This window comes from Cavia porcellus, unplaced genomic scaffold, assembly GCF_034190915.1.
Source record: "Cavia porcellus strain 051 isolate PalLab524CR breed Dunkin Hartley unplaced genomic scaffold, mCavPor4.1 scaffold_10, whole genome shotgun sequence".
Classification (NCBI taxonomy): domain Eukaryota; kingdom Metazoa; phylum Chordata; class Mammalia; order Rodentia; family Caviidae; genus Cavia; species Cavia porcellus.
In genome coordinates this window covers 19,534,682-19,678,860 of record NW_026947493.1, presented here as the reverse complement: position 1 = coordinate 19,678,860, position 144,179 = coordinate 19,534,682, and the positions used below count along the sequence as shown (strand labels likewise).

Genomic DNA, 144,179 nt, shown 5'->3' with positions numbered 1-144,179 from the left:
AAAGGAGCTGTGTAAAGAAGACTTGATTAGGAGTAGGAAATGCTTTTGTCGCTTTCCACGCGTGTCCTATATATGCCAGTTTCGGTTCTTTGGGGGTGAAAAAGGGAAAAAGTAAAGAAGCAAAGCGCACTCCTTCCCTTTCTGTCTCTCTCCCTCTCCCTTTCTTTTTCTGTTTTGGGGATGATTCAGAGCAGGACCTTCCTTCAGCCCAGCACGTGTTCCCTCCCTCTCGGCGATTGCAGGATTCTTCCTTCAAGTTGCAAAGCCAAGAATTACTGGGATGTAGGTTAACTATCCTGGGGCTGGGCTGGCGAGTCGCCAGCCCTGGAAGGAGAACTCGGAAAGGCGGGAAGGATCAGGAAGAAAAAAAAAAAAAAATTAAAATCCTTGGGCACCGGTGCGCTGCAGCAACCTATTGCAAACCTTGAAATACAACCTCAAGGCACCAAGGCTGCCGTTGGTCTCAGTTTCCCTCCTCTACGGCCTCCTTTGATTATGCCTTAAAGCTGGGCAGAGGCGGGCTCACGGTCCCGGCTCTCTTCTCTGCAGTCTCTTCGTCCTTTCTCAAAGATGGAGTTCAAGAGAATCGCATTAAAAAAAAATCTCTGCAGGTGTAGTGGAAACGTTCCGAAATAAAGGCATCCCTACATTCTCGATTCGTATCCACACTCGGGCGCCGAAAGTGAAGCAAACACAAAATTCCTTGTATTCTCGCCTGCTCGCTGCGTCCCCGCCCTTCCCAGCTCTGCCTAAGTCCCCACCTGCCTTATGGACGCAAAAAGTTTCGCTCTCGCTCCCTGGAGACTTTTCTTTTTTCTTTCATTTTTTTCTCCGTGGAGATACCGAAATCACAGAAAACTCTTTTTAGATGCAGTTTGCAAAAATGTATTGGAGACACCGACTGAAACCTCCCCCGTGCAATGCCCTCAGCCTGCCCCTTAACTTTAGATTTTTAAATACGTTAGTTTTAGTTTCGCAGTTTCAGCTGGAGGACTCCGACCGAGGAATCCATTCACCTGCGCCTGCCTGGGTCGCCAGAGTCCCTCCTCCACAGGCCGAGGTCTGCGCGCAGGGCGCCAGAACCTGAGTTTCCGCCTGGGTTCAAGAGCTGAGCGATTGGGCATAAGCTGTTTATAGAGTCCTTCTTCTCTCCTTTTTCTTCTCTTTCCAAAATGCTGGCCCTCTGACCTTGATGACCACCGAAATTTTCTCTTTTACAGTTTAGGAGAAAAGTAAACTTCTCTCGGATGCACCCGCGCGCGCGCGTACACACACACACACACACACACACACACACACACACACACACACCTTCCTTCATGGTACTCTGTGTGTCACCGAGGACGCACATCAGCTAGCTTTCCGAGGGAAAGACCTAGGCCGAACAGTTCTGAGCAGAGCTCCCCGAAGTCCCCCCAAGAAGCACCCCACAAACTTTCATTTTCTCCTTTTTTCTTAAAAAAGCCCCAAACCTCTGTCCATAAGCCCTTGGGGAGGCAGCAGGGCTCGCGCAGAAACTTCTGTAACTTAAGTTTGACCAAGCGCTGCCCAGGCCGGCTGCGAGCTCCTTGGCTCCAGGCTGGCTCTGCCTGTGTCCCGCTGCGGGCGCTGCCGAACTCCGAGCGCGGGCAGCCTTCGCCATCTGGTGGCCACAAAGAGTAAAAATCTCCCCAGCCCCGGTGGGGTGGGGGGGGGTCCTTCCCCTCTCATCCTACAGATGGCTTCTTTGTCAGGTCCTCCGGTGTGAAAGTTCTAAGACAAGTTGTAGTTCTCAGGAGCAGTTTACTAGCCGCCCTGGCCTGGCTCCTCAGCTTCAACTTATCCCAGTGCCAATGAGGGAGAAAATATTACAGCGTTAACTGTTTTATGAACTGTTGAGTAGCTCTAAATATTAGTAGCAGCTATTAATCACAAATTTTATAATGTCATATGTGATAGTGTTAGATGCATTAGCAAAGGTTTATTAATGTAGAAGAACTAAGATGTGTTGCCTACGTGTACCAACTACCTATGACGAATGCAACCATTATGCCCTGCAAATATGCACTAAGAGAAAAAATGTAAAAGATTTATTAATCTAGAAATTATAGAAATTTCAAATATACTCAGAACTGGAGAGTAATGGACTCACGTATATCCATCTCCCAGCTGCAGTAACTGTCAGTTTACAGCCTCTGGGTTTGTCCCATGCTCTCCTTTCTGCCACCAATCCCAGAAATCCTGTCACCCAGTCCAAGACTATTTCCATGCACAGCCCTAAGGACTCATTTTTAAAAATATACAATTATCAAAATATTATCACACCTACAAAGTCAACAATGATTTTGTCATATCATGGTGTATCCACGATGGTTCTCTAAAGTTACTGCTGTTCTTTTTGTTCATTACAGTTTGTTTGCCTTAATTAACATACAAATATCCTACTCAGGTGGTCTGTGCATCACTTACTGATAATCTAGAACCCCTCCCCCAAACTTCACTTGTGTATGTTTTCTTGTAATTTTCTGAAGAGATGAAAGTATTTGTTCTGTCTGCTTCTAAAGGGTCTAGATTTGGCTGATTATATTGATTTGGTATTAACCTTTTCCTCTGACCTTTGTTTTGCCCACAAAGAGGGATTCAAATGTGAAGAATTGACCTGAATCAGATTTTTTGTAATAATATTTCATAGGTGATAATATTTCAGCATAAGGAATGTCTCAGGTGTCTCTTTGGGATGTGCCATTTCACACAGACGATTGTCACCTACATCCATTGTGTCATTAAGGAGTGGATAAAAGAGGCAAATTTTTGTGTATTGTTATCAATTACATATATGCAGTTAAAGTCACACTTCGACTGTGACATACACAGAATGAATCTCCCAAAACCAAGATTTCTGTTCCCCCTATATTATCACAGGTTCAGCACACAGCTGTGAGCCCCCCGGGAAACTTATCATTTCCCAATCTTAAGAATTCATAAAGAAGCGCATCATATAGAAATCATAAGTGATAAAAGGATTAACAAATAATTTTTCGGTGGTCATGGCAGAAGGGAGCAACTTCATTCACAAGAAATAAAAAGAAGTGGTTTTTTTTTCCCACACAGCTTTAAGACAGGAAGGCAGGCCATAGTTTAAACTGGCGGGGAGGAGGTGTGACAAGGGCCAGGAACACATTCACAGAACAGTTCCCAAAGCCTACTGGAGGACTTCTTTCAAAAACCCCAACAGGTTTCCACTAGGATAGGACGGCCTAGAACTGACATCAGCCTCCGGAGGGGGAGACACAAGAGAGATGGTCCACACTAAAGTTTTGCATGGTGGCTCACCCTCACCCTCACACTGTAGGGTGTACTGTTTCCCACTTCTACTTGACCCAAACTCACTCCGCAACACCTGTTTCTTTTCCTATCTTTAATAAAATTGTGCTACCATTCATGTTTGTCTTGACCAATTCTTTGCTCAGGACAGAAAAAATCTAGAAACCTGCTGAAGGAGAATTTGGTACCCCAAATTCTGTAACAGTTTAGAGTAAGGGAAGGCTCTGAGGAGGGAATCTGAAAGAGAAAAGATTAAGTTACTACCCACCACTTAGAGCCCAGAACTTCTGGGACTAGAAAGGAACTAGTCACTGAGACTACTATGGTCACTCTAAGAATAACAAGGGTGGATTTCGTCTCTTTCCCCATTCCAGACACCATCACAGCCTGTTCCATGGGCCAACAGGCAGGCAAACTACTACAGTGATTTTTCATTTGAAAGAAAAGATTTTTCCCCGTTTCCCCATATCTGTTATATATGTTTGTCCTTAGTTTCATTTTCTCACATCAGAGAAACCATGTTATTCACATATATAAGTCAAATTATTCATTTAGCTAGAAATGTCTCAAGCTTATCCTTTTTTATGGCTAAGTTGTACTCCATATTCTTTTTCCACCTATCAGTCCATGGGCATTTGGGCTGACTCCATGATTTAGCTATCATAAACTCATACAGTTTATGAAATCTATCCATAACACTACAGAACTAGAATATTCAGCCAAGGGCCTGGATCCCACAGCAATGTGAATCCCATAGCAACTTTTGACTTTCCCTCTTTCTTGAAATGATACAATATGAATTCCACAAGAGCATGGCTTTCAGTTGGATAGAACATTTTCCTAAATCCTCAAACCAGTCAGCTTTTCTGAGTCACTGAAATGGAGAGCTGTAAAGTGGGAACTGCACCAGTTCTGATCACTGCAGTAGAGAGGCAGGAACACTGTGTCCCAGCAATGTGATTTCCAAACACTGCAGGGAACCCATTGCCTGCCAGGCACCCGAGGTGGAACTCTATATTTTGAACATAAAATGTTTCAGAGACCTCACTGTAGTCAGGGATTGTGAGGAGAACAATTAGAATCAGCACACAGAATTTGTAATATTTTTAATGATGGTCTCCCAGAGTTTAACATAAGAAAGTGCAGGAAATCTGTCCACAACAATAAAGACACAGAATATTCAGCCAAGGGCCTGGATCCCACAGCAATATCATGCATGAGTCCAGATGAAAACCTAGAGCCCATGAAAATGCCTCCCACGAGTCCAGCTGGAGGTTAGAGCCCAGAAGGAGGACTCACAGCAGTCTGTTTTACAGATCCATGCTGGGAAGACCCAAAAGTCAACAGTGGAAGCTAGAAAGTCTGGGCCAGCAGGGTGAAGGAGTTGTGCTGGTCTGTTGAGGGTTCTACACTGGAGCCGAGAACTCTCCTCATAATAAAGACCAGGGCTGTCCTGGAAAGCACCACACAGCCATCTTCAGCAACACAGAGGTCCCAAGTTCCTCTGACAATAAGAACAGTCAAGTACTTGCCAGGAAGCCAGTGTGATGAGTTTGTCCTGGAGGTTAAACAGCACATGTCTTCCCCTCCAGAGCCAGGAAGTCATGCTCCCTCCATGCATGTAAGGACCAGAGCTCCCCCAAAGTGAACCACAGCCACTCTCACCAACAAGGTCCCGAGCTCCTCCGATGACAATGGTTGAAGCTAGTCATGACAAGCTCCTCCAGGAGAACCAATGGCTCAAACAGCAACACTTATAGAAACCCACAATGCCTAGCTTCTCCTGCTCCACATCTCTATTTATGCTGGCAACTTTCCTCAGATGGAACATCTATGCTCAGCATCGTGCTGATTTAATTCAGTTGGTGTTAAGTTGACCACTGGTTTTTAAATAATAATAGTCCCTATCAGATTCAGCTGTACCAAGGCACTGGCTGGGGATCAGAGGTTGGAGGGCAGCCTGATCTTCCTCAGGAGTTACCCGAGGCTGGCAAAGTCTTCTCAGTTGACTTTTGTCTAATGGCCTCATCTGTTGCCCTCTGTTTGAGGAAACAGAGAAACCAAGTGAATACTTGGCAGACTTTATTGTCCTGACCATCGAGTCCCCTGCTCCGCCTCCCAGGCACCAGTCTAGGAATGTGACATAAAAGTGCCCTTAAAACTCCAAAGGGAAAAAGAACGTTCACAACTTGTCTTTTCTCAGTGACTTTCTTTTTGTTAATGGTGAAGGAAGAATGGGAGGGCGTTGTTTTGAGGCATCCACCTCCAGGTTAAGATTTAATTGTAGGCCTAGAGACTTCTGTTTAGTTTCTGTTTTTCAGGCAAATGTTTCATCAATATCTTCAGGATTGCCTCCCACAGTTTCATCTGTTTCCATAATCTGTTTTGGCAGCTCTGAGCAGAAAGGTCTCTTATAATTTCTCTAAAGGAAATTATAGTTACCACTATATCAATTTATTCTATTCATACTCTGAATTCTGTGGTCTCAGTTAATTGTGTTCAGTTCTAGAGTAAAATACACACTCCCACATACATGCATGCCTACACATTCTTCTTATTAACCCATACACCTTGGTGTTTTTCTGCAATAATCATGTAGTCTATGGCTACAACATTATCAATATTGTTAACTATGAATTATTTGATTAATTAGATTTAACAAAAGGTTTTAAGCAGAGAAAACTAGACTCCTGGAAGAAACATGTCAAAAATGTTTTCTTGGAGTTTATATATGTAAAATAAAGACAAAACTTGCTTGTTAAGATTAGGAAAATCAGCAAATATGTGAGGTGGGAGGATATTTTCTGTGTGAGGTCACTACCTCACAGTCCAGTGTGCTGGATGAAGCAGTTGCCACTACATTACAGGCTTATACTTTAGGGGTACAAAAACCAAACAAGATTCAGCGCTGATCAATTTAGATCTCATATATTCAGTTCTTGAAAAAAAACTGTGACTTAGAATTTAATGTTTTCCTAAGTAAATATTTTCCAGGTCTGTTATGGACTAAAAACTGGTGGTCAACTTAACACCAGCTGAGTTAAACTGGCATGGTGCTGAGCATAGATGGCTCACCTGAGGAAAGTTGCCAGCATAAATAGAGATGTGGAGCAGGAGAAGCTAGGCATTGTGGGTTTCTGTAAGTGTTGCTGTTTGAGCCATTGGTTCTCCTGGAGGAGCTTGCCATGACTAGCTTCCCCAGTGTGAGTTCAACCATTGTCATCGGAGGAGCTCTCGACCTTGTTGGTGAGAGTGGCTGTGGTTCACTTTGGGGGAGCTCTGGTCCTTACATGGAGGGAGCATGACTTCCTGGCTCTGGAGGGGAAGACATGTGCTGCTTAACCTCCAGGACAAACTCATCACACTGGCTTCCTGGCAAGTACTTGACTGTTCTTACTGTCAGAGGAGCTTGGGACCTCCATGTTGCTGAGGATGGCTGTGGTGCTTTCGAGGGCAGCACTGGTCTTTATTATGAGGAGATTTCTCCGCTCCAGTGTAGAACCCTCAACCTACCAGCACAAATCCTTCACCCTGCTGGCATAGACTTTCTAGCTTCCACTGCTGATTTTGGGCCTTCCCAGCATGGATCTATAAAACTGACTGGTGTGAGTCCTCCTTCTGGGCTCTAGACCTCCAGTTGGACCCATGTGAGGCATTGTCATGGGCTCTAGATTTTCATCTGGACTCAAGGAGGACATTGCTGTGGGATCCAGGCCCTTGGCTGAATATTTTATGTCTTTGGTGTTGTGGAGAGGTTTCCTGTACTTTCTATGGTTACCTCTGGGTGACCATTAGAAATAATGTTATAAATTCTGTATGCTGATTCTAATTGCTCTCCTCAAACCCCACTAGAACAGGGACCAAGAGGGCTAGGAAGTGGTTGATGCAGTTATAGAAGACAAGTGTCCTGGGCACAGGAAGGCATAGAGCACAAAGCATAGAACCGGGATGCAATTCCAAGGAAACTGAGCCCAGATGGTCACTTCAACTGCCTTGATGCTAAGGTGAGCCTCCTAAATACATCCAGTTGTTGTTTTTTAAGTAACACCAAAAATATATTTTAAGAACACCTGGAAGTCTGGATTTTTATGCACATTCCCCTACCTTTCAATGTTGGCAAACTACTTGAACAAATTAAAAAAACAGTTCAGAGAGGAAGGCTCAGCTATGGACAAATTTTTAGACACAGCTCAGTATCCATAATATGCCTTTAAAACTGAACCTCAGAAATGCTAAAAAGCAGAAGCCAGGCATGGAAGCATTCACTTGTAGTTTCAGTTACTTGAGAGACTGAAACAAGAAGATTTCTTAAGCCCACAAACAAAAGAACAGCCTAGGTAACAGAATGGGGCTTTGTCTCTAGATAAATAGTTTTTAAAAGTTAAAAGCAGGACTTCCGTTCTAGGACAAGATGAAGTAATAGAGATGTTAATTACATTTCTGCCTGGAGGGGAAGGGGACTAAACTAAAAACCAGACAAAATGTACTTTTTAAAAAAGAGGCTTTGAAGAGATTAGAAAGCAAGCAATGTAGAGTTGTAATTTATTAAGGAAGAGAAATAGTGGGTATGGTGGCGCATGCCTGTGATCCCAGCACTGAGAGACTGAGGCGAGAAGACCCTGAATTCATGCCCAACCTGGGAAACTTAGTGACCTAAAGAGACCCTGTCTCAAAAATAAAAATAGAAAATTTGGGATGTAGGTCACTGTGAACACCTGTGTTCAATCTACTGTCAGAGAGAGAGAAGGAGGAGAGATGGGAAGGGGAGGGGAAGGGAGGGGAAGGGAGGGGAGGGGAGGGGAGGAAAAAAAAAGAGGCGAGCTCTAAGAAAAGATCTCTAAGCTCCAACTATCTGCCTGAGAGTTTCCAGGACACCAGGTGGCTGGGGACTCAATGTCCACGACCTCCTTGATTTAAAGAGACAAGCTGGTGAGGTTGAGGATGAGATGCCCAGTGTTCTCAGGGTAGAGATGCAGGAAAGAGACAGATGCACAAAAAGATATCCGAAGAACATCTGGATTCTCCTTTGACTTGCCGCCTGAACACTGATCAGCACATGCATGTAAAAAGAAACAACTCAAAGTTTAGTAAAAAAGAAAATGCATAAAAAATGATTATGCAGGATGTCTTAGTTATAGTACTTTTTATTGCTGGGACACAGTGTCTGACACCTACATCCTTTTTAAAAATTAAGTTTATTGGTAAATTTTAGATATACAGAATGATCATATTCATCATAAGAAATGTGTACCTGTATATGATATATTTCGATGCCTATTTTTTCCCCAATCCCCTATCTTCCTTTCAACCCATCTTCCCCTCCCTACTTACAAGGTTTTGTTTCAATTTTATCCTTTTTTAAATCTTCTTTCTCCCTCCCCCCACCCTAGTTCTTCTTTCCTTTTGAATACCTTCTTCCTGTTTCACAATACCTATTATACATTTTGGTCCTTATTTACTCTTTCAGTTTCTCACACCAGGAAGACACTGTGGTGTTAACACATGAGAGTCCAATTTATTTTGCTTAAGAATATGGTCTCAAGGTGCATCCATTTACCTAGAAATGTCTCACGTTTATCCTTCTTTATGGCAGAATAGTACTCTATTATAAAAGTTATAATCCATTATTTAAAAAGAAATCTTCTTTTCCTTCTATATGTTCCTCAGTTGATGGGCTTTTGAGCTGTTATAAATTGTGCTTCCATAAACATGGGTGATACCCACATCTTGAAGGAGGAAAAGTTTATTTTGACTTACAGTTCCTACAGATTTCAGTCCACAGTTGCTTGGCTCTAAGGAAAGACGGCATGACAGAGAGTGTGTAGAGGAGGGTTGCTTGGATACAGTGGTGGGAACCACAGAGCAGTCACTGGTGGAGGGAGGGAGGCCTCCTGGCCACACTGACCCAACTCCTTCAAGCAGGCTTTCTCTCCCAACATCACATTAGTGACAAACTCTTCAGTGGATTAGTCTACTGATGAATATTACACCCCCGTAAACTAAGCACCTCTCCAAAGCCCCACCTTTGAGCACATACGGCTTTAAAAGGGAGACATCTTGATATAAACCATGTCATGGTTTATGTCAGTAGCCCCCAAGCCTCATGCAATTATGCGTTTGTGATTGGCTCACTGTCTAGTGCTCGGATTGGTGGTGTGAGTGCTATACCCGCCTAGGGGTGGAGCCAGGATATGATGTAACTGCCGGAAGAAGGTGTGTCTCTTTCCCTTGCCAATTTCTCCTGGCTGTTTGCAGCTGCGGTGAACTGTGGCCCTGCCATGACACCCTGCCTTGGAGCCAACTAAATATGGATTGAAACCTCCAAGAACTGTAAGAAATAAACGTTTCCTTCCCTAACTTTGGGCATTAGGTATTTTATCCCAGTGATGAGTAAAAAGTAACTACGACAAAGGGACTTTCAACCTTAGCACAATTGACATTTTAGGGAGACAGTTCTGTATTATGAGAGCTGGGTTGTAAGTATTTAGCAACATATTAGCTTCTACTAAATAGATGTCAATGGCATTCTTACCAGCTGTGACAACCAAAAATGTGCAGATATTGCCAAATATCATCTGTGGTGCAGAATTACTCCGGTAGAGAATCGCTAGATGAGAGAGGTGACTGAGCAGTGTATGCACCGACCAGGGATTGCTTCTGTCATAGTTTAAGATCTTTCAGAAGAAGACGCAAAAATATTTTACCTCAGTCGTGAGGCTAAGGTAGCCCTGGATTAAATGCTGCTCTGTTCTTCATTTAACAAGGCCTAAACTGAAGAACTGAAACTGAGATGGATCCCAGAATAAAGCTTATATTACATTAAATATATAAATATATTTGTAGTGATAAAAATAACTAGCATAGAACAAGCAGAAGGTAAAACTGTGTGGCATCTGATCAAAACTTACCAGATAGTCAAGCAAGAAAACATGACTCACAATAAGGAAGAAAGCAATCAAAGCAAACCTAACATGACAGAGATAACAGCAGTGAAAACTATATCCCATATGCTCACAAACTAGAAAAAGGACTAGAGAAATGGGGACTGTAAGTGCTGGGATCACAGGTGTCTGCCACCACCCAGCCCTATTTTACCTTTTTTTTTTTTTTGGACCGGAGATCAGACTCACTATCTCAAATGGGTGATTATATAAAATGAGCTAAATTGAACTTCTACACATGAAAAACTATAGTCTCTGAAATGAAATATATATGAGATGAGATTATACTATCCACTACACAAGGAAACATTGGTAAACTTGAAGGCATCGCAGTGGAATATACACAAAATAGAACATCAAATTTAAAAGCCTGAAAGGAACTACAAGCAGAGCTTCAGTGATTTTGGGGATACATTCAAGCAGTCTCTCATACACATAGTCGGCTACAGAGGCACAGAGAAGTGGTGGAAGCCCACCGTGGTGACTCTTGCCCGTCATCCCAAGACTCAGGAGGCTGAGGAAGGAGGATCAGGCCATCCTGGGCCATAGTGGGTTCAAAAACAGATGAGATTGCACAGCAAGACCTCGCCTCAAAAACAAACCAAAAACCAAAGAACAACAACCACACAGTCTTTGGCGATAGAGCTTTCACAGCTAACACTGAAACGTTTAAGAAGCACATTACCAGGACTCAGAAGTTACCTCATACTGTTTTCCAGTTATACCTACCCCAAGGCCAGCACAGTTTCTGATAGCATAGAGCCATGTCACTGTCCTCATGTTTCATGTGAATGGAATGTCTTGTGCTTTCTCTTTATATGTGGCTTTTTTTACTAAATGTATGCAGGTTTTCATTCAGTAGTAGATATGTTTTTATGTTGCTTTATTCCTTTATGCTGCTATTATAAAATACTTTTGAGTGTCTTACAAAGAAGAATTAAAAATCTTCTTTTTGTTTGTTTGCTGTGAAAGAGTAAAGGGAATGTATAAAACTATCTTAAAGACCAAAATTCTCTCCCCATATTTGGCAAAATATTATTTGTAAGAGAACTAGACAAGGCAGATATTAAGGTACTGTAAAGCTATCGATGTTTTATCTTTCAATACTATTTTATGTTTTCCCTTTTTAGATCCTAATCTGCAATTATTGAATTTATTCCTATGCATTATATGGATTTACAAGATATTCTAACTTACGCTAGATACTTTCAATAAAGTTTCTTAGGGTTTATAGTCAATCATGCCCTCAACATGATTACAAAAGTCATCTCGTGTCTTTATTTCTACTATCGTAACACTCATCATTTTCTGGTTGTTTTGGTTTGGTTTTTGCAGCACTGGGGATGGAACCCAGGGTTTCACACACCCGAGGCAAGTGCTCTGCCGCAGGGCTACATCCTCAGTTCTTTTTCATTGTATATTAAGATGGGTCTCATTCACATGCCTAAACTGGCCTTGAGTTTGCAATCCTGCCGCAGCCTTCTGAGTAGCTGGGATACTAAGCTTGTGCTCTCGTGCCCAGCCTGTTTTCCCTTCTTACTGCTTTAATTAGGATTTCTAAAACAATGTCTTCTTGAACCGCAAACAGGAAGTTATTGGGAGAAAGTGGACAATATCTGAAGAACCAGGCCTGGCACTAGGACGAAATTATTTAGTGTTTTCTTCCATCCATACAACAGACATTTCAAGACACAAAGACACAGAAAGGCAAATCCACTTGACTAAGTTTACGTCACTTGCCCATACTCAGCAGTACTCGGAGAAGACACAACTCTACTTCAGTTATCCATTGGGGAAACCAAGTAATTCAGATCTACTACACACAATTTTCTTATGTCTTCTACAAGTCGAATTCCAAGCCCCACACATTGCTGTGACTAGCACTGAATTGAATTTTATTAGTTTAATTTTTCCTAAAGTTTCATACAAATATATCACGTATGCTTTTTTTTTTTTTTTTTTTTGGTATCCGGGATCGAACTCACAACCTCGCACTTGCCAGGCAGGCGCTTATGCCACTCGGCTAGATCAGCCTAATGTTTTTAATATTCACCCATATTACTGTGTCTGTTAATAATTTATTTCTTTTTATTGCTGTATTGTGTATTCATTCTTGCATTTGAACACTTTTTGTTTTTAACTTAGGGGCTACTCTGAATAAAGCTGTCATAAATATTTCTATGCAGTTCATATCCTTTCATTTTTCTTGAGTAGACACTTGAAGCTCAATTACAGGGCCGTATGATAAGTATATGTATAACTTTATATGAAGCTTCAAAACAGTTTTCCAAGGTTTTCTTTTTAACATTCCCACCAACAAGTAAGAATTGCATTTGCTTCACATTTTTACCAGCATGTGATATGGATAGTCTTTTAAATTTTAGCCACTTGAGTGAATGTACAGTATTATGGCATAACATTATACCTTATGTTGTATTCCTCTGAAAAACTGATGTCAAGCATTTTTTATGAGTTTATTAGTTAGTTGCATAGCTACTTTTGGGAAATATTTATTTAAATATTTTTCCCATTATTAAAATGTGGTATTTTGTCTTCTTAAACCCCATTTAATCTTTAAATTATATGACCACTTCTTAATTTTTAAAATAGCCATTTTGGAATAAGGTCTTTTTATCAAAGAAGGTATCAGAAATATTTAATTTTTAAAATACAATTTATTAGAGTGTATATAAATTACTTTAAAAATTAATCCAGGAACATAAAAAAATAATCTCTGCAGCCTACAAATTGTACATAGGGCTATTAATTTAAATTTCTTGCTTTTATCACTTGAATTTCTTTTGTGTTTTATTATTTTCTACTTAAATTGACCAAATTATTTAAAATTTTCCTAAAATTCCATGTTGATTAATTTTTGTCTTGAATTTCCAGAATCTTTTCTTTCTGTATTGCGCGATTCTCATTAATGCTAATAATTTACAATAATGTTTTTTGTTCTCCTCCTTTCAAATACTTGAAAAGGGTAGTATGTGCACAGTCCCCACTTTGAGGCTTAGCATGTCAGTGTGACTGGTTAAGTGGTTAGAGCCAGCTCACTTAATTATAGAGGTATGGGCTGATAAATATCACATAGAGATCGCTGCCTTATAAAGCTTTCAGACTTGCAACAGACTTTGTTTGAATAATGCATAAAATTATTATGCTAATCCACTAAAACTTTTACGATTATTTGTTGCCACTGTGTGATCTAGTTTGTCTTGGCAAAAGGAACCATATTATTTGAGATATAGAAATCATACTGTTACATTTCATTTTGGATTGTCCTTTTACTGTTACAAATATGCTTTTTATTTTGATTGATGCATCTGACCTTGATTTCTCTTCAGTATTGATATCATCAGTTTTTGTTTTCCTATTTCTTTTATTTTTACCCAACATATCTTGGTTTTCAATGTCAGTCTTTCTCTGTCATTTTGAATATACTATTTTTCATTTTCAAAATTGCTGCATTTGATTTTTTGACAAAAACTGAAAATTTTCTATTCTATATTTATTATTATAAATTATGCCTTCCATTTGATATTCACTAATTTCTTCACTTGCTGATTTTTCTTTCTCCCTTTTCATACTTTTATTGACAAGTTTTTTTTCCTTTTCCTTCTCTATTCATTAATTTTTAAGTTCCAATGTGCTCCTGTTTCTGATTAGTTATTACATTGCTATCTATATAACTGTTTACAATTACTCAATTTAATTCCCTAAAACAATAATAACTGAGCCCAGCATGGTGTCACAAGCCTATAATACCAGCACCAGGAAGTGAGGCAGGAGGATCACAGTGTGACTTTGAAGCCAATCTGACCCTATCTCAACTCCCTCTGTTGGAGTTTGTGTCTAGATGTCCCCTAAAACCTTATGCAGTAATGGGAGTGGTTCTTCAGAAATGGCTGAATCTAGAGTTTGTGACTCACTCAAATACAATGCTGAGATTAAGAGTATGAAGCCTTCAGGCTGGGGGTTTAGCTCAGTGACATAAGTGCCTGCTTGGCAAATGCAAAGTCATCAGTTCAATCCCCGGTACCAGGAAAAAAAAAAGAGTATGAAGCCTGCATATTCGTTCTCTCTCTCTCTCTCTCTCTCTCTCTCTCTCTCTCTCTCTCTCTCCCTCTCTTCTCTCATCATTTTTGTTACTCTCCACTGCCATGAATGATTATCTCTTTGCCATGTGCCACCTTGCTTTGGAGCCAACTCATTATGGTCAGAAACCTCTACAAACTGTGAGCTAAACAAACCTTTCATTTTTAATTTCAGTCATTGGATATTTTGTCTCAGCAATGAGAGAAAAATAATTAAGATAGAATTTTGTACCAGAGAAATAGGGTTGTTGCTGTAAGTATACCCTACCATGTGGTTCAGGAGTCTTTGGGAATAGTTTATGGGAAGATTTTGGAAAAGTTTGAAAATATTGGCTGAAAAAGTAGGAACACCTTAGGCTGTTCTATATGGGAGGTTCTGGTCAGAACTCAGAAGACCAGAAGGCTGATAGAAATCCTGCCAGTAAAGACCAACATCAAAAGTTTTCTGCTGGGAAGAAAGACTGTATTGGTTGTTGACCAATACAGGGGATATGTGTTATGGCTTAGCAAAAAGTTTGTCTGCCTTTTGCTTATGTCCATAGACTTTGCCTGAGACTAAGGGTGCAAACTAACTAAGCTTGTAGAAAAAATTTTAAGGCAGTCAAATGTTGAGGCAATTGCATGGCTACTGTTGGGGGCTTTTAGCCAGATCTACATTGAGAATCAAGAGCAAAGAGCCCAGCAGAATGATTTAAAACATTATGACTCTCACTAGAAAGGAAGCTTCAGTAAAGCTGTGTAGTGCAAAGATAGAGCAGAGGAAATCTTGACTGCTAGAAGGAACAGGAGAATAGAAGAGACAGCCTGAGGGCATCACAAGAAGGAGTAAGATTTCACTTTTTGCAGTCTCAAAATTGCAAAAGTGAAAGACTTTGCTTTGAGAAGAAAGTTGCAGAGCACCATGTTCCAGAATGCCAGCAGCATAGAGAACTTTTTCCTCAGAATTGGATTTAGAATGCTCAGGGATCCAGGCGCTCAACCGGAAGCCTGGCTGTGTCCTGCTGGCAGCAGATTTTGGTATCATCCACGTGGCACTGGTTTTAGGTGCATGCATAATGGAAAATTTGTGGGAACTGGAAGGCTTTTGCCCAGATTTCAGAAGTAGCTCTGGGAGGCCAGGCACTGTGCCCTTGAGAGGGTGGTGTGTGAAGCTGTGAGTGTTAAGTCAAAGGTGCAATGAAGATGGCACAAGTCTGGAGGAATGTGTAAAGTCTGAGGAAAACTGCAAGAGTGAGCAGAGCAGGCCCAAGAGAGGAGCCGTGGGTGCTACAGCCACTGGAAATGTCCTAGAGGCAGAGCTACACAAGCCCTTTGGAGTTTGCGTTTTGCCACAGATTGTTTCCAATGTTCCATATGGAACTATAGGACTTAGTTTTTTTTTTTTTTTTATCAGTACTGGGGATCGAACTCACGACCGCCTGCTTGCAAGGCAGGCGCTTATGCCGCTGAGCTAAAATCCCCAGTCCCTAGGACTTAATGTTTGACCTGTTGGAGTTTGGACTTGTTTCATATTCCCATGTTTGGAAATTTTGGAATGGAAATGTCTAGGTTGTCCCACTGAATGTTGGAAGTGTTTAACTTTCCTTTCATTGTACAGGGACTCACACCTAAGAGTTTACCTTAATTCTCAGAGGAGACTTGGGACTTGGACTTTTTCAGCAATGCTGAAACTGTTAGGACTTTGGCAACTATTAGAAGTGGACTAAATTCTTTTTGCACGAAGAAATGAACATGATCTGTGGGGAGGTCTAAGGGCAGAATATGTTGATGTGTCTAGATTCTAGATGTTCCCCCAAAGCCTCATGCAGTCATGGGTGGTGGGCTCTTCAGAAGTGGTTGAATCTAAAGTTTGTGATTGATTCATAGTCCAATGCTGTGATTAAAGGTGTCAGTGCTACACCTACTGTTAGGGTAGATAACCTGCATATAATATAAGGACAGAAAGAGTTTCTCTCTCTCTCTCTCTCTCTCTCTCTCTCTCTCTCTCTCTCTCTTACTTTTTCTGTCCTTCATTACTATAGACAGTTGCTCCTCTGCCATGAATGCTGGGCTATCCTGCTTTGGAACCAGCTGATTATGGATTGAAGCCTCTAGAAACTGTAAGTTAAATAAACCTTTCCTTCCTTAACTTTGGGGGTCAGGTATTTTGTCTCAGCTACAAGATAAGTAACTAAAATAATTCCTCCCCTCAAAAAAAGACTGTTTATTTTTCTTACACATCAGAACTTTAGGTATGGTCATGTGGAGAAGGGTCACGTCTGTTCACATATGGCTTTAGCTGAGTTAAATCTACAATGTCAAGAGATTGGCTTCCATGGTAACTCACTAATATAGATGATATGTTGGTGCTGGCAGCCAGCTGAAAGCTCTGGCAGGGTTAGGACGAGGGCTTTGCTTCTTTCCCAGGTAGCCTTTCAGGGTAGTTGAATTAAAATAATAAGCAAATAGCACAGGACAGAGCACTAGGGGGAAGCTATATCCACCTTACCTTGAGGTTGTACAGTGTTACTTTGCCCTCTGCTAGAGAGGCAACTTCAAAAGCTTGCACAAGTTCACCACAGTATCCGGATTTTGTAAGAGCATTTGTGAGGACAAATAAACATGGCAGCCCTTATTGGAGAATACAACTTTTCTTCTTTCTGCCTTTGAATAGTAATATTATGAGGACTTCTGTATAACTTTTTTACCTGTGCTGTCTTAAGTAGCACAGCTGTAGTAAGTCTTCATGTCAAGCAGGACTAGCATTCACCCTGTTTGGTTTTTTCCTTCAGTGGTGTCTTCGCAAATCTTGGTCTTTTTTCCCATCATATCGATTTCAGACATCTTGTTAATTTCTTCAAACATTTTAATTAAATTTTGGAGTTTAGTTTGAATCTATAGATAAATTTGGGGAGAATTGGTGTAGTGATTTTTTTTTTCATTATAGATTTTTTAAATTCTTTACATAGGGTTTCAAATTTTCTCCCTAAATGATTTTTACATCACTTATCAGATTTATTTATAAATATATCTTAGATCTTTGCTGCTATTTCAAATTTTATATGTGTTTAAATTACATTTTTAAGCTTTTGCTGGCTCACAAAATTATACCTAATCATATTATTCTATTATTACAATTATTATTAGTAGTAATAGTACTGGGGATTGAACTCAGGGCTTTGAGCATTCCAAGCAGAACCCCTATCCCTGAGCTATACTCCTAATCCTCTTTTCCCCTATTTTTGAAACAAGATTTCACTGAGTTGCCCAGGCTGACCTCAAACTTGCAATCCTCTTAGCTCAGCCTTCGGAGTAGCTGAAACTACAAGACTATGCCACCAGGTCCAGCTGTTTTTCCTTTCTAATCCTGTCCCTCTGTTTCTCACCAAGATCTCCAGAGCAATGTTGAAAGAACTAGTGAAAGCAGACACACTTATCATGTTTCTGATTATAACCATCCCCTTCAATCATAATTTTACAGAATTCTCAACCTACTGAAAATTGTATGCAAATGCACCTGTTCTTTTCAACTAGATTCACCAACTGAATACAAGTTTCCTGTATTATAAATGACATCATGCATGATATACTGTCATTTTTAGCATACTCATTAAACCTTAAATCACACCTTGCAAAATACTGATATTTTAAGCAGTAATTTAAAAATCATTTTGGAAATAGTAAAATACAACAGAACAAGACAGCAAAGCCAATTGAAACAACGCAGTGAAATTGGTGCAGAACGTCACAGCAGGTTACCAGGGTAACAGTAATAGGCGCCATAGTATATCTTGTTATCTTCACAATAGTTGCCCTTTAAATCAGGTATAGCAAAATCAAACCAAATATGGAACATTGTAGAACTTATCAAAATGGAATATTGAATAGAGCAATACAATTAATCAGAACAAAGCAAAACAGTGATAACAATATTTGCCTTCAAAGAGATGGTAGAAGGAAATCCCCCATATTTGCTATATTGTATATAGTCAACCTCCCAAGAGATGCTCAGACCTCTGGCTCCCATTTGTTACTGGGGTGCGGGGAGGATGGGATGTTTGATTCTCAGCCCACGCGCCAGTAAGCTTATGGATACTTACCAGGGAGGCAAGTGGGTTGCTTTCTTTCCCAGCACCCTAAGTTCCCACATGGCAGGTATCTAGGAGACACTGGCTGTTTCTCTACCTGGGGTGCCCACCACTTGCTCAAGCCATGGCTGCTTACCAGGGAGGTGAGCGGGTTGTTAAGCAGTAATTTTAAAACTAAGTACAAGAGTAAATATTGTCTATCTCTTTAAAGTAAGTACAGCTAACAGAATTTATTATCATCTGAACACAACCCATTTTGCCATTGAAAAATCATTATAGAGATTCTGAAACTTTTTCTGAAAATAGATTTGTCTTTGACTCAAATGTGAATCACATAGCTTTTTAATTTAACTCACTCTCTCAGTGATTTGGGGATGGTGTTCCTTCATTTTGCTTAGATTTTTTAGCAAAATTTTATGATACTGTCCTCTTCCTGAAGAACTTTATCTTACGGTAAATATCTGCATTTTTTCTTTCTAATTGAAATGTCATTCTTCTTTATACTTTGAGAAGCAAGAAATGTCAGATGTCACCATTTATAGAGATTTGTATATCTGAATAAATGAATTGAAGAATGAATGTGTATTGAAAGGTTGTCCATGTTCTCGTAAGAAGCCAAATTTAGCCTCTTGTGGGGAAAATTATGAAAAATTAAATCCTAAAATGTTTCTTAAACATTGGGAATTGAATCCAGGGAATAGAACTGTTTAATGTTTAGATAACTTTTTGGAGTTTAGAAAACTATTTTCATATTTTAAAATGGAGTTTACAGGTATGTGGGAGGAAGAGTGCTTCTTAATTTTTAGCAATACATGTAATTTTTTTTATTTTGTTGGATTGTTTTTACATTTGGAAATTTTAGCTAGAAAAAGGTTACGTTTGTTATAACCCACTTTGTTTTTAAACAAGTTTCGTATTCATTAAGGAGGAGGATAACTTAATGGATGTGTTAAAAGATTTTTAAACAGAGTTTTAGGGTTTTAGGCTGAAATTTATATTCTTGTGTACCATTACACTAGAAACTGAATCTGAGGAAATAATAATCTATAAGATTTTAGAAGGCTTTCATTTTCGCTTATGTTTCAAACCTGGAGGGAAAATATTTTTCTTTAATTGTCAATTGTTAGACCTCAGATAACTGTACCAAAACAAACCCATTGACATAATCTGATTAAATGAAAGGCAAACTACGTGAGCCCAGGTCTCTGATGACTCCCAGTGGTTGGAGTTGGGCTTGTCCATATGCCTTCATTTTCACCTTGTCTTTGCCTTAATTTTGTGACAATCTTCCCTTAGAGACCGTCTTCCTTCCTGACTTTCCCTCCGTTCCTCACCCTGCCAGCCCCTGCCCGCCTCCTCCACAGCACACCCTCCAGTCCTCCTTTACCATCTATCTGTCTTCCTCAACTCCTGCATTACCTGCACCACGGCAGTTAAATCTGGAAATCACAGATTGGCGTTTGCATCTCATTTCAGTTGCTTACTAATGTGTTGACCTTTGGCAAGTGCTCTTAGCATTTCTGGGTCTCAGTTTCCACTTCAGTAAAAGAAGCATTAATTTGGTCAAATGCTTGTTAAGCACCTTAATGATGTGCGGCAGCACTGTTCCCGGCACTAGGGATGCTGCAGTGAACCGAGTCTCCACTTGTGTAGGGCTCAGATGAGGAAGAGGAAGCAAGTAGATAGGTGTGTGGGTAAAAGTGATTGAAATGATTGATTATGACATTGAACCAGGGAAGGAATAAAGTGTGGGAAATAAGGAAAATGACAGATGTAGAAAAGGGGACAAGGATAAGAATAGACTTCATTTTATGGGTTGTCATAAACATTGAATTAGCATGGGGATTTAGCTCAGCGGCATAAACGCCTGCCTTGCAAGCAGACAGTCATGAGTTCGATCCCTGGTACCGATAAAAACAAAAAAGACAAAAAAAAAAAAAAGATTGAATTAGCAACACTTGATTAATGTGAGCTATTATTAATATAAAGTAAATGCAGAGATAGTGCCCTTAAGTCTTAGCTACGTTTACTATTATTCCCTTTCTAGATTATAAACAATATTGTGCTTCTAGCCCTTTGCAAAACAATTCATAGTCACACACTTTTTAGTGTGACTGGGAAATGATGAATTTTTCACAAATGTTTTCCATATTGCAGATATTGTTCTGACCATTTCACAAACATCCATTCACTTTGTGCTCATAACACCTTTATGAGAAAAACATGTTATCCCTAAGTGACAAGTAAGGAAAATGGGACAGTGAATGTCAGAAAATATGCAATAGATCATATGCATGGTAAATGCCAGAGCTATTACACAGCAGAGCAGAAAACTCGATGACTAAACTGTCCCGTGAGTCCTGGATCCGTGAAGAGCAATAAACATAAATTATGTGTTCTAAAATGTCTTTGACCTGCACAACACTCCTAAAAGCAAACACTATTGTTACACTTTGATATATGAGATAATTGAGGAGCAAAGCAATTCAAAGCCACCTATTCTTCAGTGTCACGTACAGCTGTCTAACCCAGTGATTTCCACATTTCTTGATGCTATTTGTCCCCTACCAATCATCGGTCATATACGTGAAGAAAAAGAAACTTCCTGAAGACATAGTTTGCGTGTTCAGACTGAGTACCATTGGCAAAATTTCAATTTGTTGATCAGTTTTAGGATATGGAGCTAAGTCAAAAATCATCCTGTTTCCCTGGGGCTTTCTTTTTCCATGCCTTAAATTCTCATTGACCACTAGAGGGCAGATTTGGGCTTCCACTGTCTTCTCAGAGTGAAAAACAAGGACACCTAGTCAAGCAAGGAATAAACTGATGGCAAACGTTCCCATGAAAATTAAAATGTAAATTGTCTTGCCTTCCTCGTGGGGAAAATGAACAGAATGAAGACCAGGAAAGACTTATTTGTATCTTAACAATCTCATCTTGTGTGGGTCATGTTCTTAACTGTAGAAATGAGCGAAATGATGATTCAGCGACACATTGTTCCCTCTACACTGGCTAACACCCTTTAGTTTAAGGGCCAGGACACACGGAAGTTAGGAGCTGGTAACAAGAGGCTGGGAGACAGATGAGGTCTTCTCTTGGCTGGGCATGCTCAGTCTTAGTTCAGGGAGTAGTGAGACCATGTGCTGTTGTTATTGTGCCATTGTGCTAAAGTGCTCGCAAATACAGTCTGCATGAGAAGAGTTCTCAGAGAGTGTGGGGAGGGGGGCGGATAGTGATCCGTGGTCTGGCTTGCTGTGCACACCATGTGACTGACAGCCTCTGAGCGCACCAACAGGATGACAGTTTCTGTGTCAAGGCAGCCTGGCAGCTCTTACTATTGTCTGATATTATTTTTTAAAAGAGTAGAATATATTCATTGGAAAAAGGAAGCTTTTGTCTGAGACAGAGACAGAGGGTCCCGAGTAGGTTGCCAAGGACCCTATCTTTTCTAGGGACTTTTATACAGCAAAACCCCAAGGTGAAGCAGGTCTGAGGTAGGGAAAAATGGGAAATCTCAAGGTGGGCATGAGGTGAGACAGAACAACAGTCAACCAATAAGCCCATGAGTGTAACAGCTCAGGTTGACTAAGTTGGGATCAAATGGGGAAGTAAGTCAGGTAGTAACAGGCATGAATACACAACAGGGACTCTTCCTGGTAGAGGTTGGGTTAGTCGCTCCTTCTGGCTTCCTCAAGGTGATTGATACCTATTTAGAATATCAGTTCCTGATGTTTATCCTTAGGAAGTACATGAGTGCATTTGTTTTATCTTTTGTCTTGAAATTTGGCCCATAGCAGAGTGTCTGTGTTCCCCACCGTTGCAAGGTACCTGGCCTGCACTGGCTCCTTTGAGGACCTAGCCCTGGCTGACTGCCTATACTACTTCCGTCTAACTCAGCTGCCTGTAGCAATCCCCCTCTGAAGAGGTAATCTGAACCACCATGAGGGAGTAATGGGTAATGACTGATGTGGCTTCTTCAGGCTGAAGGGAGTTATAGGTGTTGATTAGCAGTCAGAGATACTCCACAGAGGGCCTGTCTAAAGGCCCTCAATAAACACCAGGCATTTTATCTTGCATAAGTGTACAACTTTAAGTCTGGGAGAGACAAAGGCAAAGAAACGATTAAGTAGATATGGGCCAAATCATAGAATCAACAGGATAACTATGAGTACAGTCAACGAAGATTTTCACCAAGAGGAGCTGCCATGAGGATAAGGGTAAGGTCCAGGGAACTTTAGAATCTGACACGTCATTGATTTCTCATCTAATATCTTGAACAGTTATTGAGATATTAGCAGAGGATCAAGAACGTGCACACAGCATTTAGTTTTTACAATTCATATGTGTCTGATACTATCAAACTCTGACTTCTATTATCACCCTGGGATGCAGAGGGGAGAAAGAGTGAGTGAACATGCTGGCACTCGCATCACAAATTTTAAGTGGCTTCCAGGTAAAAATTGCTCCACATCTAAGCACAGCTTTTCTCCAGAACTGGAAGTGGAAAAAGTTGAAGAAAAACAAAATTGAAAGAAAAACAGAAGCTGTGCACACCAAGTGTCAATACGTCTAGGCTTGATTCTGTGCGTGCACGCGTGTGTGAGTGTGTGTGCGTGTGTGTGTGTGTGTGTGTGTGTGTGTGACTAGACATTGAACTCACGTCTTTCACAATAAGCTATGTTCCCAACCCTTTACTGCTTCTTTATTCTGAGACAGAATTTTGCTAATTTGCCAAGGCTGGGTTCAAACTTGCTTTCTTCCTGCTTTGTCCTCCCAGAGTGCTAAGATTACAGATGTGTATCGCCGTGTCTATCCTGGTGCTGGGCTCTATTCACATGCAAAGATCTATTTGTAGCCTGTGTGGGCTTGGACTTGAGATACGCATCTGTCGTTTGAGTGTGTGTGACATTCTTCCATTCTGATACCTCTAGGTACCGTTTCTTAGAACTCAGTTCTGCATGTCTGACTGGTCCCACACCTTCAGCACAAACAAGTTACTCAGAATGAGTTTCACCTTAAGTAAGGAGAAAGCCAAAGTGGATGTTCACTGAAAACTGGGTCTTTCTATTGATCTGTAAGTCACTTGACATTTCTTATTCTTACCGAAGGGGATCCTTAGGAACAAAGAGAAAGTCCTCTTTTTTTCTTTCTTTTTCTTTCTTTCTTGTTTTTGGTCTCTTTATGGTATGTGTTCCCTGAGGTTTGTTTTCTGGGTTCCAAGAAAAGAGAAAAGCTATTTTTCTGAGTACCATTTATTTTACAGAGGATAAATACAGAAGTGTTCAAGTGATGCAGTTGGAAGATCTAAGATGAATACTATTTCCCCTAATTAGTAACTGTGTAAAATAGAAGAGACCCTAACCCTCTGTAAATCTCAGTCAAACTGGAGCTTGGGCATAGCTGAGCCACAGGAAGGGAAGGGAATAGGCAGCACATGTGGAGTGTGACCGTAGCCTGCACTCAGTGCCCGCTCAGGAAAGGTGGGCTGCTCTGCTTCACGCTATCCTCACTGGCATCCTCTGCGTGGCAGCGGCTGCCCAGACTCCTCCCTTCAATGATGTTTTCTTTTGGTGAAGGTTTTTATTGTTTAGCCTGGAAAACATTGCTGTACATTAACCCACATTGAACCAGACAAGCTGGAAGCCAAAAAGGGAAGGGCTTGGCTCTGCAAGTCTCCTTTGACTATGTCATTTCCTTGCTTCCTGGCATGAAAGTGCTGGATAAAACCGAGGTCAGAGAGGTGGAAACACCTGAGCAAGATGCCTGCATCACCTCGTCACTGCTATGATAACTTTCACCTGCCCAGAGCCCACTTTGTTCAAGTCCTTTGCAATTCATTCCAGGGTTTGTGCCTGGGTGAGCCTGTGTGCTGGCTCTGACCTTCCTGTGATGTGTAGAAGTTCATTGGCTTCCTTCATTTGACAGTTGATTTGGATGCAGGCTCTCAGTTTGGTTGGATAGTAGTCATTTAGCTCTCCTTGCTCCCCAAAGGGCTCTCTTTCTCATTCTTTTTACGTTAACAGGGTCAGGCAAGGAAACCAAAAAGTTCTACCACCATGGCACAACTCTTTACTGAATACTAAGGAACTTGGTTGCTAATTCTGTACCCTCCCAATCAGAGTCTTTAGGGTGCATCAAGGGGTTCGCCATGCATCAGCAGCATCAGTGTGTATCTGGGGCTGTGTGGGTCATGGCGGGTAACTGCTGGAAGGTGTGTGTAGATACACTGGGCCTGAGTTGGGAGTAGCTGACATGGGAATACAAAACTGGATCTCAGATATGCACTGTATAAGTATCATCATCAAACATTTATAGAAGCCTTAATCATCTCAAAGCACTGAGATAAAGGAAAGAATTATATGTGGTCCCTGGATCTTGAGATTTATTGTGATTACTATCGGGAGAGGAGATGTACTATATTAGAAATTAGCAAGAGGAGGTAATGATTCTTTAGAAGTTTAAACAAAGGATTCACCAAAGTCCTGTGGGATTCTAGAAGACTACAGGGATAAAGCAAAATTTTAACTAGACTTTGAAAGAAAAGTGGGAATCAGATAAGCAGTGTAGCAGAGTAATCTCTGGATGGGGCGCTTGGAACCTAAATACATTGTATGGCTGAAATGTCGGTCAAAATTCTTTTGGTTGTCAATGGCTGAAACCCAGCTAAAAGTTCAAATGAAACTAAAATGACACAAATAGCAGTTCAAAATATGGTGCCAACGTCAGGTCTCCTACTATATCGTCAGAACACTATCACCTTCCATAGTTCAGCTCTTTTCCACACTAGCTTTTTTTCTAGGTAAGCAGTCTCCATAAACAGGACTGTCTAAGGATTCAGAATCAAATTCTATCAGTACAAGCTACACCCTTTTCCCCAGCAGTGCAGCAAAACTTCCTGGATTCTCATGCTTTATAAATGCATCAGTGTGGCCAATGACATAGCAATTTCTGACAGGCAGAGCTGCATCCCATGCTCATTTCCAGGGCCAGGCAGTGGGACTAGGCCAACCCACTTCTTCTGAACCAACAGTGGGACAGGTGGTCCCTTAAAGGAAAGCAGGATTCTGTCACCAGAAGGAAGAAATGGATTCTGAGTGGACAAAAACAACAGAGGTCCACCATCATATCTTCCACTAGCGACCATTGGAAATAGCTCATACTAACTCCTTTTTGGAGATGCATTATGTCTTTATACAAATTCTTGAGGTTCCTCATCAAACCCTCAATATTAGACTCTAAATCTTAGCCACTAGGAATCTATTCTACTTTTCATTAATAGGATCGATTTGGATATTAATTCAAGACCTTGAGAAATGAATAAGAGCAAATCCTCAGTCATTTAGAGTGAACAGTGAACTATTTCTCTTCAGCAATCAAACGTTATTTGACCAAGTTATTGAGATATAGCAACACTATAGAATTCATGCCTTTTCCTAGTGAAGAAACCCTACCCTTCAGTGTGAACTTAAGAGTTCAGCTCAGGGGAATGTTTAATTCACCAGAAAATGAGAATTTAAATATGTTTGGAGTATTTTTATTTCCAAGGATGAGAGTAACCAAGGTCATGGCTCTCTCCACCCAAGAAACAATGTCATTGTTCTATTATTCCTTAATAGACCAACACTCAGGATCAAGATAAATTTGCAAATGAGCTGAATTGTGCTCACAAATTGGGACTTGGCAAATGTATTCGGCAGGCAATGAGCCGTGTTCTTTTTCATCCTGAAAGCTTGGCAATGAAAGTTGCCTACCGCTCTCCTCAGCATCTGCATCATTAGGGATTTGGAAACCAGGCAAATGCACTAGTCTGTTGTTTTAACCTGCAAGGCAATTTGTTCCTCTAGATAGCGCACACAAGCCTTTAGTTGAAGTAAATGTGTCTCGTAAATTCCACCCGTCTTCAGAGTTGAAAGGAACCTTATGTTCATTTTGTATTTTTTTGCGTTTAATCTTTATTTTTTTCATGGGCTATTTTAAAGTCTGTACCATTGAGATGAGCCAGATACAATGCTCTAGAGAAGCAAATATTAGAAAAAATTATTCTAATGTTCATCCGGATCCAAAGCCATATGCTATGATTTGAATGTCATTCATCCCCATCAAAACTGTTGTTGGCTTTTTTCCCTAATATAGGAGGATTGAAATATGGGGTCTGTAAGAGGTGTTTAGGGCCTCGTGGGCCCTCTCCCTTCCCGAGCAGATCAGTATGGTTTCACAGAAGTTCTCTTTTGTGGGACTGGATGAGTTAAGTGAGTGAGTTGTCATAAATCACGTTCAGTCTCTCAGCTTTCTTCTACTGCTTTTCTCTAAGCTCATGCTTAGCTTTCTCACTCAGGTTCTCCAGCATGGAGTGATCTGGAATCACAACATGAGGCTTTGCCATATGTGACCTTCTGGTCTTGAACTTCCTTGCCTCCGGAACTGTCAAGTTAAATAAATCCTTTCCTTGTTATCTACTCAGTCTCAGGCATTCTACTATAGCAGCAGAAAATGGAGTAAAACATCATTCCTCCAGGAAACTAACAAATTTTAGTTTCTTAAGCTAACCTAAGACTTTAATAAGGCATTTTTAAATTTACCCTTTTATTTACATTCTTCTTTAAAGCACATGCATGTAATGTTAGCATTAGGGAGGCTGAGACAGGACAATCCCTGCAAGTTTTAGGCTGTATTCTGAGTTCAAAAGCAGCCTGCATACATAGCAAGACTCTGTCTCAGAAAACCAAAAGAAAATAAGAAGCTATTATTTATCATAGATAGAAGTAAAATTTTCCCTTTGTCTTCCCCACGCCTAATTCCCAACCCTGGTAAGAGTGTGTCCTTCCCCATACACACATCCTGCTATACACACATTTACAGAAACTTAAGAACATTATATAATGAATATTTCTGTTGCCAAATTTAAGAGATTAAAAGAGGCCAGTGGAAAGCAGGAGGATTTTATTAAGTGTACACCTGGTTCAGGGGACTTGAATGGGTCCATGGTGGCTGGGTGCTGGGCTGAGTACTCCAGCTTTTACACATTTGGTCATCGAGGTTGGTCTGTGGCAGGGAACTTAAGGGCGCACAGAAGGAGAACAAAGACAGTCCGTCAAGCTATGACAGTTTTGAATCTTGGTGACCCTGTTCAAACATAACAGGATGTTATGGGTACAGAAAGTTATAAAATTTTACTTATAGGTATGAAAGTTACTGTTTTTATCTGTATTAGAACAAAGAACAACAATTATAGGGAGGGGGAAGTTTGGGAAACAACTTTAAAAAAATCCTGCTCCATTTCCATAACTGACTGTATTAAACACATCTATCTACACCCTGCTTTTAAAAATTCAATGCTATTTCTCATAGGTCTGTTGACATTTTTGCATATATATCTAATTAGTTCTCAGTTATGGACACAAAGGTTGTTTCTGTTTTTTTCCCTATGTTTGGACATGCCTTCTAGTCTCTGTGATTACATTATTCTGCAGATATGTATCAGTCACTTTCCTCGTCACTGAGATACAATATCTGTTACCACAAATTAAAGAAGGGGCAGTTTAGTTTGGTTCATGTTTTAATCCATAGTGGGATGACTCCAAGACAGGAAGGCATGGCAGAAGAAAAGCCATTCACGTTAAGGCAGCTGAAAAGCAGACTCAAGGAAAGAGCCAGGAAAGGAAATACATGCTTTCAGGTCAGGCCTACTATGCCCCACCCCTTCCAACCAGAACTTACCTTCTCATGGCAAGTCAGCCGATGCCACCATAATTCACCTTCTAAAAGCTCCACCTCTGAGCATATGATGCCTTTGGGGGATATCTAATTATAAACCATAGTGAGGCAGACATTAAAAAGTGGAACGTCTAACTTCTAGGGAGTATTCTTTTTTTTGTTTTTTGTTTTTTGGGTTTTTTTTTTGTCTTTTTCCTTTTTATCGGTACCAGGATCGAACTCACGACTGCCTGCTTGCAGGGCAGGTGCTTATGCCGCTGAGCTAAATCTCCAGCCCCAGGAGTGTTCTTTTTAATAGGTATTAGTAAACATCCATACATAGAAATTATAAATATATTTTCCACCACTAATATTGACATTTTACATTTTTTGCTGCTCAAATATATACAGAGTCCACCAAAAATGTATTTACACCTCAGGGAAAGAAAAACTTGTATAAGTAGTTTAATACTAAATTTGTTGAGTTGTCATGAGATTAATACTAGCTACCCTGGCCTTCACAGGTGCTCGGAGTGGTGGTCGTTTACTTCTGGCATTTATTATACAGCAAACTGCTACTCAGGTAAGCTTGGTCATTGAAATTGCTGCCATGAGTCTTCAGCTTCTCCCAGGAGCAGCAGTGGAGTGGGACTTTGTGATAACATCATCCTCCAGGGTGACCAGAAGAGGATAACGCCATTGAAAAACATCTTACTAGTTCTCTTTTCTTGAAATGTGTTTGCATGTTTTTGATGCAAATGTCATCCCATTGCTTTACTTCGAATTTCCAGAATTTGTTGGCGATGCTATTCTCAATCTAAAACCACCATCCCAAGATGTTACGTGATTTATTGTGGTGCCCAGAGTGGTCAAGCCAGCAAAATAATTTTCTTATGATAGGATTTCTCATCCATCTAAAAAAAACCCTCCAGGAACTAGAATATGCTATTTTTAGTATTGCAGTTTCAATAAAGCAGCCTTTGATAATAAGTAACCTTTACAAAGAATAAAATTCCATAAAGAAGCAGTCTAGAAATCTATAGATTGATTAATGTCTTTTAAAGCCCTTTATTATTTGTAAGAGGAGAATGATTTCTTCATAGAAGTGTTGAAAGGCTAAATTTGAAAGCTTGTGTGGCTACATTAGCAAATTATTTTTGCCTTACTTAAGGGGCAGTATGCTCCATTATTTTTGAAGGATTTCCAGGAAATAAAAAGCAGTATTGAATTTATCAGGCCCTTTGTTAAATATACTAAGCTTTATGAAAGGAAATATTGGAAAATTGCAAGCTTTTTCCTGATGGTGTCTATAATTGCAAAAAAATCTATTCTTTCTTTAAGAGAAATTTTTCATCACATGGTTCCTACCAGATTACTCTCAAAATCAGATATTTAAAGGTCATAGAAAAACTGTAATAACCCAGCAATGGCTGCTCTGGGCTCACTTTCTTCCCTGCTGTCTGTCATCTGATACTGGTGACTCTTTGCCTCCTTGAAACTATCCCTTCGGCTAGACTGCTGTGCTCTCTCCGAAAGAGAACTCAAAAACTTATGAGTCCACTTTCTAGTCCAACTTTACTATTGTCTCTCTTAAATTCCATTTCTTTATCTGTATCTTTCTTTTTTTTTTTTTTTTTTTTGGTACTGGGGTTCGAACTCACGACTGCGTGCTTGCAAAGCAGGCACTTATGCCACTGAGCTAAATCCCTGGCTTCTGTATCATTCTTATGCTGTTTGATTATTCCTTCCATCTTTAGCATGTGTGTTTCTGGAGCTGTCATTTATTCATTCATTGAACAGTACTGAGGATTGAACTCAAAGCCTTGACATGTTTTCTTTTTACACTAGGTCTCTTTATGTTGCTAAATTGAATAGGTTGGGCTTACCAATTCTCTAGCTTTGACAACTCTTACAAATGCCAGTGTCACACTGCCAGTCATATGGCAATACCTCATTTCTCTGTAGGATAAAGTCAGAACCTCTTTTCCCCCCAGCAAGGGCACTACCCCTGGGTCCCAGTCTCCTATTTCTGTGCTTTTTTCCATTCTTCCTTTCATAAGACGTGTCCTCCAAACCACACGGTTTTCTTTTTCTGGACAAAAAGTTTTGCTTACAAGACTCATACTGCCTGCTTATTTCCCAAATTCTTTTGATTCTTTAAAGTCCATCCTCAATTTGACCTCATTTAGAAGCTTCCTACATACCATTGGAAGATCTTGTCTTAGAATTGCTCATCTCCTATATTTGAGCAATTATAAGATGTATTTATTTTTCATATTTCAATATATTTGCATTCATGCTACAACCACTATTGGACATCTAACAGTCATGAGGCAGTTGTGTTTGCCTGGGTGTGCATCAAAACTGAAAAGTAAGTTTTTAGCAAAATGGAAGAAAATCTGGGAACTCTCAGTGGAACATTCCAGAATAGCTCTCAATAGCACAAAGGACAATACTAGGTATAACCATGATGTTGGCAATCCTGAGCCTAAAAGTGATTCAAGAGAGTCAAATTATAATAAGAAAAAGCTTTAAGAATTCCTTACCTAGTTTATTTCAAGTTTCCATGTAAAATAGTCTATGCCACACAATCACATGAAAAGAATTCTATATATAAATAGTGTTTCTGTAAGAGATCTTTCAGAATGATCTTTTCACGAGTATAAAACGACCATTTAAATGAAAGAAAGCATTCTACCATAACTTAATTGGCCTGTTCTTTTTGTTCCTAGCAGGCTATCACATAATTCTATGACATAAAAAATCAATAGTGTTTTAATTTGGTGAAATGCAGTATATCAGTGAGGTGATATATTTATCACAATGTCATGATGCCTCTGTGCCTTTATCTTATCAACTGGGTTAGAAACTCACTGAAGACAGAGTTATATGTTGGCCTAAGCCTTGTACACATAATAAATTTCAAGATTGTCTTAAATTATACATATACTTGATCTTTAAATAGAAATATATTAAATACCATTCTAAAATCAAAAATATGAGAAGTAGTACAGAGAAAATTCTGTTTCCCCACCATGCCCACATGTTAGTTAGCTTCCCATTATGGTAACAAATACCTGAGGCCATCAATCTAGTGAAAGAAAAGGTTTATTTTGGCTGGCAGTTTTGGAGGCTTCACACTCAGTCAGTATCATTACTTTTGGGCCTGCAGCAAGAAAGTGCTTTATGACAGGAGTACTGACAGAACAAAAGGTCCACCTTCTAGCAAGACAGGAGCCCTAACCCTAACCCTAACCCTATATTGTTTTCTCTTTTTTTTTTTTTTCCAGTCTTTTTGTTGGTTGGTAGAATTAAACCATAAATAAATCCCAGCATTCAGGTGGCTAGAGCAGAAGGATCACGACAAGTTCAATGCCTGCCTGGATTATGATTACCCAGTGAGATGCATCTCAAAAAACCAAAACCAAACAAACAAACAAACCCCAAACCATAAGTAAATAATAATGGTAGAGCGCATACCTTTCTGTGGAGATCACAGTGCTCCCCACTTGCTTATTACTGGCAGCTGCTCATGTTCTGGCTGCGGATCAGAAAGGCAGCGTGTGCACACCTGGGCAGGGCACCCTGGCTGGGTTTCAGGGGCCCTGAAGACCCTGACAGGTAGCGGACCCTTCCTTCCATCAGCACCTCCCAGATGGCTGTGGCCTCCAGAATGTGCAGCCACCCTGACCCACACCAGCCGCCTCTCCCATCGGTGCCCTGTGCGCAGCTCTCCTTCGAGTCCCCTGGCAGTTAGGAGTTTCATCTGAGACTCCACTCTGGAAAAGGCTGACTCCTGCCCCTGTTCTCAGAGGGACTTGGGGTCTCATAACTGCTGCTTCCTTCTTGCATTCAACTTGTTGAGTGATTGTTGATGTTTTTAATAGTCCTGCTGTTCTTTCCAAAAGCAAGGCTTTCCAATATCAGCCTTCCCGCTTCATTCCACCCAAGGACAGGAAGTAATCATAACTGCTGGCACTGTCCTGCCTCCTCAGGCTGAGAGCAAATAAAGCAATGTCTGGAAAACGACATGATTTAAAGTGGGCAGATTTATACTTGCACTGTGGCCTACACATCATTTTCAATTATCTCTCCTTTGACAGATTTAAAGTTGATACTAACTAGATAAATAAATCATCTTAAACTGTTTAGGTATTGGCTATCATCTTTGATGCCTTGTAATCCTATAGAAGGAAATCCCAAAGTCCATCAAAGGAGACGTGGAATAGCTTAGAGAACAGTGCCAAGAAGACAGTTCTCCCTTCCATCAGTCTGGACAACCTGTGTCATTCTGCCCAACAGGCTGCATTATAAACAAACTGTATAGCGCAGTCATATTTGCAAGGCTGTCTTAAGGCTTGAAAAGCTCATCCACAATATCATGCATTTTAAGGTCCTGAATGCTGCAATCTTCTAATATAACAACAATATTGCACTTGAGCCAGTTCTATGTACTTGGCCATGGCGTCAGATTCTGTGGCAGCCTTCATGATATGCTCTGAAACAAAAACTCATGGTTTTTTCAAAGCAGAGTAGAATGAGCGGGCTCATTTCTTTTGATCCTCCCTGGAGCAAACATAGTAATATTACAAGTTTGGAAATCATTAGTTTCTATCTATGCAAATTCAGGAATATAGGAACACCTGTCTTCATAGAATGCAATTGTGATGGAAACAGAACAACTCAGTTAGTTGAGATCCTGAATGGAGGCGAGGTGAAAGGGATGCTGAGGGGGAACTAGAATGGGAAGGCTTCTTCTCAGATGAATTCTCACGATTACCAGGGGGGCGGGGGGAGCGAATCTCAAGGAGGTTTCTGGTTCTCTGTTTAGAAACCTCAGGGGCTAAATTTTTAAATTTTGTACAAACTCTCAGATACCAGATGTGAGTTCTGGTACTGTGATACTAGCATTAGACCTCCTGTCCTCCTCTACCTCTTCCTCCTGCTTCTTTATTCCTCAAACTCTGACAAAAATGTTACTTGAAGGATTTGGTAAAACTTTTAACAATCTAGTTAATTATCTCTGTCACTTTCTTGTCGTTGAGAAATAACACCTGATACCCCCAGCTGAGAGGATGACTGTATTTTGGCTTGAGTTTCAGCCTGTAATCAGTTGGCTCCAAGATAGGAAGTCTTGGCCAAGAGGCAGTGGAGAAGATTGCTACACGGTGGACAGGAAGTAAAGTGACTATGGAGAAGCTAAGGAGAGAGATAAGCCCTTCCGTACCACACCCCCAGAACCCCATCTCCTGGAACACAGCCTGCTTCCTCACAGCAAACCACCACACCATCCCTACAATCCAGTCACATTCCAAATACCCAAGGCTTTGGGGAGCCACTTAGACCTAAACCGTAGCATTCTGCCCTTGGATCACAAAAGACTTTTTTGTGATTCACTTTAAGCAAACGCGTAGTTCATCTCTAAGAGTCACCCAAGTCTTAACAGTTTCAGCACTGCTTAAAAGTCCAAGACCAAAAATCTTCAAGACTTAAGGCAAATCCTAGCTATGACAATTTGGAAAAAAAAGTCAGACACTTCAATGAGCAAAATGGCGTAGGGTAAACATTTCCATTCCAAAAGGAAGTAATGAGGGGTAGAAACCAATGGGGCCAAAGCAGGACCAAAGTCCAGTAAGAGAAACATCCTGAAGCTACATGGCCAACATCCAGGGAAAACTGGGTCGAGATGTGAGCATCAAAGGGCTCGAGAAACCCTGTCCCCACAGATTTCCAGTGGTTATAGCTCTCTTGGCTTCCGTCTTGGACTGGTTTTGTTCTTTCTCTGCGATTTTCCTCAAAGTTTCCACACTCCTACTGAGATCTCTGCTACACCTCAGACTTCACTCTCACAGCCAGGCTTTGCCCTCTCAGAGGCGTATTACCTGCCCTCAAGGCCTTCTCCTGAGATCTGGATCAAAGTCTTCCACAACTCATGCAATCTGAATGCTTGTCACCACTCAGATGACAACAAGGCCTGCCGCCAGCTCTAGCAGTGGTGGGCCGTGAATCCAGAGAACTCTGAATGTCTGGATGGCTGAGAACTCCAAAATCCCTCATAATGTAATTCTTATGAGAGTCTTTTACAGCTTAAAAGCCACAATGGCTTTTCATAACCAAAAATCGTTTAACTATGTGTGGCTAAAACTTTCAAGCACCCTCTTCATCTATCAACAGATGAGTGAATGATGAAAATGTAGTAGTATGCACCATAAATCCTGCTCTGTTATAAAGAATAACACATTTGAGACATTCCCAGGAAAATGGATGCATCTTGAGATCATGATGTTTAGTGAAATAAATCTGACCCACAATTTACATATTGCATGTGTGAGAAACACAAAATATAAATAAATTAAAGAGGAAAATGAAGGGCATATCGTATAGAACAGGGAGGCAGATCTTTTGCAAATGGGAACAGGACCAAGAGACAGAAGGAGCAGGGAAAGGAAAGAGTCATAAAATGAATTAAGATGTGTTATGTACATTTACTAACTCCCCACAATCCATATAATCATCACATACTGTAAACATACACTAATAAAATTAAAATTTGAAGCAAAACTGCATTTGAAGACCTGAATGCTGGTACATGCTTGTAATTTCAGCACTGTGGGAGGCTAAGTCAGGAAGATCACAAGCTTGGGCCCAGTCTAGGCAACTCAGTGAGACCCTGTCTCAGGAAACAAAAAAATAAGCCAAGAGCTGGGGCTATAGCTCCGTGTGAAGACCCCAGGTTCAATCCCAATACTGAAAAAACAAAGGAAGGAAGGAAGGAAGGAAGGAAGGAAGGAAGGAAGGAAGGAAGGAAGGAAGAAAGAAAACTATTTGAGAATATTATAACATACTTTGACTTTTGGTCATCATTCTCTTGCTTCTCTCTTGTTTCCCCAAGTGTTGTATTATCTGATCTTTCCAGAGCAATGCAGTAAGCATAATTTAAGATTGAAAGTGTGACCTTTGAAGCCAGAAGCCTGGTTCTGCCATCAAACACCAGTGGGACCTCGGGCAAGTTATCTCACCTTGTTGGGTCCCAGTTTCCCTATATGTAACATGGCACAGCTGTGCCTAGTCCATGAAGTTACTGAGATAATACTGAAGTTATTGAGATAATACGTAGCAGTAGAACAGTAGCTAAACAGGTGGTGTTACTATTGGCGGAGGTTTTTAAATACACCACATGTAGAACGCAGCTCATGTGCTTACGTTGTGCCCTGCCCAGATAATATTCCTCTTCTTGTCTATCTTACAAACTTCTTCAAGACCCCCCACTGGAGGAAACTTTCTCTGCAGCTTTTTCTTCTTATCCCTTATGCCCAACACAATAATTACCCTTGACTTTTCAAGTCGTGGCGTTTTGCATGTACATCTATATGTGTACTTTTAGTATGATACAATATGATAGATGGTTAACTGGGGAAAATTGTGTATATGCATCTCCCATGTGAGTTATGAGGTCCCTGAAGAAGGGGATGGTGTCTTACTCATTTTGCAACTCTAACGCCCAGCAGAGTGCCTGAAGTACAAAATTAATGTAAGAAGAAGTATATGAATGAATGAAATGCAGACAGTACGGCAGGGGCTACATTTAGAGCACACCCATTTCCCAGCTTCCTTGAGACCTTTACTGCAGTAAGGAGCATCTTACTTAGTCTTCTAGCAGTCTATTCGCTGATCCTCCTGCCACCTTTCTTCTACTTTCTTTCTTATTATTTCCACTGTGAGCCAGGAGAACATAAGGATGTGACTGCTGAGGGATGCTCACCATTTAAACAGAGGCAGGTTTCCATGGCAACCATCCCCCAAAAGAGCCCCAGCAGGTGCTACTATGTCTCTTTATTCCTTGGCTCCCTGCCTGGTCAGAACTGGTAGGAGTCAGCAGAGAGACTCAGTAGCATTTGCAAGTTGGGATTTGTGCTATGCCTCATTGCCCCTCATCTCAGGAGGTTGTTGCAAGCTGTAACAGCTTGCTTATTGTTTTTTTTTTTTTTAATGGTAGGGATTTTGTTTCCTTCAGATTCATGGAGGCAGAAGAGGACAGGAGAGTGAGCACAAGGCATTTTCTCAAATGTTTCTCTAATTAGCAGGAGTCTACTCTTGGTCTCCTGTTTGTACTCCAAAGATATTTTGGGGATTAGTGAGAGGAAGCTCTGCTTAGTGCACATCAGCTTCTTTATGAGGAAAACATCATTATTGTTGAGCCAGAAGCAAGCCCCAGATGTGTTGGAGGATTAGGGCGGGAAGGACTGATTTTTCTGTAGCCCTGTGCTTTCAGGACTCTCGTTTACTGGGTCTTTCACCAAAGTCACACGCCCTTGTATGTCCTGTAAACGCAGCTGTGGGAAACCCTCCATATCATAAACAGAGCCACCCGAGACCTCAGAACCAGTATCCCTGGTTTATTGAAGAATCTCAATAATGACATAGTTCCTTTATAATTTCCACAGGCTGTGCTGGGTGGTGCCTCCCATCTAACAACATAGTCTTTTATTTGTAAGGGATTCATTTTGGCTTTAAAACTCTGTCCTATTTTCCTACAATTTCAGTCTCATTTTTCATTCCAATGATCCACGCTCTTTCTCAACTTTCCAACTCCTCCACTGCCTCCATAGACCAGGTACAGGAGAAGAAAAAGCATTTTTACTGGGAACCCGTGACATTTAAGCAGCAAACCCCTTATAGGCCAGTATGTGCTATAGGTAGAAACGATATCACATTCTAGGCACTGAAAGCAAACAAGGCTGAAATAAGAAACCTTCCTTATGGTTGTACATTTCTGGCAAATTGCATGGACATCTCAGAAGAAAGAGACCTGACTCTTTGGATCTCTAATAATTTGCTGTGTTTTTCCATTACACATAAATATCCACTTTAGTACTAATTTTGTGTTTTCATGTTTTGTGTTTTGCTTTGTTGTGTTTTTTTGTTCTGTTGAGAGAGGGTCTCACTATGTAGCTCAGCCTGGCCTTAAACTCACTACATAGCCCAGGCTGGCTTAGAACTCATAAGAATCCTCCTGCCTTAGCCTCCTGAGTGCTGGGAGTACAAAAATACGCCACCATGGCCAACTGTATACTTCTTCTTAAAGAAGATCCCTTAAATTATGTAAATTTTAGATTCCTCAAAACCTGGACGCACCTTTTATTCAGTTGAATTTTTAGATGATTTTCCCATTAACTCTCTTTTTCCAATGGCATTATGCCTAGCTCTAATATTATGGACGTTTTATTTGCTAATTCCCTTCTTTTGATCATTTGGAGACTGGGAACTCCTACAATGAAGCTTTTTAAAAATCACTTAGACTGTGAATAGAGTTTAGCAATGTTTCCTGTGTTTAATCATAATACCTGTAATGTTTCTCTTTCACAGCTGCCACATGCATATCTGACAATTGATGTTTCTACACAAGTCGGACTTTTACTATATTTTGGTTGCTAATAAAGTAAGCTTTTTTAGTTTCAAAAAATACCAAAAGGAAAAAGAATGATAGAAACTGATACACATTAAAGACAAACTCAGTTCTTAAAACTGCTTTTTATAACTATCTTGATCTCAAACCAAGCACCCAACAGTGTACACAAAAGCACATGTAGTAGACTCCCAGTTGGTATTTAAGGCTCAAAACGCTCCCGGAGCACCTGGCTGCATCCAATTCCAGATCTGTCTGAGGTAATAAGCAGTACGGGATTTAATAAAGCACTTCCTTTCCCTCTGCATCGTCTCTGAAAATCTTCCTGGCCTTGTGATTCTGTAAGTCTCTTTTGAATTGTTCTGAAATGGTCCCTCCTTCCTGGAAGGTTCTAAGGGTGCACTACAGCTTGTGGCCAGCAGGGGGCAGTGGCATTCGGTGATTTCCCACATTTAGGTCTCCAGGATGCAGAAGAGCAAGCCGAAAGTGACTGCCCATGCTGAGGGTTCAGGGCAGGAAGTACTATTCACTCTATTCGCAGCTTTTGACTGACACAGATTTTACTAAATCACTACTATTAGGATCAGCAACTACATCACTGACATGTTGCAATTAATAGCTATTAACGATAATTTGTACTCATACCACTTTGTTCCTAATTTAGACAACATTTATTTTCCAGTCGCCTGATAGTTCACCTCTATTTATCATCAGGAAGTTACGGGGTGAAAAGATGAACAAGTTTTCCCAGGCCGAGCCAGGGAGGGCTCTCGCCTTTCCCCATCACCTGCTGTAGCCCTGCTGGCTACAGTGAAACTCATATATTTTGTCTGTCTTTGGGCCCATGTCTGTCTCCAAAGTCACTGATTTCAGTGACAAGTGCCTATGAAGTCTTTACTGTTTGATTACACTTTAATCCCAGTCAGCTGAGCTAACAGGACATTGAATATAGGAGTGTGAAACCCGCATTCTTCCCTGTCCTTTTCTGGACAGAGGATAAAAGACTCCATTTATAAAGCCTTGCTTACCTAAGAGATAATGAGTCAAGGATATAGGTTCCCAATAAACCCTGAAATTGAGCTCTTACCGTGCAATTTTTATGCAGCATTAACTCACTAGGTGTGCTTGCTCTGTGGGTGTTTTCTTCCTTTTCCTTATCTAGAAAATGGGCTTTGATAACGCTAGAACTTTGTTTAACTTATTTGGTTGGTAATTTTCCCTAGATAATTTGTCACTGCTGTTTTTATAAGAGAGCCCACAATATAAAGATACCAGCATAGATACCTAAGGGTATGTAATGCACTGATGACAATACTGTTCACAGTGTCACAAAATGGACAAATAATACCACATGTCTAATGCTGTGTTAGGCACTGCTTTTGCATAAATTAACAAGGATCAAAATTTTTCCCATCCAGGAGTTCACTGGAGATCACATGCAAATTTGTGAGTGCTATGAACACAGGGAGCACATGGGTCCCTCTATCTTGTGTTAGACAATCAAGGGAGCGTTTGGGCAGGGCAAAAACAGGACAGCTAGACAGAGGCTCATTAATGCCAACGTGGATCTCTTATAAAGAAACCCAAAGAACAAGGAAGCCCTCTGGCCCAGATGTCAGGAAATCAGGGTTCATGTCCTGGCACTGACAACTTTTGAAATTGGCTCACCAGTCACCTAATCGCTCTGGATCTGTTTACTCATCCATCCAGAAAGAATGTGGACTGCCTATCTGCAGATGTGGGCTCAGACCTAACCTTTTTTGGCTCTCAATTGTAGATTGACCATAAGAAGCTACATGAGAGCTGTGTATACCCAGGGACCTTGCAGCCTGAGGACATCGGTCTCACTGGACTCGTGGGATGAGTTAGATTTAGCACAGAGTAGCACACACAGCTGCTCAGGCCATGTGAATGTGAATAACCTGAACTCAGAGCCTCCCTTCCTCCTCTCAGGGGAAGTGGAAACCACCATGATACCCTAGTATTGGGGAAACTGGGTGTGTGACCGTCAGCAAGGCAGCAAGCTACTAAGTGAGACAGATAACTTTGAATTTGTGCTTTGTATTAGAAACTGGAGTCCTAATTTCAGTTGTTGTGTGGCTCCCAGTATTTGTGAAGAATTGAGATCTCCTAAACACAAACTCAAATTCCAAAGGACAAAACCTTTAACTTTGAACATGACTTTCAAAGGGCCTTAGAATCTAGTTTCTTCTGACTCATTCAGGTATGATAAAATTTCTATGGGGCTGCTTTGGGAGGAAAAATAGGTTTCTGGGCTGGAGAAGATGGGAGAGAGGGTGCTGAGGTAGACTAGTGTCATCTCTTCCTTTCCCTAGGCAGCCTGTGTTTCCCAACTGATGGAAGCATGAAGGCTTGTAACAATTGTTTATCCGACTCTACCTGCCCCCTGGTCTCACATTCTGAAAATAGTTCCCACTTTTGGGGACTGGACCCTACCCCATCCACACTTTCTATGTGTGTGACAACAGCCAGCTTTGAGATTCCCTTCCCTGTTCCTGCTAGCAATCAGCCCAGGAATCAAGGGAAACACAGTTGTGTCAGAAATGAGGACACTTGCTACTTTGCCAGACTGTGATATACGGCCCAGGGCTTCATTCCCAGAAGCTGTTTGACAGAAGATGGCCAGAGGCATTTTAAAAGCATGAGGAGGTTATGGGATTGGGGAGATTTTGCTTGAGTTTTTAATATTATTGATCGTTCTAAACTGATTCCACTATGACTTTGCAAGGTCAAGTGATGCATACATTTTTAGGAAAATTTTGCCATAAAAGCCATGATCTCTGGAGACAGATTTACAAGCAAAGAGACCTCTGAGAGCATATTCTAGGGTGAAATTCAAGATATGAAATCCTTTAGTCTTCTGGAGGAGAACATAAAATGAAAAAGTAAAGGGAAGAAAAGTCACAGCTTCTGGAATGAAGGCTGTGATCAACACTTCATGGAATCAACACTTTATGTAAGGGGATTTAATTTCACTACAGCTTCTGAGTGTAAAGAAGGTTTGTCTCTCTCTTTCTTATCCTTTGAACCACATTTCACTCCCAAAAGCCTCTGGCATATGATGGATCCAATCTGAGACTGCCAGTTTGGGAAAACCTTTGTACGTCTTGCTGATTTAGGCAGCAGCCAGGATTAATGACGTATAGGGTGGAGTGTTTGAAAGGAGATTAAGCCATGGCAAAGCTAATTGTTGCATCAGCTTGAATTGATGAGGGATGGGCCAGCTGGGGAGAAGTCAAAGCTTATTCTTCCTCAGCTTCAGGAAACTGCTTTTGAAAGAGAAACAAAATGGCCCCTCAGAGTGATGACTGCATTTAGCAACCTGTGTGTGTCTTTGACATCGAGGCAAACACAGTTTCAGACACAAGGTGGCATCTGCTAACTGGAGCATCGAGCTGCTCCTTTTAGGAAGCTTTGGTTGTCTGGAGACACAGCTGAGGGCTGGGGAATGACTCCTGCCTGACCTGATGAAAGTGAGGTCCTTGCTTTTATGTGCATATGCTCTTTGGCTTGAGATCTTTGAGGCTGAACACTGATGAAATACCGTAATTATGCATGCATAATTATGCATCAATTATGAGAAGTAAAAGTGTGTGCTTGTAACCATGCACCAGGCATAGAAAATACAGTAGTTTTTCCTTCTAGTTGGTTTTGCACCATAATTGGAGCCAACTGGCATCTTGTCCAATTCATCAATGAGTGCCACAGCACCCTGGAGCATTTTACCTTGGACATTTCAAAGGTCATACTCCCTGTACCCTAGGAGGTACCCTAGGAGTTACCTAGTGGGAGGTCAATGGCAACTTAACCACCGTTTCTCCGCCATATGCATTCCAGTGCTCCTCTGTTCTCTATGCCTCTGTGATATGAACAAGATAGCTAGCAAAACATTTTGCTTATTATGTTTTCTCTAAAAACAGGGATTTTTATATGAAGTTTAAATTTGGTTGGTACCTCTAAAATGCCACATACTGTCTGGTCCATCAGTGTGCTGTCTAAGAAAGTAGTCACCAAAATTTGGTGCATATTATAGCCACTTGAAGTTTCTTAAAATTCCAGATGCTTATGCTGCTCCTCAGGTCAGTTTAATCAGATTTTTATGAGAAAGGGCACAGGACTCAGTATTTTAAAAACATCTGGGTGATTATAACATGCAGCCAAGTTTGAAAGCCGCTGCTCCTGAATGCTCAGAACTGATGCTGGGCTTCAAATAAAGCTCTGCGCTCCTCGTGGGTGACTGATGGGGCCGAACTGCGAGGCATTTGTCTGAAATGAAGGAAGACGGGCGAAGTGGCCTTAGGGTCATAGGTGTTGATGCTCCCCGATGTGAGTAGCAGTGTGCCGCCTGGAGCCTCTGCTTCTGCTGTGAAATAGCACAAGCGTGGCTCAGAACAGGAGCCTTCAGGAACAGGCTTCTGTCAGTTGTGACTAGTAACTAAGCAAATATTTTCAGCACAGGACACCAAACAATATATTTGTTTGCTTTTCAGGTGTGAGTTGATATTGTGGTTGAGGCCCAGCAATTTAAATAAAATCTCCCTTTCATGAATGGAAAAGTAGTTGAGTAGCACTGAACATAAGGAAAGGACGGGGAAGAGAGAGAGAGAGAGAGAGAGAGAGAGAGAGAGACAGAGAGACACAGAGACAGAGACAGAGACAGAGAGACAGAGACGGAAAGAGACGGAAAGAGACAGAGAGACAGAGAGAGACAGAGACAGAGACACAGAAAGAGAGACATGAGACTTTAGCAAAGATCATCACAAATTGATTGGAGATCAATCCTGTCCCATACGGCCCCTCAGTTATCACAGCTGTCACAGAGGTCATTATCAACTGATGCTAGAAAGCAGACTCAGTCTCCCAACTCTGTTTTTGCACTGGAGTCTTGGATTTGCTGGCTGGGGAACTAGGAAGCATAATCTTCATCAATTCTTTTTTTTAATTGCTTTATTTTTAAAAAGAGAACAAACAAAGCAGAACAGATCAAAACGATGCAAGCAGCACAGAACTTCAAAACAAGGCAACAGGAGATCACAGCAGCTACCATAATGTCTCGTTTTCTTTAAAATAGTTGTCCATATCTTCACATGTAATGAATTCAAACAAGACAAAATAACATAAAACTGATCAAAACAAAATAATAGAAGCATTACAGGTGGGCTGGGGTTTTAGATCAGCAGCATAAGTGCCTGCTTGGCAAACGCGAGGTTGTGAGTTCAATCCCTAGTACCAAAAAAAAAGTATTACAGGTCTTCAAAACCAGACAACAGGAAAATCAACAATGTCTACTGTAATGTCTCTTATTCTCTTCAAAATAGCTGTCCATATCTTCACACATATTGAAATGAAATAATATAAAGCAGACTAAAATCGATCAAAACAAAGAATAAAAGCATTTCTGGACTTCACAATATGATAGGAAATCAGCAATGGCTACCATAATGTCTCATTTTCTCCAAAGTAGCTGTTCATATCATCACATGTAATAAAATCAATTCTTATAAACTCCTTAGAGAAAGTTCTAGGCACGTAAAAGCCTATACATGTACATCTATTCTTTCTGTATTAGAGGGAAAAACAAAACAAAATATGAGAAAAGCAAGAAACAAAAGAGACAAATAAATAACAGCAACAAAAAGCCCAAAACAATGATATTAGGTCCTCAAAATAAGGTGGTAGGAACATAACCAAGGTTGTTATTTTGCATAGTTATCTTCAAAAGAGCTCCTCGGATTACCAGATATAAACATGCAAAACTGATCCAATCCTATGAATGTTAACTGTTTTGTTCCATGAATTAATAGCATCAATAGTACAATCATCTTAGCTATCTTAAGTGTGTATATGCAGCTTCATATCTTTTTGGTTTTCCCTTTCTTTTCTCCTTTTCCCTGAGTTATTTTCCCCCTTTGAGCAGTTTCTTACTCTTTCACAATATTTATTGAAGTTTTTGTGTCTTATTTACTCTTTCAGTTTCTTTTTTTATACTTCAATTTTTAAATTTTTTTTATTGTAAAGGGGGTAAAATTAAACTTAACAAAAAAGGACATACAAAGCAATGTAAGAGATATAAATTTCAAAGCTAGATGACCCGAGATCTTCCCTGTCTATCATATTGTCTCTTGTTTTCTTCCAAATAGTTGTCCATGGCTTCACATACAGAGAATTCTTTTTTTTTTTTTGTCTTTTTCCTTTTTATCGGTACCGGGGATTGAACTCACGACCGCCTGCTTGCAAGGCAGGTGCTTATGCCGCTGAGCTAAATCTCCAGCCCCCTAGAGAATTCTTACAAAACAACATAGTATAAAACTGATCCAAACAGAATGAGGAATATGATTTAGGTCTTCAAAACCAGACAACAGGGAAGTCACCAAAGGCTGTCGTAGTCTCTCATTCTCTTCAAAATAGCTGTCCATACTTTCATGTATATTGAAGTTCAACAAAACATAACAGGCATGAGGGGAAGGCTTGCTTGGTTTCCCAGCGCTCCAGGTCCCAGCATGTCACAAGTCTCAGTAAATGCCGAAGGCTCCCATCCTGGGCCACCAGAGTCTGCCACATTCCCAGCCGCTCACCAGGCAGGGAGGGGTTGCTTCAAGGTGTTTCTTTCTAATGATTTGATCGTTTCACTGCCCAAATTCTGAAATGGCCAACAGACCATAGAAAGACATCTCTTTAGGCTCCTGCTTGAAACTAACAGTGTCAGGAAGCTGCCAGCCTTGATTCACGGCCAGTACTCTTTCAGTTTCTTACACTAGGGAGACAATACAGTATTTACATATATGAATTTGATTTATTTCACTTATGAGTATGGTCTCAAGTCACATCCATTTACCTATAAAAGCCTCAGTGTGTCCTTCTTTATAGCTTAGTAGTACTCCATTGTGTAAAAACATATCTTTTTTTATCCATTCCTCAGTTGATGGGCATCTAGGTTGCTTCCAAGATTTGGCTATTACAAATTGTGCCACTATAAACATGAGTGCACAGATATCACTGTGGTATGATATTTTCAATTTTGGAAACAACGCCCAGAAGTGGAATAGCTGAGTCAAATGCGACTTCCAATCACAGCTTTTTGAGGAACCTCTAGACTGACTTCCACAGTGGTTGCACCAGTCTACACTCCCACCAACAGTGCAAGAGTTCCTTTTTCTCCACATTCTCTCCATCATTTACTATTCATGGTTTTCTTTATCCTGGCCATTCTTTCTAGAGTGAGACGGGATCTCAGTGTTGTTTTAATTTGCATTTATCTAATGACCAGTGATGCTGCACATTTTTTCATGTATTTTTTTTTTTTTTTTTGCCATTTATGTTTCTTCTGAGAAGTGTGTATTCATCTTAGATGCCCATTCTTGGACTGGGTCTTCAAATTTTGGGGGTTTGATTTTCTTAATTCTTTTTATGTTCTAGATAGAAGTCCTTTGTCTGAGGGACAATTGACTAAGACTTTTTCCCAACTTGTGAATTTTCTTTTCATGCTGTTAGTTATTTCTTTTGATGTGCAAAATCTTTTTAATAAAATGATGTTCCAGTTGTTGATTCCGGGAAGTATTTCCTGTGCAGTTAATTTTTGTTTTCTCCCTAACCTATGTCTTTAAGATTTCTACCTACTTTGTCTTCCAGCATACTTAGTGTTTCTGTTTAATATTTAGATCTTTGATCCATTTTCACTTTATTTTAGTGCACAGTGATAGGCATGTGTCTAGTTTTAGTTTTTGGCATACAGAAAGCCAGTTTTTCCAACATCATTTATTAAAGAGGCTATCTTTCTCCCAGTGAACATGTTTGGGCCCTTTGTCAAATATAGGGTAGCTGAGTGTGTTTATAGTTGTGGTTGTAACATCCAATCTATTCCATTGATCTTCAGGTCTGTTTTTGTTCCAGTATCATGTTGATTTTTATCAAAGTAGCTTTGTAGTATTACTTCAGATTAGGGATTGGTGATGCCTCCTGCCTTGCCTTTGTTGCCCAGAATTGCTTTTGTTATTGTAGCTTTCTTCTGGTTCCAGATGAATTTTAGGACCGATTTCTCTAGATCTGTGAGGTATACTAATGATATTTTGATTCGAATTGCATCTGTAAAAATTTTGGGAGAATGGCCATTTTCTTATTTCTTTTTCTTTTTCTTTTTTTTTTTTTTTTTTTTGCTTTTTTTTTCCCTTTTTTTTTTTTTTTTTTTTTTTGTCTTTTTCCTCTTTTTATCAGTACCAGGGATTGAACTCACGACTGCCTGCTTGCAAGGCAGGCGCTTATGCCGCTGAGCTAAATCCCCAGCCCCGAGAATGGCCATTTTCACAATGTTTGTTTTTCCTATCCATGAACAAGGAATGTCTTTCCATTTTCTGAGATCCTCTTCAATTTCTTTTTTCAGAGTATTGTAATTTTCACTGAGTAGATCTTTTACTCCCTTTGTTAGATTGATTCCTAAGTATTTCATTTTCTTTTTGGATGCTATTGTGAAGGGTGTGACTTCTCTTATTTTTCTCTCAGTGCATTTGTTGCTTGTGTATAGAAATGCTATTGATTTTACATTACTGAATTTGATTATTACATGTAGAAATCTTTCAATGGAGTTTTAGGGATCGTCTATGTAGAGGATCATATCATCTACAAATAATGATAGTTTAGCCTCTTCCTTTCCTATCTTTATTCCTTTTATTTCTCTCTTGTTTTATTGCTCTGGCTAGTATTTCCAGCACTATATTGAATAACAATGGATATCCTTGTCTTGTTCCTGATTTTAGAGTAAAAGCTTTCTGGTTTTGACCATTTAATATGATGCTGGCTGTTGGTCTGTCACAGATGGCTTTTACTAGTTTGAGATAAAGACCATCTGTTCCAATTTTCTGTAGGGTTCTTATCATCAGTGACTGTTGGACTCTATCAAAACCTTTTTCTACATTTATTGAAATGATCATGTGGTCCTTATCTTTGGCTCTATTGATATGGTGTATTACATTTATTGATTTGCATATGTTGAACCACCCCTCCATTCCTGGGATGCATACCACCTGCTCATGGTGTATAACCTTCTTGATGATTTGCTGCATTGTTTGCCAATATTTTATTGAGAATTTTTGCATTTATGTTCATTAGGAAAATTGGCCTGCATTTCTCTTTTTTTGGTTGGATGTTTTCCAGGATTTGGTATTAGGGTAATACTTGCTTCCAGGAATGGATTAGGGAGAATTGCTTCCCTTAAATTTCACTGAAGAGTCTGAGGGGTGTTGGAATTAAGTCTTCCTTGAATTTCTAGCAGAATGCCACAGTGAATCCATCAGGACCTGGGCTTTTCTTTGTTGGTAAGGTTTTAATTACATTTTCAATTTCATTAATTGAAATTGTGTTATTCAGCAGTTTTACAACTTGATCCATCTTTGATAATTCATGTTTCTAGGAATCTGTCCACTTCTTCTGTGTTATCAAACCTGTGAGAGTAGAGGTTTTTGAAGCAGGTATTGATGATCTTCTGTCTTTCCACAGGGTCTGCAGTGATTTTGCCCTTTTCATTCCTTATTACATGAATTTGAGTTTTTTTCTTTCCTTTTTAAAATTAGGTTGGCTAGGGACTTATCAATGTTATTTATTCTTTCAAAGAAACAACTCTTTGATTCATTGATTCTTTGGATTGTTTTCTTATTTTTTATTGCATAATTTCTGCTCTGATCTTTACAATTTCCTCCTTTCTTTTGGCTTTGGACTTGACTTGCTCTCTTTTTCTAGATGTCTGAGGTGTAGCATTAGGTTGTTTATTTGCATTCATTCTGTTTTCCTGATGTGGGAGTTTACCACAATAAGTTTTCCTCTGAGGACTGCTTTGATTGCATCCCACAGGTTGCTGTAACTTGTATTTGTATTTTCATTTGCTTGTAGATATTGTTTAATTTCTTCTTTAATTTCCTCTGTAACCCACTGATTGTTAAGGAGTGTATTATTTAATTTCCATGTGTTTATGGAATTTTTGCAGTTTCTCTTGTCATTAATTTCTAGTTTCATGGCACTATGATTAGATAATATACATGGAATAATTTTGATTCTTTTGCCTTTACTTGAGCATGTTCTATAGGCTAGTATATGGTAATATAATGTCCTATGTGCAGCTGAGAAGAATGTATATTCTGATGGTTCGGGGTGGAATATTCCGTACACATCTACTAAGTCCAATTGTTCACAAATTTGATTTTTTTTCTGTTATTTCTTTGCTGAATATCTTTTTTTATTTAAAGAAAGAATAAACAAAACAGAAAAAAGGTAGAAATAATACATAATTTCAAAGAAAAAATAAACAGTAAGAAACCACTAGTTGATAATTACATATTGTCCAAGAGTGAAGCATTACGAAGTGGACATTTAAACAGACTGCAAGAGTTCTGTTCAAATATCCAACAAAAACTTAGTAATATGGTTATCAATCCTATACACTTAAACATCCATGCAGTTATCCATATCTTCATTTATGTTAAGATTGAACAAATAAAAGTAGGCTAAAATCACTGAACAAAGAATAATAGTATTGCTGGATTTCACATCATGACACTATACGATCAGCATGGGGTACTCTTTTTCTTCAAAGTAGTTGCTCATTTCATTCTTTGTTGAATTTTTGTCTAGTTAATCTGTCTCTTTGTGTAAATGAGATATTGTCCCCATTATAATTGTTATATTGCTTATTTGCTTTTTCGTTTCTGTTAATATTTGTTTTGTATAGCTGGGTGCTCCTGAATTTGGTGGATATATATTTAAGATTGTTATCTCTTCCATTTGAAGTTTTTCTCCAACTAGTATGTAGTAACCTTTTTAAAATCTCTTTTGATCATTCTTGGTTTGAAGTTCACATTGTCTGCAAACAGAATAGCTACCCTTGCTTTTTATGGAGGGGGGAGGGTTCTTGTTGCATGAAGCATTGTTTTTCATCCTTTGACGTTCAGTCTATTTCCTTTTAGGTTAGATGCATTTCTTGTATACAGCATATGGTTGGATGTTGTTTCTTAATCCATTATGCCAGTCTGATTCTTTTAATTGGTACATTGAGGCCATTTACATTAATGGTTATAACTGATATATATGGCTTATTTTCATCATGTTATATTTCTGCTGTTGATTCTTTGCCTTTCCCCTCCATTTAATTGTTTGCCTTGCTTAGTGTTTTCTTTCAGCTAATGTTCTTGAAGTTGTAGTTATTTTTATGTCTATCTTCAATATCTTTCAGTATTCTTTGCAGGGTTGGTTTTGTAGTCATGAAGTTCTTCAGCTATTCTTTGTCATAGAAGTATCTTATTTCTCCATCAATTTTGAAGGTCAGTTTTGCAGGGTACACCCAGTCTGGGTTGGAAGTCATTTTCCTTTAGGATCTGAAATACTTTGCTCCATGCTCTTCTTGACTTCATTGTTTGTGTTGAGAAGTCTGCTGTGATTCTGATAGGCTTTCCTCTATGGGTAATCTGTCTCTTCTCTCTAACAGCTTTTAATATTCTGTGCTTATGTGGAATTTCTGGGATGTTGATTATTATATTCTGGTTATAGATTTATTTTGGTTAAGGCTAATTAGAGTTCTATATGCTTCACTTATATATATCAGTTTCCTTTCCCATGTTTGGGAAATTTTTGGCTATTACTTTTATAAATTGTCTTTTGATATCATTTATATTGTACTTTCTTTTTAATTTATATCTATCAATCTTATATTGGGGGGTTTTTGGGCATCATCTTATAACTGCTGAATTGTTATTTTCTGATTCCTTGTTTTTTTAAAAGATCTTTCATTTTCTGTTCACTAGCTACAATCTTATCTTCAAGGTCTGAAAGTCTATCTTCACTTTCATTGAGGTGGTTTTGCCAACTTTCAATGGAATTTTGATTTCCTGGTTGTCTCTTTAAATCCATTTCAGGCATTCTGTTTCTTTCTTTTTGCAGTGCTTCTTAATTTTTTTTAACTATGTCTTCTTTAGATGTGTTCAGCATTTCTTTTATTATGTTTATCATTTCTTCTTTTACCTGGGAGATTACTTTTGATCCGAGTTCTTTTATAGCTTCCCAGAGTTGTTTCTTTATTTCAGTTGCTATCATTTCAGAAGTTTCAGGTGTATTGTTTACATTTTCATCTATGTCCATGTCTCCTAGGTTTCTTTGAGATGGGCGGGAAGTTTGAGATTGCATTTTGCTCTTTCATTTTGTCATTTTCCTGTATTCCCCTGGAGAAGCTGAATGCAAGACTTGCTTCCTAGTTTGAGAATATCTGTCTGTACTTCAGGGAGTTTCCTCAGTTGAGTGGAGGTCACTAGTCAGGCTGTACCAGGTCCCTAGTGACACTCAAATGCTCCTCAAATGTAGGGAGTACACTGGGTGGGCCTTCAGCACCACCTCTGAACTCCCTGCCTGCTTGAGGTTGCTGGGTAGGACTCTACCAGGTGAGTGGCATACCAAGGCTGAATACCTAGATGGGGTGTGTTATGCAGGCCTTCATCTTGTGCCACATGGTGCACCAAAGCTCTTCAGTTGCTTGGAGTCACTGGTCAGGGTCCTGCCATGTTCTGAGCAAGATGCCAAGATTGCACAGCTGGATGGGGTCTGCTGTGTGGGTCTTTGGCTCATGCACTTAATTTTCATAAATTCTATATTCCAACATTAAATAACACAGGTGCTGAGCCATCCCTTACTAAGTCTAATACCTGGTAATGAAAGGGTTTTGGCCCAGGCCGGACACTGTAGCCGGTAAAGCCAAAGAGCTCTATCTCCCCCACCCTTAGGAATCTACCTCTGGTGCCAAACAAAGACCAATGGGCTACCTGTGCATCCCTAATGCCCCCTTAGGTTCCACCCCAAGCTGAAGCTACTTGTGTGCCTCACTCCACGTGTTTCACAGAGAGATCTCGGACCCGGGGTGGAGATGCCACGCCACAGGGGGTCAGGGGTGTCTCTCACCCATTCTCAAAAAAACGTCATTTATATTTCATACTTCTTATCTTTTTTTTTTTTTTTTTTTTTTTTTTTTTTTGGTCTTTTTCGTTTTTATTGGTACCAGGGATCGAACTCATGACTGCCTGCTTGCAAGGCAGGCGCTTATGACGCTGAGCCAAATCCCCAGCCCCCTATACTTCTTATCTTTTCAGCTGCCGCCGGTCCCCCACAGTTGTATCAGGTAGGGGCTGCAAGTGACAGTAACTGATGCCTAGTTTTGCTACCTACCATAATTGTTCTTGCGAGACAAGGTAAGGCTGTAGAGGGAAGAGATAGGTTCAGGATGAATGAGAAGTAACATTTACAGAAGGTTCTTGGATATATAGGAGAATCTTCCCTAAATAAGGAATCCCTGAAGAACAAATGTTTACTGGAGAATCTGAGAACTAAGGCACAAGAATTCTTGGAAAATACTAACCAGAGAATCATATATAAGTTCTTGAAAGGATGGCCAACAGAAATTTATAATAGTATATGGTACTACTTTTGTATTTTGTATTAGAATTTCATATTTTGAGTAAAGCATTAAAAAAGAAAACTTGAAACCACACAGCTACATTAAGTCTAGCTGTACATTTTCACAAATTTGGACTCTAGTGTGCTGCATACACTGTCTTACAACCAATTATCTTTCAGTTGACAGTGAATCCTGCACTTGGTCTGTGTCAATAAAATAAATTCACAGCACTTTTGACATCTGCAATGTGTTCTCCTGAACATCCCTGCCAACACTGTTGGATTCCGGCTAAGGCTCTCCTTCCACCCTGCAGAAGGCCACCTTCTCACTGTATCCTCATGTGATGGAAAGAGAGCATGCTCTCTGGAGCCTCCTCTTAGCCAATTACTAATCCTATCAATAAAGGCTCCGCTTTCATGACCTCTTCAAGCTGTAATAGCCTCCTAAGGGACCCATCTCCAGATACCATTGCACTGGCAGTTAGGATTTCAATGTAAGAGTTTTACGAGTGACAAACATTTGGCCTTTGTGTGTTTCTATTAGTTGATTTGTTAATATTTAATTCAGAAGCAAAAGCACTTTAATTTATGCCTCATAGTCTATCTAATGGCATTTTCTCTACAAGGCAGGCACATCACAGTTTTCTTGGACTTAGAAACACCACACAGCACTTCGTCACTTTAACCACTTTAAACAGCAAAATCACCAACAAAAATCACCAAAATGTGACACACATGGCACTAAGTTGACCAAAAAAAGATGCTTTTTACAATATGAGAGCTGAAGCAGGCAGAGGGTCTCCTTGTTTGACCTCAGCTGGGAACATGAGCATCAACTCAATGTTTTCATTGTTCTCCCTGTGATACTGAATGGAAAGTCTGGAAGTATTTATTTTCAAGTTACAAATAAATTTTAATGAGTATGTGAATTTTCAAATAATGAATATCAACTGTATTACTGTAGGATATATTCTGAGAATCAAATTTTTTGGATAACAGATTATATGCATTTCAGATCCTAATAGATGCTGTCAAATTTGTATCTCTCTTCATGAAAAGGTATTTTAACTTACTTTACTAAAAATGGGTACATCAGTGTGCTGACTTTGCCTCATCCTTTTAAGCCCTAGACTATGTTTTAACTTCTTTTTAGTTTGTATTTTTTGTAGACAAAGTCTCAGACCCAGGCTAGTCTCACATTTATGGGCCTAGAAGATTCTCCTGTCTCAGCTTCCAAAATAGCTGAACTACAGGCATGTTATTCTGTGCCTGGCCCAGATCTTGAACGTCTGGAGTCTTTGCATGGTGCTTCACATGTTGCTTGTGCTTAGTAAATGTACATTGATTGATTGCATAAAGAATGGATAGAAACCTCATGACAGGCTCTTGACTCTTACCTATTTATCTATAAATGTACTGGCTTTCCTTGAATTTAATCCTGACAGTCTTCCCTGTGTCTCGTCTTGGTGTATTTTCTGCCCTGATCTTTAATAAGTCCAGACAATGGTGGGAAATCAACTGTTCAGAAAAGCACTGATGACTCAGGAACCTACCTTTGTTTCACAAAGGCCAAGAGCTGTAATCAGAAAGAGCAGGTACTTTTAAAAAAGCCAATACACAATGGATTTTTCATTTCAGTAAATCATGAGACATTTTTTTAAACCAAATACAACACTAATTAGCACCAAAAAAGATTAAGCAGGCAATCAGGCTTTCCACTGACTTGAATGAATTAGTAGAGTTGCTGGAACATTACTCAGCACTGGAAGGATCAAGGACAGATATGTGCTTCTCAGCCTACTGAGCGTGATAATGAGGTCTCCACCTCATTTGCAAGGAAAATGCTCTTCAGTGAATACCCACAACTGACTGAGATAATGAATCCATGCCCAATTTTCTCCAATTTTATTAATAGATTATTTTACAAACTAATGCAATTATAAATTAGCTATTCAGAAGCACACAATGGAATTCATGAACAAATTTGGTTAAATGTTTTCCTTGATTGAACTGTATATGTAATATCTTTAAAACAGGGATTTGATTCTTAATTTACACCATCAATTAATGTTTGAACACATTGTATTAATCAGTTCCTTCTGCCAGGAAAAATCCCAGTTGTTTGTTGGTATGGATGTATTAATATTTTCTGAGTGTCTCTGATTACTAATCTGAAATCTCTGAGGAAAATGGAAAAAAAGATTTTTTAAAAAACTTGTTTTTGAGTATCAAATTACTGTCTTATGTTGATGATATAGGAAATGTAAAAAGAGGTTTAAAATAATGTGAAATATATAATGCTGGTTTTGTTTACATAGTGGAGTCCAGAGAATATTCTACAATTTTGATCGTGGTTCTTTTCAAACAATAAACTGGTTTACTTTTTTTATGATTTTCTCCAGTGAATATGTGTTCATCTGAAAAAATGTTATGCAAAGCCACACACACACATACACACATGTGCGCACAGGCCACACACGCACAAATCTACAAAAACCGTGAATGCATGATATAGTTGCTAGGAGTCCTGATAATAAATACGTGTGCAAAATAACTATAAAAATCTACCCATCCCATAATGGAGGTCTGATTGTGACAAATGAATCTAACTACATTTCAAATCTATGGCACACTTCATTTGAAGAACTGGGGGGGGGAGTTAATCTAAGTAACATTGGAAAGTGGTATTGTCTGTTTTGATTGAATATTTTAAGAGTAAAGACAAAATAAAAGAATTCTATGTAAATGCCTTACCCTAGTTGGTAAGCTTGTTTCTTACAGAACTTGGAGTTAGCAAGGTATTCTACAGTTAAACAAATGCATAAATGTCAGAGAAAGAAGGTATAAATATGCAAAAGGGAAAAGTAGTACGTTCTCTGTGGCGCTGGGTTAAACTAGGGAATATCAGTATGAATTTTTGTTTATTTGGGTATTTTTTCATTTTAGTAAATATACCTGCAGGTATCTAGATACAAAAATAAATGCAGATATGTGTTCATACAAAGGTTAATATACAGAAACGTACTTCATTGCTTTGTTCACTCACTGAGTCTGGAAGAAGTCACACCTTGTATCAATAAACACAACCAGCAACCAGATCTTGGCTTCTATTTGTGCCTCTTTTTTCCTCCTCGCACATCACTCCTCTCCTTCATCCTCCTCTTCCTCCTTTTTCTTCTTCTTCTGTACCAGGAATCAAACTCAGTACTTCGCACTTGCCAGGCAGGCATTTATGCCATAGAGCTATATCCCGAGCCCTCATATCTTGGCTCCTAAATAAAAGCTGTTCTCTAATACAAAAGAACAAAAGCTGCTTGGAGAAAGGGCTGGGACAAGTGAGATGAGCTTAGGCTATGTCAAAAGGAATGGTTTGAGCAAGAAAATATCTATAACAATGGGATAAAGTTAAAAGAATAAACTAGGGCCAGACATTTAGCTTAGTGATGTAAGCACCTGCCTGGCAAGTGTGAGGTCATGAGTTCAATTCCCAGTACCAAAAAAAAAAAAAGAATAAACTAAATATCCTTGAGTACATATTAATAAAAATAAATGAATAAGTATAGGACATATCATTTTAGCATAAATGTTTCAATTAATAAGTATTCATACTTCTTTTCTTCAGTGTAGGCTGAACTGAGCATTGACTAATTTCCAATGAGCATAACATGAAAAGAGAAAAAGAATAACATGTCAGTGTGGAAATTTGACATGCGACACCTTGACGAAGTGATCCGGGTCGACATCAGTAGTGATGTCACACTGATACTGTGTGCATACTGATAGATGTAATGGAAAACATTTCACCTTTGTGGTTTTCTTCCAAAACTCAGTTCCACAATCTCAGCTTGAGAAAATGTGTCAGGTAAATCCAATTGAGAGACATTCTCTAAAGCATTTGACCAGGACACTTCCAAATTGTTGACTTTATATAAGCCAAGGAAAAATTGGAAAGTGTCATGAATTGAAGGAGACAAGAGAGATAAAGCAATCGAAAACAACAAAGTATACTGAATTGGGTACTGAAACAGAAAAGGACCTTTAGTGTTATAAAAAGTAGTAAAATTAGATTGAAGTTTAGGCTGGTCCGATGGCAGTGGGTTATCAGAACTTATTAACATTAGTGTCACTAAAGTTGGTATACCACCCCCCCCACTGCTAAATTTGACTGGCTTTTAAAAAAAAAAATTAGATTGAAGTTTGTATAGTTAATGGCACTGTACCAGTGTTAATTTTTAATGAAGTTATGATGGTTATTTAAGAAACTAACAATTAAAAGAATCTGGTTGAAAGCTCCACTCAGGGATTTTTGTACTATTTTATATGGTTTCTATATATCTAAAATTATTCAGAAAGAATACCTTGAATCTATCTTAGTATTTTATAGGATAAGTATACTAATTATTCCTACTACTAAAAGAAATGATCTATAAATATTCACTATCTTATGATGCACTGTTGGGCAGAAATGTGGTTGGTGAAGAATTAAACTGCCTGGATCTGAATCACGAGTTGTCCATTTATACAGTATATATGACCTCAGGTAAGACACTTAACATCTCAGTGCCTCCGTTTGTTTACCTGTTAGATAGAAATGATAAACTATCATACAGATGTTGTGAAACCCAAATCATAATATCAACAAATAACAATTTTTATTTGGTAATTGCTAAGTAATAGGAATAGTAAATATCTTTTGGAAATAACCTGAAAAAAATCAGTTTTCCTTCAAAATCCTGAGTCAGAAAATGAGCCAACAACTCAGAGACAGATAAAAAGACTTGAAATGAACCTAACTTATCCCCATGCCCTAGTGATGGAGGAGATTAGGGCAAGGTAAGCTGGCTGGAAGACAAGACATAATTTGACAGCCACTGATGATCCAGAATGGAGACTGGAAAAAGGATGTAAGCATGTCACTTAGTCTGAAACAGATGTGACCAGTCAATCACACCCAAGATGCATGGGCTGGGAGGATACAGAAAGACAGATGCCCATTAACTGCACCGTCACTGCAATCCTGCTGTTCCACAGGGTTCCTGTTTCTGCAGTGCCCCATCCTTCTTATAGGTCATCTTTTGCCATTTTCTCTTTTTTTCTTTCTTTCCTCCCCTTTTCTTTATCTTTTCCTTTCCCGTCCTTTTTATTGAATTTTCCTTTATTTTGAAAAAACTTGTGTTTAACTGTTCACTGGTTGTCCTTGCCAATTCTTTCCACAGGACAGGAAGAACCTGAAATCACTGGGCACTGTGCCATCCAGAAACACTTGGGGATATCAAGAAGGAAATAACTTACTTCAAGCAAAATGTAATTTATTTGTTTCCTCTTCATAATTTAAGCTCATTTTCTCTTTAATGTTTAAAAAAGTTTCCTAAGCTTCTCCATCTAGTCCTTCTTTCCTTCTTTCCCTGAATTGGTGTAGTCAAAAGTTTTCAAATACCATAGACACTTGTGAGATGCCTTGCCAAAGTAAATACAAGAAATATTTAGGACTTATTTTGGGAAGACAATCGTATTCTATACCAGGGATATAGCTCAGCAGCATAAATACCTGCCTGCAAGTGCAAGGTCCTGAGGTTTGTTTTGTTTTGTTTTGTTTTTGTAACGGGGATTGAACTCACAACTTGTGCTTGTCAGGCAGGTGCTTACACCACTGAGCTAAATCCCTGGCCCCAAGGTTCTGAGTTTTGATTCCTCATACAAAAAAAAAAAAAAAAAAAAAAAAAAAAAAAACTTTAAAGTTATATTCTAACATTCATTGTATTGCTAAACTTCAGGGTATTCCTGTAAGGCTAAATATCTAAATATCTTTATCTTTGGTCCAAATTAGTCACCATCATTACTAAGCAAAATTTTCTTCAAAAAAAAATTACATACAGATATTTGATTGAAAGGAATACTTTCAGAAACATTCTGATTTGATGGTCTCTTTGATAACAAAAGGAAGAATTTTAGCGAATTCATCTAATTTAGAATGTTGGTTCTCAAGTTTTAGGTTGAATAAGAATCACCCACAGGACATGATGAGTCTCAGATTGCCAAGCTCTCTCCCAATCTGGGGTGAAATCTGAGACTTGAATTTCTATGAAGCTCCAGTTCTACAGGTTGGGACAATGTTGCAGTCTGATCACCCTTTGCAAACCACTGGTTTGGAGTAACCAATGTATGTTAGGGCTTGCTTTTCCTAATGCTGAAATAAGGCTCAGACCAGGGGATGCCTTTAGCTCCTACTATTGTTTTTCTCCTGTACTCTGAGCAGTGACAGAGTTTCATACTTTACCCAAATGCTTCCTGTGTAAAAGATGTTTGGCAACATATCAGAGTTGCATGGGCTTCCTCCCATATTTTCTCTGTGAACAGGAATGCCACCAAGGTGTGCTTCTAGTTCACCAGCCCTCAAATTTTATTGTGCATGAGAGTCACTGGGAGAACTTCTATAGAAAGTACATTTCTGGGGCCCACCCAAGAGACTGATTTACCAGATAATAACAATAGAAAGAAGCACTTATGGTTTCTATGTGTCAGGCACTATTACAAACACCTTACATGTATGAACTCATTTAATCCACCTAAGAATCCTACAGGGTAGCTGCTATTATTATTCACATTTTACAAATTCCAAATGATTAACAACTAGTCAGTTAGTCATCAGCAAATTAGTGGCAGTTTGAATGAACATTTAGGCAGTTGGCTCCAAAGCTTTTTATACACTGTAACTCTGCCACCTCTTGTCTAGGTTGAGATTCCTTAATTTGAGTTCTCCATAAACGGAACCCAAAACATACAGATTATTTACTTATCTTAAGCTGTGTAGGAATATTGGTTCCAGAAACACAAATAAGAGATGGAGAAAGTGTGCATTAATACGTAAGATGAGCAAGGCTCAGTCTTGCTGGCGATGCTCTGGGGGCCCATGCAGAACCTGCCTTAAAAGTTCTGTACTGAGGCCAAGGTGAGACGAGTGTTAACTCACCAACTGCTTTCCCTTCGTGGTTGAGGCTGTCTTGCCGGGGATGAATTCTCCAGAACATACAAGCTCTTTTGAAGCCAGAGCATAGCCTTCAGGGTACATGAGAGAGATTCATACAGGTGAATCATCTTTCAGAGGTACAGGGGTGGCTCACAGTGACTGAGAAAAATTATGAGTAGGGATTTGTATTTTAATTTTCTGTCTCATGTGGTCTAGGGAGCATGTTTGGAGAAACATTATTATCATTTGAGGATATCCCTGGGCTGCCCTGATGTCAAAACAAGAATTCTAACCGACGTGAAACTGGATTGTTTCCCCTTTCCATTTTCACCCCCAGATCACCAAAAATATACACTGGGAAGTGCGTCAGACCAACAGTTCACCTAATTTCTGCAATTGAGTTCTGCCCCTTGTCTTAAAACAACATACCACAAACCAGCAAGAAGCAGGTGTTGTCAATGATTATAAAAGTTTAAAGTTTTGTAGATTGACAAAGTTTGAAACAAGTTTCTGTGTTCATATTTCCCTTCTAAGTTTCTCATTCTAAAGTTCTTAATAATTCAGCACTGATTCCCTGGCCTCCTATTGATAAAATTGGACATAACTCATAATCCAAATTGAGGGAAAGATAAAAGATGAAATTCAGAGATAGCTAAAAATAATGCATTTAACACTGTTTTCTGCCATGCCAATAACTGAGTCCTGAGTAGTAAGAAAGAAATAGAAACATGGGAAAAGGGACCTAGGAAAGCTTCCAATCCAGGAGCTGTAGACTTGCATGCCTTTATGGGCCAGGCAGGCATCATAATTAGTTATAAAAATATATGCAAAGCAATTGTGGAACTAGACTGTGTGCAATTGTGTTAGTCTTTTTTCTGTTTCTGTAACAAGATATCTGAATCTGAGTGCTTACAAAGAAAATAGATTAATTTAGCTCACATGTTTGGAAATTGAAATTCCAAGATCAGGTGGTCATATCAGTTCCAACTCTGATGCAGGCCTTCTGGCTACATTATAACATGGCGGACGGCATCATGTTTAGCGGGTATGTGAGGACACAGGAAGCCAGAGTCAAGAGCCTTGTCTGCTCTTTTTATAACAACTCCTCACTGGTGCCCCATGAGAACTACATTAATCCTTTCTGAGAGTATTGCTCTGGTGACCTAATCACCTTCTAGTTAAGTCCCTCATTTTAAAGGTTCCATCAACTCAATACCACTATCCTGGAGATCATGTGGTGTTCCAAGGAGTGAGCCTTTGGGAGAAACATTTAACTATATCCAAACCATAGCAGCTAGAGAGTGTAAGGCCTTTGGCACGCTAGAGAATGCATACTCTAAACTTTAATAATACTAAGCTGTGCAAAGGCAAAAAAAAAAAAAAACCATAATAAAAATGTTGAGAGTTGTTATTGTTAGGCTACTAATTTATGAATAATCTGTCACTTTTAACTGAAAGAATCAGTTAAGGGCTTACATTCAGCTGGTGTATGCTCATAAAGACATATTGTTCTATATACTCAGGGTTTCTGTGTGTGTGTGTGTGTGTGTGTGTATAGGCATTTGACTAACATCTCTGAATTTACAGAACTACCTGACCAAAAGACTCAATATACCCATTTAAAAACTCACATTTTACCTTCATAGTGTGGAAAAAATTCACGTGAAATGTGTTAAAGCAAGAAAAAGTGTATTGATAAATTTATTTGTTTTTGTAAAATAAAATAATTTCCAGATGAAAGGTACCTTAGCTTATATCAAAAATTCATGGGTAGTCAAGGCTTGGTGGCTTATCTCTAGAATCTTAGCACCTGGCATGCTGATATAGAAAGATTACCAGATAAAGGACAGCCTGGGGTTCATATTGAATTCAAGTTCAAGATCTTGTCTCAAAGCAATAAAAAAATGAAAGAATTGATGGGAAAGGCAACTCCATCAACAAAATTCATTTAATTATCTAAACATTTCTTAATATTTCTTTTGTTAAAATTGCATTTTCAGTAGAGTAACTGGTACACGTGTTCTTATCAAGATTATATCAAAAACGTTTTAGAACCCTCTGTGCTTCATTTTTTTATGTGTGTTATAAATAGAAAGTCTTGCTGTGTTACTTTGACAGAAAGTCAGTAAATAGTACCAAGGTGTGTCAATAGTCGACAGTTAAACAAACCTATAGATTTTTACAGAGGTATTACCAGAATGTCAGCTCCAGGAATTAAGGGTATTTGCTGTTCTGAATCTCCATATCATCAGCACATAGAATCATACTGGTCACAAGGACACTCAGGTGCCTACAAGATTTAAACACTGAAGTGTTTGGAAATCAGCTTTTACTATGCAGTGGTCTCTAGCTCTGGGTGCTGAGTGATGAGAGATGTAGAGATGGAATAAGAAAGGAGTAGTGACCATACGGAGAGGTTTCAGTAAAAGATAAAAGTTGAGGATAAGACACTGACGCAAACAGAATAAGTGGGCACCCTGACCATTTTGTTCAGTATTCACAGAACAAAAGGGTAGAGTAGCTCTAGGGGAGAGATTGTTCTCAGCTCAGGATGTAGTGCAAGGTAAAAGGGAAGGAAAAATAACACTGGGGGCTAAGACACAGGAGTAACTGACAGTAATTGACAGTAACTAATTAAAAGACATTTTTGTCAGGAGTTCAGGTATCTCCCTAAGCATAGCTATTCTACAGAGCTTTGTACACAGAACGTGCAAAGTGTTGGGTAGATGAAGTGTAAGTTTAGTTGTCATTTCTGCAAGGGAAATATTGCACTGTACTCAAGGAACACATGTTGGAACAGCCAGGGAGAAGACAGCTGCTCAGAGAACTGACCTAGTGGCCCTGGGCTTGAAGGGAGTCCACTCTGAGAAAAACTCCATGTGAGTGATAGAGAGCTCTAATCTCCTTACAACCATGGCCTGTGGGCATTGTTCCTAGAACAAAGGATCCTGGATGGCTGTGTACACCGTGGATCTTTTTTTTAGTAACTGTGCCTAGGGGTGTTAGATGAGACATTCCTTTTTTTTTTTGTGGTGTTGTTGATGTTGTTATTCATTTGTTTTTGTTTTAACTATACAATAAACATGTTCTCTGAAGCTTTGGGACAGTGTAATGAGGCAAGGAGAAAGCAAAATCTTATGGAAAGCTAAAGAACTTGGGATCCTATTAGTGTTATTGCGAGACTTGCTGCCCCAAATTAGAAAAGTTAATGTCTAACCAGGGCTTAATTTATGACCTGAGTGTACAAAATACTTTCAAGACTGGAAGGCTGACTAATGAATTTATTAGGGCGATTAATGCTTATTATCTGCTGTGTTGAGCTGTGTCGGTATGTGCTAACTTGATTGTTATACCTGAGAACATGCTGAAACCTCCCAGGGTTCAGCTCAGCAGTGGGTGTGTTTGCCAAACCCTGTGCCCTCAGTCTGAAGTGGAGGATTAAGAAGAGTCAGGTCCTGCTCCTGGAGTGGTTTTTGTTTTCCCCAGGCCTTCACCAGGTATACTAAACTCAGGTGGTGTGCACCCTCCTCTCCCCTCCACTAGTGTTCTCAGAACTTGTTGGTGATGTGCCGGCTTCACGGGTGTAAGTGAACCCATCTTCTGCTATCCAAGTGGTCACCTATCATACAGAAGGTAAATACAGTCCTTCCCAGATGTCCCCCACCTTCAGTCACCTCCTGACATCATCTCCTGACACCCACCTCATGCTCAGGAGGGAGAGAACTGTGCTGGATGTCCAGATAAAAGAAATCTTGGTAGGCAACATTCAACAAGGCAAGGCTAGTTGCTTGTTTCAACCATTCTGAGTCCCAGAGTGTTACATGAAACAGTACAGGAAGTTTCCCCGTCTATGTAGCCCTTTTTCTTTTACACAAAATCAGTTCCAGTTAATCATTGGCAGACAAAGAATGAAAAGCCAGTCTTGTCATATCTCCCATTTTTCATGAAGGTCATGCAACTGATTTTCTTTGTGTGAAATCTCCCTATTTTACAAAATTTGGCTCAAATTATATAATGACACTGTGTAGACCAAATAAAACATGTCTGCAGAATGTCTCTCGGCTGCAGGCTACCAGCCTGGAACTTGTGATGGGAATTATAATCCCAAAAAGCAAGGAGGTAGCCAGCAGTTTAAAATCAGCAGTAGGCTGCTAACCTTACTTTGCTACTGCCTCTGGAGAGAAACGCCAGAATCTTTGGGCATCTTGAGCAGGAAGAATGATCTGAGATACTTCTTTTTCTTGAGACGTAAATAACGAGTGTAGTTCTGTAGTCCTCTAGCTGCAGCAGACTTTCATTTGGTGCTGGGACAAAAAATGGTTTTTCTTGGGTCATGTTAGAAGTTACAATTTGAAGGAGTTGAATGATAGACAGAGGGTAACAGGAATGGATTGTATGTGTCTTTTTTCCCCCTGGAACTGAGGAAGAGAGGATAAGAGATAGTACGTGTTTACATGGTGACAGAAAGTGATAGACTGAAAAGAGAAAGCAGTATTCAACTCTATCTATGTTTGCAAATATCCATGACACCGGAACCATGTGGTCAAAACATCTAGAGTCAGTCACCAAAACAGTCATCCCTTGGATTTGAACCTGGAATATGAACACTGTGAAGATGTTGTTTCTACTTAGAAATGCAATGCCTGTCTCGATCTCTGTCTCTGTCTCTCTCTCTCCATACATATATATTAATAATAATTATTATTATTATTGTTTCAACCAACAAAGGAACCCAGACCTATCCAATTAGTATCTCAGGACTATAATTAATGTACCCATGAAGGTTGTTTTCTCCCTTTTAGAGAACGTATCAGATCATTCTGATGAACTATTGGTCCCCTAAACTAAGTGAAAACTATGTTTAGAGTCATGCATAACTTCCTTTTCTCTAATTATAGTGAAATAGGTTACACACGGAGAAAGTTCACTCTTTATTTGCAGTGGTTCTAATTATTATTAAAGTCCAGGATGGGCATAACTCAGTGGTACAGCACCTGCATAGCAAGTACAAGATCCTGACTTCGATTCCAACTACGAAAAAAAAAAATTCATGGAAAGAAAATCTTGACAAAATAATGAAGCAGGAAATGAATATGAATAACCACAGTCTGAGTTTAACTTACCAGCAGAAAAAAAGGCAATTTTGGTTATTTTCAAGTGCAGAATGGTAATAGATATACAAACTTGGCAAAGAAGTACATATAATCTGACCATGGGTTCATTGCTTTAATTCACAGACACAATTTTTAATTATACTGTAATTATTTGGAGATAAATGAGAATTGCTCATTTTCTTTAAGTGTCCAAAGTTGTTTTGTTTTGTTTGACACAGGATCTAACTAAGTTGTGCAAGCCAGACTTGATATTTCAGACCTCCTGCCTCAGTCTCCCAGAGTTCTGGGATTCAAAATTTGTATTCTTTTTTTTTTTTTTTTGTCTTTTTCATTTTTATCGGTACCGAGGATCAAACTCAAGACTGCCTGCTTGCAAGGCAGGTGCTTATGCCGCTAAGCTAAATCCTCAGCCCCAAAATTTGTATTTTTGAAGTCACCTCTGAATTATCTCTGTCTCTAAAAATATGAAGAGACAACTTGTTAGATTTGTGAATTGTGACCTTGGTCTGCCTTGCCAAATTATTTTCCCCTTCTCAACCTCTCAACAAATTGCTTCCCAAATTTTGATTATATTGGCAATCTCTTAGGAATTTTGCTAAAATACTATGGATTTGGTTCCAGTTCTGTTGGTTTGGGAATTTTCCTGTAAGTAACAAGTCTGTGCTTAAGCATCCCCATACACACACTACTCCCACCACCCCACTCCCAACTCCATCCTCTACTTTGATTGTGCAGGTAAGTCTCCTCTCTTCCAGTCTTTACAGCCCACTGGAACTGCTCTGGTGGTTTCAGTAAGGAATCAACCTTTCTGAGAAGAAAAGAAATTCAGACAAGGGTTTAGAAGGAAAACATTTGTTAGCTGACTCCTCTGGAAAAGCCTACTGAATAAGCAAAACTGGCGGTTCTCTCCCCAAGTCCCTATTAACTGTGTAGCACTTTTCTAATTAGCATCCTTGCTTCCAATGTACTCCCAATTCCATTGGTACTTTGTTGCCACCTTGAAATCCCCATCTGAGAATGGCCAAAAGACCTTTTCTTGGTTGTACCTAGCACAAGAGAGAGGGAGAGAGAGAGAGAGAGAGACAGAGACAGACAGAGACAGAGAGAAAGAGAGATATCTTCTGGATGTTACAGGTATGTTGTAAGAAAATTAATATCAAGTTCAAATATTCTATCTTAAGGCAATAGAAATATATTCCAGCCTTAAAGCCTGGCATCTTCTTAGAAATATTTTCTTAGATTGTAAAGGATGTGATATTATTTCTAATGTCCTGGGAGCTATTTCCTAAAAACAGGAGCCAGCTATAAACATTCCATACCTCTTCTATTAGACCAATTCTGGTTTGCTGAAAAATGTTTATCATGAACGAGTATTGAGATTTTTTTCAAATATGTGTTCTGCATCTACTAAAATGCTTAAGGATTTTTCTTCTTCATTATATTAATTTCGTAAATATTAAACAAGGAAGAGTTTCTGCCTGCCAGTAACATTAGCACTGCCAGATCCAATAAGATTGCCTCTTATTTGCATGCTCAAGTGGATCTGACATATCCCTTCCAATTTAGAGAGTGCTCTTAGGTTCAACCACATTTTTCTTTTCTTATGCCTCTCAGAAGCCCAGCTACCTTCCCTGTTTCGTCTTACATCATTTCTTACCCCTTCTAGGTGCTGAAGCTTTGGCTTTATCCATTAGTGTCTGGGATTTGTTAAGATTCCTTGCTTCATAGCTTTTTTGCTGACATTGCCCATAGGTGTTTGATTATTATAGTCTAATTTCTTTACCTGTTTATTTGGAAAATTTAGGGAAATTCATAATCACCATGCTGTCTTGCCATCATGCTAAGCACAGAGGAGATAATGCATTATTTGCTGCCTGCAGACATTTTATGGGTTAGCTTTTTATTACTCTGTAAATAATTATAACAAACTTAGTGGCTAAAACAATGCATAGATGCAGTATTACAGATGCATTCTGGGTCTTTACTACACTGTATTCAGATGTTGGCCAGGGCTGCATTCTCATCAGAAAATCAATTTGGAAAAAAAAAAAAAAAATATATATATATATATATATAGTCATATTATCAGCTTTGGAGTATTATAGTGGCTAGAAGCCAGTAACTGGCTTCTCCTTCACTCAAGGGAAGAGGATGACATGGGGCATAAACATATGATATGGGACCATACCAGGTTTACATACCAAAATTTATATTTGCCTTGAGAACTGGTCTGTACTGTTTATTTGTTGAAAACCAACACATTTCTATTCATAGACAACTGGTGATTTTAGATAATTTTCATAGAATAGTATAGTAAATTTGAATGTAATGAAACACATGGTTCAAATGAAGTATCTAACCTTGAGAGCTTAAAAATGCTATTAGGATGTCATTCTAAATTGTTTGATTCTTTACCATAAAGAGAATATAAAATGCTTTGTAGTGTCCATAGAAAAAGTAAGATTCACATATAATTTAATGCATTTTTAAACTGTTTGTGTCTCTTGTGTTTGTGTGTACCTTTGGAATACAGAGAACTTCTATTCCAGATTTAAATAGTACCAAAAACAATTGTTTCAATACTCTATAAGTCAGACAACCCAGATAGTAATTTCAGGAAGAACCAACATATGTGCATTTCAGAAACTGTGCTTCTTTGGTATAAATAATAAAGGCAACAATCTTTTGCCCCAGGCCAGACCATTGTAAGACTTTTGAACATGCTGTTTGTGTGCAAGTTGGCTTCAATATACCTGCCTTTGTTCTAACAATTAAGGTGTCTGTCACATTCATCTTCACCTTCTCACTCAGTCTTTTTTTATCTTATCATTTTTCTTCTGAGTAACAATGAGGATGGAAAAATGTGACTATTTGAGAAAGACAGACAATTTCTTTATAATGGTATGCTGTACTTGTGGACGCAATCAGCAACTGGAATGAGAAATTCTTCCCTTCTGCGTCACTGTAAATGATTGAACAGTCCCTCATTTGATAGATGATACAAGGGTAATATTTGCCATGGAATAACTATTTCTTTCTGGCTGCAGGAAATAGGTGGGATGAGGGACTCAGTAATACAATATACAATACAGAAGTACAAATTGTGCAGGACATCCTTCCCCTGTACTCCTAATCCCCTTCCTTATGAGAACAGCAAAGACAATAATTACAGCTAACATTCATTGAATGATGAATCCAGGAGAAATATTTAACAACTGAACCAACACAGGTGTCAACCAGTCAGACTGGATACTGGCTATAACAGCATTCCCTGGGATTAGTCCATGTCCTCACAATTTCGATTGCTAAATATTTTGACAACTTGCTGTGTGAATATTTGAGGACTGCCAGTGTCAACTCTGCTGTATTACACGTCAGTCACTGTGCCCAGCACCAGAAGTGCATTTGCTCACTCAGTTCTCCAGTCACTTTACAAGATGGATACTCTTGCAATCCCAACTTGATAGTTAGGAAAACTGAGTTTTAAAGAGATTCAGTGACTCGTGCCATGTCACGTGGTTAAGAGGCAATGAGGTTTGAGTTCACACTAGGGTCTGCAGGCCCAAGAGGCCATGTTTTTGAATTCTACATTCTGGTAACACTTGAGAAAGTCACACCCTACAGCACTTTGTGCTCTTAGAGAAATATGTACTTTAAGAACAGGAAGGTTGGACTTTAACAGCCTGGTCTCAGTGACGAGAAAAGTATTCCTTGGCTAATATTCAGGAGGAGAAGCAGTGAAACCAGTCTGGTGAAGAGGACAGAATGAATAACAGGCCACAGGGACTAGCTCTATTCTCAGGAAATTGTTCTGGAATTGGTCCAAGGTTACTGAAGGACTATGGAAGCCTAAAGTTTAGACTGGGCATCCAGCCCAAGGGGACAGTTTTTAGTAATTGTCACAAATCCTAACTCCACTTCCTTTCCTCTCCCCATTAAGTGAATTCTGTCTGGTTGGGACTTTTGAAGCAGTTTTATTCAGAGCAAAACAAATAACTGGATTCCAGAGATGAGCCATACTGATCTTATGTCATTGTCTTTCCCGACTATATGACTGGCTATTTGTTGTTCTTTTTGTTCCCCAGCCAGCAGTGACTCCACAGCATCACTGCCTGTAAGCCAATCTTAATAATAACAAAATTACTATTTCCAGAAACCTTAGTTTACAGCTGGGAAATAAGGTTTGATGAAATAAGGACTGACGAAGTTCACATATCTAACACTGCTATGTGTCATTCCCAGGTGTCCCCCCTCAGCCCTTTCTCTCTCTTTCACAAATGCATCTAAGAATACAAAGAATGAAGGAGATGTTACCCAAGGAAACTAGTTGAACATTTTTCTTAGCTTTTTTGAACCTTAAATTTCATCATTGTGAATTTTCATCACAATTGAGATAATTTTGTCTGTAGATAGGGTGAGGACATGGAAGGAAGGCAGAGTGAGTCATAGCAAATCTGTATCTCAACTTCCTTATAACATTGACAAACCCAGGAAAGTCAGCAAATAATGAGTTATTACAATTAAGTATCCATATTTGTATTATCATGGCTACTTTTATGATAATTGCTATCACCACCACCAATGATCATAGTAATAACAATTATGCAATGGATGTTTAGTATGTTCCAGGCATTGTGCTAATGGATATCTTATTCATCTTCAAAATAATTCTATGAAATTGCTGTGTCTGTATGTTTCACCACCTTTCTGATTTGGAGGAATGTATCAATGGGCTCTGGGATGGAGGAGTCAGGTGCACATGGTTCACGTAGATACACCCGTCTCCACCCAGCTCTTGGCACAAGGCAGCTAAGCATGAGCATTGCCTAATGTTGGCACCAGGAAGCTGTGTGGGCTTCTGGTCAGTGTCCTCCAGCCGCTGGTTTCAGTTTCAGGGTTAAGTACTGCTTGTGCTGAGGAGCTGTGCTAGCTGTCCTGTTTGTTATTAACCAGGAAGAGAGTTGATCCTTAGAGGCAGCATGGATACAACTGCTAACTGATCATGAAGCATAAGTGATGTCTAGATGACCTCACACATACACAGTGCTGATGTGTTACAGTCCACTATAACACTCAAAGGCTTCACCTTTTGCAATGGAGCATGAGGTTGTAGCTACCATGATGGCTTCGAGGGATATAGATGACTTTTGGAACCAGGGTAAAATGAATCTATATCCAGTTATGATATAGTTTTTAGAAATAAATGAGCTCTGATATATTTGCTACAGACTACCATGTCTGGGGCATCATAAACAATAAATAGTAATTTGTTATTACTACATAACATTAACATAACAACAAATAGTATGCAAGCATTAGTACTTTATTAGTAGAAACATGTTGCAAACACTCTTCACAAACAGTCATGAGAAAGGCCATATCACTAGGCTGTCTTCAACTGGACAAGTTTTTAATCAACCTTTATGAGCCCACTTGTCCTAGTTTGGATCCTGAATATCCCCAAAGGTCAATGTATTGAAAACCCAAGTGTTGAAGAGGGTATCAGGACCCCAGAGTTTTCCTGTTTCTCTCTTTGGTTTCTGAGTACCATTCATCTGCCACATGCTCCCACCATAGTGTGCCGCTTCACCACAGGCCCAAAAGCAATGCGCCAAATGACCATGTTCTGAAGGCTCCAAAACTCTGAGTGCAAATAAACCTGTCATTTTAAAAGGTTGATTATCTCAGGCATTTTGTATACCAAATGCTAACCAACACATCCCTTATTGATTTTCTCACATTATACCCCATTTCTAAAGGATGCTGTAGGTTCCACCTGCACTTAAGATTCTGAACTTCTCCCATCCATTTTTCTGTTCTGGGTTTTTTCTATGAATACAAAACCCTTAATCAGGTGTTGGGCCTTTCAATTCCTCCTGCCAGCCCAGATTTGTATGATTTCTCTGTGCTCTCTGTTCCTCACAAGCGAAGGTATATTTACACAAGATTAAAGTATAAAGTTCTTGTCACAAAGCAAGCATTTAATAATAAAAATAATAGGTGATCTATAACTTTTGATACATTTCTGGTTACCTCTTATACTCATAAAAACAAATGTTATGATAAAGCAATGATGCTGGTAAGTATGTACTCTGTAGAGCAGGATTTCTCAGCTTGGACATAACTGACAAGTTAACATGACCTGTTAATATTTATTAAACTTTCATTATGTGTCAAGCATCTTTTTAGCACTTTATGCATGTTAATTCATCTACAAAAAATGTGAGTAATTTGTTAAAGGAGTGCTCTTTGGAAAAGGGTATAAGGAAGAGAGAGAAATAGAATGGGAAAGAAGGGAAAAAAGTAAAATTTCAGGTAAAATCCCACAGCGAAGCCTGATCTCCCAAGGAGCTGTGTATTATCTTGCAGAGGACTAAGGGCTAGGCTGCTGAGTTGCTGACCTTCCTGTTCAGGCCCTGCCAGTCAATGGCTAAGGAGTGGGATATGATAAGGGTCAGTCACTTCCAGCTGTCTGCCTCTGTGAGTCATGGGCTGATGGGCCTAAAAACACAGAGAAGCTTGAGAGAAGCTGCTCAGGAACTGTTAAATGATGGCTGTGATACCTGGCTAGAACACTAGCAATGTCTGCTGCAAAGTCTCCCAACAACAATAAAATCCATTTAGCAGGTGAAGACAAGAGGTTAACTATCTTGTTATGGTCTCAGAGAAAGTAGGGAGAAAGTAAAGGTTGAAATCTAGGCAGATCACTTCTACCTTACTGCCGTGCGACTCGGGGCAGCATCAGACAGCTCAACCTACCACACCAGATTCCCAGCTCAGCACAATGGCTGCATATGGTTCTGTGTTAGAGATATCTGGAAACACACAAGAGCAAACCAAATCATTCCTTCATGTAGGAGGTCCTTCATCATCCTGATTTCTCTCTGTCTGCATCTCCATAATGTAATCAAGACCTGTTTCATTCCCATAAGCCCTGAATTTCTGTGATTTTCCCTTGATGGCTTCTCTAGCTCTTGCCACTAATTACAGCACGATTCACAGCTTTAACAGCATGTGCTGGGCACGGGCACCAGGTGTAGGCTCCTAAGGCCTCCGCTTGTCATTTGATTTTAACATTTTAAGAAATGTTCCTCTCTCTTCAAAATGCTTAAATCACTCTTTTCCTGGAAAGACTTGGGCCACAACCAATTTTTTCTAGAAAAATAGTACCCATGTACTTCCTGCTAGATTAAGTGATTAGAGAAAACATGGGCTTCAATTTGCTTTCAAGTGTCTGTGTAATGTGCATTGGTGTTAGGCACTAGCTGACCACTGACATTTGGTTTCATAACTTCTAGTCTGACATAAATAGGCTTCAAACTTCCATGCGATAATAAATGGGATGATGATAAAACTATATTAATATATGAGTAAAATATTTCAGGTTAAACATGCATAACTTTTTATGGGTTACTGATTACCTTGTGTAATCATAAAAACAACAAGTATGATAAAGAAGTGATGTTAGAAGTATATACTCTCTAGAGAAGACTGTCTCAGCTTTGGCACTATTGATATCCTAGGCCAGGCAATGTGTTATCTATCCATGAATCCTAGAAGAATCAGCTGAAACCTTGACCTCTACTCACTAAGATACCAGTAGCTGTACCCTCAGCCTCCTGCAAGTTGTGATTCCTAAAATATTCCTAGATATTCTCCTGGAAGCATACTGCCTGGTTGAGAACCACTGCTGGACAGGAAAGTAACAAAAAGGGGACCTCTGATGATGTATGCTCTGAGCTCAAGCCCAGCATTTTCCATTTGTGACAATCTCTCTTCTTGGTTTCTATTTTGTTGGCACCTTTGAGGTAAAGCCAGTTTTGATTTCTTGTATTTCTCACGTCTTTTTCATAAGCTTCCACCTACCAGCTATTCACTCCATTTCAAATTCTCACATTTTTTTCACTGAATTCTTGCAGCTGGGATGGTCTTACATCTATAGTTTGAGTCTAACTTTTGCAAATATTAGATGTGAGGAGGAGTCGCTCAAAGTGGGTACAGGAAAGAGTCTGTGGTGTGCCTGTATGTTTTTGACACTTTAGCAAATTTGTTTTAACCTCATGGGGCATAAAGTAATGATGAAAACGAAGTAAGAGGAACTTAGAGTGAATTATTTTCATATTTTGAGAGAATTGGTGGCAGAAAAAGAATACAAGGTTTGTAGGATCTTGTGATGAAATTTTTCGTTTAAAAATATAATCATTCGACTTCCAGGAGAACATGGTAGATAGATAGCAGCAGCTACAGAGGTTCTCTGAGATTCCCCACTTAGAGTCCAGGAATGGTGCAGTGCGAGGAGTCCTAAGCAAGGGAAGATATACCCTGCCAACCCAGGAACGAACTAAGCTAAGAAAAACCAAGTGGAAACTAGCAATCCCAGTGCTATAACAGGAACAGATAAGGTCTCAGCGCAGAAGCTGAAGCCCGTGCCACTGGAAGCTGCGATTTGAATTTCCTGCTGCCACTGCTGCATCTGAATCGGCACAGCAGGGAGAGAGACACGCGAAAACCCTGAGAGTGGGAACCAGCAAACGGAGTTGAGAGCGGGACTGGCAGGGAGCCCTGCATCGACCTGCAGTGAGTGAGCGGAACAGGGACCCTTCCATAGAGTAGGAGGCCTCAGCAAAGGACATACTGGGACTGGGCAGACTTGCTGGGACTGGGAAGACTTGCCGGAACAGGATGCTGCAGTGACTTTAGTCATATATTCCCTTCTCAAGCAGGATTGGTGGGGAGTGCCTGGCCTGGGTGACGCCACAGACTAAGACCCCGTAGGGTGGCCCAAACTGGGTCTCAGCACCTGGAGGTGCACCCTAACAGTGAAGCCTTTAGTAGGTTAACCTGGAGGGGTGGGCCCAGCAGAGGCTGCCCAGGTCTGTGTCTCCCTAGTACACTGCAATGGGCAAGAACACCTAGCCAGTGCAATTCAAACAAACTGTAACAGACAAAGAGAAAAAAAACTGGGCCTCCTATACTTGCTTGTATGGAAGGAACAAAAACTATGGGAAGAGGAAGCAACAAGAAGGGTCCTCAGTCCCCAATCCTGAGAACACTGATCCAGGAAAGGTGACTGCAAAGGAGAATGAGGAAAGAAAACATGTAATATCAGACATGGCACCAATAGACATAAAGCGGTATCTCTGGAGCCTCATAGACGAGTTCAAAAGCAAAGTATTTAATGAAATAAAGAAAAATATAAGTAGAATAGTTAGAGAAATGCTAAGCACCGCCCAAGAAAAAACAGATGGTGGAATGGAAGAACAGAAAAACGGGAGAATTGTTTGTTGGAGGAAATAGAGAAAACAGAATACGTGAAGCAGGTTCAAAGAGATTATCAGGAAACTAAAAACTCTATTGAAAGCTGACATAACAGCTTGAAAGAAACTAAGGATAAATTATCTGAACTGGAGGGCAGATTTGTAAGGTGGGAGCATGAAATGAAAAACTTCTTAAAAATAACAAGAAAACAAACAGCAATAATACAAAGACTAGAAGATGATAAGAGGATATATAACTTAAGAATTAAGAACATAAAAGAAGAAGTAGGGACACAAACAAATGGACTACAAAAGCTATTCACAGAAATAATCCAGGAGAATTTCCCTAATTTAGCAAAAGGTAAAGATACTCAGATGTATGAGGCATACAGGACCCCAGCCACTTGGAACGCAAACAGAGCTACACCCAGGCATATAATAATCAAAATTCCAGAAATCCAATATAGGAACAGAATATTAAAAGTTGTCAGAGACAAGAAACAGATCATTTACAAGGGAACACCCATCAGAATTATAGCAGACTTCTTGGCACAAACCATCAAATCACAAAGAGCATGGGGGGAAATAATTCAAGCTTTGAAAGATAATAACCTCCAGCCAAGATTGATATATCCTGCACAACTGTCCCTAGAAATTGATGGAAAAATAAGGTGCTTCCAGGATAAAGAGGAACTAGGGGAATTTGCAACCACCAATTCAATTCTACAGAGAATACTGCAGGATATTCTAAAAAAGGAAAATACCAAGATTCCAGAAACAGTGGCAGAGAGGCCACAATGAATGGAGCAGAAAGCAAAATGAAGAAGACAAACTGACAACAAATGACAGAAAAATATCTCAACAGAAATGAGGCAGAGAAGATTGGATGGTAGGAACAGCTATTTTGGAGAAAACAAGACATCATAATAGCTAATGCTGATTTAATATCATCTTGTTTTTAAGTCCCATCAAGCTTTTATTCTTCTGTCTCCATCAGTCTTAACAGGTTGTATCTTATTGGATTTTATTATATGCGATAATATAAGCAAAAACTTGTATAGACAAGGAGATTATACAAAAACCATTGTTCATTTTCTGATAGTTGGTTCTAAATACCCTGTAATACTGTCATTCTCTTGAATGGTTTTACATTGTCTTGACATGTTTGGTGCCACAGTATATGAAGTTATACTCAAAGATTTCAAGGAAAGAGACATTACGGTAACTACTTTTATGTCGGGATGTCTTGTGGTGAAACACTATTTTGCTTAAATGGTTATGCTTTGACCTGTGCTGTTTTGTTGTTATGCCCTCTTTTATCTCAGTCTCCTTTTTTTAATTATTTACTTTTTTATTTTTATCCTTTTAATTAAGGGAAAAACAAATAAAAATAGCGGGATACATTATAGTAACCCACTTTGATTTCCTATTAACTTGATTTGAAATCCTGTATTGCCCTCACCATCTTGTTTTGACTGATTTTCCCCTATTCTGCTTTGCTTGATAGTACCAAGTTCGAAAGTATAGGCAACAACTGTGAAGACAATAAGATTCATTACGACGCCCATTCTGGTTGGCTATTATCTTCTTTTAAAGTCCTGTAATGTCTCCAATGTTTTGGTTTTATTCTTTACTGTTTTGTTCAATTTTATTATAACTGATGATATAGGCAATTCTTTTTAAGATAGCAAGAGGCAATATGGTAACCATTGTTGATCAACTCATATTTTGTTTTTACATTATCTATTATGTCCATCCTTTTGATTTGACTGACTCTGTTTTGTAATGTCACATTTGGTTTTACTTCTTCAAAAAAAAAAGGAATAAGAACTGTGGGAGTAATAAAACCCAAAATGTGTAATTGTCATTGTACAAAAAGAGAGGAAAACAAAGGCTCTAAAAGATATAACTGCATATATATTTAAGTGTATAAGATAGATAACCATATTACTGAGTTTTGTTGAATCATTGAGCAAAACTGCAGTCTCACTGTTTGAAAGTCCACTTTAGATGCTTTAATTTTGTAACTTGAACTACTATTTCTAAGATAACAATATGTAATCTATTAACTAGTGATTCCCTACTGTTTATTCTTTCTGAAATTCTGTATAACTTGTACCCTTTTTCTGTTTTTTTCCTTTTTCTCCTTAAAAAAATAAAAAAAATAATCATTCTTCTGATCAAAATAGTTGTGTTCACAGGCACATAAGCTTGCTCTCATGTTTTTTCAAATTTCAGGCCAAGCACAACAAACAAACATGACCCATCGCACCTTCATGATGGGTTGTGTCTTGCACTGTCATTTCCCATCAAGTTTCTAAGGTTGCAAAATAGATCAAAAAAGCCCCATACTGCTAAGAACTCAAGCAAAATATCCAACACAGGCTGCAGAACTTCGAAGTTACCCTCTCTAAGCTGTCTTCAAAAGTCACACAGCTGCTCCCTTGTACAATAATGAGAAACAATAACCTTTCAAGTTTGAATCTGATGCTCAGTACTAGTCATGGGCAGGCAAATTCAACAACTATTCGAAGCGTGGCTGGCACTGATTCAGGAGTTCCATTAAAAATGCTGGACTCCAACCCTGCTCCGCACGCCCACTGGCCCATAGCCCCTTCATCCTTTAAAGCCTGCATGAAGATCCTGCGTCTTTGAGTATCCAGACCACTAAAGCTGCTTTATTTTTTGTTACCTTCGTACTTAAGTTGGTGGCAATTCATCTGGTTATTTATTGATTGATTATTTACTTATTTTTCTGAAACTATAAGCTTAAAGGCAAATGTCCCTTTGATTCTCCTTTTGTGAGAACCAGACTTGCATCTACATGAATATTTGATGAATTTGATTGAATTTTGGTAGAGTCCTTGTAGGTCTTACTGTGCCGTTTGGAGGTTATTGGGTGAGGGTGCAAGGACAGAAGAAGAAAGAGAAAAAAGAAAAAAGGAAGAAAGAAAAGAAGGAAGGAACAGAAGGAAAGATGAGAGGATTGTTTGCTCAAGTAAGTTTACATACCAGAACTTCTTGGGAGATGTCATATGGTCTGTTTGCAATGATATAGAGCCATGTTTAGCTCATCTACAGATAAAGGTCATTATTAATGAGAATTAAATAGATACTTTTCCCATTTTCCACTCAGTATAAAATGAGTAAAATTGAAGATAAAAATAGCCCTTGTTTCCTTGCTGAAGAGTCTCATTTCCGTTTGATTCGGACCTGCTCTAATGTTTCCTGAGCTTTCCTATGGCTTTTTGATTGTGAAGGCCAGGAAATAATAAAGGGCTTCTTCAGTCTTTTGAAAACATCATGACTTCTCTGGTATGTAAACATCTGAATGTTCTCTTCTTAGAAAAGGAACTTTGGTCATGTGATGCTTTTTTCTCCAAATATATCATCTTTTTGCCAGGACCTGGGTTTTCCATTATCAAACAGACCCTGCAGCATCCTGCAGGTGCTTCTGCTGCTTTCTGCATGAGTCTGTGGTAAACCACAGTTCCCACTGCTCATGTTGTTTGCTTGTGCGTGTTTAAGAAAGGACAGTCAGGGTGGAAACCAGGATTCAAGTGTATCAAGAGAAGCCAAGTGTGGTGGTGCACACCTGTCACCCCAGCACTCGGGAGACTGAGGCAGGGGGACTGGCTCAAATTTGAGGCCAGCCTGGGCTACATAGAGTGTTTAAGGGCAGCCTAAATTACATAAAGAGACCCTGTCTCAAAACCAAAAGGCAAACAAAACAAAAATGTGTAGCATAAGTTTCCCAATTAAGAGGGGAACCTGACAATTCTGTGTCAAAGATACGTGGTCTTAGTCATATCTGCATAATCATAGCTTTGCATAGTCTGTGCAAAGGACACGGCACAGGAAAAAAGACTTCTTCCTGGAGACAGTCATATGTTAGATGCCAATGAAAGCAGACTGAAACTTGATGTCCCTGGTGTGTATACTTGATGTAGAAAAAACACCACTGGGAGTTTACGTGGTAGGATATGGGAATGTAATTGAACTATGTAGGTAGAACTGAGAGGATGTGGTCTACCTAGGATGCTCAGTGAGGAGAAATGGATGACTATACCCTAGACTCCCTAAGAAATGGGATTCATGCCTTCAGAATATAGGCAGGCTTCAGAGACTCAAATGATCCATTACACTGTGTATATTTCTCTGGGGGAAAATGTCCATTCCTAGAAAATAAAAATCTAACAACGGTTAACCAAGAAATTTGACTCTAAGCAGTGGGGGAGGCAATACTTCTAGAAAAGTCAAAATATGACAGTCAGGGACATTTCAGAGAGCTGAGAACTCCAACTCATGGCCATTCTATTTAATGTATCAGGACTTTCCAAAAAGGACTGGGCAGTTGATACACAAGAATTGAGTGATACAGTTATCTGTTTTTATCTCATTTCTTTAGTACACCCACCTCTGATCCCAACAACTTCTAAAGGGCAGAGACTGATGGACTGATGACTAGTTAGTCTCTAGCTTGTGAATATTTCATGATAGGATGCCTTCCAGTGGTTCACTTTCTTTGTTATTTATAGTTACCATGATCTCGGTAGGTTGGAGACGCCATGGCCTTATTCCAGAAGCTGCACCACCACAAGCCTAAGAGAAACATTAGGGGCGTGGAGTAGTAGATAGATCAACTGTGGACGTGTAAACGGCGACTATTTTACAATGTGATGTAAAAGGCTTCAAGAACATCACTGTGCACATATGTGCTACCAGTGTTGTTTTTCCATTGTCAAGATCACTGGTTGTGTTATTGCTGTGTTCCTTAATGCATCAGCGACCAAAATCTTAGTGTACATCAGGATTCTCTTTTTATAAACTGAGAGGATACTGAAAAGGTATAGTTTGTATTTTTTTTTCCTTTTTGTAGGTACTGGGGATCGAACTCACGACTGCCTGCTTGCAAGGCAAGCGCTTATGCCGCTGAGCTAAATCTCCAGCCCTATAGTTTGTATTTTTAAAAAACGAATAGTAGGAAGAAGAAAATATAGATTAACGTGATGAGAGCAGAATTGGACCAATGATAGAATAGAGGGGAAAGAAAGGTTTCAGTAAGGAGCCAAAAAAGAAGAGAAATGTTTTGGATGACCCTAGAAACAAATTTAACTGGCTTTATAGGTTGGCCCAGAATCAGCCCTAAAGATAGAGTGCAACCTTGGTTTCTATAGTAGTTTCTGAATTATGTGGCAAATATTCTTAGCTTGAAATCAAAGTGCCTTAATACATGGGATAGCAATACTCACTGAAGCAGAGTCCAGAGGTTACACAGGCTTTAGAGCTGGTTTGATTCTGACTGAGTAGTGGCATCAAGGTCTCAACTTACTTCCAGTCTGTCCTTTGTTGGCTCCATTTTCCTGAGTTCTACACTGAGAGAGAGAGAGACAGAGATGGAGAGAGAAAGAGAGAGGAGAGAGAGAGAGAGAGAGAGAGAGAGGGAGAGAAAGAAACAGTTACATTTTAGGAGCTCTCACACAAAAGCTGTTTTCCTACAAGCTGGCAAAAATGATCTTTTCATGTGTCATAACTGATAATTTCACCACAAGTTTCTGAATTATTTCTTACAATGGGGAAATGCCAAATATTGACTGATGTAGATTCAAACCAAGTGCCTATCACTCTAGCAAGGAGAGTGAGGTTGGATTTAACAAACGTGATCCACCCACAAGCTGAAGTGAGGTCCATTGCCCTCTATGCCAAAGGGTATATCTGCTATCCAGTGGGAGATCACAAACACTGTTCATCTACCAAATGGCAGAAGCTCCAACCTAGCTGTACCCACATTCAAGCATGCTGACCAACGCTTGTCTGATAGATCATTATCAATCTTTTGCCTGAGAAACCTACTGTTTGTTGTGAGGAGTAGAACTCAACTCTTTTCAACAAGAATTTATGAAATACTCTTTGCATATACAACACACTTTTAGGCTTTTCTTTCTTCGTGGTAAAGTATATCTAGAAGCTAACCCTAATTTTCAGTCTGTAGAAAGGAAGAATGATCACACAATGCAAAGCAAAGAAGAAAAGAAAAATATTCATTTATTTACTTGTTCAGGTTATTAGGAAAATCTTTATTGATTGTATACTCTATCTATCTATCTATCTATCTATCATCTATCTACTTATCTATCTATCTATGTATCTACCTATATCCCATAGCTTTCTTCCCAAGGCAGGCCTTAGAAACTGGAACTTCTCTTCCCCAACTGTATCACAGAAACTCTATCTTCTCCTATCTTTCTGTTTTGGAGTTGATTGTGATGAAATCCTCTGACTTACCTTGTCTGGTAGCAGATCATAAGACCCCCCGCCCCTTTATACAGAGTCTAATCCCATTATTGGATAGAAGGAAGGCTGCACAGAGGGGTCAAGAGGAGCCTGAACAGATAAGCCTTTCTGGAATTCCCTCCTCCATCTATTAGCATTAGACCAGGCCTTTTGTCTAATTGCATTTCTACATAGTTGTCTGTGGCTAAATTATACCCCTGAAATGAAGTTTACGTGAAACCCCAAAAGACAGGGTTCAGAGAGCTTCCACACAGCTGAACATGTGGACGCTGGCATGCCCAGAGATGGAATAGAGGCTCTATAACCCTTGCCCTGTATCTTGCATTATACATCTGTGAATCATCTATATTCTTCAAAGTACACCTTGATTTCTAACTGGTGAGTCAGAATTACAGGCAAAACAACGTGAGGCTTGTGATTGGCATTGTCAGTTATAGCAGACAGTCTTGGGCACTGAACCTTCAGTCTGTCACTTACAGACAGATTCAATCAGAACTGAAGTAGAGGACAACCCCGTGATGGCATTTGTAGAATTAATTCCTTGCTTGTTGATAGGGGCATCATGTCTGCTGGGGTCAGAGACATCTGCTTTATTGATTTTTGTGATATGTGAAAGATTAAAAATCACTTGTTTTTCCTCAGAGCCACCTATTAAAGAGGAGAAAATCTGATTGCATAAAAGCTAGCTCATTGAGAATTATTTCATGAGCCATTTTCCCAATCATAATTCTTGAGGTGCTAATATGAATAAAAAGTTATGATTTATGTATTGATGCCACTTGAAAATCAATTTCTTCCACTGAAGCATTTTTGTCTCGTTTTGAGGTAAAGTGCTAGCATGAGAATTTGTGTTCAGTAAGACAATCTAATAATATTTCTATTTCAGTGTGAACAAAGAAAGAGATAGAAACAATATAGAACAATGGAAGTTTACAAAAATGTTTAACAATGTATTTCCTGGTCTATTGCAAAAATTCAATAATTAGTGTAAATAAAATGATGTCAGAATAGTCTACAAAGCCATAAGAATAAGCTATGAGCTGGAGTGGACGGTAATTAAGATTTGAGTATGTTTTCTTACTTTACACTATACCAACCCATTCTCTAGATAACATTGGGAAAACTGATAATAACAATTATGGATGAGGGACGTGAGAAACTGCAGGTACAGATGAGGTAAAGTGTTAACGAAGTTTCTTATAACCTTAAATCTATGCCTACCTGTGGCCCAAATTGCCATTTCTAATGTTATCTGAGAAATTAAAACATGTCCCCCCTGCCAAATTGTATGAACATGTTCATAGCAAGCTTATTCATAATAGCTCAAGAACTAGAAACAACCAAAATGTCCACTAATAAGTGAAAACAAAGTCTAGCACATCTACGCACTTGACCATCACTGCTGAACAATAAAGATGAATTAATTAGACACACAGAAATATGAGTGAATCTCAATAGCATTGCACTAAATGAAAGGAATCATATGGGCTGATGTCATTTATACAGAGGCTGAGAATAAGTGGTAGAAATCAGGGGTGCCTGACTCTGGAAGGCCAGGAGTTGGCTGGGGAAGAGTACAAGGTAGCTGACAAAGCAGAGAACGTTCTGATCATGCTTTTGGCAAGGTTAGATGAACATATGTACTGATTAAAACTTATCACACTGCAAACAACATCTATGCATTTCACTCCGTGCAATTTATACATCAATAAAGATAAAAATTTTTAAAGTAAGGTGATATGTTCTGGCCATAAAAATAAACTTTTGACCTTAATTTAATTTATCTCCTTAATAAGATTTACTTTAGAACTAATTTATCTTGTGAACTAATTACAAATGGTCATAATTTAGGCTGGAAAATATACTTGATAAAACCATGTATAAAGTCCACAGTTTACCTCTCTGCTGTTGAATAGCTGGTAAGGGAAAAAGCAATGAATTTGAGAATGTGTATACAATTTAAATAATATTGTGCCAAATTAGTATATCAAGTTACTAAAAGTATTTTTATTAGTTCTGGGTTCCAAATTGTTTAGAATTTTTTTCAAGAAAGCAGAATATTTTCTTGCTGGGATAGATAATTCGAAATAAATTGTATTGTATTTATGATTTCCTTTCTCTCTTCCCCACTGATTCTCAGATTTTCTTTAATTTAAAATGAAGAGAAAAATTGTTGTCATTACCTTAGACCCTGTCTTTGCAGGAACTACAGACTGACACACTATAATTGTCTGATGTAACAAAGCTGGTTCCAGCATGACTGGCATGGTATTTTCTAGCAAAAATTACTCACCCAGCAGTTACCAGAATCAGTCACGAAAATACACAAAACTCCTGATCTCGGAGTCGTGATCCGGGTTTCTTGTTATAAAGCTGGAGTCTGACTTCCCTGAGTACTGGTACCCTCGTAAGAAAGATAACAAACTTCTCCCTTTGTTCAGCCTTGAATCAACTCACCCACCTTAGATGGAAAATTTTATGAATAAATGAAAAGAGTTCTGTTCTTTTTTCCCAAGTCTCATAGAAGGAGGAGGGCCAGAGTCAGGAACCTCTGGCAGCTGAGCAGTGCTAATCATTTCCTACCCCTTTATTGCTGACCTCTCGCTAACTACCTATAATCAATATTATACCGGGTACTCGAGTATTGCGAATATTTTGATGCTTAGCAGGATATCTAATGTATTTCATACCTTGATGGAAAATACCATTTTTTCACTCTGTTAACTACCAGGCCAGAGCAGGCAGCCCAAAGAAACATGGCTCATATTTTCAACTTTTAGAAAACTGATTTTTAAGAAAAAATTTTGATTTTCTTTTTCATTTCTTAACTTCTGTTGCTATTATGAGATGTGATCAAAATACACAGTGAATATTTAACTTTTAAAAATGTATCACAGTAAAAGACACATCGCCCTTCATCACCTGTGAAATATTCTCACAGCTTCAAATGCACTTTTTGCCACTTTCTTATGCAATTCTGGAAGCCCTCTCTTGTGACTATCTTTACAAAGTATGATTTTAAAAAATGTAGTGAATACTATTACCAAGTACCATGCAATGGAAAAGTAAGCTCATAAAAATATTCTCTTATATCCTCACCTACCTTATGGACTGCATTTGGTGCTTTACCAAGTCAAAATAACCAATAGCTGGTCCTCCAAGTCAAAATAACCATGAAAGGTGAGCATTTTGAACTGATTCAGGACATCCAGATGGCCATGATAGTGCAAATAAATGCATATACTCTCGAAAGAAGATTGTCACCAGTGACAAAAAACGATGGTAAATCCTTTGAGGAAAAGGGGAGTCTGATGGGGATTAATGCCTCTATGTCTTTTACTGTGATAATGTTTTAAAATTTGAACATCCAGTATAGTCTTTGATTATCCCTGGAATGTTTTCTAGCCTTTGTACAGTTTTACCTACAGACTAGCAAAAAGAAAGTTTAGATGAAGTTCACCAGAAGTAGTTGCAGAGACCAAGATTCGTGTTAAAGTGTTTTATTGGAGACTCTTCCCTGGAAGGACTGATGGCGTGGGGAGGTCAAATGAGGAGCAGAAGGAACACAATTGGGAGGGCAGTGTCATGCGTCTCCCCCAAGGGCCTTGCAGGAGCTGGGAAGACGGCAGCTGGCCCAGAGACGAGAGAATTATTTACATGCTTTGGGAAAGAAATCAATAAAGCCTAGCCAGGAAATACACAGTTTCTAAGCTCTGCTGACCCTCCGTGCCCACAGGCAAAGGCAGCTCTGATAGCTCAAGGACAGCGCTCCCGCTTCCCGCTCTGTTTCTGCCACCTGTACGGTGCCCATTTCTTTCCTGTGCTCATCTGTGGGCATGAGATGACCGCTGTACTTCAAGGAAGGTTCAGGCTTGCATCCATAGCTAGTGTTGGATGTGTTCTTCCTTTTGTCTCTTTTTATCCTTTTTCTTCAATTTTCCACTGGAATAGTTTCTAGTAATGAATTTCGCTTTTCCCTGGGAGCCCATCCTCACACACAGGTAACCCAAGTAGCTCTTTCCTCCCAACAATACAGGGCTGGGTGCCCCACCATGGTCACTATGGCTCCTGTTGGCTATGTGTCTTCACCTTTCTTTGCTGCTGCCCGTGGTCCCAGGAAGACACCAAATAATTCAGAATAAAATATCTGGAAGCTTCAACACACTTTCACTAGCTCCAAATTTAATCAAATTAGTACATGAATATATAGTCATGTATTGCTTAATAATGCCAGTAAGTCCTAGAAATGTGTCACTGGGCAGTGTCACCGTGCTGTGAATGTGATAGAATGTACCCACACAGACTTATCTAGGGCAGCCTACTACACACCCCAAGAGGGGAGAAGATTGCATTGTGGCATTAGGACTTTTTTGTGTGTAATAAAATACATCTGTGTTTTCAAACGCTAACACCATCAAGCTCTTCTGAGTTTCCCTCAATACCCCAGCAGATTTTTCCTCGTACTTCCTTGACCAGCATTTGGCCACCTGTCTTCTCCAACAGCAAGGGAAGTGGATAAAGCAAGCACCTAGTGACAGAAAGAGACCAAGGGAAAAGAAATGAGCTGGAGTGTCAGGCCCACCAATAGGGAGCAACCACCTTCTGCTGAAATATCTGAATCAGTAGAAAAACTTGTATTTCCCCCAAAAAGTGTGAGACCCAAAGAAGGATGTAGTCTATGCTTTCTGAAGACTTGTACAAAATCATGTATACATAATTATATATACTTGCATATAATAAAATATATATATTTACTATTGTATTATGTATCATATATTAATATAAATATTTTTTCCAGGAAGAATTTATAATGTTCACTAGACATATTAGCTTTTGTTTAATATATTTTGTGAAACTATAATATATATTATGTATAATATATATTATTCTTTTTTAGTGGTTTTTTTGTTTGTTTATCTGTTCGTTTGAGGCAGGATCTCACTTTGTAGATCAGGTTGGCCTTGAATTCACTGTGTAGCCCAGGCTAGCCTTAAACTTGCAGCAATACTCCTGCCTCAGCCTCAGGGGTGCTGGGACTGTGTGTGTGCTCCCACAGACTCTTTTATGGTATTCTGACACAATGTAGGGCAGGTTGGTTTTGAACTCATTATGTAGCTCACGCTGATCTCGAACTCACACTATGATCCTCTTGCCTCAGCTTTCCAACTGCTAGGATTTTAAGTGTGCACTACCAACCCAGAAGTAATACATATTTAGTATGTGATGAGTAATATGATTGCTAGAAATGAAAAATCACATTTTTCCCTCAGAATTGTTATTGTGATTAGTAATAAAAATGATGTGACACTTACTGGCAGCTTCAAAGTGTAAGCTAGATTTACAATAAGGAGATTTGTCCTTCCTTTGTAGCACACCTTTTTTTTTATCAGACTGTTAAAGAAATCATATTTAAGGAACAGTCCAATCAAAACGAACTCAAAGTATTGCTCCTTTAAGTGAGATTTTATTTTATTTTATTTTTTTTTTTTTGTCTTTTTCCTTTTTATTGGTACCGGGGATCAAACTCACCACTGCCTGCTTGCAAGGCAGGCACTTATGCCGCTGAGCTAAATCCCCAGCCCCCAAGTGAGATTTTTTAAAATAATGCCATCTTTTTGCCATTTCCACTTCTCTGGGGGATTGCTGATGTGTTTTTAATCCCAGGAATGCCTTGGAAAAGAGACACGATTTGGACAAGAACTTGAGGAAGTATATGGATTTTTTAAAAATTGTAAAGCCTGTGAAAATCCAATGTTACTTGTTATATGAATTAATGTAATTAAAATCAATTTAATATTCGTGTAATCAAAGAGGGCATAAAAGGCTGTATTCTTCCAAGGCTAGCATTTCAACCTGAGCCCTTTCTTCCAAGTTCATTGTCAGTGGTTTTTAGGTTTTCCACAGCTGCCATATTTTGTATGCCTACCACCTACTGGTTTTTGAGATAGAAGACTCGCATACTTAGGAAATGATGATTCCAAGTTTATGGCTGATGGGCTTCCTCTTGTATCTATTGCACTAAGCTGAAGTCCACTCCAGGAGGTGATAACACATGCAAAGTTACTGGAACACTTAGTAAGAGGCAGCCGCTGGGTGAACTTGACCTTCAACTCCTAAGGGTACTCCTGCCAAAATGATACAGTTGCTTAGCTTCCAGAGTCAAAATCACTGATAAAGCCTAAAAGCCTCTCTCAGGACACACTGAGGGTTGAATGGGGGTATGAAATCCAAAAGGAGATATTTTTCTAGAAGACAAGGATACGTACATGAGTGTATGTGTGTGTCAGAGCAAAAACCCAAGGGGTGGAATTGGATGGGCTATTGTCAGCACTTGAAGAAGGTTGCTTCTGGCTTTCCTTAAAGTCCACTCATTGATCTGGGTAAGAGCTTGTTCTAATAGACCATGGACCATTAGCATCTTGTCCCCTTACAGAGAGGAGAACTAGGAAATTTAACCTAAGTCCAGGTTAGAGCCAGACATGGTTGTACTTGCCTGTAATCTCAGTACTTGGGAGGCTGAGGCAAGAGGATCACTGTGAGTTTAAGGCTGGTCTGCATCATAGTGAGTTCAAGGCCAGCCTGAATTACTGGGAGACCCTGTCTCAGAGAGAGAAAAAGACAGACAGAGAGAGAGAAAAAGAGAGAGAAACAGAAAGAGACAGAAAGAGACTGAGAGACAGAGAGACAAAAACAGAGACAGAGAGAGACAGAGAGACAGACAGAGAGACAGAGAGAGAGAGAGAGAGAGAGAGAGACTAGATTAGAAAAAAGCTGTTATTAAGACAAAGTTCTGGGGAAAAGCAGGAGAGGCCTGGTACAATGTGTGTGGTAGCAATTACCTCTCACGGCTCAGCCTCAGTAAGGCTCTGCTACTTCTTACTTTGGGGTTTGGAAGTACAGGAAGCAGAAAGATACAGAGATGATGGAGAACAAAGACAGAGCGCAGAAAACTTTTTGGGAGCCACTGAAGCTTGATAATATTGGATTTGCCCTGTTTTATTTTCAATTTTATTTTAATTTCTAAGTAGACTGCATGTTCACTGTAGAGATGTGGACTTAAACAAAGCATCCTGCTTGGAGCAATGCAAATTCTGAAGGAAATATATTCTTTTAGTTTAATTTTTTCTTGCAAAATTTTATACAAACAGGCTTCCGTGTGACATTTGAGACTGTTGATTAAACCAAACTCTAGGGGAAGTGAGAGTATCTTTGGTTTCTGTAAACCACTTCTTTATTTTATTTTATATTATTTTTTTGTCATTAGTCAACACATCTGTGTTGACAGCTAAAAACTGATGATTAAAAGAGGAAAAGTTCTTACTGCACTGTGAGATTATGTCAAACACTTAAACACATGCAATTCTCAAGGCGGAAATTATTCCTGTAATCTTTCATCAAAACTTATTACCGACATTTCCTTCACTGACAGTACCAAAAAGCTGCAGTGGCCAGGGAATGTTTTCAGCCGCAGGGGCAGAGGATATGATTATATTCTCCAGTGGAAGTTGTGACTTCCGGTTGCTTTCCTCACCTTTGTGAAAACAATGGTTATGGTCTATGAATATATTCTAGCAAAGCACCATTTCTGTGCCGAAAGGTTCAGTTTTATCAAAAGCAATGGATTGAACTCAGATATCTAAGCACATGGCTCCCTCTCGGGCACTGGTTTCCACCTACCTTTACGGAAAATTTCTCTCTCCTCTTTCAACCGGACATTGCATACCCATCTACTAAGAACAAAACAGCGACTAGTGGTTTCCAAGAAGGCTTTTGTCAGTAAAGAAAATCAGTCTTTTTCCTTTTATATTATCAACATAGAAGTGAAGCAATAAAAAAAAGATGAAAGGATGCACAGCATTTCTAGTTTTCTTCATGTCTTGCAAGTTTGATCACTTGTTTGTACTAGTGATTGAATTTAGGGCCTCCATAATCAGTTATTGCTCTGGCCCTTTCATTTTTAAATTTTTTACTTTTACTTTTATTTCTGAGAGAAAGTCTCACTGTTGCCCAGGCTGAGCTCAAACTTGTGATGCTCCTGCCTCAGCTAAGATTACAAGCGTGCATCACCACGCCTGACTTCTGACATATTTTATTTTTACTTTTCTGCCTCATTTACATCTTCTTTTTGTTTTCTTTCTTACCGCTGTCTGTTTTCTTTCTTTGCTCTCTCTTTCTGCTCCCACTCCACTTTTATTTACAGAGGAAACCCACTCTTCTGGGAGGAGAAAAACGATAGGACAGAGAAAGAACACATAGTAAAAATAAGAGTGCCGGCTAGGTCCTAGACCTTCAGTTACCTTCATGGGCTCTAACTTCAACACAGCTTGCATCCAGAATCCACCCACCTAACTATCCCTGCTGCTAATGCTGCGGTCTACACCACCCCATCTTTTGCCTAAATCGTTATATTAGCCTCCTAAACCTTGTACCCCTGCTCCTTCTACCTCTGTCCCTAAATAGCTAACCCATCTGCTGGGGTGATCCTTTTGAAACTGAAAGCACTGTTCTATTGACAACCCCTCCGTGGCTCCCCATCTTACTCAGCATAAATTTCAAATTCCTCACCTTAGCTTTAAGTGATGTAACTCTTTAAGTGATGTAATTTCTTGCTAATTTCCCAGTCTCATAACTCCACTTCAGGCGCTGGATTCCTTTCCTGCTGTTCTCAGGCTATTCACACACACGCACTCCTTTGCCCGGACAGCTTTACCCCTACCTTCTTTCATGTCTCTGCTTGAATGTCAACCTCTCATCAGAATCTTCCTGGGGGAACCGCTCTGTAACCTCATTCTTTTGTTTGCTTTCCTTAATAGCTTTCACTACCCAACATATAATTATTAGTTTATTAATTTATGTCATCTCCCTAGCCTGGTATGTAGACTATAGGGATTTATCTGTCTTCAACATCTGAAACTGTGAGTTTGGTTCATTTAGTATAAGAAATATTTGTAGACTGTGTAAATGGAGAGTCGCAGCAACAGAAAAACATGGAAGCTTTGGTCAGGCTCCATTTCTGTGACATTTATGTGCTGTGAGGGAACACTTACTATGGTAGAAAGTGAAAATAGAAAATCGATGCCCTGGTCAGGAGTCAGTTACTTAGCAGAAGTTGGGTAAGTCAGGCTGCTTTCTTGTCCTTAACTTGCTGGTCAGAAAGAGCTTGCCTGGTCATGTACTCAGCTGAGGCATTTCCAACCAGAACAGTGTGCTCTCGTCTTTTCCTTATGCCTCTGTGCCAAGGATTGTACCTGAATTTTCCATTCTTATTCACGGTCATGATTCTGCCCACCTGGCTACTTTTATGCCTGGACAGTCTTGAGAATTGTCAGTCACCCTTGGCTTTGTGCAAACTGCTCAGGTTGGGAAGGAAAGATGAGCCCCTTCCAAAAATGCCATGGTAAGTTAACCCATCATTCTCCAGATATTCACAGTATCTTAGAATACGAGGCTGCAGAAAAATTTTAGATCTCAGACTACAATAATATTTAATTGTTTTTTAGAAAAGAACAATACTTTATTTTTTTTTTTTTTCAAATAAACTCTTCTCTGGAATACCAACCTGACAAACAAACCTGTTTGGAAACAGGACAAGGATTAGATTTGCTTGGCTAAATTTGGTTCCCTCTAGAATGTCCCCAGAAGAGATAAAGGGATTTCATCAAGGGAGGAACAATCCTGGAGTGAGTACTCAGATATTCTAATGTCCAGTTCATAAGCCTCCTTCCACCATAAACAGAACATTCAGCAGCACTTTACCACTCATTAAACACCTCCTGCATGCCAAGTACTACCCAAGGTGTTTTGCATTCATTATTCCATTTGTTCCTTACATCTACCCTTTGTGGTAGATGCCATTAATTTCATTTTCCAAAAGAGAGCCTACGACACAGAAAAGGAGTAACACAGCAAGGAACTGAACTAGTTCTGTCTCATCTTTGAGCCTGTGTTCAACTAATATGCCCTACTCACAACAAAATACACAAAATGCAAAACAAGCTTATTGGATTGGTCACAAATTGACTTAACAGTGCCCACCACAGAAAAACAACAGCAACAAAAACATTGTTTGCTCAGGCAGGATCAATGGACAAGTGGACAGGTTGGCAAGGGACCTTCCTCATAGCAGTCATTTAAAGGCCAAGTTGTCATAGTCTCAGACAAGCATGTAAGTCACTTTGGACATTATCTTCTGTAGACAGTCAGAGAAGAAAATAGTATGGAGGAACATCACATGGAAAGTTTTTATAAAGTAAGTACACGCCATTCATTATATTATAAAACTGTAGAAATTCCCGAAAATGCAGTCACATGTTTGGAAGCCATTTCCTTTTGACATTATGTTTTAAAAGGAAGAACACATATTTCTGAAAAACACCTCCACTTCACTAACCAGGGGCTACTACACATAAAAAATTCTAGATTCAGTCTACTTTTTACTGATATAGCTTTCAAATTTCATGACAACAGTCATAGCTGTGATGAATCTTTCTCCTTTTTTGTGTGCATTTTAAACATTTAACTTCCTTTCTTACTTTGGAGAAATTCATCAACATGTCTATTATTATTGGACACAGTATCCTATGACTTCATAAAACTAAGAGGAAGGGCAAAGGGAAATATTTCTTTTTTCTTGCCGTAGCAGTAAGAACCCAAACAAGACAGCTAGATTTTATTAGTTGATCAGATGATTCCTCTTGACATTTTGAGTTGCAGAGTATAATGCAAAATTATAGGGACTTCTGCTGTTTGTTTGAGCAGTTTCAACATTTGGTAATCAGTTTGTTTGTTTGGTTGGTTTTTTATCGGTACCAGGGATCGAACTCACAATTGCACGCTTGCAAGGCAGACGCTTATGCCGCTGAGCTAAATCCCCAGCCCCAGTTTCAACATTTGTCCACTGGTAAATTTATTTTGTTGTTGTGTCTGGCAGGAGCTTAACATTTGGTCAAGTGAGAACACTAGACAAATTATTTCTTGCACAATTTTGAAGGCTTCCTCCACCATTTCTTATCTGATTCCAAGGTTTTCCCTCTTTCCCTTCAGTCCTCTGTAGCTCTGTGGACTAGTCCTAACACCAGTCCAGGAAGTCCTTTTTTTCCTTCAGTTGTCCAGAGTTTGCCTTCTTCCCTGCAACCATCAACTTTGACTGACACAAAGCCTTTCAGAATACATTATCAAAATCTGCCTCTACCAGTTCTGCAGCTTTGGCTAACTCTAATACTACTGGAAATGCCATGGCTTTTCCTGACACCTTAAGGAACTTTCCTTTCCCGACTCCTGACTCCTCCTGAGGAGCTACATTCAGTGTTCTTGTCATGGCCTGTCCTTCCTTTCCTTCCTTCCTTTCCTTTTCTTTTTTTAAATATAGAATCTGAGCTGGGCATGATAGATCACACTTCGTAATCCCAGCTACTGAGGCTGGGGAAGGATAGCAAGTTGGAGGCTGACCTGGGCAACTTACTGAGATCATATCTCAAAATAAAATTTTTTTAAAAGGCTAGGGATGTACCCCAGTGATACAGTATTTACCTAACATGTATGAGGGCCTAGGTTCATTCCTCAGTATGGCACAGAGGTAGGTGTGTCTCTGTAGATAATAAAACTTTCATAATTCCAGAAAGAGGCAAATAGCCTGGCTGCCATCTGCTTCTAACCACCACTTCAGATAGGGAATAGAGGGCATAAGAGGAATTCTCCAGAGCACTTTATGAGGGTAGGAATTTGGCTGGCTGTGGTGGTGGGTTTTGAGGGTGTCAGCAAGTTAGTCCTTTCCAGACCTCAGAGCAGAATATAAGAGAAAAAACTGAGTGACCCCTTTGTGGTCCATCGAAATTTAAATTCTGAGCATCATATACTCTTTCAGACACTTGAGTCTGTTGGTTCCATCTTTTCCTGTAAAAACTGAATGAACTTTTATTGCCAAAGACAGAATGCAAACTGAAATTTCATGGTATCAACTTTTCTTTTTTTTAGAGGGATGTTGAGACAGGGTGTCTCACTCTGTAGTTCAGGCTGATGTTTAACTCACTGTGTAGTCAAGGTTGGCCTCAAGCTCACAGCAACTCTTCCTGCCTCAGCCTACTAAGTGCTGGGATTAGAAGCACATTCTGCTCATAGTATGCGCTATTAATACAAGTATATATGAGTGATCTTCCTTTTAAAGAGGATTTGATCTTTTTGGCGTTGTGAGCATTGCCTTCTGGTATTGATGGAATGTTGCTGAGGCAGTATAGAAATTTTGGATAATCTTCACATGAGCAAACATTTTTGTATTTTATATTTACCAAGGTCCTCAAACCTATAGATATAAATGAGATCATATTTAATATATTACCCAAAGTTTCTAGTTCACAGTCCTTTCTAGTGTCTCCTACCTTCTAACATGTCCATGCTTTTTTTCTGAGGTGCCCCAAGAGGTAACCCCCAAAAGGCATGTGTTGAAGTCCTCATACTAGTGCCTCAGAATGTGACTTTACTTCGAGATGGTGCCATTAAAGAAGTGACTAAATTAAGCTGAAGTTGTTAGAATGGGCCCTAATCCAAATGGACTGGTGTTCTTAAAAGAAAATTTGGATACGCAGAGAGACACCAAGGGTGTCCGTGCATGGAGAAAAAGTCATGTAAGACACAGCAGATGCCTGGCCTCTGCAAGTCAGAAGAGAAGCTTCAGGGCAAAATAAACCCTGCTAACCTCTAAATCTTGAATTCTAGTCTCCACAACCATGAGAAAATAAGTTTCTCCTAGTTTTGTAAAACTATCTAGCCTGTGATTCTTTTGCTATGAAACCCTAGCAAACTAATGCAGTCCCCTTACCGTGACTGTGTTTTGAGGTTGTGTTAGCCATATTTCTGATGCTGTGACATCCGGGATCTTACTAACCCTGAAAGGACTGCCCTTCCCCGGACAGTCGACCCCTAGAAACAATAGAGTACTCCTCCGCCAGCATTCCTTCCCCAGGCAAGCCATCCACCCCAAACCCACACCCTCCTAGTTGGGCCTTATCATTCTGCTCCTGTCCCTCCAGGGCCAGGTAGCAGACACTTCGAGACAGCCCCTGCACCCCAGAGACAGATGACGTCTTTCAAATGACACTGAGTCACCCATTCCTTCCTATGGAAATCATGACAGTTCCTGCCCACGTTTCCTCTTCTGTCCCTCTGCCTCCTGGCCGGCATGGGTACTGCTCCACATGGCCCTGCACCACCCAATGTGGCCTTCTTCTCCAGTGCCGAGAGAAGTGCGTGACTTTTCAGTGGCCTGTTCTCACCATACCTGAAAACCAGGAGCTAGGTGAGGGGATAAACAGGGGTTGAACCCAGGGCCTCCACACTGAGTAACATCCCCCCCCTTTTTACTTTTTATTTTGAAACGGGCTTGCAAAAATCACTGAGTTGCCTAAACCAGCTCAACACCCCAGAGTGCTGGAATTACAGACAGATTCCACCATGCCTGGCTTAAAACCTTTTTTTTTTTTTTTTTTTTGGTCTTTTTCCTTTTTATCGGTAACGGAGATCGAACTCATGACTGCCTGCTTGCAAGGCAGGCGCTTATGCCGCTGAGCTAAATCCCCCAGCCCCAAAACCTACATTTTAAAATAAGGCTTTTGCAAATTGGGATACTGTCCACCTGCTCTCTCAAAACTGAAAACCCAGAGAGATGGCAAAACAATATCATAATTACTTTAGTTCTCCTCTGTAAGAACCATATGACACTCACAGAAATGCGCAGAAAGACCTCAAAACAGTGCCAAATCTTCACCTGGCCTACAAAGCGCAGTTTGCACACTGCGCTTTAAGTTCCAAAACCCCTCATTTGTATGACAGCTCTTTTCTCCCCAGAGTCCAGGTGGGGTCTCTGGGCCCAGCCTCAACAGCAAACATTGTGCCATCCTCTTGGTCTTCAAGGACTAAACTTCCTCTTAAGTGTTCCTTCCTTTCATGCAAAGCAGTGACATGTAAAGTGTTTCTGGTAAGCCTTGCTTTTACATGCATAGATAAATCTAAATTTGTGGCCAGGTAAGACCCACCCACCTCCACAGCTGTATCTACTAAGAAGTCAATTAAAGAAGTTTGCAAGTGGGGAAAGCAGGAGCGAATAGACAATTCTCCAAGACGCAGTGCCGACCCCCTCAGCTCTGGTTACCTATTTGGGGAGATCCAAAATTTAAAGAATGAAGTAGTATTTCTGTCGTTCAGAAGGCATAGACACAGATCACTGACTGAGCTGACAGAAGGAAGAGATGTTATCTGACTAGGGTATCAGGAAAGGCATTGTGAGTGACACAGCTTGGGGTGATACTTAAAAAACCAACTGAGTTTTGAAAAAGAGCTTAAAGAAGAATTAAGCATTCTTTCCCTTGGTAAACACCTAGAGGTTGGACGAGAAAGAAAGATAGATTTGAGCTAAGGTAAAAAGACTGATTGACTGAGAAGGTAACACAAGGTGAGTGCAGAAGGTCAAAGCTGTGGAAGCAGTTGGTATCTGACTGGGGAGCTCTTGAGTGCCATGTGAGAATTATCTGTTGAGGGCAGTCAGTAAATATTTTGAGTTTTAAGGCTATGTAGTTTCTGTCACAGCCATTAAACCTTGCCTTTTACATGGAGAAAGCAGCCACAGGCAATATGTAAATGAATGGAGGACTGGGGAAGTAGCTTAGTGGCTTAGTGGTAGAGCGCTTGCCTAGTATGTTCCATGTTCAATCCCCAATATTGCCAAAAAAAAGACTAGTATATGAAAGGGCATGTCTGTTTTATTAAAACTGTATCAATGAACCAAATTTGGCTAGCAGGCTTTAGTTTGCCAATCACTGAAACAGAACATAGTCTTGAATTGGTTTGAGTCCTGCAATCAAGATCTTTGTTCAAACCTGTGGGGAAAACTGGATCGTAGAGGATGATTTCTCTAAAGACGAAATGCCCCAGGGTTCAGAAACACACCTTTTACAAAGTTGGGGCATCACCCCTATGGCCCCAGACCCAGCTGGAAGTTACAACCTTAGAGTCAAATAGAAAGAACACTCTGCCCCTCTGAAAATCTGAACTTCTACAACAGGTTTAAACTCTGCAAAATTTGTAAAGTAAGTGCAAGCAATTGCTCTTTGCCCCGGCCTGTTTTTGTGATCTGAAAGATCATAAATCCACCATTGACCCATCTGTTGATTTTTAATCCTTTACTGTTTCTCTTTTTCTCACTTTTTTTTTTTTTTCATTTTGTGATACCAGCACTGAACCAAGGCCTTGACAGTGGTCTGTTTCCCATCATTTTGAGAGTGTTGCTAAGTCATAACTGCCACAGGCTCAAACTTGTGACCCGCTTGCCTCAGCCTCCCAGAGTGCTGGGCTTAAAGGTGTGTGCCACCATATCTGGCTTGTTTTCTGTTTTAGGCTTATATTTGTGGAGTCCTTTGTCTGTGTTAGGCTGTGTGCTAATGCACAGATCACTGTGATTCTCAGAGGATTCTTCCTCAAATAAAGACAAACACACATACACATGCTGGCATATCATTGTAGGACCAAGTATAAGAATTCATATTAGTGAAGCATGAATCGTGGTGCACATCCATAATCCCAACACTCCTTTTTATTCTTGTATCCCGAATTGAACACAGGACATTGTGCTTGTCAGGCAGGTGCTATGCCACTGAGCTATATCCCCAACCCATTCAGCACTCCAGAGGCTGAGGCAAGAAGATCTCAGTGAGTATGATATACATAGTAAGACCCTGTCTCAAAAAATAAACGTTCATACTAGTTCAAAAAGATTTAATTAGTACTTTGAAGTTCCACCCTGTTAGTCATTAACTCTCTCACACATCCTGTATATCATTATTATTAGTCTCACTTAACTGATGAGAAAACTGAGGTTCGAAAGGCTCATTACTTGCCAAATTTATGTAGAAGTGTCAGCAAGTTGAAATTAGAATTCATGTGCAGCTGACTCCAATGTCTATGAGGGAAGGCTTTGCCTGTTCTATGATTTGTGGTTCCACTTCAGGAACGTTGCTGCGTGCCTTCCTGAGTTAACTTATTTAGTTACAATGAAAATAACATTACTTGCTATGATTGTTCAGCTTCCTTTGGATATGACCAGAATCTAGATGACCATATACATCAGCACTGGGGTTGATTCTAGCAACAGAATGACTCAGAGAAAGTACCCAGATCTTCCACTAGTCAACAAAATTCAAAAGGCAAATAGCAACATGGGGTCGAAGAAGGACACTCAGGTCATTTTCAGAGAAGCTGAGACAAGGGACAAGTGTGAGGCTAGATAACAGATGTGACTCAAGGTCCAGAGTCCTAGAGACAGAAAACAAGAAGTCAGAAAGAGGCAAAATATCTTTAACCTAGGCCAGAACAAGCTTGAGTGGAGGAGAGTTTGAACTAGATTCTAGCTGGGAAAGAAAAACTAAGACAGAGTCAAACTGTAGACAGTGGCCTGGCAGAGGTAACTGGAGAAGTCTTCCGGACCACGGTGAGATTGGAGTCCAGCTGACATTTTAGAGACTGGTAGGGTTGAATGGAAATAAATTGCTTGATCAAGGAAGGGCAGACTGGTACTGTGACTCTCTAGAATTTACTAGAAACCATTGCTTTGGGGCCAACTGTTCCTGAGCAGCCTTGATCTGTACCTTCCAAATGTTAGGTGTCTGATGTTCATATCGAAGGTTGAAAGGTATCTCATGGTAGGGCAATTGAAACAAAACTACACAGACTAAGACAAACCCCAAAGGATTGTCCGGCATCTAATCAAAGGATTGGAGACTAAAATATAGGGAAGGTTTTTACAGCTGGATGCCAAGACAGGTGTTTTTCTTATAGAAACATTACCTTAATGTTTTATAGCTGTGTCTATAAATGCTGGAAGACTTATTAGATTGTGCAATCTATTTTGACAGTTTATGATAGTTTGTTCTAGATGCAGTAAAATGTACATATTGATCAAACACGGGACTCTCATGAATGTTCTGTCTACAGGAGGTTGGACATAAAAAACAGGTCAATCTGGAACCTCTGAGTTCTAGGGAAATCAGGATTATATTAAACACTTTCCTTCCTTCACAAAGAGGACTGTGTTCCACCTTAGTATAAATTAACAATCAATTGATGCTTTGCTATTTTTTTGTTGAGTTTGGAATATGCCTCTTTACCACCCCCCCACCCCACCCCCCCACCCCCGGTACTCAGCTCCCCTCCTGGCCCAGCAAAAGCTTTAAAGCCCTACAGCTAAAACTAGTTCTGAATTCGGGTAGAAATAAACTAAAATAAAAATCAGGATGATGAAGGATGACTGTGAGATCATGTCACTGTGTGATATCATTTTCTAAAACTCAGAATACAGAACATGAGCTAAATTCAACCAAAAGAAATGGTAATGGGACATATCTGACAAATGTCAAAATTGCCTACCGTATATGTAAGGCTCTTTAAAACTGACCAAATAAATGTTGACAAATACCTGTCACAGAAAAAATTCCTCCCTACCTGAATATTGGTCTACAAGGTATGACAGCAATAATTTAGGTTCATATTTAAAAAGTTCTGTTGGGATGAAACATCTCCCTTACTAACAAAGCCACTGGGACAATGATTAGAGTGAGGCCCACACGAGACTGGGGGTGCACGAGAACTCTGATAAAATATTTTTGGGTAAATAATGACCCTGACTCTGAGAAGCTGCTTGGTAACAGATCATTTGGAAGGCCTAGATAGGAGTAAAGCAAAATATAGATAAGTAATCTTTGTGGCCCCATTCCTCACAGAAGTCCTTTTAAAGCAATATCCAGGAAGAAGTGTCCAAGAATGACTAAAAGACTGTAAAGGAAAGCAGTGAAAGTGCCCACAGCAAGCAGGTACTCGAAGTGGGTTTTAAATTCTCATTAATGCATTAGCGTATAATTACCGTGCTTTCCTGTTGGAAGCTTCAAGCAATCACAGGTCCCATCAGGAGAATGTACAGATGGCTTGGATGCACCTTGTATCCTTATCCATGAGTGAAGGAATGGGCTTTGTAGCTCTGTTTGTCTCTCACCAGAAGCACCTTCCCTCAGTGTCACAGGGAGACAGCAATATGAAGACTATTTTACTTTATTTTGTTTGAGGACTGGAAACTGAAAGATTATAACCTACAACACTTTTCTTTTCCTAAATGAGAATGGAACATATGGAATACAGGAAATGCACATAATTATTTTATTACTAGGGTTATTACCAATATTTGTTCCTCAGAACATAAACACTGGAAACTTTAATGACAGGTGTATAGGGGTGGAGGCTGGGGGAGCTGAACGGAGTTTCTGACTGATGGGGCACTCCCCAAACAGGGTCTTTATTTAGAGGCAGCCTGACCAGTCTCAGGCAGTTATGCAGCAAAATTAGAGACTTGCAGAATGCAAGACTTGGAAGGGCCTTCTCTGAGAGACCATAGCTGCTAGTTATAAATAAGAACTATGAGTCCAGACAAGTGAACTGACTTGGAGGATCACACAGTTTGCTGACCAAGTCACAGTCCCATGAATACCGCAAGACACAGTGGATCATTGCCTAAGACCCAGGAGACCTAAGTCTTTACATCAGTCCACTACCTAGCTGTATGGTTATAGAAAAGTCACTTTGCCTCTCTGAATCTATTTCCTTAAAAATGACTGTGGTGGTTTTTTTATTTTTATTTTTTATTTTAAAGAGTATAAAACCAATCAAAACAAACCAGTGTAAAGGACTCAGGACTTCAAAACATTACAAAATCAACAATAGATACCATAATGCCTTTTGATGTCCTTAAAATAGCTGCAGATAACTTTGGATATAGTGAAAATCAAATAGAACAAAATAGAATAGAAACAATAAAAACAAAGCAATGAATACAACAAAGAACTTCAAAACAAGCCTAAAGTAAATCCAAAATTGTTACCATAATATGTCTTGCTGCACTGGGGATTTGGCTCAGTGGCGTAGGTGCCTGCTTTGCAAGTGTGCAGTCATAAGTTCGATTCCTGATACCAAAAAAAAAAAAAAAAAAAAGTTAGCATAATATATCTTGCTATCTTTGAAATAGCTGTTCCTACCATCATATTTGACATAATCAAACAACACAATAAAATCAAACCAAACAAAACAATGGAAGCGATAGAGGACTTCCAAAACAAGACCATAGGGAGTCAACAATGGCTGCCACCCTCAGAAGGAGATCCCCTCATTGATGTCACACTGTATACCGATATCCTCTGAACCCATGGTCAGACCACTGGCTCTAGACCTGCAATGTCAGTGAAACACCAAAGCACCAAGGCATCCAATTGCATTTCACCTCCATAGCTATCATCACAGCCTGTGTTTCTCCAGATAAGCTAGTCACTTACAGGGGGGCAGCACTATTGGGGGTTCGGTTGGTACTTCTTGTTTGCCAGCCCACATGCCGGAAAGGGCTGGGGTCTGTCTGTTCCAGTTTGGCAGCAGCCCGCACATGGCGCTGGTTCCCAGACTGGGCTTTCTTGCTGGAGTGACCTTATTCTCTCTACCCTTGGCCTGCTAATGGCCAGCTGTGGCAGTTTAATACTTACTTGTCTTCTGAGATTGGTGACTGTACAAAAAAGAGAGAAAATGGGCCTGAAAATACAAAGTTCTCTAGAACAAATGATTACGTAGTTGTATATGAGTATGTGTGCTTATACCAACATATGGTTTTTGTAGTAGTGTAAGAAAAGCTTGGGGAGAGATGTACTCATTTGCTGGCATTGATTTGTTTGTCCCGTTGCCTATAATGACTGCTTTCTTAAACTGGCTTAAGATTTTGACTTCCTGTCCTGTAACTGAGAAGTCCAGAGATAAATGGGCTTCCATTTCAGCTGGGCCTGGACACTCAAGTGATGTCATCCAGGCCCTTGCTTTGCCTTTTCATCTCAGTTGTCCTCTTGAATGGCCCCATTATTAGGCTGTAGAAAGTGGTTCTTAGTAGATTCAGGTTCACTTCATCTGTACAACCACCAATCGCAATAGAAAAAAAGAATGTCTTGTTTTCTGTCATATAATCAAAATATATTGAAATGTGGACCTGACTTTGCTCATGTACTCATCTTTGGGTCAATAACTGGCTGGGGGAAAACATTTAGTAGTGAGCTGAGTTCAAGTAATTGCCTCTGAGTCTCAGAGTAGAAATATTTGTACATAAATAATACAGTTTCAAGAGGGAAGAATAGTTAAAAAAAAAAATCAGTGTGGGCATTAGTACCACAAAAGGAAGAGTGGATCCCAAACAGGAGAAGGGTAACAGAGGTAGCTCAAAGTCAGGCAGCCTATGTCCCAACAGTAGCTTTGCACAAGCTTAGGGTAATAACTTCTCTGAGCCTCAGTTTCTTTTTCTGTAAGAATAACCCTTGCTCCCAAAGACTGCAATGAGGATCACATACAGTGATTATAAATATTGTCAAGAAAATTGTGCAACTGCTGAGAAAGAAAGCAATTTATACAGAAAAGGAGGAATCAGACAATATTAGATATATAAAAAGTTGAAAAAATTACATTTGCTCCATTCCTCCCAGCCACTCGGGAAAAATACTATGACTGGAAGCAAGAGATGCATAAATAAATTGGGCCTGGAGTAGCAAACGAGAACACAAGTCCCAATTCTGCTTTTTGGAGAAGGTATGCCAATTACTTACGGGCTTTCTCTTTGTTGTAGGTATTTGCAAATTAGAGTGTGTTGGACACTGCGTGGGAATGGGTGCTGAGAACTGTCATCGATCACTGTCCATCCATCTCCCCAGGGCAGCTGCAGCTTCTTCTCTCACTGTGTGGTTACCACACATTCAAAGAACACAAGATGAAGGGTGCCAGTCCTTAAAAGTAAGTAAGCACATCATCCTTAATATTTTGTGTTCCTTTTTCTTTTAAAATTTTGCTTAGCTAGGTGTACAGTAGATGACTAGAAAGTCAAACCCATAGCATAAGAGAAGTAAGTTGAAAGAACTGGAGGTGTTTAAAAGAGAAGGAGCCTTATTTCTCTTTCAGTTTATTATTATTCTTTATTTTTTACACTAGAGAGACAATACTAGATATTGTAATGATGAAAGGGAAAGAAAGTGCTTGAAAGGAAAGAACAACTGGTAGGTGTACACATATAACTGTATATGAACTAACAAAAACTTATGGTTATCAGATAACCATACTACTAAGTTTTTGTTAGTTCATCAAACAGAATACTTTGTGCTGTCCTTGTTTGATTGTCTGTTCGTTTTTCATGCTTTGATTTTGTAAGTTGTACAACTACTTCTAAGGTAACAATATGCAATATATCAACTAGTGATGATTTCTTAACATTGTTTTGAAATTCTATATCATTTCTACCCTTTTTTCTGTCTTGCTTTTTTGAAATAAAAGGGAGAGAAAGAGAGAGAGCCATAGGTGTTCAGAGGGAATCCCGTGACTATTTCTGTTACTTGAAGGCTGACTACGTTTTCAGTGGTTCGAGTAGCTCCGGCAGCCACTGGGGAACTGAGAGCCAAGGAGCTCTCAGGATGAAAAGCAGAAAAGCATTTCTAGTGTGTGAAGTTGACAGCAATGAAATATCCCATGCTGAGATGCGCTAAGTTCCCTGTCACTTTAGATGTGGGATAAGGGAGGAACAAGGATTTGTCACAAATACCTCAGAGAGGATACAGGCGTCTGAGGACTGTTCCCCAGGTCCGGGAGGTGTGGAAGTGCTGTGTGTGCCTTCTCCACAGCCTGCACGCATTCGGTGCCAGTGTGCTCTGACCAGCTTCTGCTTTCCAGTGTCTACATCTCAGAGCCTGAAGGGTTTTCCGAGGCGATAGAAGTCTGCCCTGTCTTCCTGTGGGTGTCAGTTGTGAAGGTCTGGGAGACTACAATTCCCCCAGGAGTGGCTGTCAGTCAGTGACCCTCAGGATTTGGTATACAAATACCTCAGCCACCTCATCCGGGGGTGGGATAGTTCTGAGACATGTTTTGGACCATTTCCTAGAGTTTCCCTGAGATATTAGGCTTCGGAGGAAATTTGCTTTTATTATCTGCCTCCCTCCCCACTTTCTCTCCCCTACTGGGGGTCCCTATGAGCATTCCCCAAATAAACTCATTTCAGAGTCTGCTTCTTAGTAAACCAAATTAGGAAATGTCTCACCTAACACTATTTGTTCATTTAGTCATTCAGAAACTAACATCAAGACTTACTGGGGGGTGGTAGGTCCTATGAAAGACATTACAGTCCTCGTGTAGCTCTGCGTACGAGGACACCCAGTAAAGAAGAGAAACATGGGATGCACCATGAATTTTCTACACCACAGGCTAAGTAATGTAGTGAGAGGCAGCTCCAGCAGCAGCCCAGCAATCACCTCGTGAGTCCTTTGGCATTTTCTTGGTTTCCACAAGCAAGGAATATTTTTGGAACAAAGAGTTCTTAGAGGCCGGGACTCCTTGCCTTTTTTGGTTATGGCCTCCCAGGAGCTGTACATGTATTCTCCCTCATGTTCTCTGGAAAACCCAATCTAACAGTGAGTCTGTACCCCTCTACCCCACCTTCCAGCCCACATACTCCCTGGGCTGCAGCAAGACAGATGGGGAAGGCTTTGGCAGTAAGGGTGGACACACTCCCAAGCCCTCAGCCTGCTCAACCGTGTTGCCAGCACCAGCAGGCTGAAGTGGCCTCTTTATTTTAAAAATGGAAAGGACCCAAAGCTTCAAGTCCTTCTAACCCTTACACACCCCCACCCTCCCCACCCCCACCCTCCCATCCCACAAGGCTCATCTTAAAAACCCACTTCCCCTAAATTCCTCTGGGAAACCTTCCCCAGCCTGTCACTCCCTGCTCTCCTCTAAACTCCTCTGTGGCGCCTAAGAGGACTCTTCCCTCTTCTCCCAGAAGTTACCACAATCTTTTCTTGTGTAAATAGGTCTTCTTTGTGGACAGAAGCAATAAGCACATTTTATTTGCTATGAAGTTTTAAGGTTAAGGTTTATGAAGTTTACTAAAGAGAGAGATGTGAACAGATAAACTAAAAAGCTTAAGAAAACCCATATGTCAACCAGGAAGGAAAAAGATAGACATTTGTGCAATCATACTATTGAAGAATTACATAGCCATTAAAGAGAAAAAGGTAAAACTCTGTGTACAGGTGAGGAAAAATGTCTGTATCTGTTAAAAATAAACCGTATTCACAAAAAGAGATGAAGGAAACCTAAACGCTTGTTGCCAAGGCCAGTCTGAAGAGCCTATATACTGTATAATTGCAGTTATATGACATTCTGGAAAGGCTAAAGTACAAAGTTGTAAAAAGATCAGTTGTTGCCAGAGGCAAAGTTGGATGAGGGCTGAATAAGCCCATCACAGAAAATTTTTAGGGCAGTGAAGCTATTCTTTGCAGTATTTTAGTGATGAATACATGACTGTATGCGGTAACACCCATAGAATGTACAACACAAATCATGAATCAATATTGGCTCATCAGTCGTAACAAATGTATCACACCAAAGCTAGATGTTAATAACAGGAGTGAAAGGGGCAATTGGGAACTACTTATCTGCTTAATTTTCTCTAGACCTAAAAATGCTCTAATAATAAAGTCTACATAATTTTTGAAAATTATAGGACAATAGATTTAATGTTGTATAAAAAATAATTGCTCTTGTATGTATGTATATTCATCATTTGGAAACATAAGAAATGGTCTAGAAAAATGTGTACAAAACAAAATGTGAGCTGCTGTTCTGGTAAAGAAAAGGAAAAGGATTATTTTTTAATGAAATACTTCAGAAGTAAAACAGTATACAGAATACAGTATACAGAAACATTTTTTTCTTTTTGGTACCAGGGATCACCACTGAGCTAAACCCCCAGTCCAGAATAAAATAATTAATATACCTGTGTACTTGTTATGAATAAAAAACTGGTGGTCAACTTAACACCAGCTGGATTAATTCAGCATGGTGCTGAGCATAGATGTTCCGCCTGAGGAAACTTGCCAGCATGAATAGAGATGTGGAGAAGACTAGTGAGACGTTGTGAGTGAGATGTTGTGGGTTCTCCCACGTATTGCTGTTTGAGCCACTGGTTCTCCTGAAGGAGCTTGTCATGACTAGCTTCCCTAGTGTGAGTTTGACCATTGTCGTTAGAGGAGCTTAGGACTTGTTGGTGAGAGTGGCTGTGGTTTACTTTGGTCCTTACATGGAGCATTGCTTCCTGGCTTCAGAAAGGAAGATGTATGCTGTTTAATCTCCAGGAGAAATTCATCACGCTGGCTTTCTGGCATGTACTGGACTGTTCTGCCTCTGTTCTGTCAGAGGAGCTCGGGACCTCCGTGTTGAGTCACTGAGGATGGCTGTGGTGATTTTCATGACAGCCCTGGTCTTTGTTTTGATGATGACTACTCAGCTGGGGCTCCAGCGTAGAACCCTCAACCTATCAGCACAGCTCCTTCACCCTGCTGGCACAGACTTTCTAGCTTCCACCACTGACCTTTGGGCCTTCCCAGCACAAATCCATACAACAGACTAGTATGAGTCCTTGTGGACTCTAGACATCCAGTTGGACTTGTGGGAGGCATGTCATGAGCTGGGGTCTTCATCTGGACTCATGCAGGACATTGCTGTGGGATCCAGGCCCTTGGCTGAATATTCCAGGTCTTTAGGGTTGTGGATATATTTCCTGCACTTTCTTGTGTTAAACTCTGGGTAACCATCATAAATAATATTATAAATTCTGTGTCCTGATTCTAATTGTTCTCCGTACAACCCCTGACTACAACAGTACTCTTCCCAACCACACAACCAGCTTCCGAATCAACATGGGTGAATTCGTTCATACTTGCTATTTTATATACTTTAGTCTTTTTAATATTTCTTTTTTTACACATATTTATTAGTATTGTAATTTTAAAAAAAAGTTAGAAAGTTGAAAACAACACTGGCAGGTTAAACCCAGATGTCAGGTATGAAACACAAAGCTAAGTGTAAGAAGAAAGACAAAGTCTTTACATTGGGTTCAGTGCTTTCTGCCGAGGCATTTCCAGCACAGACGCCAGTGGTCATGGGGGAAAACAGTCTTTCAGGGGAAGCTGAAAGCTGAACTGAATGCTAATATCCCATGCAGTGAACTGGTAGCCCCATCAGCACTGTCTTCTATGCTAGTCATGGTGTCCAGACAAATGGGTGACTTGAAACCCCAGTAGGCCACTGTGACACCCTAAATTCTCATGCATGTCATTGAAAGCTTTGTTATCCAGAAAGGAGCAGGACATCTTCCATTGGGTTGATCTCAGTTACTGAGGGAGTTTAAGAAGCTACTACAGACTGGCCTCCCAACAGAACTAAAGAAAGTTACTCAAGTGGCCCCTCGGGCAGATTTAGATAACAAGGCAAACCTCCTGACGTATAAGTACTGTGGGGTGCACACCTGACTTGTGCCAAGAAATACACTGGAGCTTAAAGAAAGCAACCATGCATGTGTTTACAGGCCTGTACCCTGTACAGTTCCTCAGGCATTGCCTGAGCTAAGATGCAGGGCAAGGGCCACTGAGATCAAGAGGACTCTAGCTAGGCTTCAGATAATTCCTGTTATGATGAAGCATACTCCCTTACATCTTCTGGACCATTGTAGGAGGTGGACCTGAACAGCATGACCAAGGAGACAGCATTACCCTTCAACCTACACTGGAGCCATATAGCATAAACTCTGTGTTCCTATCCTGTAATCCAAGCCAATTGATTGTGATGAAGCTGTACAAGTTTATTGCTTCCCTGCAGGTTGCCAAGAGATCACAGAGGAGTTCTGTTTCCAGGAGACTGATGGAATTTAATGAACATCCAATGAGTGCAATGAACATCAAATTGGACCCTACCCTTAAAATCTGTGCCAAGGTAGATGTCCTCAAGGAGACTGAAAGCACTCTTGGACAAAACAGTCTAAAGCAGACATTCCACACTGTCCAGGTTACAACGTGGACCCAGCAGACTGCAATAAGAAACAGCTGTTCCGGTTATGTGATCTTCTATAGGTAGATTACTGAGGCAGGAAACAAAAGTGTAACAGCTGCTCATGCTATGTGGTGGCAGCTTTGACATTTTCTCTGGGTTCCATTTTATTTATTTATTTTTGGTATGAGAATTGAACTCAGAACCTTGTGCTTGCCAGTCAGGCACTGTGCCACTGAGCTGTATCCCCAGCCTCTGTTTTTTAAAATCTGTACAGTTCTCACCATTCCCACAAACTTTAATATGATCTTTATGAAAGGGACACTCTAGAGAAATGGAATGGCCCAGCTTTATCCTAGAGTGAAGCATCTCATCAGGACCTCAGTTCTCCAATAGTGTGTTGTGTGGTAAGACAAAGAAATGAGTGGAAGGTAGTTCTGCCTCTTCAGCGGCAGAGGTTGGATTTCTCTAGTTTGTATAGCACAAACAGAAAAATCTGATATTCATTGTCTTTCTTCTAGATTGTCCAATGGTATCTGCGACTCAGAGTTTTATTTTTGTTATCACCCGTTGCCTTAATATTGAGTATTTTCTCTTGCATCTATGACAGGGTCACCAGGCAGGGTAGCCAACGTCTTTCTAATTTGTTGCAGGGATCAAAGTGTTTGACTGGCACACGTGCTTCTTTTATCTTTCTGCATCCTACTGTCTCCTTCCAATTTTTTTTTTATTTTCTAACCTATCTTTCTTTTCAATTCAAACGCCATTCTATTATATAGCTTAGTAAACAAGAATGCCTAGGTTTGAGGTCAGGATTGTAAGTACCTGCTTTAGACACTATTCCTTGTACAATGAAATATTAAATATCTTTCCCCTCAAGAAAGAAATACAAAGACAGAGGCAATGAATTATGCCTGGAGGACACGCAGGTGAGGAGCCCCGAGACTGACTGATGAGCAGCATTGAAACAGAGGTGAATAACAAGAGAGAAACAAAGATGAATAAATGCAAAAATAAAGATCTGTGAAGGGCCCAACTTTTGGGAGGGAACTGTAAATGGTTCTGAACGGTGGAGGGGGAGGAGGGGAAATGTTTCAGAAGTTTCAATGGACCCTGGATCGTCTGGTAGTAGCTTGACTGGCAAAGGCATTTGATGTCCTTACCAGGGATTTGTGCTTCATGTCATCAGCACAGAGCACAGAGCATCTAGAAACAGCCTCTAAGATGCTTCAAAACCTGCTCAGATTTGTTTTGTAGAAAACAGCTGCATGGATCACAGATCAGAAGGAAAACATGGGCATGCCTCAGAAGGTGCACCCCTACTTACCAGATTCAGTCACATTCAGATAACCCATATTTTCTTTTATCATCTTTAAATTTTTGCTCATTTGTATTGAAGGAAAAACCTCAATATTTTCTCTGAAATGTTGAAAAAAACATAGCATTTTGCATCAAAATCAGTAAGTGTTCCCCTTTATCACTTCCTGACACAGCCTTCCTCAAATTTCCACTCCATTAACCTTGGTTATTTTGGGAGGCGAGGATGACCTCAGCCCTCAGAGAAGACCACAGCCCTCCCAGCATTCTCAGAACAGACTATAAACTATGTTTAGGAGGCCCCAGATAAAAGCATATATGTTAATGGGGCATGGCACTGAAATTCCCAAAGTCCCCGAGATAACAACCCTTCTCTTTAGCACCGCTTAGATGGATCTTGTATTTTCCTGTTAATGGCATGCTACTGATTTTGTGAGTTCCCAGGTGAATGACCTTTTGGCCTTAGGAGGCTGCATTAGTAAGTTTTTCAATACTAAAACAAGATACTTGTAGCAAGCTGTTTTACAAGAAAAGGGAGTTATTTAGCTAACAGTTATGGATGTTCAAGGGCCTGCATCTGGTGATGGCCTTCTTATAGGAAGAGCCCCAACGTGGCACAGGGAATCACATCTCAAGAGACAGGGAGCAAGAGTGTGCATATGCATGTCTTCTGGTCTTTCTCTCCGCATTAAACCACCAGGATTCAAGCACGCAGACTCCACCCTGATGACTGTGTCTAATAATCTTCCTACCAAAAACCCCATCTCTAAACATCATAGTTGGATTAAGTTTTCATCCTCTATTTATCTTACAGTGAAGGTTAAATCTCAACATACAGACCCTTGGGGCACACACCCAAAGCACAGAACACATCCAATCCAAACAGTAGTAGAAGACACTGACTTTCTTCTCTATGAGAGGGTCTGTTTTTGCCTGTTATCTGTCTATGTAGCAGAAAAAGAGGTGTAGCTTGATCTGGAGATGATGCCATGAGTGAGTTTCTTGCACAGACTTCGAAAGTGCAGGAGATTTACTAGAGTGCTCCTGCCAAACACACCCATGAAGGAAAGGACACGAAGCCTAATTGGGCAGATGGCTTGGTCTAGTTGCCATGCAGGCCCCAAGAGGGCTTAGACCAACTCCATAGGAGTTCTTCAGATGAGAACTGCAAGAGCTGTCCTGAACTAGGGCAAGAGAGGAGTGTCTGTACTCTACGTGTCAACTGATTACTGGGTTTGACCTTCTAAGGTAAGGGTAACAAACACAGGATGAGGCAGCTCTTTTCACCTGCAGCAGCCTCTAGAAGGGGCTGGCAGTTGAAGTAATATGTTCTTGATTGCTTGAGTTAGTGTCACAATGCCCACCCAGAAGTAAAGTATCTAAGCCTTCCACTGTCATCTAGGGATATACCGCTGGACCTGGCCTTCCAGGACCTCTCATTTTCAATCTGAAATGCAGTAGCAAAGTGATTTGCAGAACAACCCCTCCCAAAAATGTTAATTAATAATCACTTATGGAGTTCCTACCATGTGGAGTACTGTTCTGGACGTTAAACCATCTAACAGTGAATGCAATAGAGCTTACATTCTAGGGTAGGTGGCATACTGATCATAAGCTGATCAGTCACACAGGCCCTTGGATATCACTGAAGGGTTTTAGATTTTACTCAGTGAGATGGAGGACGGTTCTGAGGAGAAAGGACACATGATTTGATTTGCATTCTGACAGGATCCCTGTTAACATAGATATAAGAAGACCAAAGGGGGAGCAAGGAGACTAGTCCAGAAAACTGTGGCAGACCTCACAGGAATATGAGGGTGGCTTGGATGAAGGTCACCCAGTGGTGATGGTAAGAAGGGATAGGATACTGCATCTGTTTAGAAGATGAACTCAGAAGCGCTGGATGATGAACTCTATCTTCAAAACAAAAGGAGGAAAGTCAAAGATAACTAGAGTATTTTGGCTGAGACAACCTCGTAAATGGCATTTCTATTAATTGAGATGAGAACTACTGAAGGACGAGATTTGGGTGGAGAGAAGAAATCAGGAGCTTAGCTACCAGTTTGCTAAATTTCAAAAGATAGCAGAATACTGTATTCCCATTGACGGGCCATTTGTAATTAACTACCTAGATTCTCAGTAGAAGGATTATTTTCTGAGATATGATCCATGTTTATCACACTAAATAATTTCCCCACCAATATTTCCCCCTCACATATTGCACTTGTTCTATTTATGATTCTTTGATTAATTCTGCTCTTCCTTATTGATCTTTAAATTCCATGAAGATAGGAAAAGCTGTCTTATACCTTCATAAACTTTAAGTTCTGTGATGCTGTAACTACTATTCCTGATGTTGTTCCTTATCTTGAATGAACAATTTATAGCAAATACGTAAAGAAAAAGGAAAGTTGTATTTCATACTTCTTCAGTGTTTTGCTAAATCTGGCAAAATGTTTAATGATGAGCAGCCTTATTTCTGATGTCTTTAACCGGTTAATCTCTCACACTTATTGCAAAATTATGTTCCTAAACCTAATATTGGTGTCAAGAAATTGTAGAACTCAAAATCTGTATGGCCTTGAGCAAATTTATTAGCCTAAGAATCAGTATCCCATTTCATAGGATCGTTATTAGGATAATGTAAAATAATTTAGAAAAATATTTAGCATGAAGGATTAGCAGATGAAAACTTCTTAATAAACACTGGTTTCTATTTACAACATTGCTGTTATCATCATTTTATTGTACTACTTTAAAAAGTCTGCATGGCTCACTAATACCTACAGAAAGCTGTCTAGACTCAACATCAGACACTCAAGCCAATCAAACTTCATTACCCCTTAATTTTGTTGCCTGCATCTACATTGCCACCCACCTGCCTCCCATTACCTACCACCTTAACGTGCTATTTATAGGACTATTACCCTTCGTGCTTTACCACTGCTACTTGAAGTACTTTCCTTTCAAGTAGGACCCAATTCAGGTTAGAGAAAGAATAGTACAGTCCCAATCTCCATCTTGTACACTATAAAGAGCCCGAGGCAAGGATTAGAGGTACTGGTGCTTCCTTTGTGAAGTGCAGACCCAAGGCAGATAGGACAGGGAAAAGGAGAAGTAAGCAAACAGAAAAAAAAACATGAAGTGATGCTTTACTATGTGGAAACAAGTTGTCCTGCCACTTTCTGCTCCACATATAGAGCCATAACCCATGCTGAGACTGGGGAAGCAGGAAGGATAGGAAGATCCAGCCTCCTTCTCCTGGTTGGCCGAAGTTAGCCTCAAAGGTGAATTGCCCTGCAGAAGCTACCCTGAAGTCCTGGCTGTATCATCCTTCCCTTTCACTCTGATCCAATGGCCAGCAGCAGGGCATTTTGTCCAAAACTAGAAGCAGTAGCAGAAGTCAGTCATTCTGCAAGAGTGCCCCCTGTGTAATCGAGGCACAGCATGCTAGGCCTGGGGAGGGCCTCATTGGTCCTCCTCAGCCAGGTGTGAGGAGAGGGTATATGATGTCTGAAAATCTGATGAACTGCACTGCACATGTGTCTATGCAACAATGAAGAGGGTGGAGAAGATAAGAGACCACTTCCTACCATTCACCATCTGTGTGGGCTAAACAATTCACCAGCGCCACTTTCCTGCATATCACCCCTTATCTAGCTAGCTAGTTTAGGAAGAGTTGGAGTTAGGAACTTCTCACTGAGCCACATCCCCGGCCCTTTTTTCATTCTTTCATTTGAAACAAGATCTTGCTAAATTACCAAATGGCCCCAGTCTCCGCAAACTTAGAAGGTCCAACCTCAGTTTCTTAGAGTGCTGGAATTACAGGAATGTACATCATAGAGAGCTTTCTTTTTCCCTTTCTCCTTATTTTGAAGTAATTTCAAACTTACAGAAAGTTGCCAGAGTAGTACAAAACCTGCAGTATGCTTGTCATTTACTGCTATGGACAGAATTGTGTTCCCCACAAAAACTGTATGTAGAAACCCTAACCTCCAATGGGAAGATCTGAAGTACTGCTGATTCAGGGGAAATATAACTCCAAACCTGCTAGCTGTTCAAAATGCTGAGTTCATGGTCTCTAAAATTGAGGAATGAATTCTAGGAACAATGGGTGGTAAGAGTAGGAAGAATTTACTGAGAAAAAGAAATCTTCTGTTTAAGAGAGACAGACGGATTCAAAGACCCTCTCCTAATATGGGCATCTGACATGAACACACATTGCTCAGATGAAGATATACAAATGGCAAGTAAATACATGAAGAAATGTTCACCATCACTGGTCATTTGAGAAATGCAAATTAAAACAGCATTGAGATTTCATCTCACTCTGGAAAGAATGGCTGCCATCAAGAAATCAACAGATAACAAATGTTGGTGAGGCTGTGGGGCTGTGTGGAACACTTTTCTACGGTTGGTGGGAGTGTAGACTGTCACTGTGGAAATCAGTATGGAGAGCCCTCAAAAAACTAGGATTGAAAGTTCTATTCAATCCAGCTATTCCCTTCATGGGTATTTTCCCAGAAAAATTGAAAACATTCCACAGTGATTTATGTGCACCCATGTTTATAGCAGCACAATTTGTAATAGCTAAATCTTGGAAACAACCAAAGTGCCCATCAAACACAGAATGGATGAAAAAGATATTTTTATATAATGGAATATTACTCAGCTATAAAATGGATGATCTTGAGGCTTTCATAGGTAAATGGAGGCAACTTGAGACTATCCTCATAAGTGAAATAAATCAGACTCACATTTGTAAATATCATATTGTCTCTCTAGTATAAAAATAATAATAAAAAAGTAATAAGATCCAAAATGTATAATAGATATTGTGATAATGAAAGGAAAAGAAAGTTCTCTAAAGGATATAACCGTATATATGTTTAAGTGTGCTAGATAGATAACCATACTACTAAGTTTTTGTTAATTCATAGCAGCACAATTTGTAATAGCTAAATCTTGGAAACAGCCAAGATGCCCATCAACAACAGAGTGGATGAAAAAGATATGGTATTTTTATATGATGGAATATCACTCAGCTATAAAAAGAATGATCTTGAGGCCTTCATAGGTAAATGGAAACAACTTGAGGCTATCTTCACTAGTGAAATAAACAAGAATCATATTTATAAATATCACATTGTATGTCTAGTGTAAAAGTCATAAGAAATGGAGTGATAAAACCCAAAATGTATAATTGCTATTGTAAAAAAAAAAAAGAGGAAAAGAAAGTCCTCTAACGGATATAACTGCATGTATGTTTAAGTGTATAGGATTGATAACCATATTATTAAGTTTTTGTTGGATAGTTGAACAGAACTGTTTGCAGTCTCACTGTTTAAATGTCCACTTTGTATGCTTCACTTTTATAACTTGAACAACTATTTGTAAGAGGACAATATGTAATTATCAACTAATGATAATTAAAGATAAAAGAATGATAATTAAAGATAAAAGAATCAACTAGTGATTTCTTACTTTTTTTTATAATTATGTATTATTTCTACCCTTTTTCTGTTTTGTTTTTTCTTTACATAAAAAATAACTGTATGAAGGGCTGGGGATTTAGCTGAGTGGCATAAGCGCCTGCCTTGCAAGCAGGCAGTCGTGAGTTCGAATCCTGGTACGGATACAAACCAAAAAGACAAAAAAAAAACTGTATGTAATTTATCAACTAGTGATTGCCCTGTATTATTTACCCTTTTTTCTGTTTTGCTTTTTTTCTCTAAAAAAAAAAAAAAAAGGACAGAAGGCAGGCCAAAACAATGGGTGGCCTGTCAACCCATCTTCTCCAGAATGTTTATTGCAAAGCCACAAGGTGAGGTGGGTTTAAAGCAGAAGGAATAAAAACAATCAGTAAGATTATAAGTATAGTCCCAAAGAATATTAATCCAATGGAAAAATTTAGGATGAGTGTGCAATGGGATAAAACTGTGATCAACCAATAGGGTTACAACAAGTGTAGTTGCTTGGGTAATATTGTTTAAATGGAGATCAAATGGGAAAGTAAGTCACACAGCATGTGCTCATGGGGTGGACAAAGATTTTCCTGGCACAGTTGAGTTAAGGGGGTTTGGTCCTCCACCCCAAGGTGACTGATGTCTACTTAGAATATCAGCCACTACCATTCATCCCTAAGGGAAGCATGGGAGAGCAGTTCCTATTTTTTTTGAAGTCTGGTCTTCTGTAAATACTCTTCTAGCCATTGACCTCTTTAGGGCCCAGCCCTGTCTAACTTCCTATACTATTTCTATCTAACTTAGCTGTCTATAAATGTGCCTTTGGGAGATAATTCAACTTAGATAATATTATACGGAATATTGACTCATTTTGTTATGAGATTTTATTTTATTTTTCATGAAAAAATTAAAAGTTGGGGCCAGGGATATAGCTCAGCAGCACAAATGCCTGCCTGGCAAGTGCAAGATTATAAGTTTGATCCCTGGAACTCCCCCCCACCCCCAAAAAATTGAAAGCTGAATTCAGAAGATCTGTGTTTATATCTTAGCTCTGCCACTTAGATGAGTGACTGTAACAAATTACTTCATGTAGGAACTGCTGTGAGAATTTAATTGAGAATGACTTTGTAAACTGTGGATGTGCTATAAATACTAGATAATATTAGTTCATCCTTCCCAAATTGGTCAAAATAACAATTTCCAAGAATAGTACACAGGGATTAGTCATTTTTTCCAAGCTAACAAAACGAAGAGCATGGTCTGAGATCTCATGATGCTGATATTAACACTCAAGTGTCGGAAAAGGAATTTGAGTGGTTCTATGAAAGATCAATGATTCACTTCAGAAATTCTAGTTATTTTTCTGCTTTGTTCTTGTGGGGTAACATTTTTATGAATATTTTCTTATTTGTAGGTAATGCCAGATTTAGGATCATTTAAAATTTTATTTTTCTTGCGGGAGGGCAAAAAGAGAGGATGAGACAATTATTTCTCATCCATTACCATCCATCTTCCCTAGACTCACATGTGTCCAAAATATTTGTTTTGGCCACAAGTTTAGTTGGTTGTATGTACTTCTTCAAACAGTTAGTAATTCTTTATCAGGGAGGTTGAGATCATCATATTCCAATAAGAATTACATTCCAACAAGAATTATTTTAAAATAAGTGTCAGTAGGACAAAAAGAAATTCTCCAGATTTACTATTATTCACTTCGTAAGTTCCAACATAGTGCCAAATGCTGGAGCAGCACTGGGAATTAGTAAGCAGACTTTTTGGTATGAGATTTGGGGGATGGGAAAGTATCCAGACCCAGAATGAAATGTCCAGGGCAACCAGTAGGAGCCTGGAAGGCAGACCACTGACAGGATGTGGCCCTTCGCTGGTGACTGCCCTGTCCAGAGATGAAAGAAATGAGGCAGAGCCTGGTCATTAAAACCATCTGGGTGCTTTGGATCCATCCTGGCTCTGGATCCAGCCCTCTTCCGAGATGGTTTCTTAAGCTTCCTGTTGCTCCTTTTCTTCTTGTATGTCTCTGCTTCTCCTCTGTAGTGGCTAGTCACTGTCCTGCTAGCATTTGTAAGCTTTTTAAATTTAATTGTACACTTTGGAGTGGAAAATTATTTAGGGAAATAAAGGTACAGCCACCTTTCCTTCTGGATTACTTCTCCCTGTGGCTACATTCTCTTCCTGCCTTCTTGGTCCTTCTATTTATGATATTTGTCCTTATTTCTCATGGAATTTTGAGTATTAGAATGAACATCAGAAGGTTGTTGCCCACCATCACAGAGATAGTAATTTTATTTCATAGGGTCTCAGAATTTCATCCACATAAAATAAAGGACAGGTGGTCTAGAGAGCCTCCCAGACCAGTTCTTCTTAGATTCTGAATAAGATCAGGTCCCTCTCAACGGATGAACAAGGAGAACTTCAGAATTATCTTGTTAACTTATACAGTACTGTAGTTAACCAGGCTTTCCTTGTATTTACTGGGTGAGAGACTGAGAGATTGGAATAAATTTCCAGAAATAAGTTGAAATCACAGAAGGTGAGTGAAGGAGTGGTCAGCAGAATTGAGCTGGGAGAAACGACTTCAAGTTCCATTAGGAAGAATTTTGAGCTATATGTTATGTTTGAAACTTATTCTCTAGGTAATGGAGAATGTTGGAAAGATCTTATTACGTGACCCACCTTGGGTTTTAGGAAGTATATCCTGATAGAATACAAGGTGTGTTGAAAATAGATGATAGTGCCATCAGGTAACACTACTACTCGGTAAGAATGAGAGCATCTAAAACAGGAACTGGGGTTTGGGACATAGTTCAGTGGTAAGAACGTGTGTTTAGCTTGCACAGGCATTAGATTTGATCCCCAGAAGCAGCAAATAAAAGCACAACAAAAATTTTTAAATATATCAAATTGGAATACAGTTGATAAAATGAAAGGGACACATTTGCGATATGTTAGCAGACTAGATGAGGGAATGCAAGAGGAGAGGAAACTGAGATGACTGTCTCTCATTTGAATAGATGGACTTGTTAAAATTAAAGTGGACACCTACATTTCCCCAGCACATCCTTTCATTTTTTACCGAAAAAAAAAAAAAACAATTATACCTTCTTTTCTGAAAATTGCTTGGCAATTTACTTAAAGTAAGTTGTCATTGCTTTTCCTAAAATCTTTGGCCCCATTGTCCTGATTTATGCCAAAAGATGCTTGACCTCTGATAATCATAGAATCCCAAATTCCTGCCAGTAATGGGCATAGGAAGGGAACAGTGATTCTAAACCAAGCTAGCCAGAGTCCTACAAAATTTTGAACTTGGAACTCAGAGTCAAAGCCAGCTTGAAGTTAGTTCTTTTTGGGAGGACAGAAGTTGCAAGCTATAAAATAGTGAAACTTGACAGCCATGTTTTCCACTGCAGAGTAGAAGTCAGTCTAAAGTAAAAAAGAATGAAGCCAACAGGCAAAGAGAAACAGAGGGAATATTCTGACATTGTCCAAGATTCTGGCTTTGTTTATTTGGAATCCTCTGTGTACCTGCCCTGCTAGCACTTGGCTGTACAATACCTTACTAGATTTCATGAGGAAATATATTCCTTTTGTTACCTATGTGAGTACAAGTTGAGCTCAGGCAATAGTACTTAAGAATCTTGACTACAGTGGTGCTATATTTATTGGATTGGGGAGGGGCAGAAGTAGGCCAGTCTGAAAGAAAGAGCCATGAGCTCAGTTTTGGGGCATGTGAGATTGAATACTTTGTGCATTTACGTGCAGCTTCCCAGCAATAATGTAATTATTAACCTGAAGCTTAGAAGATATCTCATACTATCCAACTCATCAAAAATGTATTTTAAAAAGAGATGTAAATCCCACCCCTCACAGGTTAGCACTGTAGTCAACACCAATCCTGTCAGGTGTAATTGTCTGATTCCACTCATTGAATTAGTACAATTCTGGTTCACAGTGTTATGATGAAGCATTTCATGAGCTTTGATGAAATCAGAGCAGAGTATTTCTATAGCAGTCCCCTAATTGTCTTGTCCAGCAGAAGAGAATGGGTAATAGATGAAAATAGGATCAGTCTTGTCTTGTTCTGTGTTGATTCTCCTGTGTTGACTCTTAATGAATGTTGCTGTTTTCTATATGCTTATAAATCAGCTATCAATAATACTTTAGCTAAATCTTCTGTCCTTATCTATGTTAGCAAAAATAAAAAATAATAAGTGAGCTACTAAACACTGAATAACTTCTCCACAAATTATGAAACATGTCTCCATTAGCCTTGTCAGATCTATGCATGTATACTGGAAGGTCCCATCATTCCGTGAATTTAATGGAGCTTAAGAATTATCCTTGTTGTTTTGCTCAGTGTATCAAACAGGGTTTACTAGAGAAACAGATATAACACAAGATATACTAATACATAAGAAATTACAAGATTTTGTGGCTTTCAGTGGTCAGCCGCAGAGGTTGGCTGCATACTGGAAGCTGAAGAGTCCAGCCCAAGGACTGCAGCTTACTACAGCGTCCCATGCAAGTCTATATCAGGAGACCAATAGATCTGTGACAGAACACTGAAGAATCTACAACAGAAGGCTGAAGAGTTCTAGGCTTCCAAGAACCAGGGATCAGTCCCTCCTCACTTGCCTTTTACTGTATGGAAACTGCTCCCCTGGGGTGGTTGTAGCACTCACACCATGGACTAGTCTCCTCTTGCATATGCTAAGAATGTTACAAACTAAGGACCCTGGTGCCCTGCTGAATCACTTAGTTACACTTCTGACCTTCTCAAATTGACACAATGAACAATATCCTAGAATGGTTAAGGCTTGTCCTCTGCACCCCAGGATGTATAGTTGCTGAATCCCTTAGTTAAGCCTCTAGACTTTGCAAGTTGATACACTGCGTAAACCGTATCACTCAGCATGGAAAGATTCTGCTTGGGAAACTGCCAGATTGAGCTGGAAGTGGCACGCATGTTTGCATTCCCAGTCCTCAGAAGGCCTGGGTTGGAGGCCAGTCTGGGCTATATAGTGAGTTCAAGGCCAGTCTGCACTACAGCAAGACCCTGTCTCAAAAACCAAAAAACAAACACCAGCAAGAACAGAAATATCTAACTGGCCCTTCTGGTATACCACACCAGAGATCTGAGCAGTGTAATTTTTCTTCAGAGGCAAAGAAATGCAGGTTGCAACCACTGGTTCCAACTCTTATAAACTCTGTAATCTTGGCAGTTACTTAAACAAAGATACAACTTTTTCATCTAAAAATGTGGAGGACGATTTGTTCTTTAGTGTATTTGTGAGGATTAAATGAGAAAATATTCCTAAATAAATAGAATATGCCATATAGTCAGATAACATAGAACATGCCATATGATCAGTTTTCCATGAAAAGAAGTGCGGCTGTAATTGCTTGTCTTTTGGTGATAACATTCTTTCTCTCCCTTTCCCATTTACTTTTGCTAATCCCTGGGATTTCTTTGCTTTGCATAGCATTGACTTCTCTCTCTGACTTCCTTTTCAAATATCTCTTTTAGCGTGGGTGGGCATAGTTTATCTTCACAAAAAACTGACACACATTTCTCTACTTATAAGAGACAAATTCTTCACATGTAATTTGTGTAGTTGATAACCTGAGGCAGTCAGTCAAGCAAGGCCCATTTTTGTCTTTAGTCCTGGGCTGGTTCTCCAATAATTCTATTAGGGTTAGGGTTCATTCCAGTTAAAATGGTGCAACAGTAATGGCTAAGGTAAAATTGTCCTGAAAACCTAGGCAGCATGGTTTTGTTATATAATATACATCAGAGCAAAGGCAGAGAGAGGTTTAAGATTTTGTGCCCATCCAGAGAATCAGACCTTGTAAGTCACTCTTCCTTCTCTCTGCTTCTCTCCACATGCACTGATACACTCACTACACTGATCCCATTTCCAGTACATTGTCTCCATCACTGCCTCAGTGGTTTGCTAGCTCATAAGTATACTAAGCCACTGCGCTGTGTAGACTTTTTAATGAGGCTTCCATTAGATTCACACAGATCTGATTTGATCAGGTCATGCATATCTTTCCAGACGTGTTTTTTTCTACTCATGGCTAAGTAGCCTATGGGTCCAGCAGACTTCATCAAAGCCTTCAGTTTCTCAAATATTTGATATATTTCTTGATCCCAAGCTTTTTGTTTTCCATAGCAAATACTCTCTAATTAGAATCTCCTTCTACTTCTTCAACTCTTTGCCTTTGGTCTAATCTAAATACCACTTTTTCTCAGAATCTTTTTCTGTCCCACTCCTGGGTTACTGCCCCTCTAATGAATAAATATTGAATCATAGCCTTTATAATCTTGTAATGATTGACTTTTACTTGCCTTGGGAGCCCAATAATGTGTAGGGACTATGTCTGTTTACATACTACTATGTGGTCAGTACTATCCACAGTACTTGACACATAGAAAAGCTCTCAACAAATCAGTGCTGAATCAGAGTTTGAGTCATGATATTAGAGGATGGCAGAGAATCAAAACTAAGATACCACCAATCTGTGAAATATTTGAGACACATTTATGCCAAAAATGTATTTGTCATTTATAGGAAATTCGCATTTAACTAAGAGTCCTCTATTTTATCTGGCAAACTTACTTTGCAAATTTAAGTAACTCCTGCTGCATGTCTGACAAATAAATGTACTAGTTTCAACACACCCAAATCTTAGATTATTCACTGCCTTAGCATTTCAGTGAGAGAGGGATCACGTTACTGGAGATGAATAAGTTAGTTCTTTCTAGCAGCTGGGATTGTGTAGGCTTCCTGCTTGAATTTCAAGGTTTCAATTTCCAGGCCATATGTGATCTAATCTAACATGCATTCCTTTATATCTTCTGTTGTTCTGAGCACTGTAGTTGGTTAAGTTACTAGGGACAGCTGTGACCTTAAAACTGCTAAATTCTAAACTTTTATACGTTCCACTTATAGTCAACGTTGCTGACTCCTTTTGGAGTTTCCTGCTTTTAAACTTTGCTTTCATTATTTCACAATCAGTAGTGACTGATGTTGAGAAATTAATGAGTAATATGATTTCCTTTTTAAAACATATCTTTCTAATTCAGTTTTACCATAACTAATCAAAGAAATTATATATATATATATATATATATATATATATATATATATATATTGTCTTTTTTGAGACAGGGTCTCGCTATGCAGTTCAGGCTGGCCTTGAGCTTACTTTGTAGCCCAGGCTGGTCTCGAACTCGCAATGATCCTCCTACCTCAGTCTCCGGAGTGCTGTGATTACAGGCGTGAGCCACCACGCTCGGCAAAGAAATTTTTTAAGGTTAATGTCATCCTTTTAATGAACAATGAGGGACAAAGGGAAGGTTAAATTAACAAATATTTATGTGAAAAAACACTATAACAAGATTTTGGCAATGAAGAAGGGAAAATTTTTTAATACACAAATGTTAATACACTGCAATATATTTATTGGGAATCTACTGGAAAATGCAAAACTTATTAGATCAACAGAAATTGTGAACCTAAAGTTCCACAAAGAAAATAAATCTGTCTAAAATTATTCTTTCATTAAGAATGTTATGATGGATGTAGTGTGGTACTTGTCTATCGTCCTTAAATATCATTTTCTCTAAGCAGCTGAGGCAGAAAGATTGTAAGCTCAAGGCTACTCTGGTCAAGTTAGTAAGACTCCACGTCAAAGTTAGAAGAGGATTGTAGCTCAGTCATGGAGCATTTGGCTAACATGTATAAGGCCTTGGATTCAATGCCTAGTACTGGGAGGAAAAAAAAAAGAATATTATTGTGTCTACCTCCATTTAAGGTTTTAACATGGGGCCAGTTCCTGATGTAAAAAAAAAATTGCCTTTCGATAAAGAACAGTAATATGCCCTTCCCATGGTGGAAGCCACGAGGGTCTTGGCAGGAGAAATAAGAAGCTAGTTCACTCTTCTTGTGAGTCAACTGATGGCTGGGCTAGGAGACAAGAACAACTCTCCCCACCCCTACCTTCCAGTGGGCAGCCAGCTGTTTCAGAGAAATGCAGGCTGAGTTGTTAGCAACTGAGGTAAAAAAAAAAAAAAAAAAAATTTAATGCTTGTATCATTTGATTGACTTGGTAGGCCTAGAGCCAGCAGTCTGAGCATCTATCAAGAAGATAATAATATGTGATATAGCAAATATGGGGGATTTCCTTTGGTCTTATATTTAAAATCCAATATTGTTCTCACTGTTTCGTTTTGTTCCACTTTATTGTTTTGTTTTCTTCAATGTTATGCTTTGGTTTTACTCTGTTCTGTTTTGTTTGATTTTATTATGTCTGATGGTATGGGTAGCAATTTTGAAGAGACAGAGGCATTATGATAGCCATTCTTGATTTCCTGTTATCTTGTTTTGAAGTTCTTGTATCACTTGACTTCATTCTGTTTTATTTTATTTTTATTCTCTTTAAAATATATTTTGAAAAAGAACAACATACTTATTTAGTGCTAAATATATAGTACTAAATATACTTATTTAGGTATATGAAAAGTAATTAACACTACACAGAAGGTATAGGAAAAGTTCTAAAGCTCAGAAGGTATAAGAGACTTCTCTTCCAGACATACTAGCCAGGAAAACTCTTTTTATGGTTTATGTAAAGAGGTACCATTGGTCCTAAACTTTCAAGGGTGCCAAGGCTGATGAGCATAGCCTTGCAGAAGCATTCTTATGAATAAAGCCTCCCTTGATGTTTAACAGGAGCAACATTCAGTCACTTGACAGTGATACACTATGAAGAAGAGCTCAGTGTTTTAACAATGGACATACATTTGAGTTTCCAAGACAGTCTCAGAAATTTCTGGTAAGCATTCTGGGTAAATTCTAAGAGCATGACTAAAGATATTCTAAGACAACATGAGAGAATTATTTCTATTTATGATTGTCACATATAACCAGAGTATGCTTACATGTATTTGAAGGTAAGGGTTCCAAATAATGACGTGTGTGCCAAAATGTTATAAACAGTCTCTTTTAGCTATTTTCCTAAGCTAAGCATAGGCCAGCCCCTTAGTTGACAGACTGTTAGGAGCTGTAGAAGCTGGAAATTGACCTAGCACATGAACCAGAAGTGATCTTACCAGAAAACAAAGAGCACCCAGGTCAGCTAGTGAAGAACTTGCTACAGCCCAGAAAAACACCAAGTCCCTAGACAATCCAAGCAATGGGTTGCTAGGAAAAGCAGCTGAAATTGGCATCATCTTTCTCAGTATATAAATAAACATGCTGCAGTACCATTCCTCCCATCAGGAGAGTAAGAGCTCCACCTGACCCCAGCTTTGTGTCTTCTTTATTTTTCTCATACTCTTGAGGTCCTTCATCCCAAGAACCTCAGGAGCCACATGGGTCACAGAACAGTCGTGAGTACTACTTAGGGAACTAAGAAGAGTTTTCTCGGCTTAGAGACCAAAGTTCAAGGAGCCACCATTATGACAATTAAGAGGACGTTTCCATGGTTTCCATGGGTATGTTGCAGAACATGAAGGAACAACTCCAGAAGCAGTCTCTGGGGATTTTTGTCTCCCATATCTTGGTTCTGATTCATTTTCTAAGCTTAGATGTATTTAGTTATCTCAGCCAAAGGGTGTGGGAGATAATTGCAAGGTTAAAGCCTAAGTTTTACCCTCGACTTACCTGCTGTATCATGGATACTCTCTCAGAAAGCTGGCATTCTTCATTTTCTTTCTCTGAGTTCTCTATAATGGCAGGTGCATGGTTAGGAAGGCCTAGGGGCGGAGACAGGAACTACAGGTCCACTAACCTGCTCTGCAAACTGAATTTTTATAACTCATTTGGCAGCAAATTCTGACTCATCTCAACTCCTTTGAAAATCTTACTTAGAGAGGCTATTTGTAGTCTGTGGCTGACTAGAATAAATATTCAAATAGTCTACTAAGAAGTTGCAATGTATTCAGTAGAGGATGCTGTCCCAGAGTCTACTAGAAATGTAAATAATACACATTATCTATACTGTTACTTTTCAAAAAATCCAGATCATTTTGAAGCCTGACATCTGACTGCAAACGTCACTGGATAAGTTATGTCCCAATGAGCCACTGATGATATGCAGAATGGAGAGCCAGCCTATGCAAGGGAAGGATTCTGGTTCTGCTAATACTATTTCTGCATTCTTGCTTTTTAGCATAAGAAATTAATATTCACCTAAACCAAAAAGTTTCCATATGTAATCTTAAGGAATGGAAATTTGTAATCTTGTAGGTAGACTTTGGTTGATATATATAGACAATAAGAGATCAATAGGTCATAAAAATCAAGCTCTTTTGGTTTTTCTACAATTTCTCTCTTTCTAGCTCTGTTTGTGTAAGATGTATTTGCAAGTGAGGAAATCAAGAACAGAACTGGCTTTATGCATGTGATTACTATAGTTTCACAAAGCATGGCATTCAGAAGGTGAATTAGTAGTCAGGGTATTTCAGAGAAACACAACCAATAGGATAAGATATGTGTGGGTGCGCATGCTCACAGAGATTTATCATAAGAAAATGTTGGATGCTATTATGAATATTGGCAAGTTCCAAGAGCTGTGAGTGAACGAGGAACTGGGAAACTGCAGATCCAGCAGAACAATGATGTCATTTCACTACAAAGCCTACAGGCTCAAGACCCAGGAAGAGATGATGTTTCTGTTTGAATCTGAAGTCAGGAAAACCCCTCTTTTGTTTGAGACAAGGCAGGCCTTTTTATTTTAGTGAGGCCTCCAACTGTTTGGATGAGACCCATTCATATTGGGGAGCCCGTCTGCCTTACTGTCTACAAATTTTCATGCTAATCTCATCCAAAAATACCTTCACAGAAACACGATCCAGAAAAACCTTTGACCACATAGCTGAGCACACTGCAGTCCAGCTGAGTAGATATACAGAGTTAAACATCATGATAGGGGATCACATACTTGGGGTTTAATAGTCTGTGGTTACCACCTAGAAACTTTTAATATTCTTTTCTTTGAATTTATACTTACTAATCAAAGTCTAGTGGGACAGTAGAACACATCCTGGGGGTAGGACGCCTGGCACTCCCATGGTCCCACCTCCCACGTTCCCTGCCTCCTGCAACCAGTTCCTGGCTGCTGCCTGCTCCTTCCTGCCTTTCCTTCTCTGTCTCTCCTTCTCTTCTTCCCTCATCATCACCATTACCACCATCACTACTAAAAGAATCATTACGCCTATCATGTCATACATTGTGTCACATGATGTATTATTTATCTCTCAAAATCCTCCAACAAAGTCATGGAATTCCTCTCATTTTGCAGATAAGGAAAACAATGGCTCTGAGTTTGTCTGTGGTCCCACTACCAGGGAATAATAATCCTGGAAGTTGTACTTGAGAGTTTTTTCCACATTTCCCACCACCAAAACCTCCTAATCTAGATGGCTCATCTTGTTGCCTTTGAAAACAAATCCAACATTTTTTGTCCTAGATTTTGCCATTTGATTGTAATTCTGCCTACTCTCTGAAATTTGATTACTCTTACATTAGCCAGCTCTCTTTCAAGTTGCAAACGACAGAAACACAGCATAGTTTAAGCGCAAAAACATTTCATGTGATTGGAAAGTTGGACAGCAGGACACAAGAACAAAAACTCTGTTCTTGCCAATTGCTATCTTTACTTCGTGGCTTTTTTTTCCAAGTTGGTTTAATGCTTTGGCAGTCTTCTCCGCAACTACAATGAAGCCCATTACAGAGCAAAATTCCACTGTCTTCATTGCTAACAATCAGAGAAGAGAACATGTTCCTCTGACTTGCATGTTAATTTCTCCAAAGGGCTCTGATTGGCAGGTCAGAGTTCTTACTCCAGGGAAGTTATATGTTGTGGACTTACGGGGTGGCAGTGCTTTGAGAGACCATACTCAGTCCTGAGTCCAGTCCTGTCAGATGGAAGGCATGGCATATCATTGACAAACTAGCAGAATCACAGAGTAAAACAAAGGAGCAATTCTTGAAAGCAACAGAAGTCAAACAAACGAAAACTGACCTATCACACTTCCCACAGAATAAGGAACAGACGCTTTCTCCTGCCTCTTGCCTACTTACTGTTCAAGGTGCTCCTTCTCCCTCTCTTGCCACTTTCAAGTCCCAGAGTAAACACCGCTCACTTTCTGGAATTTGAATACCAATGTTCCCTTGATATTGTCTTGCATGATATATTATCTATCATGCAACCAGCTTAGGGAATCAGTTCATTCTTCCTTGTTTCAAATGAGTATTTGCTACTTGGCTTCAAGGCACCTGGGGCATGGGCCAACTCCTGCCAAGCCACTCTCCCTCTGCGGAATTCCCATGATGCCCCTCCTCTGTCACTCATTTGGCACCCCACACAGACAGTTTTGTCTTGTCGACTGTCTTTGAGTATTAAAATTGGCTATTATGTTGCCCTCTACAACCAAGATGATACCTAGTAATTTGTGGCAGTATGTAAGCTCCAGATAAATTACACAGATAATAATAATTATAGAAGTTTACAGCATTTATGTAGCACTTAATAATTGCTCAACCTTATACTAAGCTCTGCCTGGTGGGGCTTAAAAATGTAGAAGCAGAGTCTCTTTCCTCAAGGCGAGTATCATCTTGCTGTTGAGACCAATCTCACTAAGAGCATTTAAAAAACAAGTTTATGCTATATTGCAAGCTATTTACTCTGAGCGTCAGTGAGTAACCTGACTTAGGATTTATAGGACTCAAGCAACTCATTCCAATTCTTCCGATTCTTTTGTTTTGTTTTTTGCCTTTTTTGTGCTGAGGAAGGAGCCCAAGAATTCTTCAATGCTAGGCAAGAGTTCTATCAATGGTTCTACTTCCCCAGATCTTTTTATGTTGTATTTTGAAATAAGATTTGGTTAAGTTCCTCAGGTTGATCCCAAACTTTCTATTCTCCTGCCTCAGCCTCCTGAGAAGCTGGAATTATAGTTGTGTGCCAACACACCTGCCTATTCTAATTTTATTTTAAGACTTGGGAATTTTCAATCACAGGACTAAAATTCACATCAATATAAGACTGGGCATGTAAATGGAAAAAGAAACAAGAGCACATAAAGTTGTCAAAAACCTGAATGACACAAACATGGTGACAACCATTTAAAGATAGTACATATTCCAGGACAGATTACTACTTAATTGAATATGTCAGTGTATCTATACATTGTAAATGTCCAGATTTACATATAATAACAGAAGTTAATAGTGTCTTCAGACAGAAGGTTATTTTACTTTCCTGTTAGCTGTTCAGAAGTGAGCCATCCAACATGGCAGGCTATAGTTACAGACCACAATTGTCTTCTTGTTCTGATATACTCAAAACCCAGGTTACAGTCCAAGATGGCTACCAGGGTTCCACTGTATGTTCACAACATAGCCAACAGGAAGAAAAAAGAGAGTGAGGAGCTGAAGATTGGACCCAGGACTATCCCCTCCACCCCCAGCTACAAAGATGGCTAGATAACTTAATTCTTTATTGGTCTCCCTCTGTTCAGTTAAAACCGAAGGGTGCTTTGCTAAAGTATATGTGATGGTGTGCAGCTGGCAGAAAGTAAAAAATAAAGATCAAATAAAAGCCAGATGGAGAAAGATACAGCTGTGCACAACACAACAAGGTTTCAGCAAACAACAGGCTTCATATAGAAGGATAGATCTATATGATTATAATGCAGCTTAAAATTTTCTATTTTCTGGTGACACTATAGTAGCCGCAGTGTCACAGCGCATTACTCATATATTTGTGGCAATATTGGTATAGACAAACCCACAGCTTTGGGCTGGGGATTTAGCTCAGCGGCATAAGCACCTGCCTTGCAAGCAGGCAGTCGTGAGTTCGAAACTTGGTACCGATAAAAATGAAAAAGACAAAACAAAACAAAACAAAACAACAACAAAAAAAAAAAAACCCACAGCTTTGCCGGTCATATAAAAGTGTTGCAAATACAATTATCTATGGTAGGTGATGCTTGATAATGATAAGTGACAATGTTACTGGCTTGTGTATTACTGTACTGTACTTTTTTAATTATTTTGGAATTTGCTCTTTTTACGCATTAAAAAAAGAAGTTATCTGTAAAACAGTCTTAGGTAGATCCCTCAGGAGAGGTTCTAGGAAGAGACATTGTTATCATAGGAGATGTCAGTCCATGCATGATCCTGAAGACCTTCCAGTGGGACAAGACACAGAGGTGAAAGAGAACGATATTGACAGTCCTGATCCTGTGTAACCCTTGGCTAACCTGTCTTAGGGTGCTACTGTTGCTGTTGTTATTATTACTGTTGTTCCTGCTACTAGACATTGAACCTAGGTAGCACTGAGCTGCATCCTTAACCTTTGCTACATTTTTATTTTGAAACAGGGTCTAGAGAAACTGACTGACCTCAAACTGAGATCCTCCTGCCACAGCCTCCCATAAAGCTTGGCATGTGCCACCAGGTGCAGCTGTCCAGTGTTTAACAAAAAGTTTAAAACATTAAAAAAAATTTAAATAGAAAAAAGCTTATAGAATAAGAATATAAAGAAAATATTTTCATATAATCTGATGATTTGATAAGTTTGTATTTTAAACTTTTATTGTCAAAGTGAAAAAAAAGTTTTAAAATGTAAAAGTTTTAAAAGTAAAATTGTTCCAGTAAACTAAAGCTAACACTATTCAGGGAAGACAATTATTTTAAATGCACTTGGTGTAGCCTACGTGTCCAGTGTTTAAAAAGAACACAAGAATGTGCAGCAAATGTCCTGCTCTTCACATTCACTCATGGACTCACCAAGAGCAATTTCCAGTTCTCAGAGCTCCATTCATGCACGTACCCTGCATAGCTGTGTCATATTTATATTTGATATCGTATTTTTACTGTGACTTTTCTGTTAGCTAAGTGTGGATACACAAATACTTACTACTGTGTTACAGTAGCCTACAGAACTCAGTACAGTAACATGCTGTACAGATTTATAGCTCGGATTCACAGACAGTCCCACAGAGCTGGGTGGATGGGAGGCTGGCCCGTGTAGGTTTGTGTTAGCATACTCTATCAGGTTGGTACCGGCAATGAAATTGTCCAAGGACACAATCTTCAGAATGGACCCCTGTCATTCAAGGACTTATGACTGCACTTTTGTCTATTGATCAGCTCCTGAAAGATAAATGTTAGCAAAATTTTCCAAGTTGTTAAATTTGCAATAGTTCTCTTTGACCTTGCTTTTTGTCCTCCCTACCTTATTATGTATCTTCCATTCTTTGATTTTGTGCTTCCTACTACATGGAAACTTAGTACTCATGGAAGAGATAATACACCTAGCAGGAGTTCAACAGAGTCAAACATTTGTTTATTCAGTTAGTAAATGTTTCTTGAGGGCCTACTATATGCAAAGTTGTGTTCTAGATATTTGGGTATAGCAATGAACAAAACCAATATGCTTGCTTTGTGTAGTTCACTTTCTAATAGGGAGTGGGGAACTTGCAGTAAGCAAAACACATCAGTTCCCATGGAAACTAAGCTAATTATATCCCCAACAAGACTTTCAACTCCTAGAAGGTCAGGGATGACATGTCCTAATTTTCAAGCTCGAGAGTGGTAATCAAGTAGCATGATCTACACTTGTGTTTGCTAGCCATTTGCTGAAAGATTTTTAACAATGCAAAGAATTACTAGTACATATCTTTCCTATAATCCCTTGGATCAAATTTTAAGAAAAATAAATTGGCAATTTATGCATTTTATTACAATCAAATGGATCAATATATTTAATAAGTACTTTTCCTGGTGTTAGAAACTAAACTTGAAGGAGCTAATAAAAAAGATAATTATTAAAAAGGATTACGCTTTAAGTGGTGAGGAGAATACTCTTTTTTTTTTTTTTTTTTTTGTCTTTTTCTTTTTTATCGGTACCAGGGATTGAACTCATGACTGCCTGCTTGCAAGGCAGGTGCTTATGCCGCTGAGCTAAATCCCATACTCTTAGAAATAAAAGGAAGTCAAAACTCAAGTGCACCTAGTACTTTCTCAGTCATTTCTTTTAGGTGTGAGCTCACTTGTTGTTCTTTGAAAATTGGCTTCCTGTATTTGGAAAGGACCACCACATCTCCAAATTCACAAGCCACGTTCTTAAACAAGAGAAACAAGATTCTTTGTCAGGTTGTAATTGGAAAAATTCCAAGGCAGAAGTCCAGGTGGCACAGCTTGGACCAGGTCAGATTTACTGCTAACCTGTGTCTCGTGAAGCAGAGAAACAGCAAAGATGTGTGACCCATGGGCATTTGTTTCCTGGCCATCTCAAGTGCCAACTGCATGGGATGAGCTGTCATAAGATTTGAGAATTACATCTCAGTCACTTTTCTGAGAAGGAATATCCTAGATCAAGTGAGATAAGAGCAGAGTTACTCTGAAAAAGTGTCATAACTCTATCAGCCAGTGTTGGATTTTTTGAGAGAATTTTTAAAGAGATGTCATGAATATTAGATTAGTTAAGCATCATAAAAAGGTCTATGCATTAACAGTTTACTTAATAAGCCTCAATAATCTTCAAAAATGCAGTACATGCCACAAGCAAATGAGTTATTTAGGAAGTTCTTTTGTAATATCCAAAGATAATTATCTTAAAAATAAAAAAGTGAGACATTAATGTAAAAACCATCCTGCAAACACTGGAGCCTTTTATTTTCCAATGTCAAGGTCATAGTGAAACTGTTGCAGGCAGCTGAATTAGTTAGAAATATTATAGGCAGTGAGACAGGGCTAGGTCCTCAAAGGAGCCAGTGCAGAAGCCCAGATACTTTGCAACTGTCTGGGAAACAGACACCACCAGCTGTGGGCCAGGCCTCGAGAAAAAGGATCAAACAAATGCATCCACATCCTAAGGACTGATATTCTAAATAGCTCCCTATCACCCTGAGAAAGCTAAACCCCCTAAAGAAGAGTCAAGGGTCTCTAAGAATTCCTGCTTTCCATGTGACTGGCTTCCCCATTTGTCTCCAATTTAATCAATTTTACCTAAAGTACTAATCTTATTGGCTGACTATAGTTACGTCCCACCTTATGACTCACAACTGCCTTGTGAGTTTCCCAGTTTTTTCCCCACCTTGAACCTGTCACGCCCCATGATTTTGCTCTATAAAAGTCCCTGGAAAAGACAAGAGTCCTTGGCAACCTGCTCAGGACCCTTCTGTCTCTCTCCGACAGAAGCTCTCTTTTTCTCAATAAATATATTCAACTCTTAACCTACTTGTTCCTAAAATTCATTCTTTGATTTTAGAGAACACGAACTTACGGGCACGGTAGGTTGGGAGTTTCATTCCCCTATATCAGAACAACTTCAAGTTTGTAATCTGTTTTCTATTTGATGATATGGTACACTGTTCCCCTCCCCCCCAAATGAGAACATTTTGAATCAAATAAACACTTCTTTTTTCATCTGTTACTACCCCAAGAGTCACAGCAGAGTGAGTTTCCATTACCTTATCATTTCTGTAAAGGTTTGTGTAAATTGGCTAACATTTGGAATGCCAAAGCTCAGGCTGTTTTTCCGATCTTCATGGAGTACGCTGTACATAGTGACAATGCCTGAACCCACAGCTGTCTTCTATTTATCTATATTAGAAATGACACATAGTCCCCAGCCTTCTGTGTTCAAAGACCAAGCTTTGACTTCTACACTCAGTCAGACTGAAAAGCTGGAGTTCTTTTCACTTAGGGATCTCTCTGCCTTCTAAAAGCTAAATGAATGCCAGTGGCTGGATGCTGTCCCCGACTGAAATCTAGGTTGACAGACATTTTGATTTTTATCCAGCCATCTTAACTAGTTTGATTTATTGGTCAATGAAAAGGAAATAAAAACCAGCTGTTGGTGTAGTCAAAAATGTCTGTTTGTCATTTTTTAAGCTTGTGGTTTTACACCTGGTGCTGGCCCAGCACTAGGACCTCATAGAGCATCCTCTGCCGTGGAAGTCTGGATGGTTTTGAGGTAGTTTTCCTAGAAATAAAAGGTACCAGACAAGCACCAATGAGAGGGTCATCAGGAAGAGGTTTCTTCAAAGTCAAGATGTCCTTTTCAATTCTGAAAGTAATTAGAAATACAGGCAGCCCCGCCCCTGCCCTCCTCCTCCATATTCCCTGGCCAATACGCCAGAGTGCCTGGGGCAGCAGCTGGACACTTGTGCAGTTGTTGGTCAACATCAGCCACCCCTTCCTCCTGGAGCTGACAAACAGGCAGTTGTCTATTTTTACTTTGACTAGACTCTACTTCCGTGTAACACAGTCACATCCTCTAAAACTTTATTCTTCCCCTTCCCCCTCTTCCTCTTCACTGTTATTTATAAATGTTATAGACTTGTTTATAGAGAAAACAACGAACCATAAAATTAACTGTTGATACCATTGCCAACTGAACAACATCCAGGTACCCACTGTTAAGCATAACAGACCTTTCCATTAATCTCACTTTAGCCATTACCCCTGGATGGAGAAAGCCAACAGCAGGAAGGATGGTGACTCAAACCCAGCGTCCAAAAACCAAACACCCACTAATGACTCACATGCCGAAGCCCAGAAGATCCCTTTCAGACTTTGCTGAAAAATATATTGCCAACAACATTTTCATCAACAAGAGGCCATGCTGGCTCCTCCTGCACCCGAGCTGTGCTGAGGTGTCTGGAAGCCGGCGATGCGTCATAACCCAGGACAGTTTCCTGGGTCAATAGCGTGCAGCTGGGACTTTTTCTTTTCTTTTTTTTCTAAATGCCTGTTGGAGAAAATCCGATGCATCCTGGGTGAGTCAGTCATGAGTGTATCTGCATCTGAGGTGAAGACGTCCTAGTCACCAATTTCATGCCTCCCACCTTGTTTAAATGGTGATTTTAATTAACAGCCAGAGCCTTAGCCTTTCATGTAACCTAGGGTTTTCTAGTTGGGTGGTTCATGGTTGGCCACAGGGATCTTATAATAATCAAAGATTATTTTAGTACTTCTTTGAAAAGCTTAAAAGCCTTTACCAAACTTTAAACTTAGGGTTCTCAATTTATATTTAAATAAAACAACAGCACAGTTCACACACACACACACACATGTGCATGCGCATACACTTACAGTAAAGGTAAGTATCTTTTGTGGCAAAATGCTTTGAAACCTGAGATGAAAGGGAACCCATAAAGAGAAATTAACTTCATTTATTCTTTAAGCAGCATTTTAAATGCATGTGTGAACAAATGTTAATTGAGGCAGCTTAAATTAAGGACCTGTGACTTTACTCTGTTTGGGTCTCTCCTTGTCTTCAGCCAAGTCTAAGGACCTCTTTTTTCTTTTCACTTCTCCATTTCCCAAGCTGTAGCCTGTGCAGTAGGGAAGGCAGATACAGGCTTGTAACCTTTTTTTTCCTGCTGTGCTTGCCCTAGGCATGATGCTCCTTCCTGGCTGGGCTTCCCCATGCCTGTCCCTTTTGTGGAGAAATCTCAAGCTCAAAATTCGAAGTGAGAGGTGTACATGGTAGGCAGTGCGGTCTTTATGTGCATACTTTTTGAGAATTCTTATTATCTTCGTAAGTCAGAGGTAGAGTAAAAGAAATAAAACAGGTACACAGAGACAAGGACAGCCATAACTATAAATAGTACTTTCTAAAGACAACAACTTTTGGGGCCCAGTTGAAAGCTATCCATATTTACATTCCCTTAATTAATTTAGGCTTGTTTCCTTTCCAACCTATCACACCCCAAATTCCTAAAGAGTATTGTAAGTCCATAAATCAGCTTAGATTAAAATAAAAAGAAAAAGGAAGGAGCAGAGCAGGAAGTTCCTAAAATAAAAGAACAGGTTGGAAAAATTCAAAAGACTTCTTAAATAATCTATCTTAAAAAAAAAAAAAAAAGAACAGGGCTTACACTTGTAAAATGGACTAGTACCTTTCTGAGGCATGGGCCATATTTTCTTGGGGTGTCCAACCTCTTAACAGAAGCATAAATGTCCCAAGTTCCAGGAAAGGGGATTTGGGTCCCCTCCCCCTTCTCTCTCTGCCTGTGTCTCTGTCACTCTTGCCTGAACTCTATTTCTTTGCCTGTATGCTTTTAAATTTCTGCCTAACCCCTAATGCCTTTTCCTAGTGCATCCTGCAAATTGTTTTTCTGTGACAGAAGTCAGTGAACCTGCAAAGTTTTGTGAGTAGGCCAAGCTTAGGTTCCTTATTACCATTTTAATAATCTCCTTAAACTCTGTCCATTGACATTTCTTTTAGTGAGCCACCCAGCAGGCAAAAGAGGCATCAGAATCAATTAATTTAGCCAAATACTTCTCATTTGTTTCTTCACCACTTTCCCCAACACTTTGCTTCTGAAGCACAGCCCCTGCCCCCAGCAAACCTATGTAGCCTTAAGGTTCTTCTCTTCTCTTCTCTTCTCTTCTCTTCTCTTCTCTTCTCTTCTCTTCTCTTCTCTTCTCTCTTCCTTTCCCTTCCTTTCCCTTCCCTTCCCTTCCCTTCCTTTCTCTTCCATTCCCCTCCTCTCCCCTCCCCTCCCCTCCTCTCCTCCCTTGTCTTCTCTTTTCTTCTCAGAATTAGAGGCTCTCAAGTCCCTAGAAAAATGAGTGCTTACATATAAAAGCACTGGAGATAAGAGGCACTGGCGGAAATGGAAGATGTGTCAAGTATAATTCTATGACAACTAGTGAACTCATTAGGTATTCCCTCAGGCCAACACACCTCATTGCTGGCTCAGATGGAAATAAAATATGCTCATCAGAAAGACACAAATAAAGATCGACCCACCCAGTGCCTCCAGCGAAGTTTCTCAGATAGTTGGCAGATTCAGCATTCCTTTGAGTGATAACTAATTTTATATCTAGGACCTGGTAGAGTCTATGAACTCAAATTGAGAAGTCCATTGGTTTTCTTTTTTTTTCTTTTCTCCCACTTTCCCCTAAAAGATTCCAAACTCTTTTTGTCCTTCTCTGTTTCCACTTTGGAGCTTTCATCTCTCAGGAAACTCAGAGTCTTTAACTGTTTCTGATTTTAGTAGCAATGAGAGACAGGGAGCTAGAGGGTGAAGAGGGATCCCTAGGGGCAAGGGGTCTCACAGTTACAGGCAGATGAGTTAGTTAAAAACATTATAGGCAGTGAGATGTCCTCTAAGGAGCCAGTGCAGAAGCCCAGAAGATACCTTGCAACTGTAGAGGAGACAGACACCTCCTGCTATGGGCCAGGCCTCAAGACAAAAGATCAAACAAATGCACCCATATCCTAAGGACTGATATTCTACATAATTCCCTACTACTACCCTGAGGAAGTCAGAAGTTGTCGTCCCAACCCCCTAGAGAAGAGTCACTGCTCTGTAAGAATGTCCGCTTTCTACCTACCCTGCTTTTCTACTTCCCCAATTTAATCAATTTTACCTGAGAAATAATCTTACTGATTAACCATAGTCCTGTCCACCCTATGCCTTGCGAGTTTCCAGCTATCCCCACTTAAACCCATCTCACCCCATGGTTTTACTCTATAAAAGTCCCTAAAAAAGACAGAGTCCTTGGCAACCCGCTGGATATACCTTCTGTCCCTCAGACAGAAGCTTTCTTTCTCTTAGTAAATATATTCTGCTCTTAACCTCCATTGTTCCTAAAATTCATTCTTCGATTTTAGAAAACAGAAACTCATACCGGCCATGTAGTAGGTCGAGTTTCATTCCCCTATATTATCAGGACATCTGATCACAGCTCTGGGATAAGTGACTAGGCCTCACCCAGGTGGGAAAGGAAGGTGCCCACCCAGGGTGTCCCTCCTGTGTGCTGATGCTGATCAAAAAGGAGGAGGAAAATAAAATCATGCCCAACCTACTGGATCAACAAAGGCCCAACTGCTTGCTAGCCCGCCCTCCTCTCCAGCCAGCAGCCAAGGGAGGGGATCAAAAGCACATGTCCTCTGTTTTCTGCTAATGAGGAGGAGGGTTAGATGGTCACTCAGCGATTTGCCAGGACTGGCCCAGCAGTTTTTCCCTCCTCCTCAGTCTGAGTGCTGGTCTCCGCTAGAGAGAGAGAAAGGGGACAAACATTCCCCTCTTGAGCTGCATCGTAAAGAGAGTGCCAAAAGTACATAAGAGAAACAAAGCGCATGGAGGGAGAATGTGAAGGTGTGTGGTACATCTTAAGCGATTATAGACAATTCAGTGTCTAGCCCCCAAAATGTTCCCTCGAGGTTGTATTTTACAAAACTGGGACCAATTTAAGTGACAGGTTTGAAAAGTTTGATTTTTCTTTACATTTCTCTACATGTGGGTTAAAAGTCTTCAAACTTGGTTTTAAAATAAAAAAGGGAAATGAACAAAGATCCCATGTAGCAATCTACAGCTCTTTTTCTCTTTCCCCTTTCTCTTGTTAGTTTTAAGTCTGCCATGTTACCAGGGAGGAATTGTACTCAGTGTAGTGTAATTTACATTAACAAAGTTATTATTGATGCCCCCTAGGGAGAATTCTGACTAGTCTGTAGTTATAAACCTAAAATTAAGAAAAAGAATTACTATAATTTAACACAGTCAATACATCTAAAAGTGCATCCTGATTTAATGTAATTTTTTCATATGTGCTATATGTTCTCTTGTCTGTCTGCTTGCTAATCTGTTTTTAATAATTGGTAAAAGTACCTGCAGGTACTTCATGAAAAAAAATTTTTTATCTCATATCAATTTTGTTTTTGATGTTTATTTTTACACTTTCAGACTTCTGGCTCTGTTAGGGTCTTCCATTAAAAATAACTAGTTATACAGATATTTAAGTGTTCTCAAACTCAAAACATTAAAGGTTTAAACTGAACTCAAGTTACATAAAACTTGCAAATAAGAACTTTAAAGTTTTGCAACATTAAAGATGTATAGTTTAGGTTAATATTTGTGTTTCTCTGCATTAACTTTTAGGTGGATGTATCATCCAAAAGTTCTATTTAAGTTCGTTTATAGATAAATAGATGCTAGTATTAGCCCAGTGCCTTTGTTAACACGGCTTGTATTAACTTAAATTGTTGGTAAAAATGCCTTTGAAGTTGGAGACATGTTGCACAGGTTGTTAGCCAATCAAGTTAATATTTACCTTAAAATTCATTTTTTAAATACAGTATCCATTGTTTTCTGTAAACAATAACAAGACTTTTTTCTTGGTTAAAAAGAAAATTATACATATACATACACATACACACATATATATATCTTAAAATGTTAACTATACTCTGATTTGCTTCTCATGAATAATCTAAAATGATTATTAAAATGAGAAATAACTACATAAAAACAGAATTAATGCTCTAATTTCCATAACAATGTCTAATTCATCAGTTGCTCAATATATATTCAATATTGACTTTTAATGTTTATTAGGTAATAAATTTTGGTCTATTAAATGCATTTTCATGAAAATATATATAATGATTTAAGACTATTTTCTTAAGTTTACTAACAGTTAAATTTCTAAAATATAATTCTATATTAAAATATTTTAAAAAGAATTTCTTCCAAGTCAGATCCTTTGGGCCTGGGAGCTGCTGGTCAAAACTCCCTTTGTTGCTGAAAAAGCAGCTGCCTGAATCAATTTTCTTCACTGATAGTTGCCTTCTTTGGTTTTTGAAAGAATTTCCTTGTACCTTCTCCCAACAAATGTTATTTTAAAAAATTATTATTGTATGTAATTAATTTGGTTATACTTTGAAAGGAGTTCTTACATCTATAACAATAAGATTTTCTTTTTTTGACACAGGGTCTTGTTATACAGTTCAGGCTGGCTTGGACTTATTAGGTAACCCAGGTTGGCCTTCAATTCATAGTGATCCTCTTGCCTCAGCCTCCTGAGTGCTGAAATTATAGCTATGCACAACCACGCTCAGTACAATGAGATTTTCATAACATATTAAAATTCTATTGGTTAAAATTGCAAAACAAAAGTTTTTTTCCAAGATAATTTCTTGTGTTTTCCATTGTTAAAAAGTTTCTCGATTTAAGATTATGTAACTTTAACGCATGCAAGTGGCCAGTCGGTACTGTATTTTATACAATACACTGTATATAAATCTTAAATGTAAAATGATCGAAATTTTTTATTTTTCTTTAAACTTGGTCCTACCATTTAAAATTTGATCTATGTCTGCTGGCTTTGAATAAACACAATTTCTTATTGTATAAATGAAATACACTTGTATATTGAGCAATAAGTCTATTTGTGGTGATAAACACTATCTCTTAAACCTATGAGCTCTAAGAACATCCTTTAAGTCTTGGCAGTGCATTAAACACCAAGTAACCACGTTAAAGGAATCTAAATCGTAAGAGTAAAAATTAAGTTAATATGTAAAGATTTCTATGTAAATGTGCTGCTAATTATTGCTAACCTTTTGATATACAAAATACATAAATGCGCCCCAAGTCCTCTAAACTATATAACTTACCAGAACAGCTTACCACACTAGTGACCATGTCCTCAGACAAAAGTGTATTGTTTAATATAGATTTTTTTTTCTGGCTTATGCTCACAGGATTATTATGTAATTGTATTACTGTGTTTAGATGTGCCTGAACATTACACAGTCCAGACTCTGTCATAATAATGATTAAAGATTAGGAGTTAGTCGTTTATAAAGTACTTGTGTAAGTAAGTATCTTCTACTTAGACACTTTATTTAAAAAAAGAAGTAAAAGTAACAAATTTAGATGAAAATTTATTTATTACATTTAATATTTTTGTGTGAATGTCTTTTTCGTTTTTATCGGTACCAGGGATCAAACTCACGACTGCCTGCTTGCAAGGCAGGCACTTATGCCACTGAGCTAAATCCCCAGCCCCTACATTTAATATTTTATAATTAGATATAAGTAAACTACACTATATAGTATACAGTATATATACTATATAAACTATTTATATTAAGAAAAGAAATTAAATGTATTTTTAGAGAGAATAGAAAACCTAATGGCCCTGGTATAATAATTTCATCTAAATGTTACCTAAATGTTATGTTGCTCCTGTTATTTTTATTTTACATTTTCTTTGAAAAAGTTTGTAACTGTTATCTATTAACATATTATAAAAATATTACATGTAAAAAACATATAAGCAGTATTTTAAGATGGCAAGCCATCACTTTCAGTACAGATTGACTTCTAATACTGATGTTAATCATAATTAATGAAAGATATAACTATTGTGTTGTTATACCTTACATTGAAAAGTATCCAATACCCAAAAAAAGATTATAATAGATTATAATAGACCTGCTGGTGTAATTAATCTTCTGGAGGGTTCAACAGTCAAAGCTTAAAGACCAAACTAAAAAAGATAATTAGGCTGACAGGACAGCTAACATTTTGGTCCTTGCCACTGAAAGGTAGCCAAAACCCAGGGTATGATAAGATCTTTCTGAAGGAATCCTAGAAATCTGGGGATCCACCCAATCTCCTGAACAAGGAAGACTGTTGGACACCAGAGGACAGGAGTCAACCAAAGTGTATTTTATGCTAGAAGGAGAGTAACTAAAGAGAGGAATGTCCTCTAGGCTTCCAAGGAAAACATATGGTCAAGGAAGACTATGATCCATTCAGACAGATGATACAACTGGTAGAGGGGAAAACTAGAGGCCTGGGGAGTTAAGCAAATACACAGGGCCCCAAAAGTACCCTGAAGAGCCTTAACTATATATATAATATAGTACATATATTTTTATATATGTATGTGTGTGTGTGTGTGTGTGTGTATCAGTCTGACTTGTTCTTTAATGCCCAAGAGGAAAACATACTCCCCCAATATTCAGAATAATAATAATTTTAAAAAGCTAGGCTAGATATCAAAAGGGGTTCCAAACACTGCACCTACCTCTACTGACGGGCTGTACTGCACTTATAATATCTTAATTATGGCCAATAAAATATAATTCCAAGTCCCAATAGCCCTTCCAAAATGTGCCCCTCAGCTTACCTTAGCATATTTTAGTATGTTATTTTAATGTGCTTTCAAGTACCTTTACCTAAAGATTTAATTTTATGTAAAGGTGTTATTATAAAATGAAAATATAAATAGTATATCTAACATATTAATCTCCTTTATTTTTGTGACATAAAGTATTTTCTGTTATCTAGCTTAGACTTTATATGTTTGCACTGTCTGGAGTTATCACTCCGAAAGGTCTTCAGGTCTAAAAAAGAGGCCAAACAAGCTTCTAAACCCGAGAATAAAAAGTTGTGATCCAATGATCACAAAAAATTTATATCTTTATTTAGTGTATTCTTTCACCTCTGTTATAGTTAAAATAAGAAAATTAGTTTTCTTTAACAAATAGAAGTATCCATATGCTGTTAAATTCTATCTGTTGTATTTGGGAAAACACCTTAAATAAATAGAGTTTAATATTAAAGACAAAAGCTTATGCCAATGCTACCTAATTTTGTGTGACTTCTATAACTTTTTAGAGCCAATATCCATCACTACTTTACTCTTAATTTCCAGCCTTTGCTTATTTAAATTTAACCATCAATGATTTGTTAATAATGTCTTTGTCCTTTTTTCCCAACTATCAAAGATGATGGCTCATCAAACAAAACCCATCTTTCTATGTCTCCCACAGATCAGTCAGGGTGAGAATTTTGAACCCTGGCTAGGAAGAACAATGCCTTCATCAGCCTAAAACAGGTGTAAGAAAGTGACGCCCTTCTGCACACCTTAAGAACAAGAAATCAGCCTGCCAGGAAAGCAGCCATATTGTGCCATGTCCACACCAAACCTCCAGCTCCTCACCAGGTCTGTACTTTCCCTCAGCAAAGGCCCACAGAGGCAGCAGAAAAACAATTCACCTGACTGAAGGTGAGACCAATGCCTCAAAGACCCAGCGGTGTCAGACAGAATTAATAGATGAGCCAGCAATACTGTCCTTGCAAAAAGCCTACAGACACTGTAAGCCACAAAAACAATGAAGGGAGATGGTTACTCTAAGAGTGACTTTTTCAAAATAAGATAGAGTGGAGAAGTTATCTAGTACAACACCTGCCAGAGAGTATTTAATAAGTGCTATTTTCGGGAGGGGTTATGTTGAACTGAGCCACAAATCTACAGCGTCACTCCAGGATTTTCAGTGTTACCCTACTACGGTGACTGCGTGAGACACACATGGGAGACAGGTGTGGAGGGGTGTGAGCTATACATCCATCCCTGAAGAGTTCAAGCTCAGGCCAAGAAGGGCACAGAGCCCCACAATCTGCAGTGGGAGGGCTGGCCTGGAATATGTAACTTTCTAAGGTGGATGGAACTGAAAGTTATGACACTGAATCCAGTGACCTCCTGGAACCCCACCTTACTGCCTATATCCAGCGGAGCCCTGTAGTCTCATTGTGCTTTTATTTACCAGCAATGTCAAAAGTTTCAATAAAATGGATACACCAGATAGTGTGAGCATTTAAGCAGGAGGAAAAGAAAGGGGATGAGCAGCAAGAAAATAATGCAGCAACGGGAATAAGTCAGTATCCTTTAATAGTGGCGCTCATTGTGAACGGTCTCAATTGCCCAATAAAATGACACAGATTGATAGAATGGTCAAGAAACAAAATCCAACTTTTTTTGGATACAAGAAACAAATTTAATTCAAAAAGAAATTCATAGACTAAAAAATCCAAGAGTGAAAAAAAAACTATTCCATGCAATGGGACTCCCCCCCCCCAGAAGTAACAGTAGCTATCCTATTTTCAAAGTAAATCTTAAGCCAAGACTGATCAAATGAGGTAAAGCAGTTAAGAGAACAACACAACAGGAAAAGATATGATTATAAACACATGTGCATTGAATAACAGCCTACCCAACTGCATAAAACAAAACTACAGGACATGAATGATCAGTAAACACAATACAGTTATTGTGGGTGACCTCAATACCTTATTATTACAAATAGACATATCAACTAGATAAACAAATCAGCAAAGAAATATCAGAGTTGAACAAAAATTTTGAACAAATGTATTAGTATCCACAGAATATTCTACTCAACAATATCAACAGAATACACATTTTTCTAACTAACACATGAAACTTTGTCCAAAAATAGCCCAATAAAATATACTTAGGTAAATACAAAGGGGATCAAAATTATACCATGCTTATTATTGGATCCTAGCATAATGAAACTAGAACTTAGTGACAAAAGAAACCACAGAAATTATGCAGAAACATGGAAATTAAACAGTGTACTCTTGAGTAATCAATAGGTCACAGAAGAAATGAGACAGTTTTACAAATTGAATGGTAATATCAGTATAACATATTGGATGAGAGTAGTTTTATGAGGGAATTATATAGCTGTGAAAATGAACAACCTAATAATGCACTTCAAGGTTTGAAAAATTCAAATCCAACACTAGTATGAGGAAAACATTTTTAATAATTTGAGCAGAAAGTAATGAAATGGAGAATTAAAAAAAAACAAAAAATCAAGGAATTAAAGAACTAGTTTTTCAAAAGTATAAATAAAACATATAAACCCTTAGCTGCTCTTATAAAAAAATACAATACAATTAGAAATGAAAAGGTGAAATTATATGGGACACTGCTGAAACTCAGATTAGCAACTACGTTGAGAACTTCCAAAAAAAAATTGGAGAAGAAATGGATAGATTATTTAGAAGAAATGGATAGATTATTAGAAACATATGAAATAGCAAAAGTAACCTAGAAAATTTAAGCACCCTGAATAATCCAAAAAGAACAATAACAAAAAAAAAAAAAGAAACACCTATCAGCTAAGAAAAGCCCAAGACCTGATGGGTCCACTGCTGAATTTTATAAGAACTTCAGTGAAGATATAATTCCAATATTCCTCAAACTCTATAATGAAATTGAAGGGGATAGAATACTCCCAAAGTAATCCTTGGAAGTTGCTGTTACTCTGAGTCCAAAAGCACACAAAGATTCAACCGAAAAGAACTTCAAGTCAGTCTCTTTAATGAATATAAATACAAAAATCATTGACAACATACAAAATTAATGTAGCAAGTCATTTAAAAAAATCATGACCAAGTTGGCTTCATCCCAGGGATGCAAAGATGGTTCAACAAATGTAGAAACAAGGACAAAAAAGTCACATGATCATCTCAATAGACACAGAAAAATTCTTTGACAAACTCCAACACCCATTCAAGATCTAAAAAAGAAAAAAGTCTTGAAGAAAGTAGGTATAAATGGTTTTATCATATTACAATATGATAAAAGGCTTTTATGGTAAACCCACTGCCAACATCATATTAAAGAGGGAAAAAATGAAAACTTTTTTCTCTAAAATCAGGAAATAAGACAAGGATGCTCAGATTATCATGTCTGTCCAACATAGTTTTAAAAATATTACCTAGAGCAATCAGACAAGAGAAAAAAAATTACATGAAAGAAAGGAAGAACTTAAATTATCATTATTTGCAGACAACATGATCCTCTACATAGAAGATCCAAAAAACTTCACCAAAATGCCCCCAGAATTAATAGTCAAATTCAGCAGTGAAGCAAGATACATGATCAAAACACAAAAACCAATAACATTTCTGTATACAATAATGAATTCACTGAGAAATAAATTGGGAAAACCATTCACAATAGCATAAAGAAAATTAAATACTTAGGAATTAATATAACAAAGAACTTAAATACCTTCAAATGAAAACTTCAGCACTCTGAAAAGGGAAATCAAAGAAGACATTGGAAAATGGAAAGATAGCCCCTGCCCTTAAATAGGTAGAACCAATATAGTTAATACAGCCATACTTCCAAAGCAGATATATAGATCTAATGCAATACCAATCAAAATACCAATGGCATTGCTCACAGATCTAGAGAAAACTATCCTTAGTTTCACATGGAACCAGAAAAGATCCAGAAGAGCTAAAGCAATTCTGGGTAGCAAGAGTAAAGCAGAAGGCATGACAGTCCTAGATTTAAAGTTATGTCACAGTGCTATAGGGATTTAAAAGGAAAAAGGCACGATACTAGCACAAAAACACGTATGTGGATCAATGGAACAGAACAGAGGGAGTCTAAACAACTCTAGGCACATTCAGCTATTTAATCTTTGACAAAACGGTCAAAAACATGAACTAGAGGAAAGATAACCTCGTTAATAAATATCCTGGGAAAGTTGTATATTCACATGCAGATAGATTGAGTTTAGATTCATATAGATCATCATGTACTAAACTAAAATCAAAATGGATCAAGGTCTAAATGTTAAAACAGAAACATTTACTGGAATATAACATATATAAAACCCTTAGAGAAATAGACACAGGCAAGAACTTTATGTACAGAATCCAAATGGTGCAATAAATAATAATAAGAACCAACAAATGGGATTATATCAACTGGAAAAATCTTCCCCACAGCAAAGGAGAAAACTAACCAAGTGAAGAGACAGCCCACAGAATGAGAAAATTTTTGCCACCTGCTCCTCAATGATCTAACTTGTAGAATATGTAAAGAACTTAAAAACAGAACCTCATGATTAAAGGCCCAATTTTAAAAATGGGCAACTGAAATGAATAGGAAGAAGTAAAAATGACCAATAAATCCGGATGTGGTGGCTCACGCCTATAATCCCAGCACTCGGGAGGCTGAGGCAGGAGGATCGTTGTGAATTCGAGACCAGCATGGGCTACAAAGTGAACTCAAGGCCAGCCTGAACTGCACAGCAAGACCCTGTCTCAAAAAGAGAGGGTCGGGGCTGGGGATTTAGCTAAGCGGCATAAGGTCCTGCCTTGCAAGCAGGCAGTCATGAGTTCAATCCCTGGTACCAATAAAAACGAAAAAGACAAAAAAAAAAATTAAAAAAAAAAAAAAAAAGAGAGAGGGTCTCTCTTTATTTTATTTATAAAAAATAAATAAAAATGACCAATAAATACACGAAAAAACATTCAATTTTGCTAGCCTTTTAAGACACACACACATTAAAATAACACTGAGATTTCATGTGGAGATTCTTCAAGAAATTAAAGTGAGGTATCTTCATAAAGAGTTAAAGACATTGTTTTATAGTGATATATACATACCCATGTTTATAGCAGCACAATTCATAATAGCTAAATCTTGGAAATGGCCCATAAGTTCATCAACGTATGAATGGATAAAGAAAATATAGTATTTATACACAATGAAATACTGCTCTGATGTAATAAAAGATAAACTCACTCATAGGTATATGGATGTACCTTGAGACTAACAGTAAATGAAAGAAATCAGACAAACAAGCTTAAATATCACATGATTTGTCTCATATGAATAACTTAAAAAAATCATTACTATAAATACTTTTTAAAAACTACAACTTTCAGGTTGAAAGTTGAAATTACCTATCTGTTTTGGCATCATTCCCTTGACTAATTCAGTCACCTTTCCTTCAAGAAGTATCACACCTCGAATTCCTCAAGAATACTCTAAGTCTACAAATTGGCTTAATTTTAAAACGTGAAGAGTAAGAAACTGATCCTAAGGTAAAGGAACAGGTTGTGATAATTCAAAACAATTTTGAAGTTATTTATCTAAAAAAAACAAAAAATAAAACAGGACTTATACCCATAAAATGGGTCACTATCTTTCAAGGGATGGGCCACCCTTTCCTGGGGTTCTACTTCCTTAAACGAAGCATTAAGGTTCCTGTTTCCAAGAAAGAAGTTCTCCATTTGTCTTGAAGCTAGAGATTGATCACATGTGTGAGGTTAAAACAAAACCAACCTGGAAAACACAGAGAACCCAAAACAAGCCGTGTGAACAAGTTGTTCCAGCACCAAGAAGGCAGGGGCCCCAAACTTGCCAGGCAAACAAAGTCTAGGGAGTTGGGTTGAAATTGACATTCTTCTTTGGAGGGTATAAATAACTGTCCTACAGTGGTTGAGCAGTTCATTTCCTCCCATCAGGAAGGTAAGAGCTCCACCTGACTCTTGTCTCTTCATTTTCTCAACCATTCGCTGTCCTTCACCCCAAGAACTTCAAGAGCCACATGGGTCGTGGCAGATTACACTCTGTTTCTTCATTTTGTTCTTTTAAATTCTGCTAATGAATTCCTTTATGCCCATTATTGACCTGTCCTGAACATTGATTCTTTATGACAAGAGTCAGTGAACCTGCACACTTATTCTGCCAGTTGGGTGGGTTTAGGTTCCTTATCTCTGCTTTGGGAACCTCTTGAGGCCTTGTCCGGTGAGAAGTCTGTTAGCCCACACATGCCGAAGGACTCACAAGCCCTCTGCATCAGGCTAATATTGACAAGAGCAATACTGGTACAATCAAGAATACTGATCAAAGGTTGAAATTCCCTGTCATGACTTGTTCCTAGCCTTGTTGTGCCTTTAACACTGCTACATATTTTAAATTTCACCTCTGCTTCATGAGTGAGAGAAGGTCTTTCTTCTTAGTTTCCTATGTATTTAGCACATCCTTCATATACTGCTATGCAGACAGATAATTTGATATCCATATACTAACTGATGGAGACACAAAACTCCAGATGCTTTTGCAGGCTGTCAGAATAGTGAAAAACCAACATGGGGGTTCCCAGCAAACTGTTTTGAGTGCTTCTAAGGGAAGACTTAGAACTGGAATTTCTCTCATTCACTCTCTGGAACTCCTGAACCAAGGGAGAGCACACACAAAGATCAGTGACATGATGAGCACAGACACTTTTCCAGCGGTGAAGAGCCAGCCTAAAGCCTCCTAACTTCGGGAAGGCTGTGCTGCAGGCAAGGCCCTGCCTGAGGTTGAAAGTGCACTGCTGTATCTGGAGAGTCTCACTTAGCAACCTGACTCATGCAGAGAAGTGAAAGCCAAGCAGGCCAGTTGAAGCTCATCACTTGAAGGCAAGAGGCCACCACTTTCCCATTTACTTCTAGCA

The 144,179-nt window shown here is 39.2% G+C and overlaps 1 long non-coding RNA gene and 1 other non-coding gene across 3 annotated transcripts; both read right to left on the bottom strand.

The window, feature by feature from the left end:
• Nucleotides 1-27,343: 27,343 nt before the first annotated feature.
• On the bottom strand, nt 27,344-129,984 carry LOC134477844 (uncharacterized). 2 transcript variants are annotated; one of them, XR_010050083.1, is made up of 7 exons: nt 129,859-129,984; nt 99,237-99,413; nt 97,490-97,571; nt 96,482-96,619; nt 77,538-77,660; nt 28,126-28,209; nt 27,344-27,531 (listed from the first exon to the last, which is right to left on the bottom strand). It is a non-coding gene; the product is annotated as an uncharacterized LOC134477844 (long non-coding RNA). The 2 variants fall into 2 exon arrangements; XR_010050085.1 differs by having other exon boundaries at nt 77,538-77,655.
• Nucleotides 44,126-44,262, bottom strand: LOC111754661 (small nucleolar RNA SNORA2/SNORA34 family). The gene has a single exon (XR_002789343.1). It is a non-coding gene; the product is annotated as a small nucleolar RNA SNORA2/SNORA34 family (small nucleolar RNA).
• Nucleotides 129,985-144,179: the final 14,195 nt, after the last annotated feature.